This window comes from Phocoena sinus, chromosome 3 (genome assembly GCF_008692025.1).
Source record: "Phocoena sinus isolate mPhoSin1 chromosome 3, mPhoSin1.pri, whole genome shotgun sequence".
NCBI classification, from domain to species: domain Eukaryota; kingdom Metazoa; phylum Chordata; class Mammalia; order Artiodactyla; family Phocoenidae; genus Phocoena; species Phocoena sinus.
The window spans coordinates 4998852-5130901 of record NC_045765.1 but is presented as its reverse complement, the minus strand read 5'-3'; the positions used below and the strand labels follow the sequence as shown (position 1 = coordinate 5130901).

General features: G+C 54.0%; 13 protein-coding genes across 34 annotated transcripts; 8 read left to right on the top strand and 5 right to left on the bottom strand.

Annotated features, from left to right (window-relative positions):
• Nucleotides 1-1365: 1365 nt before the first annotated feature.
• TNFSF9 (TNF superfamily member 9) lies at nt 1366-4765 on the bottom strand. Its single transcript, XM_032627160.1, has 3 exons — nt 4469-4765; nt 3826-3859; nt 1366-2449 (listed from the first exon to the last, which is right to left on the bottom strand). The coding sequence occupies exons 1-3, from the start codon at nt 4730-4732 to the stop codon at nt 1989-1991; spliced, it is 759 nt and encodes a 252-aa protein (XP_032483051.1). The 5' UTR covers nt 4733-4765; the 3' UTR covers nt 1366-1988.
• On the top strand, nt 4731-15218 carry LOC116750612 (phospholipid phosphatase 3-like). Its single transcript, XM_032625476.1, has 4 exons — nt 4731-4841; nt 11023-11122; nt 13948-14105; nt 14954-15218. The coding sequence occupies exons 1-4, from the start codon at nt 4731-4733 to the stop codon at nt 15182-15184; spliced, it is 600 nt and encodes a 199-aa protein (XP_032481367.1). The 3' UTR covers nt 15185-15218.
• A 4443-nt stretch (nt 15219-19661) lies between these two features.
• TUBB4A (tubulin beta 4A class IVa) lies at nt 19662-24651 on the top strand. Of its 2 annotated transcripts, XM_032627159.1 has the most exons (5): nt 19662-19800; nt 20197-20240; nt 20341-20449; nt 20558-20668; nt 22996-24640. In XM_032627159.1, exons 4-5 carry the CDS (start codon nt 20608-20610, stop codon nt 24051-24053), a joined length of 1119 nt encoding a protein of 372 aa, XP_032483050.1. In that variant the 5' UTR covers nt 19662-19800; nt 20197-20240; nt 20341-20449; nt 20558-20607; the 3' UTR covers nt 24054-24640. The 2 variants fall into 2 exon arrangements, with proteins under 2 accessions (XP_032483050.1, XP_032483049.1); XM_032627158.1 differs by lacking the exon at nt 20197-20240 and having other exon boundaries at nt 19663-19800; nt 22996-24651.
• Nucleotides 24652-32066: 7415 nt separating this feature from the next.
• DENND1C (DENN domain containing 1C) lies at nt 32067-41298 on the top strand. Of its 8 annotated transcripts, none has more exons than XM_032628009.1 (23): nt 32311-32431; nt 33357-33421; nt 33507-33550; nt 33691-33740; nt 34106-34225; nt 34306-34375; nt 34546-34626; nt 34717-34782; nt 34871-34924; nt 35037-35147; nt 35901-36001; nt 36106-36151; nt 36268-36369; nt 36458-36583; nt 37468-37572; nt 38333-38423; nt 38532-38572; nt 38756-38827; nt 39443-39487; nt 39557-39664; nt 39844-39911; nt 40050-40233; nt 40335-41298. In XM_032628009.1, exons 1-23 carry the CDS (start codon nt 32376-32378, stop codon nt 40947-40949), a joined length of 2421 nt encoding a protein of 806 aa, XP_032483900.1. In that variant the 5' UTR covers nt 32311-32375; the 3' UTR covers nt 40950-41298. The 8 variants fall into 8 exon arrangements, with proteins under 8 accessions (XP_032483905.1, XP_032483907.1, XP_032483903.1 ...); XM_032628013.1 differs by lacking the exon at nt 32311-32431 and adding an exon at nt 32444-32586; XM_032628014.1 differs by lacking the exon at nt 40335-41298 and adding an exon at nt 32067-32085 and having other exon boundaries at nt 39557-39911; nt 40050-40210.
• A 77-nt stretch (nt 41299-41375) lies between these two features.
• CRB3 (crumbs cell polarity complex component 3) lies at nt 41376-44008 on the bottom strand. The gene is made up of 5 exons (XM_032628017.1): nt 43855-44008; nt 43437-43628; nt 42625-42698; nt 41839-41982; nt 41376-41513 (listed from the first exon to the last, which is right to left on the bottom strand). Exons 2-5 carry the CDS (start codon nt 43516-43518, stop codon nt 41442-41444), a joined length of 372 nt encoding a protein of 123 aa, XP_032483908.1. The 5' UTR covers nt 43519-43628; nt 43855-44008; the 3' UTR covers nt 41376-41441.
• Nucleotides 44009-46236: 2228 nt separating this feature from the next.
• Nucleotides 46237-59637, top strand: SLC25A23 (solute carrier family 25 member 23). 4 transcript variants are annotated; one of them, XM_032628229.1, is made up of 12 exons: nt 46237-46564; nt 47645-47771; nt 48345-48432; nt 48692-48803; nt 50141-50299; nt 50385-50537; nt 50741-50848; nt 51973-52140; nt 52991-53116; nt 56523-56673; nt 57678-57858; nt 58235-59637. In XM_032628229.1, the coding sequence occupies exons 1-12, from the start codon at nt 46409-46411 to the stop codon at nt 58251-58253; spliced, it is 1548 nt and encodes a 515-aa protein (XP_032484120.1). In that variant the 5' UTR covers nt 46237-46408; the 3' UTR covers nt 58254-59637. The 4 variants fall into 4 exon arrangements, with proteins under 4 accessions (XP_032484120.1, XP_032484123.1, XP_032484121.1 ...); XM_032628232.1 differs by lacking the exon at nt 58235-59637 and adding an exon at nt 57459-57542 and having other exon boundaries at nt 57678-57812; XM_032628230.1 differs by lacking the exon at nt 52991-53116 and having other exon boundaries at nt 46239-46564.
• Nucleotides 59638-64328: 4691 nt separating this feature from the next.
• Nucleotides 64329-71681, top strand: SLC25A41 (solute carrier family 25 member 41). Its single transcript, XM_032627677.1, is given in 11 exon segments — nt 64329-64425; nt 64428-64514; nt 64729-64901; nt 65351-65431; nt 65433-65522; nt 66769-66870; nt 69968-70013; nt 70016-70128; nt 70353-70500; nt 71507-71601; nt 71604-71681. Coding segments are annotated over 11 exon segments (1110 nt in total).
• Nucleotides 71682-73243: 1562 nt separating this feature from the next.
• On the top strand, nt 73244-85534 carry KHSRP (KH-type splicing regulatory protein). Of its 3 annotated transcripts, none has more exons than XM_032627676.1 (20): nt 73248-73939; nt 74084-74175; nt 75901-75997; nt 76631-76669; nt 77015-77054; nt 77991-78040; nt 78331-78402; nt 79187-79244; nt 79553-79727; nt 79906-80004; nt 80339-80437; nt 80565-80667; nt 81384-81484; nt 81580-81724; nt 81802-81962; nt 82044-82153; nt 82582-82670; nt 82756-82956; nt 83138-83215; nt 83297-85534. In XM_032627676.1, the coding sequence occupies exons 1-20, from the start codon at nt 73918-73920 to the stop codon at nt 83572-83574; spliced, it is 2109 nt and encodes a 702-aa protein (XP_032483567.1). In that variant the 5' UTR covers nt 73248-73917; the 3' UTR covers nt 83575-85534. The 3 variants fall into 3 exon arrangements, with proteins under 3 accessions (XP_032483565.1, XP_032483567.1, XP_032483566.1); XM_032627675.1 differs by having other exon boundaries at nt 73814-74175; nt 83297-83457; nt 84690-85534; XM_032627674.1 differs by having other exon boundaries at nt 73244-74175.
• Nucleotides 85535-87511: 1977 nt separating this feature from the next.
• LOC116750611 (adenylate kinase isoenzyme 1) lies at nt 87512-102123 on the bottom strand. Its single transcript, XM_032625475.1, has 2 exons — nt 101956-102123; nt 87512-87709 (listed from the first exon to the last, which is right to left on the bottom strand). The coding sequence occupies exons 1-2, from the start codon at nt 102121-102123 to the stop codon at nt 87512-87514; spliced, it is 366 nt and encodes a 121-aa protein (XP_032481366.1).
• A 1890-nt stretch (nt 102124-104013) lies between these two features.
• GTF2F1 (general transcription factor IIF subunit 1) lies at nt 104014-114435 on the top strand. 8 transcript variants are annotated; one of them, XM_032628552.1, is made up of 13 exons: nt 104014-104091; nt 104338-104496; nt 104582-104628; nt 105193-105265; nt 106694-106887; nt 107709-107879; nt 112228-112412; nt 112974-113127; nt 113220-113401; nt 113503-113576; nt 113649-113787; nt 113970-114087; nt 114195-114435. In XM_032628552.1, the coding sequence occupies exons 2-13, from the start codon at nt 104485-104487 to the stop codon at nt 114397-114399; spliced, it is 1554 nt and encodes a 517-aa protein (XP_032484443.1). In that variant the 5' UTR covers nt 104014-104091; nt 104338-104484; the 3' UTR covers nt 114400-114435. The 8 variants fall into 8 exon arrangements, with proteins under 8 accessions (XP_032484443.1, XP_032484440.1, XP_032484439.1 ...); XM_032628555.1 differs by lacking the exon at nt 104014-104091 and adding an exon at nt 104728-104803 and having other exon boundaries at nt 104128-104496; XM_032628549.1 differs by having other exon boundaries at nt 113503-113787.
• Nucleotides 114436-114495: 60 nt separating this feature from the next.
• Nucleotides 114496-117738, top strand: PSPN (persephin). The gene is made up of 2 exons (XM_032628556.1): nt 114496-117227; nt 117312-117738. Exons 1-2 carry the CDS (start codon nt 117074-117076, stop codon nt 117617-117619), a joined length of 462 nt encoding a protein of 153 aa, XP_032484447.1. The 5' UTR covers nt 114496-117073; the 3' UTR covers nt 117620-117738.
• A 129-nt stretch (nt 117739-117867) lies between these two features.
• On the bottom strand, nt 117868-119782 carry ALKBH7 (alkB homolog 7). Of its 2 annotated transcripts, none has more exons than XM_032627327.1 (4): nt 119545-119782; nt 118492-118665; nt 118280-118404; nt 117868-118101 (listed from the first exon to the last, which is right to left on the bottom strand). In XM_032627327.1, exons 1-4 carry the CDS (start codon nt 119746-119748, stop codon nt 117939-117941), a joined length of 666 nt encoding a protein of 221 aa, XP_032483218.1. In that variant the 5' UTR covers nt 119749-119782; the 3' UTR covers nt 117868-117938. The 2 variants fall into 2 exon arrangements, with proteins under 2 accessions (XP_032483218.1, XP_032483219.1); XM_032627328.1 differs by having other exon boundaries at nt 117875-118101; nt 118492-118689; nt 119564-119782.
• A 5402-nt stretch (nt 119783-125184) lies between these two features.
• CLPP (caseinolytic mitochondrial matrix peptidase proteolytic subunit) lies at nt 125185-130709 on the bottom strand. The gene is made up of 6 exons (XM_032629253.1): nt 130438-130709; nt 130278-130349; nt 129621-129717; nt 128119-128306; nt 127118-127223; nt 125185-125532 (listed from the first exon to the last, which is right to left on the bottom strand). Exons 1-6 carry the CDS (start codon nt 130621-130623, stop codon nt 125357-125359), a joined length of 825 nt encoding a protein of 274 aa, XP_032485144.1. The 5' UTR covers nt 130624-130709; the 3' UTR covers nt 125185-125356.
• Nucleotides 130710-132050: the final 1341 nt, after the last annotated feature.

Below are 132050 nucleotides of genomic sequence, written 5' to 3'. Positions count from 1 at the left end.
TAAGTCCCCATCAAGGTCACCTGCTTTGTGGAGACCTCCCTGTCCACCCCAGCCCCAGAAGCCAAGGTCCAGCTGGTTCACATGGGCCAGTGGGCAGAAGATCTGCATGGTGGAGAAATTAGGGGATTTGGGAGAACTGGCCAGGACCGTGGGATGCTGGTAAATGTTTAACAACCAGCTCTCAAGGAGTGAAATGAATACCTGTGTTTATTATCAATTTTACTGGCATAAGTGTGTAGCACACAAGCTCCAACAATAAAATATAAGAGACTCTGCATTGCAAACTCCATACAGTCAAAACTGATTCTCACAGAATGCCTTCCTTGATTTTCTCCACTCTTGTACCCAGAGCCAATCTATGTTTGCAAGTGAGAAACAAGTGAGTGGAGGTTGATATTTTCCTTTAGAGACTGAGATGGAACAAAACAATAAAGATGCATGTTCACGCTTCACTTGCTTTATGATGATGTGAGCAACTTCTTTGCTAAATCAGATAGCGGTTTGAAAACACTAGAGAAAGACTTTCTTGATTTTTTGGGGTGCTATTCACAATGTAACAGTTACAGGTAAGAACCACTTAAGTGTAGGGACTTCCCTGGTGGTGCAGTGGTTAAGAATCCGCCTGCCATTGCTAGGGGACACAGGTTCGAGCCCTGGTCCAGGAAGATCCCACATGCCGCGGAGCAACTAAGCCCGTGCGCCACAACTACTGAGCCTGTGTGACACAACTACTAAAGCCTGCATGCCTAGAGCCCGCGCTCCGCAACAAGAGAAGCCACCGCAATGAGAAGGCCGCGCAGTGTAACGAAGAGCAGCCACTGCTCACCGCAACTAGAGAAAGCCCGCGTGCAGCAACGAAGACCCAACGCGGCCAAAGATAAATTTAAAAATAAATAAAAGAAAATAATTTTTTAAGAAAAGAACCACTTAAGTGTAATCTACATGTTGAACATCCTTTTCACCTGCACTTTAAGTATAGACAATCAACAAACAATAAATCAAGCCCTGACTTGTAACATTTGCCACTTCCTGTAGTGTAAATGCTCTCACCATGGCCGATTTTAACCCATTATTGACAGCGGATGTATTAATGCCACAGGCGTTAGTTTCTGCAAAAATCCCCCGGTCAATAGTGTGTTAAGTTACTAGTGTGGTGACACAGAACACGGAGTTAGCAAGCAGTGTCCTGCAAAATGGCATTATCCAGTATTTCCACCACCAGATACAGTATAGGTAAAATACCTCAAAAGCACAGATAATAGTGACACGGGAATAATAAAATCCCTAAGGCACAGGGGAGTTATATAAATCTCAAGATAACTCACATTGTCTGGTACATAGTAAATGCTCAATATATAGAAGTCGTAACATATATAAATACTTTATTATCTAACATCACGTACCACCTCACACCTTCCCATATGCCCCAGTTACACAGGGTCACACACAGTCACGGTGTCAAGCCAGCGTACTAGACCGTCAGCTCGGCAAAAGCTGGGGGGTTTGTCTTGTCCTATTCATGGCTGTGTCCCCAACACCTAAAACAGTGCCTGATAAAATTTGCATGAATGAGTAAAGCTCACACAGCAGTTACTTGGACTCCCACAAGCTAGCCCCATGAGTACCATGCGGGGGCGGGGGGGAGGGTACTGGGAATGAGTCTCTATTTCTCACGTATTAACATAAATAAGAATGGAGGGGAGGTCTTTTTTATTTGATGTTTCTCTAGCCCTGCACAGTGCCTGGCACGGAGCAGAAGCTCAATAAATATAAGTTGAACGGATTAATATAATGTACACTGTCTGAGCTCAGGCTCAGAATAAATACCAAGTGACAGAGGGACCCGGAGACTCCTGGAAGAGGGGGTCAGCAGCAAGGACCCCGGCCCAGCCCAGTGAGGTAGAGTAGCTAGACCCCATCACCAGGGGCCCCAAGAAAGGAAGGCAAGATTCAGTCTTGGTCCAGAGGGTGGCACCTAGGCCTGGGGGTCACGTCAGCTGTATCAAGGAGAGTCCAGTGGGGACTTGGGTGTTCACGTGGAAGAGGCCCAAGACCGTGGCATCCGCTGAGAACTGCCAGGCGCGAGGCTCCCGGACCGCGAGGCGCAGGTGGACGCTCAGGCGCTGTCCGGCATCCAGGTGCAGCAGGCCGCTCCGGAAACCAGCCGCTGAGTTCCCCGAGGATGGGGGTGGCAGGTCCAAGGTCAGGGCCAGGGCAGCGGCCCCAGCTTGGAGAGGCCGCAGGTTCAGGGCCACAGAGACGGAGCCGGAGCTGTTGCCGTTGCTGGCCATCGCACGCTTCAGCGCCAAGTGCAAGAAAACATAGTAGACTCCGGCCTGGGCCACCACCACCTCGTGTGTGTGCTTGTCATAGCTCACACCGGGTGCCAGGGTCACACCTGTCATCCCCCGCTCGCTGCACCAGTGCAGGGGCCCTTCGGTCAGCTGCACTGTGGGAGGAAGACGCAGGGCATGCTTAGCATGGGAGCATCGCTGAGGGTTGAGGTCGCAGCCCTGGGGAGGGGAGGAGGGGCTCTGAGGGAGAGAGGACAAGAGGGAAAAGTGGGGAGGGGGGTATGAGAAAGGTAAGGGGACTCGGAGAGGGTCTCAGAAAGGGGGGGGCTGGGGGAGGGGAAGGGGGGATAGAAGAAAGGAAAGGATTCCGAGGGAGGGGGAAGACTCTCTGGAGGAGGGAGATTGAGGAAGTGGAGGGGGACAGACTTCCAGGAACCAGGAGGAGGAGGAAATGTAATGCCAAAAAGGAAGAGGGGGGCTTCCCTGGTGGCGCAGCGGTTGGGAATCCGCCTGCCGATGCAGGGGACACGGGTTCGTGCCCTGGTCCGGGAAGATCCCACATGCCGCGGAGCGGCTGGGCCCGTGAGCCACGGCTGCTGAGCCTGCGCGTCTGTCCGGAGCCTGTGCTCCGCAGCGGGAGAGGCCGCAACAGTGAGAGGCCCGCGTACCGCAAAAAAAAAAAAAAAAAAAAATTTTTAAAAGAAAAGGATGATGGAGGGGGATAGGGGGCTCCTAGGAATGGAAGTATGGGGTTTGTAGAGGGAGGAGAGGGGGATAGGGGGCAGAGTTAGCATAGAATGAAGGAAGGGACTCAGAGTGGGAGGGGGGGAAAGAGGAGGGGGGATGGAGAAGGGGAAGGGGGGGAGGGAGGGGGAGGTTGTGGAGGAAGGAGGAAAAATCCTAGAGGAAACATAAAGGGAGGGAGGAGGGGGTGGAGGGTGAAGGAGGAGGGACTCCAAGGAGAGGACAGGATGGGGAGAAGGTCTCCTTAAGAGAGAAGGGAAGGAGGTGGCAGGAGAGTCTGGAAGGGGGAGGGAAAGGGGTGGGAAGAAGAGTCCCCAGAAAGGGGAGGGGAGCGGGGGAGGGTCTCCGGAGGGAGAACGAGGAGGGGAGTCTGGAAGTGGGAGGGCAGAGGAAGGAGGTAGAGAGGAGAGTCTCCAGAAGAGGGGGGAGGAGGGTCTCGGGAAGAGGGAGCGGAAGTGAACGGGAAAGACGGTTTCCAGAAGGGAGGAAGGGAGACAGGGCTGGGGAGGAGGGGTCCGTCTCTCCCAGAGCCCAGTGGGAGAGACCCTACCAGGCTGAGATTTGCGGCATCCAGCCCCAGCTCTGAGAGGGCGGGGTCTGAGGTGGGCACAGATGGGGGTCAGAGGAGGAGGAGACCCAGAGAAGGGCTGACGCGGTTCTAAGAAGGGAGGGGACACTTTTCACAGAAGGGAGGGGACGAGGGTCGGATTGGGTCACAGAGGAGGCCTCCTTCTCCTGGGGCTCTCCCTCTTAGTGCACCCTCCCCCTGTCTGGGGGAATCACTCACCTCCGTCGGCCACCACCAGCTGCGCGAACACGCCCTGCCGAGAGAGGACAAACGGAAAGTGGGTAGAGGTCCCCCCTCCCGCACCCGCAGCCCTCTGGAAAGTGGAGTGCCCGGGATCTGCGCGAGTCTTGAGCCTACGCTCCCTTCCCTTCCCGCTGCAAAAGAGCGCGCGCGCTGCCCCAGCCCTACTGTGTGCAAGGACAGAACCCCGAGGACTCAGGAGGGAAAAGAGGAGAGAGTCCCTCCAGGGGGCTTGGCACTGGGGGGTCTTGAGAGAGAAAGGGGGGTACCCCAAGGGTCCGGGAGAAAACCTAGATTCTCCGCGAGTTACGATAGAAAGGGGGAGCCCCCTCAGTGGTTCGAGATAAAATGTCCCTCGGGGTCCGCGATGGAGAAAGTGCTCCCCTCTGGGGTCTCGGGATGAGATGGGGTCTCACGGGGGTGCGGGACGAGAAGGGTGCCCCCCGAAGTCCTGGATAAAGAAGCGGTGCCCTCGGAGGTCCAAGAGGGACGATGGGGGTCCCTCCACCATCGGCCTGGGATGCAGAAAGGACCTCGGGGTGTGGGGGGGGGAGCGAATGGAGAAGGGGTCCCGGAACTGGGTAGGGGTCTCTCCCGGGGTCCAGATCGGGCCGCATCTCACCTGCGGAGAGTCGGGGAGGCGGGTGCGGGCGTCGGGCGTCAGCTCCAGGCCCTCCGGGAGTCTCGGGCTGCGCGCGGAGCCGGGGACCTGCGATGCAGGAGCCCCGGGCGCGGCCCAGGCGCGCACCAGGCAGGCGGCGCAGGCGGCGGCGAGCAGCAGCAGCGCGGCGCTCAGGGCCCAGGGCAGCGGGTGGCAGGAGCGGCCCGAGGGCGCGAGCGGCCGTTGAGCTTCGGGGTCCGGGGCGGCGTAGGTGCTGGAGTGCATGGCCGGCTGCGGGCGGCTGCGGTCCGAGGCCGCTGCACCGCGCTTTATATGCAATCCCGAAGCCCCCCTTTCCGGGGTGTGGCCCGTGGGGATCCCAGAGATCCGCCCGGTAGGTTGGTTCCCGCCCGCCCCGCCTCCTCCACGTTCTGTCCGAACTTTCCCTAACTTTCTCTTCCCCGGATCTCTCCCTCTCTGCATCTCCTTTTTTCTCTCTCTTTCTCTCTCTGTCTCTCTGTCTCTCTGTCTCTCTCTCTCTCTCTCTCTCTCTCTCTCTCTCTCTCTGTCTCTCTCTCTCTCTCCCTCTCTCCCTCCCTCCCTCCCTCCCTCCCTCCCTCTCTCTCTCTCTCTCCCTCCAAGCTCTGACCCACCGACCCTCTTTCTTCCTAATTGTCTCTCTTGTGTCTCCCCGCTTATCTATCTCTGCGCCTCTCTGCTTCTCTGCCTCTTTCCCCAATTTCTTATCACTCCCTAGCTCCCCAGCACTGGGGCCCCTCCAGGGCTCTCCTAAACCCGGCACTTCTTCAGAGGGGTCAGAAGATAGCCAGGCCTCAGCCCCCTTCTCCTGTGGAGCATAAGTCCTCCCAGTGGAACCCTAAGTGCCCTGCTCAGCCCTCCCCCTCCCCTCCCTCTTTTGCCCCAGGACCCCTGGACCTTCCCTGGCCTGCCCCCGCCCACCCACCTAGACGCTTCCCATCAGGGGCCCCCTGGACCCCATAAGCAGAAGGCTGGAGAGTCCAGGTGGAGAAATTCCCCTTGTAGGAAAGGGACAGCCTTGAGTGAGGCAGAGGAAACGCAAATTTCCCGTTCGCTCTCCGGTGGTGGTGTGGGCGGGGGCGGGGGCGGGGGCGGGAGGAGGACCAGAGAAGCGGTCAAAACTCGGCCCCAAAAGAGGAAGCAACCCTGGACTGAGAGATGGCCAGCCCTAGAAAAGCCCTGGGCTCCCATAGAAGCCCTGCTCTGCCCAGACCAGCCGGCCAACTCCCTAACCCGCTCCAGGATTCACTTTCCCTATAGAAAATGGAAGGGTGGACCGGGCAATTGATCTCAGTCATCCATCAGCCGTCAGGGAAATGGGGGCAGGGAGGTTGGTTCAACTGAACAAGGATCGGATGCCGGCCCTGTATTCAATCTTGTATTAAGCCTCTCTGGGGAATTAACGAGGAGCCCACTGTGATGATACTGGCTCGTGTTGACTCACAGGTGCTGAACGTTTCCGTTTTACCAGCGGTTTATAAAGCACGAGGCCCAGACCAGCATCACCTGGGAACTTGCTAGCTCTGCAAATTCTAGCACCTCACCCGAGACCTACTGACATTCTGGGAGTGGAAGCCCTGCAATCAGTGTCTGAAGGAGCCTTCCAGAAGATTCTGACACTTGCCCAAGTTGGAGAATCCACTGCATGGTACCAAGGTTGTTCCTTCACACCTGCTGTCCCCCTGCCTGGAATGTTCTTTCCCCAGATCTGCGGCCAGCTGTCCTTCTGAGTAAAGAGGATGAATTAAGCTCCGGCCCCTACTTTCACTCTCTCCCCAAACCCCACTGCAGTGATAGTATAAGCGACTGTTTTAAAAGCTACACCAAAAATTGTAAGCCATCGGGGTGGAATGCCAAATATAATTTCCCTAGCCAAATGCCACAATCAGCACCGTGTCTCAAGCCTCAGTTATTGGTGACTGCCCCCAACCCCCAGCTCCGAAAGAGAGTGTGGTGGGTGACAGCTAAAATAGAAGTGTTGGTCTAAAGTAAATTCCCAAAAGAGATATCAGCTCTGCTCCCCTTCAGGGTGGAACCGCAGCTGTCTTGGGTTTTTTGTTTTTTGTTTTTTCCTCCAGACAGCGGATATGGCAGCGTTTCTGGTGGGAGGAACGCAGTTGATGGTAGAAGAATCACGCCAAAAGCATGTGTTAAACAAATGTGTGAACTTGAATGCAGGATTTGAAACTTTCCCACCTTGACCCTTGCCCCCCACTCAGCAGCCAGGCTCTGAAAGATGGGGATGGTGGGATCCTTTCTCTGAGGAATCTGACCAACCAGGAAGATAGATATAAAGATACTGAGGCCAAAAAGCCCTCCCCAGATAGCACTGCTCTGTCAAGAAGCTCACAGGCCACAGGCCAATCTGTTTATTATTAAGCCCTCCCCCACAGCAATGTCACAGACAAGGGTTGTCTGGGTTGACAAAAAGGAATTCAGAGGACTCCCAGTCAACATCTCGGACAACCCAAATGAAAGTGTCTCTCTCTCGGGCCCTGGTTACATCACCCCGTGACATGGCCTCACTAGCAGTTTCCACCATGTGAGATATTCTTGTTCATTTGTTTGCTCACTCATGGCTGTTTCCCCCATGAAACTGTTATCTCCCAAAGAGGAGTATCTCCACCTGCCTTGTTTCCAACCTAGAAAATTGCAGGCCTCGATCGTATTGACTGATTTAATGAATAAATGAACGCAGTATAGCATAACAGTTACCAGCATGCGCTCTAGAGGTGGACAAACTGCAGCCCGACACCGAATGTTTTGATTATTTTCATTTTGAAGCAGCTGGGAAAAGTCAAAAGAAGACTCTTTCTTGATGTGCAAATCATGTGAAATTCAAATTTCAGTGTCCACAGATAAAACCGTATTGACCAAAAAAAAAAAAAAAAAAAAAAAACCGTATTGACACACAGCCACCCTCATTTGTTTCCATATTGTCTGTGGCGATTTTTGCAATATTATGGCAGAGTGGAGTAGTTACAACAGAGATTGTCTGGCCCACACAGCCCCGAATATTTACTCTCTCTGGTCCCTTTCAGAGGAAAATTTGCTGCCCCTGTCTAGAGTCTTGAATTTTAGCGCTCAGATTTCTTGCTGTGTGATTTTGGGCAAGCTGCTTCACCTCTCTGAGCCTCACTTTTCACATCTACTAAATGGGAATAAGAGTAGGTCTCAAAGAGTAGCTGAGAGCTTGCTGTGAGCAGTGCCAGGCACATGGCAAATGCTCATTCCAGGTGAGCTGGGTCACTGACGCTTTTCTACAATTCCAATAGCGGATGTAAAAACACTAAGACTCCAAAAGTTGAAGTCATCGATCCAAGGACTGACAGTGACTGTTCTGAACTCTCTCAATGCCGAGGGGCTTAGCAGAGTTCTATACACCCCCGCCAGAGCAGGGAAACAATGCCTGTCAGGGGAAGGCTCAGGCCACAGCCAGGGAGAGCCATGACGTATTGTTGTGGTCGGGACATCTGAGATAGGCAGCCCCGCCCACTATGGAGCTCTCAGCCTCAGCCGCCTAGCACCCCACGGTTTAGTACAGTTGCACCTCTGTGCTCAGCTGTCTCCCTGAGGTGAGCGTGGGCCCTGGTTTTCCTCACCTCTAGGGGAAAGGCCTGAATTCTCACTGTTGCCATCATAGGGCTCAAAGGAGGGATTGGGCAGGAAGCAGTTGGGGGGTGGCACCCTTCTTCCCTCTCGGAGGCCCAGTGAACAGGCACCTCCTCCAAGAAGTATGCCTTGATTTTTCCTAGCAAACTCACCTCCTTCTCTCTGGGTTCCCGACTGCCCCCCATCCCGTATGTGGACTCCCCCAGGGTCAACCTTCCACTGGCGTGGATCTTCCACGTCCCCCGGGGGAAAGGCAAAGCCTGAAAGAGACCCTTAGTGATTGCCGGGTAAGTGCACAGTGAGAGGGCACGGGACCCCATGGGGGGCTGTGAACCAAGAAAAGAAGAAAAAAGAGAAGGGAAGGGTTGAGTGAGGTTGGTCTCCAGCCGAGGGGGTATCCACGTGTGTTGAAGGAGGAAATCGATGCAGAGAGGGGAACTGTGTTCTCCAAGTTAGTCAGGTCTCTGGAAAAGCTAGGTCCAAGTCTCCTCAGCCCTGGATAGGCCAGGGAAACACAGACCTGGTACAGGAGTGCACCTGTGATATCGGGTAAACACGACAAGGCATGATGGCATAACTAGGCTTTGTGGAGTTGGGGTGCTTATCCAGCTACTCTGGAATTGTGTGTCTCCAGTGTGATGCGTGTTCAGGGATCAGGAAAGGGGATGGGGGGGGGGCCCATGCGTGCACCAGCGTGCTTCTGGTTGAGGAACAACAACAGCACAAGGTCCAAACCATTTAACTTCAAATCCCAGCTCTACCTCTTGCTAGTTGTATGATCTCGAGCAAATGCCTTCACCTCTCTGCCTTGAGGTTCCCATCTGAGAAGTCGAGCTAACACAGGGACCACCTGCTAGGATTACCGTCCAGAGTCGAGAGCCAGAACAGCACCTGGCATACGGTAGGTGCTCTCCAGGACTAGTCATCACTGCTGCCAGTGGGGCTGACCGTCTGGTGCCTCTGCATGACTGTAGGCAGGGGTCTGATCTTATGGATGAAGCACCGGGGTCCAGAAACAAGCGCGGACATCTGAGCCAAAAACAGGCAGGAAGTGTTCTGAACGGAAATAGCCGAAAGAGTCATTGAAAGAGAAATGGCCAGATTATCACTCATAGAATCAGTTCAGGAACCAAGCTGTGGAGGAGGTTGAGTCATCTCTTTGGGGCTCATTAGAGATCTCTAAGGGCTAGGAAAACAAAGAATGTGGATTTGGTTTCAGAGCAAAGATACATTTGCATAGCACGTATCTGGAAGGTATATTAAAAAGCTAGGGGGACTTAGGAGGGTGATCTGAAAAAGAGATCGTGGACCTTTCATGCAAGCTTCCGCCCACCTGCATTTTCCATGTTTGCTTTGTTTTGGTTTTTGCGTGTGTGTTGCATATAGAATGGTGGTCAGGTGTGAGCGCACAAAGACAAAAACCAGTGGCCATACACACAAAAAATTTTTAAAGCGAAAAAAATAAGCAGAGAAAGAAAGAAACCGGTGGCCTTAGCTGTTTGGAGGAAGGGAAAATTTAACATCAGTGACATCAAAGGCAGGAAATGGTGTTTCCCTGCTAATGGCAGTGGAAGGATACAGGGATGGGGAAGACCCAGGCAAACCAGGGCGGGCCCTGGGTACCCCTCAGAGGGGCCCCCGTCTGTGAAAAACCAGCTCATTCTGCTGGGAAACTAGCCAGCCTGCCCCAGGAAGGAAGCCCCAGCAGGGCTACCACCTGGAAGGGACTCTCCAACTGGCCCGGAGGGGCAGCCACCAGACAGACACCGGTGTACAAAAGACACCCCCATTCAGGCGGTACACAATCACACAAACCGAGACAGACACACAAATACACCACACAGACATACACACACTCACACACACACACACACTGAGACACATAATCATAGATACGCAAGAGTAGCCACCAAAGCTGGCCACAGACACACACAGAGATCCAAGAGATACATATTCAGAGTATAGACACCAAGAATAGAAGGACACACAATCGCAGACCCACAATCACACGCATACCAAAACAGTGGTGGAGATACACCACACAGGCACATGCTAAGACATGCCCAGAGGTGCAATCATAGATACACAAGATCAGCTGCCCAAGCTGGCCACAAGCACACAAAAGGACACATCCGTGCCCATGATCACACATACCCACTAACGCATAGCCTGAAAGAGTCTCAAAGGCTCTGGGATATGCATTCAGAGACAGACAATATCAGATGCCCAGAGACCACCAAAGGCACTCAAGTCACATACTGACACAGGCTAACCTGGAGAGACTGGCAGAGACACAAAGTACAAGAAACCCAGGCCCCGCCCCCAGTGAAGATCCAGGTCCCACCCTTCGAGCCATCCAAGATCCACCCCCCACAGAGGGGAGCCAGGCCCTCCTTTTGGGGGCCTATCCCTCCCTCCCTTAAGGCACATCTGGGTCCCTTTCCTTGGAAGCAACACCCAGTGTAGGCCGCGGGCGACCCCTGGTGGACCAGGCGCCTCAGTCCAGGGCTGCACTGAATGAGTCGTTGGGAGGGGGGCGTCTAGGCTGAAAGGAAGGAAAGGTGCTTCGGCATCGACTGCAAAGCCCGGAGGAAGGTGCGTGGCAACGGGGTAGCGGGGACACGGGCGGCCGGAGCGGGATCAGACGGCCTTGGACAAGGGAACAGAGCGTGGGAAGCAGGAGTGGGATGGAAGACCCTCACCCATCCCCACTCGGTGCGATCCAGGGTCCCCGAGGGGAGGGTGCTGCTCCGGGGACAGTGGAAGACGCGATAAGCCCGGCGGCGAATTCCCATTGGTCCGCGGCCGACCAATGAGGAACGGCGAGGGCTCCCGGCGGGGCGGGGCAAGACAGGGCAACAGTTGATAGACATGGAAGGGACCCGCCTACCCAGCTTGGCTCTCAGCCCGAAAATGACCACCAGGGAATCGCCCAAGGTCTGCAATGCCCAGCACGGAGACCGCTGGCCCAGGAGGACTCTCGTCAACTCCGATATGGCTTTGACCCGCGGAACCCTGAAAAAGGTGGGCTTGCCCCTCCCAGAATTGATCCCAAGCTCCCAAGCCCTGCCCTCTCATCAGCCCCTCCCACTTCTATGTCATTCTCCCAGGCCCCGCCCACTTCCTAGCCATCATTGTCTCAAGCCCTGCCCACCCCCAGTCTCGCCCACTTTCCCATCATTCTCCCCAGGCTCCGCCCACTTCTCAGACAGCAACCTTCTAGGCCTTGCCCACTTTCCTACCCCACCCACTTTTCTACTTTCCTTCGTCCTGCACCATCCTCTCCCCGTCTCTGCCCTTCTATTGTCTCCTATCTGAAATCTTCGGCCCTGCCCTGGGTTACACTTTTCCAGAACTCCCTGCCCGCTTCCCAGTCCAGGCCTTCGAACCATCCCCATCCTTAGTCTGAACTTCCCTGGGGACACCACAGCCTGCGGGTCTCTGAGCATTTTCTCTGAGCATTTTGTCTGAGCATTTAGGCCCCGCCCATTTTGTTCCTCTCTCTACCTTCTTCCAGACTTCACCCATGCTTTCAAGACCTTACCCCAAATCAGTCAAGTCCCTGTATGGGTTGGGGACTCCTAGCTAACGGAGTCAGACAGGCCTCAGTTTCCCCGGCCCCGGGGCCGTCCTCGGGAAGGCCAGGCCCCCTTGGTCATCTAATTACTGCCCTACAGTGGGACCCCGCCCCTGCCCACCTTGGTCTTCACCATTCAGGCCAGCCTCTCCCCGCTGTATCCGGCCCGACTCTCGAGCTCTAATCCCAGTCCGGGTGGGCGCGCCCACCCCTTCGCCCCCCACAGTCGATAAGCTTACCACATACTGTCTTGGCCTTGCCCGAGCTGGTGGTCCGGTACCAGTGCCTGTGGCCGGGGGACCCGCGGAGAACCACCCCCGTGCCATCTGCTGCCACACTGCTGGACCGCCAAGCTGTTGATGGCTTTGGATTTGTTCTGTCTGCTGCTGTGTGAGCCCCCTCCCCAGCGTCCTTGAGCGCCCCGCACCACCACCATGCGGACAACCAAGGGGCAGTGGAGGGGTCTGTCTTCCTGTCTTTATCTGAGGGTCGCTAGATTGGGGGCTGGCTGCCTGCCCTGGTGTGTGTACTTGGGCTGTGTGTCTTCACATCGGTGTGTTCATCAACATGTTTCTGGGATGTCTGGGTCAATGTGTGTCCGTGTGAATGGGGACGATAGGGACTCTCCACAAGTGTGACTTTGTGTGTTTACCTGTCTTCCTGGGTCTGGGTGCTGGGTCAGCATCTGGCTGTGCATCTTTTTTCTTTTTTTTCAGTCTTTCATATGATTTTATTTGCTGCATGTCTCTTTGAGTTGTGGATCTGAGTCTACGTGTCTACAGTGGGGGAGGTATGTTTGTATTGTGTATCTCTGTGTATGTTTGACTGTGTGTATGTTGTGTGCAAGCCCCTGGGTGTGTCCGTATGTCTGGGGCTGGTCTGTGTTGAACTTATATCCATGTGAATGAGTATGATTCTGTGTGTGTACTCTCATGCACACGTGTGTGTGCATGGGTGTGTGTGTCCCTTCAGGTCTCTGGGTTGCATGTTGTGTCGCTGTGTTGTGTGTTGTATTGGTTTTCGGGGGTGTGTGTTCATTGTGGGTGACTCCTATGCATGCACTTGATCTATGGGAGCCCGTGACTATGCATCTGGGCTGGGGGCGGATCCAGTGGTATTTGTGTAGCCAGGTGTGTGTGTGGGTCTATATGGGCCTATGTGTATTGTGGGTATATTGTTGCATTATATGTCTGTGTGTGTACATCTGAATCTGGGTGTCTGGGTCAGACTGTGTGGTTGTATTGTATAATTGTGCATGTCAGACCCTGTGTGTTTGGGAATCTGCGTGGCCTGAGCTTGCTTAGGGTCTAGATGTGTGGCTGGCATATACCAGGGCCGCCCCCCACCCCCATTCCCCGGTGGGCAGAGCTAGTGACCAAAACCTCCTCACTGGGGAGGAGAGGCCAGGCTGGGATACTAGCTTTGCCCTCCCAGCCCAGTAAGGGAGCTGGGAACTGTGGGAGGCTGGGTTCCAGCTGCCTGGCTCCACTAAACTTCAGTGGGTGACAGGATGACAGGGTCAAGACAGGGGAGGGAGGCCTGGGTGTAGGCTTTGAGGATGAGTGGGCCAGACAGAGAGCCTGGCACCTGCTGGAGACAAGCCCCTTGGTCTGTCTGAATTCAGGATGGCAGTGTCAGGTGAGGGGGCCTGGACACTGCTCACACACAACTTTGCCACCAGTATCTCCCCTCCCAGCTCAGTCAGCCACAGAGCCATGGATACAGACATGAACACATACACAGATCCCAGATACAAGCACACACACACACCAACACAACCCACACATCCATGGACACGATGCATAATCGCTCTCTCTCTCTCTCTCTCTCTCTCTCTCATACACACACACACACACACACATCGCAGAGAGGAGCACACACACTCAGACATGTACCCATGTGTACCACAGACACCTATTCACACCACATACGCGTGTCATAGACAGAGATACCCAGTAACACACACACACACACGCAGAGCCACAATCATACACACATACATCAGGACACACACACATACAGAAAGAGCGAGCCCTTCCACACTTATCCCCTCCTTATCTTAACCCCTCACCCACCTCACTTACAGGACCCCACCAGTGAATGGGTCCCTGGGGCTCTGGCCTCCTCTGGCCTCCTGGCCATACTGTCCTCTCTGCGCATGTCCCCATGTCCAGCCTGTGGAGATGCCGGGAGGACAGACTGGCCAGAAGGCCTAAGGAGGGTAAACCTCAGTTGACCCATCCATGAGTGGGGTCATCTCCACCCCCTGCAGTCAGTCTCCCCATCGTGCTGAATGAGACCGGTTTGCTGGTACCCCACATCCAGGGCTTCTTTTGCAATGACACCACCATTGGATACCCCCGAGTGGTCCATTACATCATCGAGGACTCGGCACTCATAAAGATGGGCTTCTTCATCTCCATCTTCACGGTAAGAGGGTGGCCACTTTCACCTCAGGCCGTGGTGACACACCATGGGAAAGTTCATCTGTTTTTCTGGCAAAGCGGAAACCCCCACCCATTATAGATCTAAGGCAGGAGGAAGTACCACCTCTTTTCCTACTGAAATGGGAAATCTCACTGCTCAATGGCATAAAGCTCCTTTCCTTGAGGAAAAGGTTAGTCCCCCACTTTTGACATAATATAGAGGAAACACCCACCTCTCTGCCTTAGGTATGGAACAAGAAGTTCAGCCCCTGCCCCCCAGTGGACAGGGAAGCCCCATTCCTTATATGCAGAAGGCAGGAAGCAGTCCTGCCCCTTTTCTGGGGATCTGGGAAATCTCCCCCTTTCAAACATGGAACATCCTGCCTCTTTCTCCCAGTGACAAGGGAAGTTCCATCATTTTCAGGCATTTGGGAGGAAGTCTATCCTTTTTTCCTGGTATAACAGGAAGCCCCACCCCTTTCATATATGAGACAGGAAATCCTGCCTATGTCTGACATAAACTAGGGAGATGACCCACCTCTTTTCCTGGTATAACAGGAAGTCCCGCCCCTTTCAGTTATGGGACCTCCCCCCCCTCCTTTTCTTGATGATATGGGAAGCCTTATTGGCTTAGGAAGTCCTAACCATTTCAGGCACAGGGGTGGGAGAAGTCACCCATCTGTGTGTGTGTGGGATGGAATGAGAAGCCCCACCCTTTTGCCTGGTTTACTGGGAAAGAACAGCCTCCCTTCCATATGAACCTGTCTGAGACAAAGGGTTGGGGTTTTCCCACTCTTGTTGTGCCCTCGGCCCTCAGCAGTGACCCCTCACCCCTCTCACACGGTCCCACAGATCAGCCTGGGAGAGTTGATTCGTGTCAAGCTCTTGCAGCTGAGCTCGCCAGCCTTCATGAGCGGCACTTACACGGCCATGATCTACAAGCAGCTGGGCACCTTCATTTTTGGCGGCCTGGCCAGCTGCTCCCCGACCAGCATTGCCAAGATGACCACAGGTCACCTGCGGCCCCACTTCCTGGCCACGTGCCTGCCTGACCCAGCCTCCTTTGACCTCGAGAGCAGCTAGGTCACCAACTACACCTGCACAGGGCACCCTGAAGACGTCCTCGATGCCAGGCGAGTGGGCGGTCAGGGAGGGGAACCCAGGAAGCATCCCCACCCCACCCCAGCCCCAGCTGATGTCCACCCTGCCCCTGCCTGTCCCCCAGGAAATCCTTCTATTCTGTGGACGCCTCCATCGGGATGTACTCCATGGTGTATTTGGTGGTGAGTGTTGGCCCGAGGTGGGCTGCACGCCCGGCAAGGCCAGAAAATACTCCATTGTCCCCCCGCCCGCCCCCACCCCATGCTTGGTGCCAGCAGTGCCAGACACAGCTTCCATAGAGCTTGTGTGTTCCCCCAGAGTCAGGAGGGCAAGAACGGGGAGGGCCCATCTTCTCTTAAGACTCATTCAGCATCCTTGTCCCAGAACAGCAACTTCCAGAGTCCTCTGTCTCCCCCTCCCTGCAGCTGGAGAGGGCCCATGCCAGTCTGGGTCCATGCCCAGGGCTGGGCTCCACCAAGGGCAGGGGGAAGGGAAATCAGACCCAGCTGAGGTGTAGCTCTAAGTTTTGGGTAATAAAGTGGCAGGAGGAGCAGGGCGGGGGGGGGGGGTGGGGGAACCCCTGGGAAGGAGCCGATGACCCACAGGCATATACTCGGCTGGCAGAAGTGGATCGCACACATCGGAGCCAGCCCAGAGCACCTGGGCACCGTGGTGGGCAGACACAACGACACAGAAGCCCTGGCCACAGTGCACGTGATGCTACACGGCTGCCTTCACACCAGCAATGTTTTCTTCCTGAAAGGCAGCCCATTCGACTGCCAGCCGGCCCCCCTTTTTTTTAAAGACAAAGTAACAAAGTAACTACAGTCTCCTGTAGTGATAGCAGGGCTTTGGAGCTGGAATGTACATGCTCTATTCCCAGCCTCAACTGTGTGTGACATTGGGTGAGACACTCAATGTCCTTGGGCCTCCATTTCCTCATCTGTAAAATGGGTGTGGAAATAGCGCTCGCCTCCTAGGGTTGTGGTTTCATGAGTTAACACATAAATGAGCTGACTTGCTCAAAGTATTTAGAACAGGATCTGCCCTAAAGGTCACTATTATCATTAATAGCAGGCAAAACAGACTCCCTCCGTCCCAGGGGAGCATGCCAACAACGCCAGGAGGTGCACAGACCGACCACACACAGCTAGGAGTCAGGCCTTCCCCTGATTTTATGGACCGAATGGTCAACTTTGTGAACAGAATGTTCTGGGTCTCGGGGAATTCCCCCACCTTTTTTTTTCTGTTTTCCATTTCAAAACCAAGAGCCCAAACTCTGCTTTTTGAGGGCCCCCTGATGAGGCCAACCTGCTTCGATTAGAGATCTGACACTGGCAGAAAGTGGCAGTGCCGGGTCACAGTATGAGCGTATCCAGAGGGCCTCACCTGACTCTTGGGAAATCATTCACCATCTAACAATTCTCCCAATATTAATAGCATGAAGTTCTCTTACAATGACGGTTTCGGGGGCCACAGCCCCTACCCTCTTTAGAGGCTGAAATCCATTTCCATATAAAACTGACAGGCTCAGACAGGCCGGTGGGCACAAAAATGCAGCCGCGGGGTGGAGTCCCCCTGGATATCTGCTCCCAGGGTTTCAAGGCGCTGCCCACCTGCCTTCCAGCTCTATGTACAGGCCAGTTCCTGGGGACAGAAAATCTGGCTCTTACGGCCCACCATCCAGCTCCTTTTCTTGTCCTTGGCTACATCCGGGTCTTGGACCATGGCACCACCCCTACGATGCCATCTTCAGATTCTTGCAGGGAGCTTTGATGGCTTTCTGGGTGGTAAGTGATACCATGGGGCACCTGGGTACCAGGGAGGCTCTGCTTGCCCGAGAGCCATTGGGTACACCTGGCACTCCTCATCTCCCAGGAAGGGAGCCCGGGAGAGGCCAGACTGAAGAGGGAGCGGCCTTGGGGTGTAGGTGACGTCAGCCCCCCCCAACCCCTCCCCACTTCATCCCTGCGGGCTTTCTACATCTTGGGCGATGCCAAGTCCCAGAGTCTCCAGGTGCTAGAAGACCACCCATCCCCTGCTCACCACTTTCCTCCTCATTTCCCCTCTCTGTATTCCTCCCCTGAGGGCCCTCAGGGAACCCAAGGGATGCCCCGATTCAGAGAAAGATAGAGGGCACCCATTGCTCACCAGAACCTGTGCTCTCCAGGGGGCTATACCTACCAAGGTGGGCTAATCCAGGAAGCCCCACCTCCCTGGAGCTCAGCCCTGACCCCAAATCAGCGTTGCCCTGGTGGGGTGACACAGGAAGCCCCATTTTTCTGGGGCTGAACTCCAAATCGGCCCCTCCCAGCAGGGCCACTTCCACTTTTATGTTTTGATGATTCTTGATGTATTAAATAATAAAATGCCAACACAGGGTTTATGAATTTTTGACAGATATTAACATGTGTTGATGGACTTCCTATTTCAATCCGGGAACCGGGTCTCGGGGATCAACCGTAACATTTGATAACCTCAGAAGTCTCAATCAGGTTTCTCGACCTTGGCTATTGCCACTGGCATTTGGGGCCAGATTATCCTTTGCCGCAGAGGCCAGCCGTGTGCACTGTAGGACGCTGAGCAGCCTCCCTAGGCTCCACCCACTGGATGCCAATAACAGCCCCAAGTTGTAAAGATCAAAAATGACTCCAGACATTGTCAAGTATCCCCTGTGTGTTGGGGGGGGGGGCGGGGGTGGAGAATCACCGCCAGCTGAGAATTTCTGGCTTAGGGGATTCTGCTGACCCCCAGGAGACTGTGCTCCATAATCATCTGACCTACTGAAGTCCCAGGATGCTGTACACGTTTAAATCACAGAGAGAGGAAGTAATTCACAGATGCTGGGGGGAGGGGGAGGGGGGTCACCCTCGTTTGTACTGTCTGATCCATCAGGAGTTTATTCTGGTGTCTAGTCTGAGCCTAAAGATCTAACTCAGTTGTTTTTTGTTTGTTTGTTTGTTTGTTTTTCTCAAATAACAGTGTTTCTCAACCTTGAGCACTATTGACATTTGGACCAGATAATTCTTTGGCGGGAGGGGGAGTCTGTCCTGTGCACCCTAGAATGTTTAGCAACATCCACTCACTAGATGCCAGTAACACACACACACACATCCATCCAGGCATAACAACCAAAAACATCTCCAGACATTGCCAAGTGTCCCTACGGGGCAGAATCGCTCCCTGTTGAGAACCACAGAATTGGAAGCCTCTGGTGAGAGCGTGAGGTCCCAGCCCTTCAGCCTACCTGGCTAATCCCACCCCCACCCCGCAGTAGCCAGAAGCTGTGGAGGAGGAGGGAGAGGCTTCCAGGGATGGCAGAGCCGGAGGCTGCCAGCAGAAATTGGCCCCAAGAAGTCTGGCCTTCGCTTGTGGGGCAGCACAGGAAGTCTTGCCCAGTATTACGATAATAATGGTAATACTAATAGCTACGATTTATCGTTTACTCTGCGAGGGGAGACCGGGGCCATCTTGTTAACTGGGCCATCTTTGGACCCTCCTAACCGCCTAGAGGGTTCCTGACAGCCCCATCCTGCAGGAAATTCAGCCAGAGGGAAGCCAGGTGGCCTGTGCAAGGTCATAATAGTAATAAATGCAAAGGCAGGACGATGGATTGGAATAAATTATAACAATGGAGCAGAGAGGTGCCGATCTGGGGGGAGTAAGGCAGCCCGCCGGAAGCCCTCTATCCCCGCAGTATGTAATCCAGCTATAAGTCTTAATCTTTGATGTTCGACCCCAGGCAAGGCTGAGGGTGACCCCACCTGCGACAGACCCAAAGCCCAACCGAGGTGTCCAGGGGGAGCGAACAGTCCCCCCCAAACCTCCATCAGCTTCCAAAAGCATCCGCAAACATGGAAGGGAAATCGTGGTTTTACTTACTACCCAGCTTCAAGACAAGTCCTGCAGAAACCGACCGCCCCCTCCTCCCAAAACTGTCGGCTGCTCCGGAGCGGCCAGCTCGGCCCCACTAGGAGCCCTCTCGGTTAATGCGAGGGTCTGGCGAACGAGAACTAAACGGAATGGGGAGGGAGGCTTGGGACGGAGAAACTGAGGCAGGGTCTTTCGGGGCGAGAGCCGGGAGAGGCAGAATCTCCCGGCTGCTTGTTTACCGGGCGCTCTCCCTCCCCCCGCCCAATCCCTGCAAAACCCGGGTCGCCAGGCCTGGCTGGGGGCGGGAGGGGTGGGATGGAGGAAGATGGTACTGTTGGTGCCTGAGAGGCCTCACTCCCCCCCAACGGCCCGGGGTGGGGGGCGCACGGAGCCCCGGCTCGCCCCAGCCCCTGCCCCCAGAGGTCTCCAGGCGGCAGGGGAGGGGTATCCGTCAATCCCCGCACCCTCCGTCCCGGGGCGGGACCGGGGGGCGGAGCGGGCCGGTGACCTGCAGTGACGCGAGCCCCGCCCGCTCATATAGAGGCGCCCCGGGAGCGCAGGGACCGTGCTTCGCCGCCGCCGCCGCCGCCGCGTCCACCACCCGCCTCGCTGCCGCAGTTCCCAGCATCAGCACCAGCGCCGCCGCGTCCACCATCAGCGCCGCCGCCATGCGGGAGATCGTGCACCTGCAGGCCGGCCAGTGCGGCAACCAGATCGGAGCCAAGGTACGCGAGGGACCGGGCCTGGGGAGGCGGTCGAGAGATGCGGAGCGCGGTCCACCGAGCTCCGCAGAGCTCCTCCACCATGGGCCTTTTGGGGAACGGGGCCCCCCAGGAGGCCAGCACCCCAGGGACGGTGGGGAAGGGCGCAGGGGGCAGGGCCAAGCTGGGAACAAAGAGGCCCATGGGGGTGGGGCCCAGGCTTCTGTCCGCTTGCCACAGCTGGCCTCACAGCTGGCCCACTGTCCCCTCCGCACGCACAAAGAGACCCCGCCCCTCCCCACGGCAGCAGCCAGGGAGCGCTGACCCCAGCCCGCTGGGCTGCGGTGGTGAGTCTGCTCCACCCCGCCCCCACCGCTCCCTTCTTGCTGCCTCATCCTCGTCCGCCCACTCTGCCTCTAGGTTCCACACTCACCTTGCCTGGGGGACAGGTGGCAGCTAGGGAGGTGAGTGGGGGTCCTGAGCCCAGAAGATGGAGGTGGGGCAGACCTGGCCACCGGCTCCACCTTCTTGGTCCTTACCACCGCCCTACCCCCCCCCCCCCAGTTTTGGGAGGTGATCAGTGATGAGCATGGCATCGATCCCACTGGCACATACCATGGGGATAGTGACCTGCAGCTGGAGAGGATCAACGTGTACTACAATGAGGCCACAGGTAAGGGGCAGGGGGCACCTGCCAGAGTGGGGATGGCGAGGGCCTGGGAGGGGACAGGATACTGGCTCCTGGCGCTGACCAAGCTGCTCTCCATCTGCTTCTCTGCAGGAGGAAATTACGTCCCCAGAGCTGTGCTGGTGGACCTCGAGCCGGGCACCATGGACTCTGTCCGCTCAGGTCCCTTCGGCCAGATCTTTCGTCCTGACAACTTTGTGTTTGGTGAGTCACAGGCAGGGAAGAGACACAGGCAGGGAAGCCCCCACTCCCCAGATTCTTTCACTTCCACATGCTTGGTGAAAATTCTTCACCTAGCATCTAGACTCAGGAACCCAGAGGCCAGCGGGGAAAGCGGATACACAGGCCACTGTGGGAATCCAGGGGAGGCGCAGGGTAGGGAAGGCTTCCCGGAGAAGGTAGCATTTTAATTTAACAGTATGGACCTGAGCCAGACTGCTGTGTTCAAACCCCTGTTCTGCCACATCATGCAGTCGACAAACACTTATTAGCACCTACTGCATACCAGGCCCTACTGTACCCCCTGGGAATATAGCCAAGAATAAAACAGATAAAGCTCTCTGCCCCCACCCCCAAGCTGGTGGAGGGAGCTGGGAAGATAAATAAATGGGAAGAGAAGAGAAATAAGTCAAACTCAGCCACTGATTGAGGCATCTTGGTGATTTTGGACAGGCCCTTCAATCTCTCTGTGCCTGTCTCCTCATCTTTCGAACAGGGATTATACAAAAACTTCCTTTTCAGGATTGTGAGACTTAAAGCCACTAACACGTATAAAGAACTTAGAACAATGCCTAGCACAGAGGAAAAGATAACTAAGCATTTGATGTTCTGTTGTCATTTTTATTATCATTATCACTATTAATGTCTGCAGCCTAAAAGATGAATAGGACTAGGGTTGACCAAAAGGCAATGAAGGGAGGAAAGGTGTGTAAGACAGAGGGAACAGCATATGTGAAGACAGTGGGCACATTTGCAGCCCTCAGATTGAAGAGGCCTGCACACTCTGAACAACCGTGTAGGAAACATTTCCTGGTACCTCTAGGTCAAGCTAAATGCACATCCCCACCTGACATCAGGCCCCAGGCTCCCCCTCCCCCAGGCCCCTCCTCCTAGTACACAGTAGTTTACTCTGGAGTCTAGGGATTGACGGGACAAGCTATGTGACCTTGGACGAGCGACTTCCCCTCTCTGGTCTGTGCAAAGATTCAGGAAGATAATGATGGTCATGTGTGGGTATGACGCACAATAGGTCCTCAGGAAGTGGCTGTGGAAAGACTAAATGAGGTTGACCAAGAGATGTGAGGGATTCTAGGATGATTATGGGTGGCTCCAGTTGGGCCAAAAAGATTCTGTGGCCTCTGATAGGTGAGGCAGGGGAGGTGGTAGAAAAGTGTGGACTCAGGAGCCAGACCACCAAATTCAAATCCTATTCTCTCAGAGGAGGTGACATTGAACAGAGACCTGAAGAGTCATTCAGGGGAGTACCTGGGGTTAGAGCATTCCAGGCAGAGGGCACAGCATGTGCAAAGGCCCTGGGGCAGGACCAGGCCTGGTGTGTTGGAGGAACAGTGAGGAGGCCCATGTGGCTGGAGCAGAGTGAGGGAAGGGGAGAGAGGGAGGAGGGGAGGGCAGGGAGGGGATGCGGGCAGGTCGTGCAGGGCCTTGTAGGCTGTAGGGAAGATTTGGGCTTTTATCCCGGGGAGGTGGGAATCCTGGAGGGCTGTGGACAGGGAAGGAACAGGACCTGACTCAGGTGCTCACCGGTGCCCTCTGGCTGCTGCAAGGAGAACAGACTGGGGGGAGGCTGTGGGAGGACCAAGGCAGAAGCAACTCTACTGATCCAGATGGGCAGTGAGGGGGCCAGACCAGGATGGAAGCAGAGGAGGGGGCAAGAAGAAATGTTACGTGCTCACAAAAATACCAGCCAATATTCTAATCCTAATCCTTGTCCTCTGGAGCTTGCATTCCCCAGTGAAATTACAGACAATAAACATGATTAATTAAAAAAAACAGGTTTATCACTTCTGCGGCGGGTAGCAAATTCCTAAAGAAGGGGAAAGAGGGAACCATGTAGGTATCTGAGGGAACAGCATTCCAGGCAGAGGGAACAGCATATGCAAAGCCCCTGAGGCAGGACTGTGCCGGGTGTGTGGCAGGGACAGCAAGGAGGCCTGTGTGCTTGGGGCAGAGTGAGCGAGGGGGAGAGAGGGAGGAGGGGAGGGCAGGGAGGGGACGGGGCAGGTCATTCAGGGCCTTGTGGGCCGAAGGGAAGATTTAGGCTTTTACTGAAAGATGAAAGAACTGGGGTGATTTTGAGCTAAGGCAGAACATGATTTAGGTTTTATCAGAATCCTTCTGGCTGCTGGGTGAAGGGAAGCAAGGATGGAACCCGAGAGAACAAGTCATAATAATAATAATAATAGTAATAATGATTTTGCTATTATTATTCAACTACTAGGATGGCTGGGAGCGGGGTGGAGGGTGGGCTTTCCCCATATCAGCCTGGGTGTCCCCTCCGCTTCCCTCTTCAGGCCAGTCTGGAGCCGGCAACAACTGGGCCAAGGGCCACTACACAGAGGGTGCCGAGCTGGTGGACGCGGTCCTGGACGTGGTCCGGAAGGAAGCCGAGAGCTGTGACTGCCTGCAGGGCTTCCAGCTGACCCACTCGCTGGGCGGGGGCACGGGGTCCGGGATGGGCACCCTCCTCATCAGCAAGATCCGCGAGGAGTTCCCGGACCGCATCATGAACACCTTCAGCGTGGTGCCGTCACCCAAGGTGTCGGACACGGTGGTGGAGCCCTACAACGCCACCCTGTCCGTGCACCAGCTGGTGGAGAACACAGACGAGACTTACTGCATCGACAACGAGGCGCTGTACGACATCTGCTTCCGCACCCTGAAGCTGACCACGCCCACCTACGGGGACCTCAACCACCTGGTGTCTGCCACCATGAGCGGGGTCACCACGTGCCTGCGCTTCCCGGGCCAGCTCAACGCCGACCTGCGCAAGCTGGCCGTGAACATGGTGCCCTTCCCGCGCCTGCACTTCTTCATGCCCGGCTTCGCGCCGCTGACCAGCCGGGGCAGCCAGCAGTACCGGGCGCTGACGGTGCCCGAGCTCACCCAGCAGATGTTCGACGCCAAGAACATGATGGCCGCCTGCGACCCGCGCCACGGCCGCTACCTGACCGTGGCCGCTGTGTTCCGGGGCCGCATGTCCATGAAGGAGGTGGATGAGCAGATGCTGAGCGTGCAGAGCAAAAACAGCAGCTACTTCGTGGAGTGGATCCCCAACAACGTGAAGACGGCCGTGTGCGACATCCCGCCCCGCGGCCTGAAGATGGCCGCCACCTTCATCGGCAACAGCACGGCCATCCAGGAGCTGTTCAAGCGCATCTCGGAGCAGTTCACGGCCATGTTCCGGCGCAAGGCCTTCCTGCACTGGTACACGGGCGAGGGCATGGACGAGATGGAGTTCACCGAGGCCGAGAGCAACATGAACGACCTGGTGTCCGAGTACCAGCAGTACCAGGACGCCACGGCCGAGGAGGGGGAGTTTGAGGAGGAGGCCGAGGAGGAAGTGGCCTAGGGCCGCCTCCATCACTTCACATCAGCGCCCTGCTAGGATGTTGACCTTTGACCCCCCCAAGAACCCCCTGCTTCACCTCCCAGCCTGACCCCCCTCTGACCCTACAACCTTGCACCTCTTCCCCAGCCAACCTTTGACCCTTGAGCCCCACTTTATCTCTGACCCCCCTTGAACTCTCCCACCTTGGACACCCTCATGAGCCCAGCTTCACTTCTGACCCTACAGGCCCCACCTTTAACTCCACGTTCCCTCCTTCACCCCTGACCTCTCCACCCTTGACCTCCCCACGAGCCCCATTGCACCCCCCAGACCTATAAGCCCTGGTTTACTTCAACCCCTCCCTCTGAGCCTCTCCCTTCATCTCTGAACTTGCCTCACCTTTGACCCCACAAGTCCCACCCGCCCTCTGAACTGACCACCTTTCTGGCTTCCGTGACCCCCCATTTCCTTCCTGAATTCACTCCCGTCAGCTCCCGCCGACCTTGGTTTTCCAGGGGTGCTGCTGGGGGAGAAAGAAGCCCTGGAGCATGTGGGCAAGAGAGGCTGCTCCCCGACCCTCCCCCCGCCTCACCCTCAATAAATTAACTGTTGTCCTGCCGTGTTTCTGCAGAGTGTACTTTTCATCATCCTGTGGGAAGGTCACGTGAGGGCTCCTCCCTATGGGATGGAGGTGGGTGCTGAAGGAACTTCTAGTCTGGGGGTGGGGAGAGGGCAGAGATTTCAGAGTCAGACAGACCAGGCTGCGCCACTAACTCACCCTCTGGTGTTGAGCAAGATGCTGGCCCACTCTGAGCCTCGACTGGCTCACCTGTAAAATGGGCTCATATGTTTTCCCCCCACGCACCACCTCAAGGATGTTTGTAAGGACTCAAGGGCACGGTACCTGGCACTGGGTGGGTTCTTAGTGACGGAGATGCTGCCACTCTCTGTGGGGCATTTTGCAAGAATGGAAAGCTGGAGGGAGGAGTCTCTAGGGAAGGAAACTGAGTAGATGGCAGCCGGGGGTAGTGCCCGAGGGGCAGTCCTGCCAGAGTCACTGATATGTGTGAAGCACTTTGATGGCCTGGCACATGCCTTATGTCATAAACCTCACACCAACCCTGTAAGATCTGAACTTTTAGGGAATTCCCTGGCGGTCCAGTGGTTAGGACTCCTCTCTTTCACTGCAGAAGGCGCAGGTTCGATCCCCAGTCGGGGAACTAAGGTCCCACAATCTGCACAGCGTGGCCAAAAAACAAAGATCTGAGCTTTTAGAGAGACAAAGTATATAAGTTAGCTCTTGCTGAGTAACAAATTACCCACCCCCCAAAAAATGTAGGGGCTTAAAACAACAGCAGTTAGTTATTTTGCTCCCAACTCTGCAATTTGGGCAGGGCTTGGCAAAGCAGCTCATTGGTGCCCCCTGTGGCATCAGCTAGAGAATCCTGCTGGAGGCTGAGGGCTCTCCTTTCAAGGTGGCTCACTCACATGACTGCCAAGTTGATGCCTCGGGGCTCAGCAGGGGCAGGTAGAAGGAAGGTGTCAGTACCTCTCCATAGTCTGCTTGGGCTTCCTCACAGCATGGTGGCTGGGTTCTCCAAGAGCAAACATCCTAAGAGAGCAAGGCAGAATTCATTGCATTTTTCTGACTTAACTTTAGGGGTTGTTTGGTGTCCTGAGGACTCCTAATTGAGGTGTTCACAAAGCCCTGTTTAGGTTCAAGGGGATGGACTACAGACTGCACCTCTTGAGGGTAGAGTGGCAAGATTCTAGAAGAGCATGTGGGATGGAAGATACAGCTATGGCCAGCTATGGAAATTACAAAGTATCTTGTTCATGGTCCCATGGCTATGAAGTGGTGACCTGGTATTCAAACGCTGGCCATTTAAGTCTAGAACTCTGATTGCATTTTATCAGCCAGGGTTCAGTGCAGGGACCATTCTAGGCATATCAAGCAGAAAGGGATTGGATACAAGGATTTAGGAGCTTACAACATCGTTGGAGGGGCTGAGAGAGGGAGCTATAGGCCAGCGCTTAAACTTCAGTGTGCAAAAGAGTCACCAGGACGGCTTTGCAAGAACACAGCTTCCTGAGTTCCACCGTATAGTTTCCGATTCAATGGTGGGGGGGAGGGGGGGAGACTTTGCATTTTTAACAAGCTCCCAGGTGATGCTGATAATGCTGCCTATGAGACCACCTTTTGAGTAGCCCTGGAATAGGTCGGAACAGCACCCTGGGAGCTTCTTCTCTGCACAGTGGAGAATCAGGAGGCTGCCACCGGAACTGTTGAGTTCAGAAACACTGCCCAACACCCACAAATCCACAGAGATAGGTCCGCTAGAGTGCCGAACAAAAATTAATTAAAGTGAATTTAAAATAATTTTAAATAATTAAACACACACACAGAGTTCTGCCTCACTTCTACCTTCCAAATCTCTCATGAGCGTTTCTCATTGGTAGAACCTAATCTGCCTCCAGAACCAGAGCTGCAAAGAAGTCTGGGAAATGTAGTTCCCCCCTCCCCCAGCTTCTGGTACAGAGAAAGGCCATCGAGGAACGAGAGAGAGAGAGGGAAGGAGGGATGCTGAGAGCCAATTAACTTTTTCCACCAGGCTCTTCGCTGGACCACCAGCCCCAGATGGGGCCCCAGCCCCCTCCCTGGGTCCCATTTCAGCCAGGAGGAAGGAGAAGCATGGGGAAGGCAACCTGCGAAATCCAGCCTGCAGCTACCGTCATCTCAGCAGGCCCAGCCCAGCACTGGGCGGTGGGGCAGAAAGACGACGAACTAGGCAGTGAGCTTGGCTGTCTTTATTATCCCAAACCTAATGTGGCCCCAGAAGAACTGCCTATTCTGCCCAACTAAATCCCCTTCGCCGAGAAATGGCACCACCTGTGTGCTCAAATCCTGCGTCTGGAAGTCAGCCTGGACTCATTGTTTTCTGGACCCAACACATTCTTCTTAGCTTTTGCTGAATCTGATACCGACCAGGGTTCTTGGCCTTCCCCAATCAATGGAAATTGACTGGAGCCCAGACAAGAAATTCAGGCAAGGCTTTGTTGGGGCACCTGCAGCAGCAGGAGGGAGTGAGAACAAACATTAATCTCCTTTGCTTGTTCACTTGCTGAGCAGGGGTGCAGGGGGGCGAGCTGGTTCTCTATATGGGGTGAGGGTAGCGGGGTGTGTCCAGGGGGTCGGGCCGGAGGGATGGCTTAGGTGGCTTGCCCACCCCTCTGGTGGTGTTGAGTGCACGGAGCATGCCCAGTACCCTGCTTTTGCTCCCAACACCCTGTTTTTGCTCCAGGCTTTTCAAAAGTGGCAGTTGGGTTGTCTTGGTCTCTTTGCATATTTTGGGTCCAGAATTTGCCCCAACTGCACATGTACTGAGTTATTTTTAGTCCCATATAGTTTCCTTGTATTTTGTTGCTCAAAGAGAGGTGTATCCGGGGCCAAGCACTGCAGCAAAGGGTCCCAGGTCCCAGCCTGTCTCAAGTCGAGTTGTCTCTGTCTCCAAAATGTAACCTGGGGACTTCCCTGGTGGTCTGGTGGTAAAGAATCCGCCTTCCAATGCAGGGGACGTGGGTTCAATCCCTCGTAAGGGAACTAAGATCCCACGTACCACAGGGCAACTAAGCCCGCACGCCACAACAATTGAGCTCGCGCACCTCAACTAGAGACCCTGCGTGCCGCAAACTGCAGAGCCCACGTGCCCTGGAGCCTACGTACCACAACTAGAGAGAAGCTGATGTGCCACAAGGAAGAGCCTGTGCACCGCAACCAAAGATCCCACGTGCCCACAACTAAGACCCTATGCAGCCAAAAATAAATTAACTAAATAAATAAATAATAAAATAAATCTTCAAAAAAAATTCTATCCTGAATTTGACCCCCTCCTCTTCAGCCGTCTATACTCTGGTCTAAGCCACCATTGTTGTTCACCCAGGCAATTCCCCCTCATCACTTCCCTGGGCTCCCTGCTGCCACCCCTGCCCTCTGCAGTGTGCAGCATCTTCCTTCTACAGCAGCCAGAGAGGAACCTTTATATGCAAATCACAACCCTCCCTCCCGCAGCTCCCATGCTACTCGGACTGAAACCTAAACTCACCTTGGTCTCCACTCGCTGATGACTGATGATGACAGCCTCATCCCCCTCCCCCTCCCTCCCTAAGCTGAAACTACTGTGGCCTTTATGCGCTTGATCATATCAAGTTCAATCCAACCTCAGGGCCTTTGCACATGCCGTTCCTGCTCCTTCTTTCCCCCCGAGGTGCACATGACCAGCCCCTTCTCGTCCACAGGTTTCAGTTCAAAGGACACCGCCTCAGAGCAGCCTTCCCTGGCAACTCTAAATTGTATCCAGTCACTCTGCCTCTTTTATCTTGTTCCATTTCCCTGAGAGCACCTACCAGTAACTCAAATTATCTCGTCTATTTGTAGATTTGTTTCTTTTATCTGTCCCCTGCCCTACCCACCGGAATGTAAGCTTCAAGGAAACTTAACTACCTTGCTCACCACGTGCATAGAACAGTTTATACCACACATATACTCAGTAATTCTTTGCTGAATGAACAAGCAAGTGAATCCACATGTTGTGAGGTGTATTGTTTTCCTCTCTTTTTTTTTTTTTTTTTTTTTTTTTTTTTTGCGGTATGCGGACCTCTCACTGTTGTGGCCTCTCCCGTTGTGGAGCACAGGCTCCGGATGCGCAGGCTCAGCGGCCATGGCTCATGGGCCCAGCCGCTCCGCGGCATGTGGGATCTTCCCGGACCGGGGCACGAACCCGTGTCCCCTGCATCGGCAGGTGGACTCTCAACCACTGCACCACCAGGGAAGCCCTTTTTTTTTTTTTAAATAAAAAGATGTATGAAGTTTATTTATTTATTTATTTATCTTTCGTCTGTGTGGTGAGGCTTGTGGGATCTTAGCTCCCTGACCAGGGATCGAACCCAGGCCCTTGGCAGTGAAAGCGTGGAGTCCCAACCACTGGACCGCCAGGGAAGTCCCTGTTTTCCTCCTCTTAAAGTGAGAAAACATGGGAATTCCCTGGCGGTCCAGTGATTAGGACTCCTAGTTTTCACTGCTGAGGGCCCAGGTTCAATCCTTGGTTGAGGAACTAAGATCCCACAAGCCACGCGATGTGGCCAAAAATTTTTTTAAATAAAAAAAAATTTTTTTTTAACTAAAGCAAGAAAACAAAGACACAGGGAGGTGGAAGGTGGTTTCTAAGATGGCCCTCCATGATGCCCGTCTTCCCCCATTCATGTGCTTGTGTGATTCCCTCCCCTTGAGCATGGGCTGGACCTGAAGGTTGCTTCCGACCAATAGATGTAATATGGCACCCATATGGCAAAGGCGATGGGATGCTACTTCCAAGCCTGTGTTACAAAAACCTGTGACTTCTGTCTTGGTGAGCTCTCTGTTGACTTCTCAGCTTGCTTGCTAGGGGGAAGCAAGAAGCAGGTTGGTAAGGTCCACATGGCAAAAACTGAGGGTAACCTCTGACCAACAGCCAGCAAGGAGCTGAGGTCCTCTGTCCACAATAAAATGAATCCTGCCAACGGCCACATCGTGAGCTTGGAAGTAGATCCTTTTTCAGTTGAGCTGTCAGATGAGACCACAGCCCAATGGACACCTTATTACAGCTGAGAGACCCTGCAGCACAGGACCCGCCTAAGCTGTGTCCAGAATCCCAGCCCCCGGGGAAACTGTCAGATAATAAATGTGTGTTCTTTTAAGCCACTAACTTTAGGGTGATAGGTCACACAGCAATAGATAACTAATACAGAGAGGTCAAATGACTTGCCTAAGGTCACACAGACATTAAAGAACTAAGTCAGGTCTTGAACCCAAGTCCCTCTGACTCCAAAAGCATTCTCTAACCACTTCACTGACCCATCTCCCATAATCATACAGAGAACATATCAAAAGCTCCGTTCAGGCTTGACCACATACTAAATATTTCATGTGAATTCTCTCATCGAACCCTCACAGGATCTCTGAGGCAGGCACCATACTTACTTGTTACAAATACAGAAACGGGGGGACTTCCCTGGTGGTCCAGTGGTTAAGACTCCACACTTGCACTGCAGGGGGCTCAGGTTCAATCCCTGGTTGGGGAACTAAGATCCCGCATGCTGCACAGCACAGCTAAAAAGGAAAAAAAAGATGCAGAAACAGGGACAGAGAGGGTCCCACTTTCACTCAGGGATGTGAACTCTTCCTTTATCCTCATCCCATGGGTTTGCCATTGGATTGAATTGGAGTAAATTTCAGAAATGAAGAAGGATTGGGGATATCTCCGCAAATGCTATGCCTGACTTAGCCCATTCAGGCTGCTAACAGAATACCATAGACTGGGTGGCTTATAAACAACAGACGTTTATTTCTCACAGCTCTGGAAGCTGGAATTTCAAGATCAAGGCACCAGAAGATTTGGTACCTGGTGAGAGCCTGCTTCCTGGTTCATAGATGGCCGTCTTCTTGCTGTGTCCTCACATGGTGGAAAGATGAGGGAATCTCTCTGACGTCTCCTTTATGAGGACACTAATCCCATTCATGGCCTTCACCCTCATGATGTAGTGATGTTCCAAAGACCCCCACCTCCTAATACCATGACCTTGGGGGTTAAGATTTAGCACCGGGAGTTCCCTGGTGGTCCAGTGGTTAGGACTCTGCACTTGGACTGCCGTAGTCCCGGGTTCAATCACTGATTGGGGAACTAAGATCCGGCAACCTCCTCAGTGCAGCCCCAAAAATAAAAAATTTTTTAAAAAGACTTAGCATGTAAATTCGGGGGTGGGGGAGGAACACAAACATTCATTCTGTAGCAAGGCCCAAGAGTATGAGAAGGGGAGAAGGCTGCCCCGGGTACTCTGCACCCCTGATCCCCAGCCCTGGCTGAGATCCAGCTCCCCTTGGAGAGAAAGGTGGCACCGAGCTGCGTTCAGCCTCATGCACCTGTGTCTTGGCTGGAGGGTTTGGAGGTGTGTGTGTGTGTGTGTGTGTGTGTGTGTTCCCATGCTGGTGAATCTGCTCACCTCTTCCTCCTCAGCATGAAAATGCCCTCGCACCCACAGTCATGTGGACAGGCACAGAATGAGAATCCCCAGTCATCCACATCTTCACTCAGCCTGATGGACCAGACACAAATTCCTAGGCACACAGACACGGCATTCACCCCCAGGTACCCCAGGACATGGCAGGCCACATGTGGACTCATGCAGATGCATGCCTATATCCACACAGATATTCTCGGTACCTTGCAGGAGCCCGAGGAGTCTTGCAGACTCCTCTGCATTTTGACTCTCTGAATCTGTCTGTGGGATTTTACGTGCAGGTACAGGACCGTGAGTACCTGTGTTGCGTCCTGCCTTTGTGCCTGTGAGTGTGTCTACGTATCTTTGTTTTTCAACATGACATCTGTCTGCCTGGCTGTCTGTCTGTTTCTAGGTCTGCAACATTGCTTGGATTTGTCTGGCTGTGTACCTCTCTCTGTGTTGTGACTACGTCTGGCCGTGAATCTGTCTCGTGGCTGGGCCCTGACTGCGTCTGTCCCTTTGTTACTGCTCTATGTCTGTGCTCTGTGCGTCTCTGTCTGTTGTCTGGGTCTGCTTCTCTGTTATTCCGTTTGCATTGACAGCCGTGGTCCCTGCAAGTGTATCTGCTGTCTCTGTCTGGAACTGATTGCTGGCTGTGCCTGTGTGCTATCTCCTTGCACCTATCATCTGGATGGACAAGGACTTCTTTATGTGTGTGCTGTCCCGCTGTACTTGTTGGTTTGTGTCTGTGGCTTTGTGTTGCCTGTATAACTTGGTAGTTCTCCGTGTCTGTCTGCTGTCTGTGGCTGTTCTGGCCTGTTTGTGTTGGTCACTCCCTGGCCATGTGTGTGCTGTCTGTTTGTCTGTGCCTGTGTTCTGTCTGCTGTCTGTCTACCTTCCTCGTGCCTCTGTGTCCACTCTTCAGCCTGGCTCCCTCTGGTGGTACTGGGGGGAATGACCAGCGCAGAGGGATCAAAGGAAAAAGAGTTGAGGGAAGAGGAAGCATTTTAGGCAAACTGTGAGTCCTTGGCTGCCACGGAGAAGGGAAGGCTTGGGTGTGATGGCAGAAACCAGATGCAACCCTCCTGGGAGGATGGGTCTGGGGGGTCTGGGCTCTGAGCTTGCACACCTCTTGCCCACCCATCCTGTAGAAGTCTAGAAGGCAGGACGCCTGGGTCTCTCACAGTGGGTGGGGGCAGGGGCCTTCCTCTGGGGACGTCACCCGTTAAACTTCCTCTCTCAGCCACACAGGAAGCTGAGCCGGCTCAGGGCCCAGCCCTGAGAAAGCACAGGCCCCCCCAGCACCCCATGAGGAAAGGGCCCCGCCGGGCCAGCCCTGCAGGGACCATGGGATCCACAGCTGAGTAAGAGCTGCCCCCTCTCTCATCTTCTGGACCAAGATTCCCAGACCGGGCCTGGGCTGGGGCCAAGGAGAACGAGGCTGCAGCAGGCCCGGGAGGGACCGCGAGCCACAGGGGCAGGTGGCTGGAATCAGGGGAGGACACTCAGCTGGCCTACAGTATGGACTCCGCTCTCAGGCACACTCGGGCCACTCTGGGACCTTCCACTCTCTCTCTCTCTCTCTTTCTCTCTCTCCCCTGCTCTCCGCCGGCTCTGTATGACTAAGTTTGTAACTCCCGAGCCTCTGCCTTTTGATGTATCTCAGGGATGGGGAGCCTGGCTTCCGGGGTCAGCGGGGGTGGGGGGGGCGGGCTCTGTGTGTCCATGTGCAGGAGTGATTGATTGTGTGGGACTTGTGTCAGCGTGAGGATGAAGCTCAGCGTGAGGGGGTTCCCAATCTCAGGGACAGTGTGTGTGCACTCACTCCCCGTTCTCTTCCTCTGTCTCTCTCCCTGAGCCTAAGTCCCGACATCCTCTGCAAGATGGATAGAGGGTTGGGGGCCAGGGCAGGAAGGCAGAGATTGCAGGGTTCCCGGAAGGACCAGGGCACGCTGCCCTCTTTCCTCTGATAAAAACTCTGAGGGCTCCAGGGCCCCATGAAGTCACGTACACAGAGATACTTGGGCCGGGCCTCGCACATATACCCAGGGACCCTCAGGGCCACCCAAGAAAATGGGGATGTCATTCACCCTCACACTGGCTCAGCCACACATATGCACAGTCCTACCTGACACATGCCCTGGACAGTCTCATCCTTTCAGGCAGACACAGAATAGAATTGCAGACACACACACACACACATACACACACACACAGAGTCACACACAGGTGCAGACACACACACAGAAGCAAATCCCTGGACACACTGAACCCTTTCCTGCCCTGCAGAAGGGGTCTCCCTGCCCTGTTTGACTGGTTCTTCGAAGCGGCCTACCCTCCCTCCCTGCAAGAGGGTGAGTCAGGGGCATCACTGGGGATGGGGGTCGAGATGGAGGGTGGGCCCGGGACCCTGAACTTAGGAGCCTGCTCTCTGTGCAGATCCCCCCATCCTGCGGCAGTTCCCCCCAGACTTCCGGGACCAGGTATGCAGGCTGGCTCCTTGCTCCTCAGGGGCCAGGGCCTGTCCCCCTGGGGGAGGGGACCCTATGTCAGACCACTGGGAGCTTAGGGGTGGAGCCCAACCTGAGTGGCCAAGCAGTGTGTGCTTCTCTCCACCCCCCAGGAGGCTATGCAGACGGTGCCTAAATTCTGCTTCCCTTTTGATGTGGAAAGGTATGGAAGGAAGCAGACACCCAAGGACCCAGGGACCCAGACCTCTCACGGACCCCCCAGGATTCAAACACCCAGAGACTCAGACAACAGAGATCATATACCCAGGGCCCCTGAGATTCAGAGACCCAGGGACTCAGAAACCGGGGGACCCTGACAAATAGTGACCTATACACAAAGGGACTCATTTACCCAGGGTCTCAGGGACCCAGGGCCTCAGAGAACCGGAGACGCTGACAACTAGGGACCTATACACCCAGGGCCCCAGACTGGTGGACGCAGTACTAGGAGCATTGCCGGGGCATGAAGGGGAGGGGGGTTCACGGGGGTGGGATGCCCAGGTCTCTGAGAGCTTTTCCTGCCCCCAGGGAGCCCCCCAGCACCGCCGTACAGCATTTCACCTTTGCCCTCACGGACCTGACCGGCACCCGCAGATTTGGTTTCTCCCGCCTCCGGGCTGGTGCCCACAGCTGTCTCTGCATCCTCAGGTGTGGGATGTGGGGGTCTGGGCCGGGGGAAGGGCCTCTGCCTACAGGCACTGCACGAAAACTGTGTCCACCCTCCGCAGCCACCTGCCTTGGTTTGAAGTGTTCTACAAACTGCTGAACACAGTGGGGGACCTCCTGGCACAGGATCAAGTGAGACCAGCTCTCCCTGTCATTCCCCGTCCCACCCCCACCAAGGCCCCAGCCTGGCTCTGAATTCCCAGGCCTGACCGAGCCCCTTTGGCTCCAGACCACCCAGCCTGAGTCAAGACCCTCAGAGTCCCCACCCCGCATTGTGGCTCAGGCATCCCACCCCTACCCAGGTCTCAGAGGTCAACGAACTTCTTCTACATCTGCTGCAGCAGCCCCTTCCCGGGACCCAGGACTCAGTGGGGCTGGAGCTGGTGAGTACCCCCTCCCCCTGGGCGTTGGACCTCAGGTGGCTGGAGAGGCTGCACCCCGGCCCTGAGGACCACACACCACATCTCCCCCAGGGCAGCGGAGTGATGATCTCCAGTGCGCAAGGCATCCCGTCCCCTGGCCCGGGGAAGAGCATGCCGGTGAGCAGAGCTGGAGACACTGGAAGGTTGGGCACCCACGTGAGGCGAACCCCTTGACGGATCGGTCCCCCTATAAACCCCCCGCCAGCTTTCCTGCTTCGTGGCCCCCGACTCCGGCCGCCTGCCATCCATTCCTGAGAACGTGAGTGGAGACCTGAGAGGGCACTCTGGGAGGGGGGAAGAGGTCCGGAAACCCGGAGAGGGCTCTCAGATCCTGTGGCCCCTCGCGTCCAGCGTTCCTCTCTGTTCTTCAGAGGAACCTAACGGAGCTGGTGGTGGCGGTGACCGACGACAACATCGTGGGGCTATTCGCTGCGCTCCTGGCAGAGCGAAGGGTCCTGCTCACCTCCAGAAAGCTGAGCACCGTGAGGCGGGACCGCCGGGCCGGGGAGGGGCCGAGGCCTGGCTTGGCCCCTGGGGGCGGGACCATCGGGACGGATTCCTAGCTCTAACCCCAGTGGGCGAGACCCGAGGGCAAAGTCCTGGCTCAGCCCCTGTGAAGGTCAGGGTTGAGTTGAATCCTGGCTCCACCTTTACGGGGGAAATCAGAGCGGGCTGCGCTGTACCCCCTCCCCCGGCTTCAGGAGCGCTGAGTCCAGGCTCCACCCACTATGGGCCAGAACAAGACTGGCTCCGCCCCTCTGGAGGGTGAGATCAGAGAGGGCTAAATTCTAGCTCCGCCCCTAGGGGAGAAGGACGGGGTAGGTGTGGAGCTAGCATTCAGCCTCTACCCCTAGGGGCGGGACTTGGGGGTGGGGGTGGGACTGAATTCTAGCTCCGCCTCCCTAGGGGTGGGGTCAGTGGGCTGAGTCTGCCCTACCCCTAAGGAGAGAGATTCTGGAGGGTTGAATATCAGCTTCCACCCCTAGAGAGAGGGACTAGCACGTGCTGAGTCCTGGCACCACCAGTTCCAAGCACTGTAATTTGCGGAATTCTTGGCCTTCACAAGAAAGGGGTTTGAGTTTTCACCTCTTACCCAGTAGCGGGTGGGGAAGGGAGGTGGAGGGAGGCACGAGACTGGGGACACGGGATATGAAGCCGGGAGAGCCACCGTCCAGAGAGGGTCCTTGAAGCTGGGGGTCCAGGCCCTGACTCCACGGTCCCCCACCCGTCCCCAGCTGACTTCATGTGTCCACGCGTCCTGCGCTCTCCTGTACCCCATGCGCTGGGAGCACGTGCTGATCCCCACGCTGCCGCCGCATCTGCTGGACTACTGCTGGTGAGGGGCAGGGGCTGGAGAGGGGCAGGGCTTGGGGATGAGGCCTAGGGTCCTGGGCACCCGGGGGCGGCGCCTGCATGACCGGCCCCCTCGGTCTTCCGCAGCGCGCCCATGCCCTACCTCATCGGAGTGCACGCCAGTCTCGTCGAGGTAAGTGAGTACGGACCTGGATGGCAAGGTTGGGTGGAGTGCACCCCCAGGTATCCTCCCCTGTCGGGGATCCTCGGGCTCTGAGCGGCCATCGCCACTCCAAATCCCTAACACAGAGAGTGCGGGAGAAAGCTCTGGAGGACGTCGTGATGATGAACGTGGACTCCAATACCTTGGAGACGCCCTTCGACGACGTGCAGGCACTGCCCCCAGATGTGGTCAGTGACACCCCCTTCCGCCCTCCTGCCGCATCCGGGAGACGAGGCGCCGCACCCGCCTGCTCAGCGCTGCCCCCTTGTCCTCCAGGTGTCTCTGCTGAGGCTGCGGCTAAGGAAGGTCGCGCTGGCCCCCGGGGAAGGGGTGTCCCGTCTCTTCCTCAAAGCCCAGGCCCTGCTCTTCGGGGGGTACCGCGATGCGCTAGTCTGCGGCCCGGTGAGCTTCGGGGACGGAGAGGGAGAGACTCCGTGGGTCCCTGAAGGATTCAGAATAAGAATACCTAGCGTTTATGGAGCGCTTACTCTGTGCCTCCGTTTACTCATCTGTAAAATGGGATCCCAACAGTACCTACCCAAAAGGGTCGCGTGAGTCTGTAAATGCACATAAGCAAAATGCTCGGTTACTGCCTGGCACATCACAATGGATAAATGATAGGTTTTACCGCTGCAATTATTATTTCACTTAATGCTCACAACAGTATTATGAGACGGATACTCTTATGGTCCCATTCTACATATGAGGAAACCAAGGCTTGGAAGCCCCACAGCGGGTGAGTGTTGAGGCCAGGACTCTGATCTGCTGACTTTCAACCCTGACATCCCCTCCTCCCCAGTTTTTCACAACTATTCTATAAAAACATGGTCAGGGAGTTCTATTATCTGAGAATCTGATGTTGCTTTCGACTCTGCCCTGAACACAGCCGGAAGCTGTCCATTTCTCCCCCTCCTCTGTCTCCACCGCGGCCTGGTCCCCATTGTTGTTTGCCTGGATCAGCGCGCTCGCCCGTCACCATGAGTCCCCTCTCGCGGGCTCCCACCCTCCGCGCTCCGCAGTCTGACCTCCGTGCAGCCGCCAGAGGTCACCTGGGAGCGTCTGAGTCAGGCCCCGCCCCCTCCTCTGCCCACCGCCTTCCCAGGGCTCCCACCTCCCTCGGGGTAAAAGCCCAAGTCCTCCCTGCAGCCCACGAGGCCCTGCAGGACATCAGGCACACAGAGGCGCTCCATCAATGTTTGCTACGTAGATGTAAGGTAGAATATGGGAAGCAGAATAAGGGACCCTGGAGAGCCGGGGGGAGCTTAGAATCCGAGTCCTTCTTCCAGGGCCAGCCTGTAACCTTCAGTGAAGAAGCCTTCCTGGCCCAGAAACCCGGAGCGCCGCTGCAGGCCTTCCACCGGCGGGCTGTGCACCTGCAGCTGTTCAAACAGGTGCGCCAGAATCCGGAGGGCGGGGCTGGGGCCGGAGGGGCGAGGCTAGGGGCGCAGACGCCCGGATCCCGAGGCCGAAGCCGGGGCTGCAGGGGCGGACGCCTGGACCCAGTGGGCGGGGCGAGAGTTGGCCCGGCCGGATCCCCCCACTCCAGGGTCTCCGGGGTGGGAGAGACAGGACTGAACTCTTGGGTCCATAAAAATGGGAGCCCCTGACCTGAGTTCCCAGGGATAAGATCTACCTCTAGGTCCATGAGGAGGTTGGGATGGAACGAAATTATTGAGTCCCTAAGGCGGGAACCTCCTGGGTCGAGGGTGGAGGGAGAGAAGGCTGGACTCTTGGATTCTAGGGACGTAGCGGGGGAGGTGGAACCGGACTCCTGGGTTCTTGGAAGAACGTGGGATGAACTTCAGGGTCCTTCAGTGCGGGCTGGCTTCCAGGGTCCCTGGAGGTGGGGCCGACCTCCTTCAAGGTCACTGAGAGGAGGGGGGCCTGTCTGGAGTGGCAGAGTCCTACTCCTCCGACCCTGAGAGGAGCAGGGTCTGGTCCCTGAAGACAGATCTTGACTTGGGGTGGGGACGGGCGGGGAGACGGTGGACCTCTGGCTTCCTGAGGTGGGCTCCAGACTCCTGGGACCTAAGGTTGGGTTTCTGGAGGGGCCGGGGATGGCTTCTATGTCTTGAGGGCGAGCGGATCCCCAGTCCTCGCATTCAGATGTTTGGGGTAGCCTGATTCTCTGACCCTTTGCCCCACCCCCAGTTCATCGAAGGCCGACTGGAGAAGCTGAACACGGGAGAAGGCTTCTCAGACCTCTTTGAGCAGGAGATCACCTGTAGCGGGGCTTCCTCAGGTGAGCTCTGCACCTGGCCCCGGAGCACCCCCCCACACACATACACACCTGTGGCCCAGTCTGAGCCTGCCCACCCTGGCAGTGCTCTCTCCTCTCTCCTCTCTCCAGGGACCCTTCGCTCCTACCAGCTCTGGGCAGACAACCTAAAGGTAGTAACACCGAACACTTTGGTGTTTATTGTGGGATTAAATCAAACCTACCACCATCCCTACTATGCTCATTTATAGATAGAGGTGAAGAAATCAAGACTCAGAGAGGGAGAGGGGTGGGCAGGTGGGGTCTGGGATAACCCCACGTGCCCAAGCCTCTCTTCCTTGGCTTTCTCTCCCCAGAAAGGTGGTGGTGCCCTCCTGCATTCCGTCAAGGCCAAGACCCAACCAGCCGTCAGAAACATGTACCGCTCGGTGAGGCTGGGCTGGACAGGCCACTTACCAGGGTGACAAAGGCAGAGGACGGTTTAACCCCACGTTTAGAGCACACACAGTTTATCAGAACTAAACCAGCAGTTAACTCATTTACCATGTTTCCTACTTTTATTTTCCATTGACCGTGTTCATTCATTTTTGTCGCATCAGGTCTTTCCTATTTAAAAATGACAACCAAGGTTCTTTGGCAAACATCTTTTGTCCTGAGACACCACAATCCCAGCTTCTGCCCTTGTGGTTGGTTTTTCTCCCAAGCCCCAGATTTTCCTGGGACCAACTTCCACAGCTCGCAATCGTCTGCCGGATTTTCTTCTTTGCTCGGCTTTTGAACACTGACTCACTTTTACGACGTTCTGGCTTTGCCATTCCCTGTTTCATTTGGGGGTTATCTCCTCCAGTGACATTCCTTCTGTGTTAGTCAAAGGGGCAAGTTGGTATTGACTTCTTAGGGGGTACCGGGGGAACCTGAATATATTTTGAGACACACAGGAGCAGATGGCAAGACAAAAGTGTCTTCACGGATGGAGGGCTGAGTTCTCAAATGTCCAGGGTCAAATCGCTCTGGATTCTCAGTCTCTTTCGGTTCCTCCGTAGGCGAAGTGTGGCTTGAAGGGTGTGCAGAGCCTTCTGACGTACAAGGTAAAGCCAGTAGCCAACGCCGCGGGGCAGCGGGGGGAGGGGCTCCTGGCTCACCCACCCTCTTCCTAGGATGGGGACTCTGGCCTGCAGAGGGGGGGCTCCCTGAGGGCCCCTTCCCTCACCAGCCGCTCAGATTGCCTGCAGCAGCGCTTGCCTATCACCCAGCACTTTGGAGAGGTAAGAGCCCCAACCCCACGCCCACGCATGTACCTGGACTTATCACCAAGTCCTTCTCCCATCCCGTCTCCAGCCAGACATCTCGACTACCCCCAAAATGGGGCGCCCACTCCCCCCTTCATAGAACCCCCTGATTCTGTAGCTCCTGAGGCCCCAGCCCTCAAATCTGTCCTTTGCAGAATCGGCCCCTTCGCCCCAGCAGGAGACTCCAGCGGGAAGAGAGACCTTCCGAGTCCCTGGGGGAGGAGTAAGACTCCAAGGCAGAGGGAGGGAGCAATGTTGGAAGTGGGGAGCCGGGACTCCTGGGGAAGTGGGCCCCAAAACTCCAGACCCTTCAGAGCAGCTGGTCTGGGGCAGATACCTGAGGCTGCCCATCCTCACCCAGGACACCCTCTCTGAGCCCCGAGGATGCCCAGGGACCGTTGGCAGAGGAAGCTCTGGATGGCAGCTTCCTTGGGTCCGGAGAAGAACTGGATTTGCTGAGCGAGATTCTGGATAGCCTGAGCGTGACAGCCACCTGGAACAGCAGCCTGCGGCCAAGCCAGAGTTTGGACTGCTGCCACAGCCTGGTGAGAGCCCCCCCCAGCCCTCCCCCATTTGCTCATCCAACCTGCCGGCCCCTCCTTCATTTAAAGGCCAGCAACGTGCCCATCTCTCCATCCCCACCCAGCCCGACATACCAGGGAGATGGAGATGGCAAGCAGATGACGAGAAACCACCAGGGCCCCAGCCCCTGTCCCTTTCTGTCGGCCTGCCGCCTCTGCACACCCCCCAGCCTTCAGATGCCACGAGCACCTCGAAGCACCCCACTTCCCAGCTGCCCTCAGAGGCCAGCCCAGAAATCATTTCTCCGTCCCAGTCTTCGACAGCTTCTGCAGACCCAAGCAGCAAAGGGGACCCCAGCTCCTCTCTCACAGAGCCCCAGCCTCTACGCCTCTCCCCTCCCCACGAGGCAACCCAGGATCCCACAGCCCAGGAGAGTCCCTGCTCCCAGCTCTCCACAGCACCCAGCCCTCGAGAAAGCCCCCCACTTCTGACCCCCACGAAGCCCAACTCGGATATTACCTGGACATCCCAAGTCCTTGATTCTTTCTCGGATCCCGGTTCCCCAGAGAACCCCAGAACCCAGCCTTCGGAGGTCCTGCTCCCAGAGCACACGCACCTCCAGCCCCACGAGGAGCCAGGAGCGCCCAGGTCCCCTGATCCTCCTGCTAGGAACTGGCGGGGGCTCCAGGCCAGGAGCCGGCCCAGGGTTGCTGAGCTTAAAAAGTGTTTTGAAGGTTAAGCATCAGGGGTCTGGAGGAGACTCTGGCCCCTCAATAAAGCTGCAAGAGCCCAAGGCTTGTTCTTCCTGGTGGGTTTACCTGGGAGCCCTGTTTCTGCTCAGACACCCACCCGGCTCCCCACCTTCCCTCCCAAGGCAGCCTCCGGCTGGTTCTTAGGTGCAGCTAAAAGCCTTTCCCTTCCAGGAAGCCCTCCCAGCCCCTAGGACCCTCGAGACCTTACATTCATCTCTCAACAGCCTATGTGTCTCCTCCATCTAGGCTAACTCCTGCCCCCACCAGCTCACAAAAAGGTTTTATTACATCGCTCTACCCATTGTATAGATATACATAAAGTAAGCAGCCTCAGTCTCCCTTGCCTTCAAAGGCAGAGTCTTTGAAGCACCTTCTTCCCTTCTATTCTTAAGCGCTGGGTGTGTCTGATTGCCCAGAGAGGGCTCTGCCTTCCCCCAAGGTCACACAGCCAGGAAGGGTGTTGGGTAGAGGAAGGGGACCTAGATGGGCAGGCAGCCCCGCACCGTCTCCTTGGAGTCCTGGGGAGCCTGGGCCTCGGCTGCATGGGAGAACTGAAAGGAAAGGAGAGGGGGGGTGTCGGGCCTGTGTGGCAGGCAGACAGATGGCCGATGGTGCAGCAAGCGGGGAGGCAGGTCCGCAGCCCCAGCACCCCAGCTGCAGGCAGAGTCAAGCAGAGCCCGCCCGGCAGGTGCCCCGTGGCCCCCCCAAGTCCTCCGGAGCCATCAGAGGCTGGTGTGTCGGTGGCAGCTGCTGCATGCAGCTGAGCGCTGGGCAGTCCTGAGCAGTGGAGGCAGCTGTGGCCAGCCCCAGCATTCAGATGAGCCGCTCCTCAGGCGGTAGCTTGAGGTTGGGAGGCGGTGGAGCTCGGGCACCCACCTGCTCCTCGCTGCTGGGCCGGTAGGTGCCCTCCGTCTGCCGCTTCTCCCGAAGCTTCTGCACCAGAAGTACCAGGCCCACGGCCAGGAGCAGGGCGGCCAGGAGGGAGAAGACCACGATGATAGCAATGGTGGCCTCCTGCGACTGTTGGCGGGGGATGGGGGGGACACAGGTGTGACCCACCTGAACTTGGGCATCCCGTCCACCCCCGCCTGAGAATTATCTGGAAACGCTAATCCCCTCCCCCGGCACCCACCACTTTTGGTGACTGGCTTCCTCCACTCAGGGTTCCTGACCCCCATCATATCACATCTGGGGTTCCCAGGTTCCCCCACCTGCCATGTCTGGGGTCCTTCTCCCAAGCGCCTGCCGCATCTTAGGCTCCTAGATCCCTCCTCCCCCTGGCTGAGAGGCATAGGGGGCTCCTGGACCCCCTACACTTGCCAAGCATGGTATTCTTTGTGTGTGTGTGTGTGTGTGCGTGTGTGTCTTAGTTCCCCAACCAGGGATCCAACCTGTGCCCCCTGCACTGGAAGCGCAGAGTCTTAACCACTAGACCGCCGGGGAAGTCCCGCCAGGCATGGTGTTCTTGCCCATCCCCTTCCTGGGGTTCTCGGTCTCCCCATTTGCCATGTTGATATTCTGGTCTCTCCCACTTAGGGTTCTCCAGTGCCTCCCCCACTGTGCAGCCTGCCGCCTCTGGGAATCTAGGCCCTCCCACCTGCCATACGGGGGCCTCCCGAATAAAATCCCTGCCGCTCTTCTCCCACATATACCCCAACTCACCAGGGCCCCATTGGAGCCAGGGCTGGGGCCAGAGGGTGTAATTGTGCTGTTCCCACTTACAGTGGGGTCCGGTGCTGCAGGGCGGTGGTAGAGAAGATAAATGAATCCCCATCTATCCTTCCCATCTGGAAGCATGTGCATCTTCCTGGGCCATTTCCCCTCGTTAGAACTCTGCCCTTTTGAGTCTTTCATTCTGTGAGCGGCCTCCACATAGGGGCTGGCCCCGCTCATTTTGCCCCACAGGGCACCCCTTACCCAGGGGAGCCCAGCGCTGAGTAATCAGCCAACAGCGGTCTGCAGTTTGCGCAGAGTTGGGGGCTATTGTAATGGATGGTGTGGGGAAGCCCAACCCTCCCCCCAACCCCAGCCTCACCTCTCCAGCCCTCCCTCTGCCCTTCAGGATCTGGGCGGATCCTGCATTTCCCTGGAGTGTCTGACTCACACCTCCCCCCAGGCTCCCGAAACTGGAATACAGGACTGAAAGGCAGCGTCCCCACCTCTGGTCAACCTGCTCCACCTGGGCTTGGAGCCCCAGGCAGGCCTCCTCCTGGCTTCCATTTCCCCCAAACTGCTCAACCCTACTGAGGCTCCGGACCGCAGGCCTCTTCTCCCGGCAGCTCACAATTCCGCCCAACTCAGGAATTCTCCTAGACCAACTCCAACCGTCCAAGGAAGGACACAGAAATTCTACGCCCCCAGCCCTACCCCAGACCTAGGCATCGCATGCCCGCTCCTGGGTTCTTGCCCTCTCAGCGTCCCAGGCACCCAGCGCTTCTAAGCCCGGACCCCCAGTGCCCCCGACCGGTACCTACTTTGCCCCCAGACCCGGCCCCAGCGGGTCAGCAGCAGCGGCAGGCCGAGTGCCAAGAGCAGCCCCAGGCCGGGGCTCGCCATGGGCCGGGTGACGGGCTGGTGGCACCGGGGACGGGGCTTGTCGCGTGCGCCGCTCCTACCGCATCTCGGGCGGTGGGTGGGGGGGGTACCTTCGACCCCGCACCTGGGGGCTGGAAAGGAGAAAGGCCGGAGCGTGGGGGAGGGGGCCGGACCCGAGCGCAGGCCCCTGGGAGGGGCGACCCGCGCCGGCCACCCAAGAGTCCCGCCCCGCCCCCCGCCGCCAGAGGTCAGAGATTAAAGATTAACACGGGGCGGCGCGTTCCTGGGCTGGGGAAAGGGGAAGGGAAGGGAAGGGGGGAGGGGTGGCAGGCCCAGCCGCGTGACCTGCCTCCCTACCTGGCCCGGGCGTCTTCGACCCCGCTCAGGGTCCCGACCCCGGTCCCTCGCTCGAACCCTCGATCCGTCGGTCAGTGGCTCGGTCGGACTCTTCCAGCTCCGCCGGCTCACGTGACCCGGAAAGTTTAGTCACTCACCTTGGAGGTGAGCGCACTTCCGGCTTGTGCACCTGAGCCTAGATGAAAGGGCGGGGCCAAGCGGGGGCGGGTCCGCGCCGCGGACGCACCTGTACCGGGAACCCAATCTCATAATCGGGAGGAGTGAAAAGGAGCGGAAGCGCGCAGGTGTAAAAGGGGCCTCTCACCTGCACTGCAGGTGCATCTGTAGAATCGTCCAGGTGTGGAGACACACGGGGCATGGAGTCACCGATGTGTGAGGCACTCCTGTCTGGGGCAGACCGGGATGGGGAGCCTCTAATGAAAAAACACTGGTGTGGGACACACCTGCATGGGAACAAACGTGTAAAGAAATCTGCACGGATGTGTAAGAACACCCATGGGAGACATCTGCTTTGAATCACATCTCTTTGGAGTACAGCTGAATGGAAGCCTACCTGTGTGGAAAACAGCTGTATAGAACACACCTGCATGGTTACAAACACCTGGCTGAGGCACTTTGGCGCGGGGTACATCTGTTTGGGGAATGCATCTGCATGGCTCACCTATGAAATGAACAAGACTTGCAGAAGGAATTCCTGTGTGTAAAGGTATTGGAAACACCTGTACGAGACATACCTGCATCTAAGTACACCTGTAGGGGACCCAGTTATATGGAAAGAGCCCCGTACGGGTGAATGATTAAATGGAACATATGTATGGCGGGGGAGGCTCTATAACGCATTCCTGGGTGGAGGAACACCTGTTGAGAAACATACCTGTGAGGTGAAGGAAACAGCTGCATTGAATTGAGTTCACACGAGAGGAAGCCCTGAGCACGCCTGCATGGGGCACACTCACATTGAAGCACATCTTTGGGGGGGGCTCATGTGTTTTGAGGTCCACCTGTCAAGGATGCATCTGTGAGAAAGCATTTGTTTGGGGCATCTCCGTGGGAAAATATCTGTACGGCACCTGCAAGGGCGACCTGTGAATGAAAACGTCTGTGAGGGGACCCTCTACAAGAGGCTCGTTTGAGCACACCTGTCTGGGCAGGAGCTGAGTGGGAACCATGTGTGCCTTCACGATCGTCCTTTGGATAAAGGACGAAGATAATAAGACGACCCCCTCCTGGGGACTCTAGAGAGCAGAGTGATGGTTAAGGGAAAATTAATCCCTTCTAGGGCATAGAGCGATGTTGGGTAAGAATCCCAGGTCTAGTTAAATGTCTGCTTTGCCCCTTCCTGGGCATGTGGACTGCGGTGAGCGGCTTAATCTCCTGTTTCGTCACCTGTGAAGTGGGAAAGCCAGTCCCACTTACCTTATAGGGTTTTAGCGAGGACGACGCGAGGGGTGAGTAAAAGGCCAAGGCTTGTGCAAAGCAATGAATCAACGTTAGCTATTATTATTATTCGCTGTCAAAAGATCTGGGCGCTCCTCCCCCTAATGGCGAATCGAGAAACTGCGCCCTAAACTAGTGGGAGGGACATTTGGCAGGTGCAGCGAGCGCGACAGGCTGGGGCCCCGCTTCCAGCAACGCGGTCCTTATCCCCAGCCGCTCCTGGGACTCTGAGATTCCCCCCCTAGGCCGATCCGGAGAAAGCAGTCTGTTCGGCGTCTGGATCCGGCAGAGGCCCCTTTAAGACTGCTAGGCGAGCCGGGTGCCGCGGGGCCCAAGGCGGTGTGGGGTCAGTGGGGAGGCCCCGCCTAGAAGGGTGAGCCAGGCGGGACCGCAGGGCACAGCTCCTGCGGCTCTGACCAATAGGAAACCGACTTTGCAGCCGCGCCACGCGTTGATCTTCTGTTTCCCAGTCTGAGTGGGACCGAGAAAGGAGGCGCGCGGGCAGGAAGAAAACATGGAGGGAGAGCAAGGCGACTTGATTTTCTGCTTCTGTGGCCGCTTAGGCAATGTGAAATGAGCGGGCGGGCTGTTGCAGGGCTAGATGGCACAGAATTGGTTCTGAGTACGTCTAGGGAAACCGAGAACTTTAGTTCCTGAGGAGGATTAGTAGAGGAGGGAGGTCAAGTGGAAAGGGATTATGTAACCCAATCCCTGACATCTCCCTACCTCGTCCCCTTGGGCAGAGGGTAAACTGAGGCACGCAGAAACGGAACTCTGAAACCAGACCTGAGATCATTGATCTCTCGAACCCCCCTTCCCAGAATGAACGTGGTTGCTCCCTAGATTGTGCTAATAAGAGAGCATCCCTGACACGCCCCCCCAGCTCCGCCCCCATCCCCTCCCCCACCCAATGCGGAGGAGACGCAAGTTCTGGCGCGGGCGGCGACGGCTAGCAGTCACCGCTTCCTACAAGTGCCAGAGCCGGGCAGACAGCGCGGAGGCTGCGGTGGCAGTGGCCACGAAGCTGGCCCTCCGGGGCCCCTGGGGGGAGGGGGAGCTGTCAAGCCCCCGCTGAGGCCGCCGCTACCGGGCCTCCCCTCCCCCCGGGGCGGGCGCCATGCGGGGGGGCCCGGGCGATGCGGAGCGGCGTGAGCGCTGGGGTCGCCTCTTCGAGGAGCTGGACAGTAACAAGGATGGTCGCCTGGACGTCCACGAGTTGCGCCAGGGACTGGCCCGGCTGGGCGGGGGCAGCCCGGACCGCGGAGCACAACAGGTACCCTTGCAGGGACCCCCTCCTGGCTCGTGGCGCTGGAGCCCAGCCCGCGCAGGGTAACCCGAGCCGCTGAATGGAGCGCCGGGAGCAGCCCGGGACTGCCTGTGGCTGTTCTCCAGGACCCGTTCCTAGCTTGGGCGTCCTTGTTCCCTTCCCCCCTGCCCGCCCGTGTCCGGGCCTAATGGGCTCGCTCAAGACAGGACCACCGAGGCCCCAGGCCTGCAGTTTCGGCTGCCAAACCCGTTCCCCTCCTCCCTCGGGGTGAGGGATGTCTGCCTGGGAATGGGGCCGCGTGCGCTTTCCTGCCCACTGCCCGGGACACACCCTTCTCTGAACTCTTTGCACAACCCGAGACACAAGGCCTGCACCCACCTCCAGGAGACACACCCTCCCCAGCCTCTATGTTTACCTTCCCTTCCCTGTCCTTTCCTGGGCTTGGCTCTATGCCCCAGGCTGTCCCAGCCAAGGACCCAATCCTATCCGATGCCACCCTCAGCTGGGGATGCACCTATCAAAGCAGGAACTTGACCCCAAGCCCGTGCATGTGTCCCCCCACACCTGGAGGCCCAGATGCCACTGGACTGTCTCCATAGCACCCTGAGACCTCCAGTCAACCTCCCACTTTACAGATGGGAAAACAGAGGCCCTGCAGATGTTCAGTGTGGATGTCATTGCCCCACATTGCCCAGTGCTGTCTCCAGGGAGAGCTCTTGAAACTGCCATGTGGACAAGTTCATATAAGAGACACCTGGAAGGACAGGCTTTCAGAGACAAGAGCCCAAGTCCACCTACTCACTTCCCAGCTCTGTAACCTTGAACAAGTGACTTGACCTTGGAGAGCCTCATTTTGCTCACCAGGAAAACTGGACAACCACTGTCCACCTCACAGACCTACCTTGGCCTTGGGTATCTTATTGAGGAAAGAGATGATCAAGGGAAGGGGTGACTTCCCCGCCCTGGTCCTCTAGGTGCAGGACTCGGGGAGGGGGACCTGGGTTCCTGGGGCATAAGCTTGTCTTGCCTCCTCCAGATTGGGGGAGCAGCTTCCCAGAGCTCCTTCTGTCCCTTCCCCCCTTCCAGGGCATCTCCCCTGAGGGTGATGCTGACTCAGATGGTGGCCTTGACCTGGAGGAGTTTATCCTCTATCTGCAGGAGCGGGAACAGCGCCTGCTACTTCTGTTCCACAGTCTGGACCGGAATCAGGATGGTAAGGCCCAGGGATGGGGCTGTGGGGGCCCTGGAGATGCCAACGGGGTTAGAACTGGCAGTGCTAGGAGGAGGAGGGAGGGCCGCTTCTCCCTGATGACTCACAGGCTATTTTGGGAGCTCTCTTCACCCCCAGCTAGGTGGTTTGGGGCCCAGCCGGCCTATCCCACCTCCTTTTCCTTCTGGAGTGGGACACTATTATTTATTAGTCTTATTTTTCTGTGGGACAAAGATCCCCCCATATTGCTCCTGGATTCCCTATGAGACAGAGACACCCCCATCGCTTTTTCTGGGTGTCCAATATTGCCTCTCAACCCCCTGTGGCATAGGGACCCCCATAATTATCCCTGGATTCAATCCTTCATTCATTCATCAAACAGAAGACCCCCCCCAATATGGCCCAGTTCTACCCCTCTGATCCCAGTGGGTCAAGGACCCCCCGCAACCCGCCACAAACCTCACCTTGGGTTCCTGGATCCTCTGGTCTTCTTCAGTATCCCCATTCCAAGCTGTCCTGGTCCTCCGTCTTGGGGTCCCTACACACACACTTCCCCACCTCGGGCCCCCTCCCCAGGTCATATCGACGTCTCTGAGATCCAGCAGAGTTTCCGAGCTCTGGGCATTTCCATCTCGCTGGAGCAGGCAGAGAAAATCCTGCACAGGTGAGTAGCGGGGTGTCCAGAATCCCAGGTAACTCAGGTCCCCAAGACCCCTCAGCCACCTTGAGCCTCTGAGCCTCAGATCCAATCCCAAGGCAGTGGAGCTGAGATCTTGGCCCAGTTGCTTCCCCTCTCTGAACCTCAGTTTCCCCCTCTGTAAAATGGGGAGCTCAGTCTACCCCCCAAATCCACAGGAACCTCACTCAGCTCACCCCTGGACCCAGGCACTGATTCTGTCCCACCTGTACCCCTCCCCCCGCAGCATGGACCGTGATGACACCATGACCATTGACTGGCAGGAATGGCGTGACCACTTCCTGTTGCACTCGCTGGAGAATGTGGAAGATGTGCTGTATTTCTGGAAGCATTCCACGGTGAGGTGGGGGGCGGCTGTCCCAGCCTGGTGGTCGGGCCCTCTTCCCCAGCGCATGGGGGGAGGGGCTGGCTCAGGACTCTAGAAGGAGGAGCCCACTGGGAGCAGCCGAGGGATGAGGCTCTGCTCTCCTCTTCCTCCATCTGGGGCTCCCGGGACCCATTTGGGGAGGTCTCTGCCAGCTCATGGGGACCCTTCAGACTTACTGTGGGGCCTCTGGGGGTTCAGGGAAGAAAGGGCTCACCAGATGGGGCATCTGGTCTCCCACCCTCAACCACATGGCTCTCTTTCTGCTGGTTTCTATTCCCCTCAATAAAGGATTCCGCTGCTGAAAAGACAAGTTAGGAAGCCACTGTCTTCAGAGGGTCTCACGTGATCTACTGGAACTTGGGAGGGAGGAAGCGCTCTGGATTGCCATCTCCCGGGTGGGAATCCTTGACTGATGGCATCTCGAGGGGTCCATCCACGCGACCTGCTGAGATCCTCATGGGAGGTCCAGAGATTCCCACCCTGGGGGACCCATGAGGGGCTTGGTTAAGAAGTCTGCAGGTGAAGGATGCTAGAGGGGGGATGATCTCTGTGGGGGAGACCCCTGGGCATCTGGTGAGACCCCCAGGAGGGATCTGCTGGGCTCCATATATAGGAAGTCCCTGGTAGGATCTTGTGTGGCCCTGGAGGTATCTTCTGGAATTCTTACGTGGGAGACCCTTGGGATCCTTTGGAGGGATCCGATTGGCTCCAGAGGGATCTTTATGGGTCAGCGGCTTGTTTGTTTTGTCGTTGTTGTTTGGGGTTTTTTTTGTTTTGTTTTGTTTTTTTGGCCGTGCTGCACGGCATGCAGGATCTTAGTTCCCTGATCAGGGATCGAACCTGTGCCCCCTGCAGTGGAAGCGCAGAGCCCTCGCCACTGGACCGCCAGGGAATTCCCATAATATATATATTCTCTTTTATTTATTTATTTTTGGCCACACCACGCGGCATGTGGGATCTTAGTTCCCCAACCAGGGATCGAACCCGGGCCCCCTGCAGTGGAAGCATGGGGTCTTAACCACTGGACCACCAGGGAAGTCCCCTGTGGGGTAGAGACTTGAATAGGATGCTTTGATGGGATTTGGTGGAGATCCCCAGGAAGGATGTTATTATCTTTTGTGGAGACTGCAGGGCTGGATCTGGTAGGGGTCCAAGAGAGATCTCGGGCTCTCCAAGTGAGATTCACTGGTGGACTGGGATTCATTGCTGGGTACCCTGGGATTCATGGGGGAGACGCCCCAGTTTAGGGCAGAGTTGCATCCCCCCAGCCCCACTGGGGCATGACACCCCCAGCCTCTGCATCCCCAGGTCCTGGACATTGGCGAGTGCCTGACTGTCCCGGATGAGTTCTCGGAGCAGGAGAAGCTGACGGGCGTGTGGTGGAAGCAGCTGGTGGCGGGTGCGATGGCGGGTGCCGTGTCCCGGACGGGCACAGCCCCCCTGGACCGCCTCAAGGTCTTCATGCAGGTGAGGGGCCCTGGAGAGACCTACCCCCTTCCCTAGGCCTGGACCCCTGGAGGGGTCCCCAGAGCCACCTGGTCTTCCCACCCAGGTTCACGCCTCCAAGACCAACCGACTGAACATCCTGGGAGGCCTATGGAGCATGATCCAAGAGGGGGGCGTGCGCTCCCTGTGGCGTGGCAACGGGATCAACGTGCTCAAGATTGCACCTGAGTCGGCAATCAAGTTCATGGCCTATGAGCAGGTGGGGGCAGGCAGGGGGAGGCGTGGGCTACGGACAGGAGGCTTTGCAGGATTGGCCTGGGGGTGGGGGATGTCTGCAGGTCCCCAGGAGTGGGCATCTGCTCCCCTTCGGGATGCGCCCAGGAGGAGGACAGCAGAGGGAAGGTCCAGGTGCACTGAAGGCCCAACCCCTGAGGTCCCGCCACCTCTGTGTCTCCCTCTCAGATCAAGCGGGCCATCTGGGGGCAGCAGGAGACACTGCATGTGCAGGAGCGCTTTGTGGCTGGCTCCCTGGCTGGTGCCACAGCCCAAACCATCATTTACCCCATGGAGGTGAGAAGGAGGGGCCCTAGCAGAGGCTCCGTTGCAGGGCTGGGGGCGGGCCTGCAATAACCATTTCACTCCAAGGTGGGATAAGCATTGGGATTATAACTTTGCTTCTTCTTGATTCAGACTGTAGCTCATTAGAGCAATGCTCTTTCATGTGTAGCTGGTCTGGGTATCACAGTAGTGTTGGTTTAGCTGTTTAAATAACAGTTGTGGGGTGCAGCCCTTTATGGATATGATGCATCGAAGGATACTGGTTTCCATGATGCTTGTCCCCAAGGGAATCATTTCTAGGTGAAACCACTTTTGGAGAAATCATTTCAAGTTTCAGATTGTGCCAGGCATCACTTAGGATTCTGAGTGACGGAAAACTCAAATCACATAAGTGAAGTCCGGAGGTGAGCAGTTCAGGGATGGTCTGGTGGCTTCAGAGTGTTAGAGACCCAGGTTCCTTCCCTCTATCTTGTTCTACCACCTCAGCATGTGGCACCCACCTCATGGACTAAAATGACTGCTGTGCTCCAGTCACAGCATCCATGCTCCAGCCAAGAAGGAGGAACAGAGGAAGGAACACCTCCCTGCCTTTAAGGATGCTTTCTGACAGCCTTGCATACCTCTTCACCATCTGTTTCATCAGCTAGGACTCAGTCACGTGGCTACGTGCCTAGGGAAACTGAGAAATGTAGTCTTTATTTCTAGAGGCTGTATTCTTGCTGAAAAGAGCAGTTTCTATAGATAAGGGAGAAAGTAACAAGATATTGGGAGACAACAGTGCGTGCAAGTCTGATAGGCGTAACCAGTTTGTAGGTATAGAGTTTGGGGGTAGAAGAAGATTCTAGAGCAAGTGGTTCTTCTACTTATTTATATTTTTATTTGTTTATTTATTTTTTTGGCCACGCCAAGCAGCATGCAGGATCTTAATTCCCCGACCAGTGATCGAAGCCATGCCCCCCGCAAGGGAAGTGCAGGGTCCCAGCTACTGGACCACCAGGGAAGTCCCACAAGTGGTTCTTTTAATTCAGTTATTGTCAGGGTATCTCCATCTAGGAGGTACAATTTCGAAGTGTCTTCATTCCTGGATGTAGTGATTCCGAAGGCAGCTTTTCCAGGGATAACCGGCTTCTCCCCAGGTACTGAAGACACGGCTGACCCTTCGCCGGACGGGCCAGTATAAGGGGCTGCTGGACTGTGCGTGGCGGATCCTGGAGCGAGAAGGGCCCCGAGCCTTCTACCGCGGCTACCTGCCCAACGTGCTGGGCATCATCCCCTACGCAGGCATCGACCTGGCCGTCTACGAGGTCTGTGGTCCTCCCTTCTCTGGGATCTGTCCTTCCTGTGGGGCTGGCTCAGTTGACCTCCATAGCTAGGGGTGGAGAAGCAAAGCACTGTGGGCCTTGGGATTCTGGGGAACTCCTTCAGGCATTGGACCTCCCCACCTGCCCCGCCACTCTTGCGCTTCCCACCGCAAGAACCTTCCATCTGTACTTTGGCCTTCCCGGGTCTCAGGACATGTGAAAGTCGGGGACCACTCTAGCTCCCACAGAAACGTGGGAGCAGGCGAAGATGAGCTTCAAAGATGCCCATCCCCCCCAAAACGCGCCTCCATCTCCAGGCCAATATCGTCTTCAAGGCCATTTCAGTCATTGCCGCCACCATAAAATCCATACCCCGTGACCAGCATCTCGGGGCCTTTATCAGGAGAAGCAGGAACTGGGAGTTTTTGCTGTTTCTCTTCCAGGGACCTCATCCATTGCCTTTCCCTTCTCCTGGTGGGATCACCAGGTTCTCCCAATTAGCACAGCCTCTGAAGTTCCCAGGCATCCCCCCACCCCCAATCGTTGTATCCAGCCCAGCTTCATGGGTAGGCAACCTGTAGAGTCACCAACTCAGAAGGGCTCCACACTTGGTTGAATGCTTTGCTGTCACCCTCTTGAAATTCTTAATAATCTTTGAACAAGGGACCTCACATATTTTTATTTCGCACTGGACCCCGCAAATGACGTAGCTGGTCCTGATCTAAGATCCCCGGTACCTGCCATCCGTACCTGCCCTACCAGCACCCAGTGTCTACGGAGCCAAGTGAGACAAGGCTTCATTCATTGGTTCGTTCATTTTTTCATGCATTCACTCATTCACCCGTTCACTTAGCAACTGTGTCCTCAGCATCCATGTGTTCTGGGTACTGTGCTGGCTGCTGCATTCAGGGAGTACAACATAATTCTTGTCCTCCCGGGACACCCCTCCAATGAACAAAGGAGTCAAGTCAACCAGCAAGTAAGTAATTGCAGATCCTGAAGTGTTCTCAGAAGATAATAAACAAGACGTGCAATCGAAAGTAGCCATGGGCAGGAGGGGGGCGTGTCTAGGAATGTCTCTGAGAGGTGGTGTTGGAGTGATGAGCTGAAAATATATCAAGGAGGGAGTGTGAACAAGGGCACAGCCAATGCCAAGGTCCAGAAGCAGGAATGAATATGGCCTATTGGAGGAATGGAAGTCTTTTTTTTTTTTTTTCCATTATGGTTAATCACAAGACATTGAGTATAGTTCCCTGTGCTATACAGTAGGACCTTCTTGTTTATCTATCTTATATATAGTGGTATATATCAGCTGATCCCAAACTCCCAATTTATCCCTCCCCACCCCGACCTTTCCCCTTTGGTAACCGTAAGTCTGGTCTCTATGTCTGTGAGTCTGTTTCTGTTTTGTAGGTAAGTTCATCTGTGCCATCTTTTAGAGTCCACATATAAGTGCTATCTTACGGTATTTGTCTCTCTCTGACTTCCTTCACTTAGTATGACAATGTCTAGGTCCATCCATGTTGCTGCAAGTGGCAATGTTTCATGCTTTTTTATGGCTGAGTACTATTCCACTGTATATATGTACCACATCTTCTTTATCCATTCATCTGGCAATGAACATTTAGGTTGTTTCCATGTCTTGGCTATTGTAAATAGTGCTGCTATGAACATAAGGGTGCATGTATCTTTTCGAATCATAGTTTTATCCAGATATATGCCCAGGAATGGGATTGCTGGATCATATGGCAACTCTATTTTTAGTTTTTTAAGGAACCTCCATACTGTTTTCCATAGTGGCTGCACCAATTTACATTCCCACCAGCAGTGTAGGGGGGTTCCCTTTTCTCCACACCCTCTCCAGCATTTATTATTTGTAGACTTTTGAACGATGGCCATCCTGACCAGTGTGAGGTGATACCTCATTACAGTTTTGATTTACATTTCTCTAATAATTAGCGACACTGAGCATCTTTTTACATGCCTGTGGACCATCTTAAATGTCTTCTTTGGAGAAATGTCTGTTTAGGTCTTCTGCCCATTTTTTGATGAGATTGTTTTGTTGTTGAGTGGAAGTCTTGAGTGGCTGGAGGGAGCTGAAGAGTCAGCAAGGACTCAATTGATCATGAGTTTGGGTTTCTCCTAAATGTGATAGGGAGCCATTCAGAGTCATGAGCAGAAATAAGACCTTATTCTGCAGCCTTAGTTCATTCATTCTTCACCCCAAAAGGGATTTCAGAGGTCTAAGAAGTTTGAAAAGCCCTGTGCCCTCTTGGCATTTCAAGATCTAAATTAGCCCCTTAAAGGCTCTGAGAAGTCCTGCAGAAAAGTGATTTACCCTTTTTTTTTTTAAGCCCAGTGTTAGCCATACTTTTCCAGTCATCAGAACCTCTTTTCAACAGAACTGCTCTTAAAAACACCTATTTGGCAAATGCAGCTCCAGCCCCAAAAGGCGACTATTAAAATTGCAAAGGCAGTAATGGTAAACGATTCTCATTTGCCCCTTCCATGCCCAGGCCAGACATCACCAATCTATCACAGCACTGAGTCCCTCTCAACACAGTTCCAGGCAGCCATTACCAATGCACTGGAATTGACTTAGGAAATGAAACCTATGAGCAATTCCAGTCCCAAGGCCAAAAAGAAGATCCTGGATTTACAGAGGCCTCACAGAAGGCTTCAGAAGGGATTGGCCAAGGGCACAGCTCTGGACTTGGGGGTGGCTCTGAATGTTGATTGTCACCTTTATCTTGTGGCTTTGGGCAAGTAACTTCTGTTGAGCCTCAGTTTCTCATCAATAAAATGGGAATTGTAGTGGTACTTGTCTTAGTTGGAGGTCTTCCAGAAGCAGGGATGGGGGGGCAAGTGGTTTTGGGGGGACGTAGTAAGACAGGGAAGGGAAGGCAACCAAAAAGTATCATGCTTTAGTATTAGTTTCCTAGGGCTGCCCTCACAAAGTGCCACAAGCTGGGTGACTTAAAACAACAGAAATTGGTTGTCACAGTTCTGGAGGTTAGAAGTCCAAAATCAAGGTGTCAACAGGGCCATGCTTCCTCTGAAATCTGTAGGGGGTATCCTTCCTTGCCTCTTCCCAGCTTCTGGCCTTTGCCAGCAGTCCTTGGCATTCCTTGGCTTGTGGACGCATCACTCCAGTCTCTGCCTCTGTTGCCATGACTGTCTTCTCCCCTATGGGTCCTTTTTCTTCTTCTCCTCTTCTTCTACGGACCCCAATCATATTGGGTTAAGGGCCCACCCTACTCCAGTATGACCTCATCTTAATGCATTATGTCTGCAAAGACCCTTTTTCCAAATAAGGTCATATTCTAAGGTTAAGACCCCAACACATCTTTTTTTTTTTTTTTTTTTTTTGGTGGGGGATTCATTTAAACCCATAACAGTGCATTATCAAGAAAGATACCACAGCAGACAGGTGGAGCTCAGTCCTGGTGGGGACCTCCGGGAGAAAGTGTAGAACATTCCCCCATCAGAGAGGCAAGGGAGCTGGGGTATTGATACACCAAGTCAGTCATCATTTGAAGGTTGCTTCTGGGGGTGCTAATTTCCCAGCACTGCCCACCTGTTCCTATGTGCTTAGAGCAGCCTTGCCTGGGACCAGATAAAATCCTCAGGCTGAGCCATGGATGCTTGGCCATTGGAGTCGGCAGGTTTGAGCTGAAGTGGTAAGGGGTAAGGGGCAGGGTGGCCACCTTGGAGACTGTGAGTTTCCAATGGCTGCTGTAACAAATGAGCACAAACTGTGGTTTAAAACATCACAAACTTATTATCTCACAGTTATGAAGGTCAGAAATCCAAAATGCATCTTACTGGGCTAAAATCAAGGTGTCAGCAGGCTGCTTTCCTTTTGGAGGCTCTACGGGAGAATCCGTTTCCTTACATTTTCCAGTTTCCAGCAGTGCCCATGTTCCTTGGCTAATGGCCCCTTCTCCATCTTCAAGGCCAACAGCATAGCATCTCCATCCCCCCTCCCCGAGATCTCTCTCTCTGTCTCTCTCTGATCTCTGTTTCTGTCATCACATCTCCTTCTCTGACTCTTACAAGGAGACTCGTGATGACATCGGACCCCCCTGGATATCCTGGGATAATCTCCCGTCTCCAGATCCTTAATCCCATCTGCAAAGTCCCTTTTGCCACGGAAGGTACCATATTCACAGATTCCAGGGATTAAGGCAGGAACAGTGGGGGGGGGCTGTTATTCCACATACCAGAGAGGGTTTAGGTGAGGTTTGAGTGAGAGCGTGCAGGTAAAATGCTTGGCTAACACCAGCCATCACGGGATACAGAAGCCAGCCAGCAGGACCGCTGGAGCCAGGGTCCTGGTGTCGCCCACCTCCAACCCACCCTCCTCCCTTTTCCACCCCTGCCAGACCCTGAAGAACCGGTGGCTCCAGCAGTATAGCCACGACTCGGCCGACCCGGGCATCCTCGTGCTCCTGGCCTGCGGCACCATTTCCAGCACGTGTGGCCAGATAGCCAGTTACCCCCTGGCCCTGGTCCGGACCCGCATGCAGGCCCAAGGTGAGGCCTGGGTGGGAGGAGGAGGTAGGGAAGGTCTCACGACTTGGGTCCACCTTCCCATCCCCAGCTCCTTCCCATGAGAAGGCAGGGTCCTGGGCTGGGATCCTCCTGGATTTTGATGGCCTTGACTAAAGTCCCTACTTTTCTCTGGGCCTCAGTTTACCCTTCTGTGACATTGGGATGGGAGCCCTTTACCCTAAGTAGGAGAACAGATACAGCCAGTGCCAGAAGAGCATCCTAGCCATCTCAGCTGGGGAGGCAGCTTTCCCAGCTGGTAACTTGGGTTCTAATTTGCAAGGCTGGGATATAGTGAGGTCAAAAGGAGGAGCAGGGCCAGGCTACGATTGTTTTACTGTATTTCTCTGTATTGCTCTTTTGAGGTTCTTTTTTCTTTTCTTTTCCCGCTACTATCCCTGAATCTTTTTTGAGAATTTCCTCGGGGATTTTAGCATTTGTGTTTTGTGGTTTTTGCCGGGGGTCATCCGTGCATAAGACAGATGTGGTCCTCCACCCTCAAAGAGCTCCCAAGCTGGAGAGGAAGGAAGATGGTGAATAAATCATTCCACAATGAAGTATGGATTTAGGGTTGAATAAAGGGGAGAAGGAAAAGCTGGACTTAGACTGGAGTGCCAAGGAGGGCTCCCCTGAAGAGCTGGTTTGAAATGGAGGTTGGAAGGTTGAGTAAGAGTTAGCTGGGAAAAGGGAGAAGGAATTGAGTTCCCGGAAGAGGAAATTTCTGTGCCCTCTTCCACCTCCCCCTCCACACATAGCTGATCTGTTTCTAGTCATCCCCAAACTTGGGGCCTCCAGATTGGGGTGAAGAGATGAGCAGCCAATTCCAAGGCCAGTAGAAGTCCCGACTCTGAGTGGTAGGTCCCACTGTTAGTCTAACCTTCCTCCCTCCTGCTGCAGTTGCCACCTGGCCCAGCCCTGGGGGGGAGGGGGGGGAGGGGGAAGCGAGAGGGGGACCTTTGGCCTTACCTGGCCTCCCCACCCCCTACCAGCCTCCATTGAGGGAGCCCCCCAGCTGTCCATGCTGGGTCTGCTCCGTCACATCCTGTCCCAGGAGGGCGTGCGGGGCCTCTACCGGGGCATTGCCCCCAACTTCATGAAGGTTATCCCAGCCGTGAGCATCTCCTACGTGGTCTACGAGAACATGAAGCAGGCCCTGGGGGTCACGTCCAGGTGAGGGACCCAGAGCCCACCCCTCCCCCAGATCCCTCACCTCCATCGTGACATCCCCCACACCTCGGCCACTGGAGACCGAGGGCCCAGCCAGTGGATCCCAGGTCCCCCTCCCCACGCATTCAGACCACAGGATCCCCACACTTCATCCACTGGGTCCTGCATCCCCACATCCCAGCCACTGGATCCCACGTTTCCCTCTCCCCCAACACGTACTGAGTCCTGGACCTCCACGTCGTAAACACTGGATCCCCCGCAACCCAGCTAATGGATCCTGATACCCCGACCACAGCAGCACATACCATGTATCTAAGCTCCCAGACCCCAGCTGCCTCAGGCACCAGATCCAGTGTCCTCAGGCAGTACTGGATCCTAGATCCACTGGCAGATCCTAGATCCCCATGCTTCAAGTCCTGGATCTCCAAGCTTGGCCACTGGATTCTGGATATCAAGAAACCTCAGCGCACCGGATCCTGACAGTGCAATGCCTAGGTCCCGGGGCCCCAACCACTGGATCTCAGACCCCCTCCATCCAGCCACTGGATTCCTGAATCCCTTTACCTCGACCCTGGGTCCTGGATCCCTCTGCTTCGACTCCCGGATCCCCACATTTCAACCATTATACCCTCAACCACCGGATCCCAGCTTTCCAAGCCCCGACCCACCAGATCCTCACTCCTCAGACCACAGTCGCGAGAGCCCAATGGCAGAGGAGCGGGTGCTGACGATTACAGCTGTTGGACCCCAAGTCCCTTCACTGCAGGCACTGGGTACTAAAACCTCATCCATAAGAGGCAGACCCTACCACCTCCAGGCACTGGATGCCAACCCCTTAACTCCTGGTTTCTGACCCAAGTCCTCCCAAGCACTAGATCTGGAACGCTCAGACGCCCCCCCCCCCCCAGTCTAGCTCCCAATAGGCCAATCAGTGTCCTGGATCCCACGCGCCCCCGTCCCAGACACACACCAGAGCCTGGAGACCTCTCTCCACATGGCACAAACCCCATAGTCTACGGAGCCTCCAGGAAACCCAGGTCCTGGCCTCCCGGCTTGAAAACCCATGGGACTTGTCCACTGTCCTGACACGTCTCATGCCGGCCACAAGGGGAGAAGATGCCTCTCCCAGGCCCTGCACAGACACTGGACCCCCTACCTCCCCAGCAAAGCCTGGACTGCAGGGAAACTTCTCTCTCAAATACTCCCCCAGCAGGGCCACGTCTCACACCCCCTTCCCACTGTCTAGGCTGATAACAACCCCCAGAGCCTGGGTCCCTTTGGAGGACCCAGTCGCTCTTTCTTAGGGGCTGGCAAGGAGGCAATCCAAGGCTGGGGACACATTAAGGGGACCGCACACATCTCCCAGCACTGCCAGCCCCTCCCCAGACTTCAGAGTTGGAAGCCAGAAGCAGCTTCCCTAAACCCAAGCATCCAAGGATGCAAAACAAACCCCAAACTCCCCAGCCCCCCAAATTCATTCCAGGTCTATTTTTCTACCGGAGAGGAGCAGACATTCCATCCGCCCTAATTCCCAGTACCCCCACCCTGTATATTCTGCACTTTATATTTGGATCCTGAGCTTAGGCTTATTGGGGGACCCCCTCTCCATTCCTTCCAAGTCCTTGGGGAACCCCATTAAAGGACTGTAAAAGAAGAACTTGGATTTTGGGGTGACAGGATGACCCCCCACAATGCTTCCACCTCCCCCACCTACACCACTCCCCACCTCCCTGCCTGTGTGTGTTATTTCAAAGGAAAAGAACAAAGGAATACATTTTCTAAGCTCTTTCATTGTGTTTTTTACTGAAAGGGGGTGGGGTGGATGTGGGACCACCTCATACCGCCCACAGGGAAGGGACATGGGCCGACTTCCATCATACATTGTTGCGGGAGACCAGGAAATGACTCCGTGAGCCTCAGTTTCCACATCTGTAAAGTGGGTGTGGGGGAAGGTCCACATTCAAGAGCACTCCTAGTTTTTCCTGTATTTTTTGTAATTACACAAGTTTGTCCTTTTCCTTGGGCTGCTTAAAAAGTTACCACGAACAAGGGGCTTAAAACAACAAAATTTTTAAAAATATTTTTCTATTGTGGTAAAATACACGTTACATAAGATTTACCATTTTAAGTGTACAGTTTTGTGGCATTAAGTCTATTCACATTGTCGTACAACCATCCCCACCATCCACCTCCAGGACTTTCTCATCTCCCCAAACTGAAACTCTGCCCCATTAAACACTGACTCCCCAGCCCCTAGCCCCCACCATCTACCTGCTGTCGCTATGGTTGTGACTCCTCAAGGGACCTCTTAGAACTGGAATCATGCAGTATTTACCTTTTTGTGTCTGGTTTATTTCACTGAGCATCATGTCCCCAAGTTTCCTCCATGTTGTAGCAGGTGTCAGAATCTCCTTCATTTTTAAGGCTGAATAATATTCTATTTTATGGAGGGACCATATTTTGTTTATCCATTCATCCGTTGATGGACACTGGGGTTGTTTCCACCTTTTGGCTATCATAAATGAAAGACAACAGAAATTTATTCTCTAACAGTTATAGGGGGTTGAAGTCAAAAACCAAGGTGTTGGCAGGGCCATTTTCCCTCTGAAGACTCCAGGCAAGGATCTGTTCGTGCCTGTTCCTAACTTCTGGTGGCTGCCCGCACCCCTTGGTGTTCTTGGATGTTAGACCCATCATTCCAATTTCTGCCTGTCTTCACGTGATCAAACTTTTTCCTATGTGGACTGTGAGAGTCATTCTCTAAGATGTCCCCCTATGATCTTTGACTCTTGGTGTTCACATTCTTGTGTAATCTCCTCTGTCATTGTACCAAGGCAGGTCTGTAGGACCAAGGGAATACAGCAGAAGTGATGGTATATTACTTCCAGAATTAGGTTATAAAAGACATTGAGGGCTTCCCTGGTGGCGCAGTGGTTGAGAGTCCGCCTGCCGATGCAGGGTACACGGGTTCGTGCCCCGGTCCGGGAAGATCCCACACGCTGCGGAGCGGCTAGGCCCGTGAGCCATGGCCGCTGAGCCTCCGCATCCGGAGCCTGTGCTCCGCAACGGGAGAGGCCACAACAGTGAGAGGCCCACGTACCGCAAAAAAAAAAAAAGAAAAGAAAAGAAAAAAAAGACATTGAAGCTACCATCTTGTTCATGTTTTAAGCTGCTATGTTTGGGGAGGGGGGTTATTTGTTATGCAGCAGTAGCTAACTGATACATATACACATACAGAGATATGATTTTTCACACACCCAGATAAGGGATCAAACCTTGCTAACTATTTTGTATTTCTACTTCCTTTGAATTAATGATCAATGCCCAGAAGTGGGATTTCTGGGTCAAAGGATATGACTATCTCAGGGTCATGTCACTGGAAAAATTGTATGCAATATACACAGCCACCAACAAGGAATTAGCATTACCAGTTTTAATGCAGCCATGCCAGCACTGAGTATTACCACTTCATTTTATTTAATTGTGCCTGTTAACATTCATTTTCTTGTCCACACTCTTTTTTTTCTTCCAGTTTTGTTGAGATATAATTGACATACAGCACTGTAAAAGTTTAAGGTGTGCAACATAATGATTTGATTTACACGCATAATGAATTGATTATCACAATAAGTTTAGTGAATATCCATCATCTTATATTAAAAATTATCTCATTAAAAATTAAAGAAATAGAAAAAAATGTTTCTTGAGAACTCAGGATTTACTCTCTTTCATATACAGCATACAGCTGTGTTAACTATATTTATCATGTGTACATTACATCCTTCATACTTATTTATCTTATAATTGGAAGTTTGTACCTTTTGACCACGTTCACCCAATTCCCACTCTTCCCACTCCCTGCCTCTGGTAACCAAGAATCTGATCTCTTTTTCTATGCATTTGTTTGTTTTTGCAGTGTAGTTGACCTAAACATTATGTCAGTTGCTGTTATACATTGTCCACATTCTTTTAAACTGTTACACTGTGTTTGGGATTTAGGAGGCTCTGCTGACATGCAGTGTGACATCAGACAGGCTGCTTTCCCCTTTCTAAGCCTCAGTTTCCCCACCCACACTTTAAAGATGTCCACTGACATCTTTAAAGAGAAAAGAACTTACATTTATTAAGCAAGTACTATGTACCCTCACTCTGTGCTAAGCCCCCCTTAATGTATATATGTGCTGAACACTTACTTTATGCCAGATCCAGTTCTGGACATGGGATGCAGAAGTGAATGAAACAAACAAAGATCTCTGCTCTCATAGACCCTATATTCCAGTGGGGAGAGATGAAGAAGTAACACAAGTGAGTGAATATGTAGCAGTGTAGATAGTAAAAGTGTTACAGAGAAAAACAAAGAAGGGAAGGGGGATGAGAAATACTGCAGGATTGAGTTTAAATTTTAAGTAGGGTGGTCAGAGAAGGCGTCAGGGAGAAGGTGATGCTTGGAGAAAGATTTAAAGATGGTTTAAAAAAAAAAGATTTGGGAATTCCCTGGTGGTCCAGTGGTTAGGACTTGGTGCCTTCACTGCCATGGCCTGGGTTCCATCCCTTTTTGGGGAACTAAGATCCCACAATTCACGCAGCATGGCCAAAAATAAAAAATAAAAAAAGGAGTCATGGGGATGTCTAGGGAAACAGCACGTAAGACAGAGTAAACAGCCAGTGTAAAGGTCCTGGGGTAGTACCGTGCCTGGGTGTGTTGGAGGAACAACAAGGAGGCCCATGAGGCCAGCGTGAGTGATGGGGAGAGAAGGAGGAGGTGAGGACAGAGAGAGGACAGGGCAGGTCCTGCAGGGCCTTCTGGGCCAAGGGGAGAACTGGGGCTTTTACCCACGGGAGGTGGAGCCTACAGGGCTGTGGGCAGAGAAGGGCGGGACCTGACTCAGGTGCTCACAGGCGCCCTCTGATGGCTGCTGAGGGGAGGACAGACTATGAAGGGCGAGGGCAGGAGCTGGGGGAACTTGGGTGATGGCCACTGCACTGGTCCATGTGAGCGACGATGGGGCTGGACCAGGGTGGTGGCCACGTACATGGTAAGAAGCAGCCAAATTCTGGATATACTTTGAAGGTTAAGCCCACAGGATTTAGTGACAGACTGTGTGTAAGAGAGAAAGGGAGGAATCAAGGATGACCTCAAGGGTTTTGATCAAACAACTTTGAGGATGGAGATGCTCCCAACAAAGACTCTCATTGGATCCTATGACAACGCTATTTGGTAGAGTTACTCATTACTTCCAATTTCCAGCTGGGGAAACTGAAGCTCAGAGAAGTAAAGCAGGTACCCCGGGACTTCCCTGGTGGCGCAGTGGTTAAGAGTCCGCCTGCCAATGCGGGGGACACGGGTTCGAGCCCTGGTCCGGGAAGATCTCACATGCCACGGAGCAACTAAGCCCGTGCGCCACAACTACTGAGCCTGCGCTCTAGAGCCCGCGAGCCACAACTACTGAAGCCTGCGCGCCCTAGAGCCCGTGCTGCGCAACAAGAGAAGCCGCCGCAATGAGAAGCCCGCGCACCGCAACGAAGAGTAGCCCCCGCTCCCCGCAACTAGAGAAAGTCCGCGTGCAGCAACAAAGACCCAACGGAGCCAAAGATAAATAAATTAAAAAAAAAAAAAAAAAGATGATTCTTTAAAAAAAAAAAGCAGGTACCCCAAGGTCACACAGCAAGAAGTGTCTGAGTTAGGATTCAAACTCAGGTCCATCTGACTCCAAACCTATGCCTGTCTTACTTCGGGGACTAACTGTGTCTCTCTCTCCCAGAGCTCCAGAGCCTTCCCATTCTCCCCCACTTCCACCTCCTCTTGCCATGACAACGATACATAGTTTGTTAGTTTCCTATGGCTGTTGTAACAAAGGAACACAAACTTGGTGGCTTAAAATATTATTGTGGAGGTCAGAAGCCTGACACGGATCTCACTGGGCTACAATCTAGCTGTCAGCAGGGCTGGCTCCTTCTGGAAGCTCCAGGGGAGAATCTGCTAACTGGTCTTTTCCAGCTTCTAAAGGCCACCTGCATTCCATGGCTCGTGGCCCCCTCCTCCATCCTCAAAGCCAGCAGTGGCCAGTGGAATCTTTCTCACAACCAGTCCCTCTAACACTGATGGTTCTGCCTCCCTCTTCCCTGTTGAAGGACTCGTGAGATTACATTGAGCCCCTGTGGTTAATCCAGAACAACCTTTCCATCTCCCCATCAGCTGATTAGGAACCTGAATTCTACCTGCAAATTTAATCCACCCCCTCCCCCTTGCCATGTAATGTTTCACGTTCACATGTTTAGAGGGGTTGGGATGTGGACCTTTCGTGGGCGGGGAGACACTCACTCGGTCTCATATGCAGTGAGCTCACAAGGGCCTTTGTAACCTCATCATCCCCTGGGACCCAAATTTACAAGGCGTCCCTCCCACATGGTTGCTGGATGGGCAAACTTCTCACCAGGCATTTGAACCTAAGTGTCCTGACCCTCCAGCTGCCATGGGAGCCCAACCTGAGGAAGGTCAGAAGGCTTGCTCGAGGGTCCAGACCCTGTTTAAGAGGGTCAAGTCCTTACTCACCAAAACTCACCCCGCTCCTTGAACCTGGGCTGTACCCATGTATATGGGTACGTGTTTGGGCATGTGCCTGAAAGCAAACCGGAGTATCTCCCAACACAGCAGCGGAGTTTGGGCACCATGGGCCTCCCAGAACCTCCAGCCAGGACTGCAGGGGGAGAAGGCTACGCTGCCCACACCCCTGCATGGCCCGCTCCTCTCCCAGCAGACCTGGATGGAATGCCACCTTGAAGCAGTGGGGACCGGGTAGGCCTTGGACTGGGAGGGGGTTCTGGAGATGTGTCTGGGGAAGGAGCTCCAGCCTGGCTGAGTGGGGGTGGGAGCCGGGTCTGTCCTGCAGGTGCTGGACACTGGAGAGCGGCTGATGGTCCCCATGGCTATCGTGGAGGTAGATAATCAGGGAGCCTTGTGGAAGTTTCTCCTCTCGGGAGCCATGGCTGGGGCGGTGTCTCACCTGGGCACGGCCCCTCTGGACTGTGCCAAGGTGTACATGCAGGTGCATGGGGAACATGGCGCTGGAGCTGCTGGGATGGGGATGGGCGGAAGTGGAGCTGATGGAGTTCAGGATGGGGGTGAGGGTGTAACCGGAAACAGGTACCAGGGTGGGGTGGGGAAAGGGGTTGGAGTTGAGAGGATGGTACCAGGGACAAGGATGGGGTGGGGATCAGAGAACTGGGGATGGGGTCTTTGAAGACAAAATAGGACTGGAGAGGAGGAGAAGATGAGGGATGAGATGGGAATGTGAGTAGGTGTTGGGTTTGGGTCTGGGTCGTTTTAGAGAATTCTACGACTAGTGAAGGAAGGCATTGAAGAAGGAATGGGGATGGGAGCGGGTAGGTTTGGAGTTGGGCAGCTGGAGACAGGAGAGGTTGAGCTCCAGGCTGGGATGGAGATGGAGATGGGGTGGAGGTTTCCTCAGAGGGCCAGGGGCCTCCGTATCCCCAGGTCTACTCCTCCAAGACAAATTTCATGAATTTGCTGGGAGGTATACGGAGCATGGTCCAGGAGGCGGGGTGGGGGTGGGGGTGGTGGTGTCTGCTTGCTATGGAGGGGCAATGGTATCAACGTACTCAAGATCGCCCCGGAGTATGCCATCAAGTTCTCTGTCTTTGAACAGGTGGGGGGATGGTCTGCTTTTCCCATCCCCACCCTCAAGCCCTCACCTCTCCTGTACCCACGACCCCCAAGGCCCAGATCCTTATCCAAGACATATGTTCATCCTCCGGGTCCCAGACCTCTTCCCCTGGATGAGCTTCAGGAAGGAAGGAAGGTTAGTTATTCTCTCATTTTCCTCTCTCCTGTCCCAGTGTTAAGAATTACTTCTAGCTCAATAACAAAAAAACAAACAACCCCATCCAAAAATGGGCAGAAGACCTAAATAGACATTTCTCCAAAGAAGATATACAGAATGCTAACAAACACATGAAAGAATGCTCAACATCACTAATCATTAGAGAAATGCAAATCAAAACTACAATGAGATATCATCTCACACCAGTCAGAATGGCCATCATCAAAAAATCAAGAAACAATAAATGCTGGAGAGGGTGTGGAGAAAAGGGGACACTCTTGCACTGCTGGTGGGAATGTGAATTGGTTCAGCCACTGTGGAGAACAGTATGGAGGTTCCTTAAAAAACTACAAATAGAATTACCATATGACCCAGCAATCCCACTACTTGGCATATACCCTGAGAAAACCAAAATTCAAAGAGAGTCATGTACCAAAATGTTCATTGCAGCTCTATTTACAATAGCCAGGACATGGAAACAACCTAAGCGCCCATCATCGGATGAATGGATAAAGAAGATGTGGCACATATACACAATGGAATATTACTCAGCCTTAAAAAGAAATGAAATTGAGCTATTTGTAATGAGATGGATAGACCTAGAATCTGTCATACAGAGTGAAGTAAGTCAGAAAGAAAAAGACAAATACCGTATGCTAACACATATATATGGAATTTAAGGGAAAAAAATGTCATGAAGAACCTAGGGGTAAGATAGGAATAAAGACGCAGACCTACTGGAGAACGGACTTAAGGATATGGGGAGGGGGAAGGGTGAGTTTTGACAGGGCGAGAGAGAGTCATGGACATATACACACTAACAAACGTAGTAAGGTAGATAGCTGGGGGGAAGCAGCCGCAAGGCACAGGGATATTAGCTCGGTGCTTTGTGACAGCCTGGAAGGGTGGGATGGGGAGAGTGGGAGGGAGGGAGACGCAAGAGGGAAGACATATGGGAACATATGTATATGTATAGCTGATTCACTTTGTTGTAAAGCAGAAACTAACACACCATTGTAAAGCAATTATACCCCAATAAAGATGTTTAAAAAAAAAAAAAAAAAAAAAAAAGAATTACTTCTGCGGAGTGCATGAGTCACCACCCTTTCAGGAATGACTCCTTGCCAGCTCCCTGGCTGTGGCCACTTCCCAGATGCTCATCGACCCCATGGAGGTAAGAGAATATCTGCCCCGTAGAAGATGAAACATGATGAGGTGGTAGCTGCTGCTGCTTCCTCCTTCCCCTCCCCCTCCCCCTCCCCCTCTTCCTCCTCTCCTTCTTCATGTAAGATACGTATCAAACTTGTATTCCGGATGGCTACCTGCTGACCTCAACACTATTTACTGAATGGGTCCTCTCCTTTCCCCCAGCAATGACCCAAGACGCCATCATTGTAATTTACTAAATTGGGTAAATTACCTATATTTGTATATATTTGGGTTTATTTCTGACCTTTCTCTTCTTGTCGCTCTGGGGTCTCTTCATGCACTACTATCTTTTAATTTTTTTTTTAATGAATAGACTTTATTTTGTGGCACAGTTTTAGGTTTACAGAAAAATTGAGCAGAATGTACAGAGTGTTTCCATATACCTCTCGCACATACAGAGTTTCCGCTATCATTAACATCTTGCATTTCGGTTGTACTTTGGTTACAATTGATGAGCCAATATTGATACATTATTATTAACCAAAGCCCAGAGTTGACATCAGGGTTCACCCTTTATGTTGTACTTGCTATGGGTTTTGACAAGTAGTCACCATAATAGCATCACACAGAATAATTTCACGGCCGTAAAAAGTCTCTGTACTACACCTATTAACCCCTCCCTCCTTCCCCCAGTCCTTGGGGACCACTGATCATGTTACTGTCTATGTAGTTTTGTTTGTTTTTTTTTTTTTTTTGCGGTACACAGGCCTCTCACCGTTGTGGCCTCTCCCGTTGCGGAGCACAGGCTCCGGACGCGCAGGCTCAGTGGCCATGGCTCACGGGCCCAGCCGCTCCGCGGCATGTGGGATCTTCCCGGACCGGGGCACGAACCCGTGTCCCCTGCATCGGCAGGCGCACTCTCAACCACTGCGCCACCAGGGAAGCCCTGTCTATGAAGTTTTGCCCCACCATTTTTTCTTTTTTTGGCTGCACCACGTGGCATGTGGGATCTTAATTCCCCGACCAGGGATTGAACCCGCACCCACTGCACTGGAAGCGTGGAGTCTTAACCACTGGACCACAAGGGAAGTCCCAGCCCCGTGTTTAATTTTTGAGACTTGATATTATGTCTTATTATTTTCCATCCCTTCTCTTCTTTATCAGTTTTCCAAGCTATTCTCTGTTGAGTTTTTCCATTCAAACTTCAGAAGCAATGCACCTCGTTCAGAACACAAAATCACCTACTGGTATTTGTTTTTTACTGGCATGATGTTCAATTCGTAGTTGAGTTTAGAGATTATTGCCATCCACATGATATCGGTTCTACATATCCGAGAACATTTCAATTTGTTCAAGTCTCCTTTTTTGCCCTTTAATGGTCTTTTAAAGTTTTCTCCACATAATTCTTGCCCTTGTCTGGTTGTTTCTTTCTGTTTTTGTTTTTTTTTTGGCTGCTTTGGGTCTTCATTGCTGAGCATGGGCTTTCTCTAGTTGCCGCGAGAGGGGGCTACTCTTTGTTGCGGTGCACGGGCTTCTCACTGTCTTCTCGTTACGGAGCATGGGCTCTAGGCGTGTGGGCTTCAGTAGTTGTGGTGCACGGGCTTAGTTGCTCCACAGCATGTGGGATCTTCCTGGACCAGGGATTGAACCCGTGTCCCCTGCATTGGCAGGCGGATTCTTAACCACTGCGCCACCAGGGAAGTCCCCATTCTTTTATATATATATATTCTTTTCCATTATGGTTTATCACAGGACATTGAATATAGTGCCCTGTGCTATATACAGCAGGACCTTACTGTTTATCCATTCTGTATACAATAGTTTGCATCTGTGAAGTGTTTTTGGTTTTGATTGTTGCATAAGAAATTACTGCACTCAGTAGCTTAAAATGATACAGATTTATTATCTCATTGTTTCTGTGGGTCACGTCTGGGCACTGGCTAATCGGGTCCTCTGCTCAGCGTTTGATCAGGTGGAAATCAAGGTGTCAATTGGGCTACCAATGAACCCATCTGAGGCTTGCAGTCCTCTGCGAAACTCCCTGGTTGTTGGTGGGATTCATTTTCTTATGATTGTAGGACCGAGGTCCTCAGCTCCTGGAGGCCACCCACTGTTTCCTGCCATGTGATCCTCTCCATAACAGTTTGCTTGTTTGAGACCAACCTGAGGGAATTCCCTGATGGTCCAGTGGTTAGAACTCTGCACTTTCACTGCCAAGGGCCAGGTTTGATCCCTGGAACTAAGATCCTGCAAGCTGTGGCACGGCATAAAAAAAAAGAAAAGACACAACCCAAGAGTGTTTCTGATGCTTCCAATCTCTCTGACGCCTTCTCTCTCCGGCAATAGACTCTCTTTTAAAGGGCTCTCCTGATTGGGTCAGGCCCACCCAGGACGATTTCTCTTGATTAACTTAACTGGTTAGGGGCTTTATTACATCTGCAAAATCCCTTCAGCTTTGTCATATCATGTAACCTGACCGAGGGGAGTGACAGCCCATCACATTCACAGGTCTCTAGGCATGCGGGCTTCAGTAGCTCAAGGGCAGGAGGGAGGGCATTAAATAGATGATGCTATCGGGGGATGGAAATCTTGGGGACCACCTTAGAATTTTGCCTACCACACTCGGTGTGCTGTCTTTTGCACAATTGTAGAGCTGCCAATATTTTGATATTGGGGCATTTCATAAAAATTCCAGTAACTGGCTTCTTTCAGAAAATTGGCAGATCTGGCTACCTGGGGTCCACACTTGCATGGCACTACAGTTGGCTGGCGTTAGGGCAGAGCTGCGGCAGACCCCACCCGGCTCACATCTCTTCCCTCACCCTTTGTTTTAATTTTTTGACCACACCACGCGGCCTGCGGGATCTTAGTTCCCCGACCAGGGATCGAACCCGCGTCCCCTGCGGTGGAAGTGCGGAAGCTTAACCACCGGACCGCCAGGGAAGTCCCTTCCTCACCCTCTTGGGCTGAGAGCACATACAGGCCGAGGCATCTGAGTTTGAAACTCAGCTGTGTGCGTTCCTGAGCAGTTTCCTTCTGTGTAGATGGGGACATGTGGCCATAGTTGGGGGTCACTGAGAGGATTAGATCAAACAAGCCACCTCACTCCTCATCCTCCCCAGGTGCTGAAGACATGGCTGACCCTGTGCCAGACTGGCCAGTACAAGGGCTGCTGGACTGCGCCAGGCATATCGTGGAGCAGGAGGGCACCCGTGTCCTTTACCGCGGCTACCTGATGCTTGGCATCATTCCCTACACCTGCACCGACCTGGCTGTCTACGAGGTGTGGGTCCCACAGAGGGGGGTGTCAGGGGCGGCGTGAACCCAGGCCTTTAGAGAGCTTCCTCCTGGCCTTTTCTTCTTCTTTTTTTTTTTTTTTTGGCCACGTGGCATGTGGGACCTTAGTTCCCTGACCAGGGATCGAACCCGTGCCGCTACAGTGGAAGTATGGGGTCCTAACCACTGGCCCACCAGGGAAGTCCCTCTCCTGTCCTTTTTCTCTTGTAGATGCTCAGGTGCCTCTGGCTGAAATCAGGGAGGGATATGGAGGACCCCAGTGGCCTGGTCAGTCTGTCGTCCGTGACACTGTCCACAACCTGTGGCCAGATGGCCAGTTACCCACTGAATTCGGTGCGCACCAGGATGCAAGCCCAAGGTCAGCCTGGCCCTAGAGGCGACCTCGCATGCCCCTCCCCACCTTGCCTCTGCTCTCTGAACTTTCTCATCCCTGCCCCAAACTGACTCCTAAACTCTCCATATCTGATCCTGGCCACCTCTGCTGACCCCTGAATCCACCAAAACTTACACTCACCCCCAAATCTGATCTCAGCCCTTCAATTAACCCTGCACATCACTAAAACTAACATCCAGGGCTTCCCTGGTGGCGCAGTGGTTGGGAGTCCGCCTGCTGATGCAGGGGACACGTGTTCGTGCCCCGGTCTGGGAGGATCCCACATGCCGTGGAGTGGCTGGGCCCGTGAGCCATGGCCGCTGAGCCAGCGCGTCCGGAGCCTGCGCTCTGCGGCGGGAGAGGCCACAGCAGTGAGAGGCCCGCGTACCGCAAAAACAAAAACAAACATCCAGCTCCCAAATGACTCCCACAAACCTCCTTGAATGTGACTCAGGCCCCCATACTGACCTCAAGACATATACTCCCCAAATGACCTCCCAACTTCTCCACATCGGACCCAGCCCTCAATTGACTCCAGAAGTCAAACCGTTTCTAAATTTGCCAAATCTGACTCTGAGACATCCCCAAACTCATAACCACCTGCTGCAGTATCCTGGGAACTCCCCAGATGTGACCACCCCCCAAAGGGGCTCTCAAACCCCTAAACAAATCCTCAAACAGGTCCTTAGCCCAGCACCCTGATCTTGAAAATGTCCCCAAACTATCCCTTAGCACAATCCCCAAATCTCTAGCAGATCTTAGAAACTGGAATGTTTTCTAAGATGTTCCCTACAACAATCTGAAAATTCCTGCCCCTCACTCTCCCCAAACTGACCAATTTCCTCTAAAAGTCTTCCAAACTTCTTTCCAACTGACACCCAGACCCCTTGCTCCTGGCTTCACTGACCCCCCCAACTTTCCAGCCCGCGCCCCCCACCAGAATGCCCAGTCATCTCTGGCCCAGGCTCTGAGCTTGCCTCTGTCCCCGCAGACACCGTGGAGGGTTCGAACCTCACCATGTGTGGAGTCTTCCGGCAGATCCTGGCCCAGCAGGGCTGCCCGGGGCTGTACCGAGGTATGACCCCCTCACGTTACTGAAGGTGTTACCAGCAGGTGGCGTCAGCTACGTGGTGTACGAAGCCATGAAGAAGACCCTGGGCGTTTAAGCAGTGAACTAGGCATACCCTGGGCAGAAATGGACAGGAGGATCCAGTGTCCCCTGGCCCCAAAGAACCCTCCAGGCTTGGGACCCAGGGTGGTTTTTGTCAGAAGCAGGCTGGGGGCCTGGGTCAGAAGATTCCTGGAGGGACTTGCCTGGTGGCTCAGAGTTTAAGAATCCACCTGCCAGTGCAGGGGACATGGGTTCAATCCCTGGTCCAGGAAGATCCCATATGCCATGGAGCAACTAAGCCCATGTGCCACAACTACTGAGCCTGTGCTCTAGAACCCGCGAGCCACAACTACTGAGCCCGTGTGCCACCTACTGAAGCCCGCGTGCCTAGAGCCCGTGCTCTGCAACAAGAGAAGCCACCGCAATGAGAAGCCCGGGCACCACAACGAAGAGTAGCCCCCGCTCACTGCAACTAGAGAAAGCCTGTGTGCAGCAACAAAGACCCAACGCAGCCAAAAATAATAATAAATTAAATAAATAACTTAAAAAAAAAAAAGATTCCTGGAGCCTCCTCTCCAGGGTGCAGCCTGGGACTAGTTTGGACTCCAGTCTGACTCGCTGTGACTTGTCCTTGTTCCAGGGCAAAAGGGTGAATGTGGAGACAACCAGGAATAAAGTGATGATTTCTGCTGGACGTGTCTGGGATACCTGGGTCCAGGAGGGCAACTGGGGATCTGTTATACCTTGGTCCAAGAGAGGAGCTGGTTATCTGGAATCTCTGGGTCTAGGACAGAACTAGGACTCCCTGGGTCCAGCAAGAAAGCTAGGGACCTGGAATCCTTGGTTCCAGGAAGTGAGCTAGGGACCTGGAATCCTGGGTCTAGGATAAGACCTGGGGACCCGGTATACCTGGGTCCAGTGGGTAAGCTGGGAACCTGGAATACCCTGGGTCTAAGAAGGAGCTGGGTATCTGGATCCCTGGGTCCTGGAGAGGGGATGGGTACCTTGGGCCCCTCAGTCCTGAATGGGAATTGGAAGCCTGGAAGAAGCCTAGGTCTAGGAGAGAAAATGAGGGCCTAGGATCAGAGCTTGGAGCTCGGATCCAAAGACCTTATGTGAAGCGGATGTGGGGTGTGGAATTAGAGTCTGGGATCCCTCGGTCCTGGGAGGAAACCAAAGGCCCTAGACCCTTGAGTTCGGGAGGAGAGCTGGTTCCGTGAGTGCTGGAAGAGAAGTGGGGGCTCTAGATCCCTGGGTGGAGAGAGGAGAGGGGGTACAGTGGATCCCTCGATTTCCTCTTGCTTTGGGGCCACCCCACCCCCGGAAGCACCCGTCTCCAAGGCCTCAAGCAGGCCACGTGCATGGCCTACCCAGCCAGGTTCCTGGGGCGCTAACCCAGACGTCAGGCCTGAATTCCGGCAGCCGGTCGCCAATGCCCACGTCGGCTGCCATTCACTCCGGCTACGGCTAATCCCCTCCCGCCGTCTGGTGGCCGGCTCCGCCCCAATGCAGCTGCGCTTCCACTGGCTCCCACCAAAACGAAGCACCTTTATTTCCTTCATTGCCATTTGCTCGGAGAGGTGTCAGTCACTTTGCGCCCGCCCCCGCCACTCAACCATTGGCTTGGAAGACAGGACTAGAAAAGGATTCTGGTTAAGACCGAAAGTAATTCAGTCCAAACGCAAGCGCGTCACACAGATCTCGTCAGAGACTGGATACGTTGATTGCCAATCTCTATAAAAACCTCCTTCCATGTGTACTCATTGGCTTGCGTAGACGACTATCTCGCCGGACGCCCGCCCGGCCGTTCAAAGAAGCCTTTCGCCAGATCCCTCCTTCCTGTCCACTTGACTCTTCCGAGCCATCAATCCGGTTCTGAAGCCGCCCACCGATTCTGGAACTCCCGCTTCATTGGGCCTCGGGTCTTCTCGGATCTCCTCGATTTGCCCTCCCAGCGCCGGCAGCCCGCAGCCCACTGCCTCGGAAAGCTGTCGATCTCGCGGCGCCTCCCGCCCACTGCCCCTCGCGGCACTCCGATTGGCCGCTCGCCTCCAGAGCCCGTGATTGGTGTCCCGGGAACAGCAGCCGCCTTCCATTGGCCCGGCGGCGCCGTCCGTCAAGCCGGCGTCGGGAGGGGGCGTCCCTCTCCCCCCTCGTCGTCTTTCCAGCCGCTGGGTTCCCAGAGTGCTCCGCGGCCGTGTGGAGCGAGGCCTTGTTCCCGCGTTGAGCCGCTGCTGCCGCCGCCGCCTCCTCAGCTTCAGCCTCCGCGCCAGGCCCGGCCCCGCCGCGCCATGTCGGACTACAGCACGGGAGGACCCCCGCCCGGGCCGCCGCCACCCGCCGGCGGGGGCGGGGGCTCCGGAGGAGCCGGGGGTGCCGGGGGAGGCCCGCCGCCGGGCCCGCCGGGCGCGGGGGACCGGGGCGGCGGCGGTCCAGGCGGCGGCGGCCCGGGCGGAGGGTCAGCCGGGGGCCCCTCGCAGCCGCCCGGCGGGGGTGGCCCGGGAATCCGCAAGGACGCCTTCGCAGACGCAGTGCAGCGGGCCCGCCAGGTGAGGAGGCCGCGGGCCTGAGGGGCGCGCGCGCGGGCGGGGGAGGGGGCGGGGTCACGTGCGCTCGCGGGGTCGCGGGGGGGCGGGGCCGCCGCGGGGTCACGTGGGGCGGTGGGCGGGGGCCTGGGCCTCCCCAGACACCTGGAGTGGGGCCCCCTCCGGGGGTGACCCCCTGCAGGGGGAAGGGTCGTCCGGGGTTCACCCAAGAGCGGCCCCTGGGTGTGCAGGGTACCTGGAGCGCAGGGACTCACTTTGGGGACTTCCCTCCCCCGTTAGGACATCCTCCACTCCTGGAAGCAGGGGGCTCGCCTTCCCAGGGAGGTCTGTGTGCCCCCACTTCCCCATCAGGGTAAAAAGCACTGTTTGCCCCCAACCCGGTCCCATTTCTGCTTGCTCCCTAGGAAAGAGGGACTTCGGGGTGGAGGGGAAGAAAAGTCCTCTTGAGCCTGGAAAGTAGAAAGGGGACCCTTTGGCTGCCAGGCAGTGGCCAAGCACTTAGTTGAAATGGGGAGGGTGGGCCTAGGGACTGGCACTTTTTGATGCTTCTGGTGACTTGAAAGCATGGTCTGTCTCTTTTGGGGAGGGAAGGGAAGGGTCCCACCACTGTGTTTTGGGGCATGATGACTCCATGGAGGTGTCACATGCTGGTGTGTGACCTCCCCGGCTCCATTCTCGGCCTCCCCATGGCCTGAGGGGAGGAGGCCCATAGAAAGTGAGGACTTTGTTGCCTTTTCGAAAGGAAGCTGACCGGGCTCAGGCCATTGAGTGCTTTCTCACTCAGGATTGTCCCCAAACCTCCAGGACACAGTGGGAGGTCCCGTTAGGGGAATGCCCTCTTCTCCTCCCAGCATTGTCTGTGGCTTTCACCCCTGGGGTGGGATAGGGTTCTAAGCTGCATTTGATCTGGTTGTCCCCAAACTGTCTTGATTGAGAAGCAACTATAACAAGGGGAGTTGGTGCTGTCATTTGGAGTGGGATAAGGCCTCATCTAGGCATCCCAAGAGCTTTGGCTCAAAGTGGGGTTTTTTTGTTTTTTGTTTTTATTAAAGTATTAGAGGTGAAAAGATAGGTCCTCAGCTCATGGCTGTGTTTCTTTGGAAAACTTGCAATAATTCTATCAGCCGACTCTGGTCTTAAATTTGTTGGGTTGGAGTTTACTTGATGTTGCTTGTTCGTGTGTCTAAAATGTAACATGTGTTCCGAGAAAGGTCTTCTGTTTTGGTCAAAATGAGGGTTTCAGATGCCTTGAAACAAAAACTTTCCTAAGATTTGTTGAACAAATGCAAAGATTATGAGGGTGAGGGAGATAAAGGAAAATTGTGCTCTTCAGCATCCCAGAGGACCAGGAGCTTGGGCAAGTGAATGTCTGAAAGTTCTCCCTGGAGGAGGGGCCCTGAGGACCTTCCCTGGCACCTGAACTTCTGTTCCTTTCACCCTTAGAACAAGTCAGTGTGGATTACACTCTGGCCACGAACAGTTTAGGCACAAATCTCATAGAGAAAAAGGAGTTTTGAAATTCCTGAATAACTCTTGAACTCTGAGGCCTTGGGTAAAAACTTTTTCTAGAAGGTCTTAACCCACAGGCTCTCACCGAAATCTGGGGGAAACCACTCCCAGGCCAGACAACAAGACCTTTTGGGTTTAATGAACCAGAGAAGTCGATCTAAGCACCATGGAGGGAGGTTTTGGGTGGTAATTTTTCTCTGCTTACAACTTTATTTCTAGATCGCAGCCAAAATTGGAGGTGATGCCGCTACAACAGTGAATAACAGCACTCCTGATTTTGGTTTTGGAGGCCAAAAGAGACAGTTAGAAGATGGAGGTAACTACCTGCTGGAGGGGCAGCGGGGAGAGAGTGAGGTGCCTTTGTTTGAATGTGGTTCAAAGTGGGGGGAGCCCGCTGCCATTTTGGTCTTTTAAAACCTCAGCGATCCCAGCTTTGTTGTCTCTTTTTGTTCGCGCTGCTATCCTGAGGTATCAGGTGGCTGAGTGGAGGGCAGATTGATTGTGACCAGGTCCAAGCTGTGAGTTCTCAAGACTGTTCCTCCCCTCCTGCCAAGCTAGGGAAGTGTTGGCAGTTCTCTCGAGGCCCCACATCAGTGCAGTGTGGTTGGCCCCGGGGCATGCAGTGTGACCCAGAGCAGCCCAGAGTATCAAGTCAGTGATCAGCCTGACTTCCCCAAGGCAGGTTTGGTCCTAAGCCGGAAGGACTCGGGTGCCACCGTAATTTTCCCCCTGTTACAAAGGGCTTCTTATCCCTGAGTGCCAGGGCGGGGGATTGATGAAGTCTGGCCTCCCTCAGGGGTTCATCTCTGCTACTCCCCTGTCCTGGCTCTGCCGTGGGGGCTGGGGGACAGGACGATTGTCTGCCAGGACATGCGGCACCAGCATCAAATTTGAGGCAGCTGTGGGTGGGTGGGTGGGTGCTGCATCTGACATCCTCTTCTTTTCACAGACCAACCGGAGAGCAAGAAACTGGCTTCCCAGGGAGACTGTAAGTCCACTGGGTGACACAGGCAGAGGGCAGCTTCAGGATTTTAGGTTTCTAGCATTGGGGAGCTGGAATTACTGAGCAGACAACACCTCTCCTTCATGGAGGCTCTTGGTGTTTCTCTGGGGTCCACGAGCTTTAGAGAACCCAGAGCCTGGGAATTGAGGCAGAAACCTCAGAGTGTGTGTGGTTTTGAGGCGGGCTCCATTGCTTTCACTCAGGAAGGCTGGGAAGCACTGTGATAAGTGCTAGTTGCCCCTCGTGCAGGCAGGAATGCCTGGGGCCGGCAGTGTTTGGGGTCCCAAAGAGGAGCCAGGCCAATCTTTCCTTTGGATTTTCTCTCTGCAGCCATCAGTTCTCAGCTCGGACCCATCCATCCTCCCCCCAGGTAAGTTGTGATTTGGAGAACATGTCATTTCTTTCCTCGCTATCTCTGGCCTTTTGTACTGACTTGAGGGAGGGCTCTGTCTGAGGCCACATCATTTAGGGCTTTGTCTCCCTTGCTGCTCGACCAGGGAAAGGAATGAAAAGCAGAAGGAGCTTCATTTGTCCCTTGTACTTACTGTCTGTGGGGCTGCAGAGAGCACAGGGCTGTGGCTGTTAGCTGTAATGAGGAAGGGGGATCTCTGCATCCTCTTGCTTCCTTTGTTTGGAGTGGGGACAGTCAGAAGCACAGCTCTCCCTCCTCCTAGAAAAGGCTGGGGACTGACCTTGGCCTTCTCGTCTGTCTTCCGTAGATTCTTGTTCCCTGAGAGCTGGAGGAGCCAGGGGGTTGGGGTGGGAGGAAGGTCTTTCTTACCTTTTCGCCCCAGAATGACCTCAGTGAATCTGACGTAGAATCCTTTGTGAAGGACCCTGTTGTTCTTTTTTTTTTTTTTCAATTGGCTAAAGTTTTGTGAAATGCATTAAAAACAACTTACTAGGAGAATGAAATGAAAAAGATACAAAACCAGTTTTTTTTTTTTAATTAAAATCTATAGACATCAGATGACACCATCAGATTTCTTGTGAAAGTGGCCCAAGTTCTCCTCCTTGCCCTGAGTCGGTGGAGCTGCACTGGCCCAGGGGTTCACGCCACCCCAGACCAAGCCTCTTGTGGCCCAGAAGGGGAACTGAGGCCCCGAGAGGTTGGGTGATCTTCTGTGGGCCGAGGGAGCCCCCAAGCCATTGTCAGACTCTGCTCGGGCCTGTGGGGGCTTGGTCCCCATGTCATATAAGGCAGGGCCTGTGGCTTTGGGGGTCTTTCTCCAGGAGGCCCTCTGGCTCTTGCATCCCCCCTACTTTGCTCCTACTTGAGGCTGACTCTCGTCATCTCTCTTTGCAGGACTTCAATGACAGAAGAGTACAGAGTCCCAGATGGCATGGTGGGACTAAGTGAGTGTGGGTCAGCCGTGATCAGGGATGCCCGTTATCCCCCCGTCTCTGGGACAGTCTCCCAGGCGCCCCCGGCAGCCCGGGAACCTCTGGTCTGAAAGAGCCCATTTCATGCTCTCTCTGTCCCCATCCTCTCTGGCGGGGGGGATGGCGGAGCTCTCAAGTTGGCTGCTCCACCCCCCCCACCCTCACCCCCCAAACATCAGCGGGGCCGGGACCCCCTTCACACAGTCTTCTCAGCGCCAGGCTCCCCGCCTCAATCTCTGCTTTTGTTCTTTTTCTCCACCTAGTCATTGGCAGAGGAGGCGAACAGATTAACAAAATCCAGCAGGATTCGGGCTGCAAAGTGCAGATCTCTCCAGGTATGGGAAGCCAGATCTGGGCCAGGACAGGCACTGGGCTGGGGTGAGCTGAGCAGAGCGGGGCTGGGGTGTGGGTGGGGGAGGGGGGGTGCTCTTGGGCTTTCTGTCATAATCTTCTGACTGCCGTGATTGGATAGAGGTGAAACAGGCTGGTGTTCATTGAGCACGTTTTATGTGCTAGGCTCTGGCGCCTCGAGGTGTAGCTGCAACTCTTATTCTCTTCAGTTTTCTGGTGAGTGGGGAGGGCTGGAATGCAGTGCAGGGAGCTGCACCCCAGACCCTGCTCTGACCATGTTGCCACCTGAGCTAAACACCTGGTGGAAAACAGGTGGGAATGTGTGAGGCAGGGGAGCTCGTTAGGAAGAAGAGCTGAGGTCAGGCCTGGGTTCAAGTCCAGTTCTGCCTGCTCCTTGGCAAGTGCCTGCTTTGCAGGGCTTTCTGAGGGCTCGCCCTGCCTAACCCGTGCCCTTCATTGACTGGAAGCTGCTCGTCATCAGTGGTGATGGACAGGGCCCAGGTTTGGGACTTTCTGGAATCTGCCTTGCTTTCCATCTCATCTTTTTTGTAAAAGTTTTGCCTCCCTTGCTGGATTGTAAGCTTCCTGACCTTGGCCTCGTGTAGAGCAGCCTCCCAAGTGTTTGGGGAGGCAGATTGATCTGTCAGGCCCCTGCACGGTGGCAGAAGTAGCCACTGATTGTTCTGGAGGTCTCCTCATCTCCATGGAAAGTCCTCTTGGTGTCTGCAGACCCAAGAAGGCATTGACCCTGTCTTCTTTTCTCTCCAGACAGCGGTGGCCTACCCGAGCGCAGCGTGTCCTTGACAGGAGCCCCGGAGTCTGTGCAGTAAGTCCCTGGCTGGGCCTGTCACTGACGAGGAGAGTGGCAGAAGCCCTCTGGATCCCTTTGAAGTTGAGGGTGACTCCCACACCATGTCTCTCAAGCCTTGCCCTCTCCAGGGGGCTGTCCTGACACTACGATTCCCATGAATCCTGAGATCTGGGGAACCTGGGCCTGAATAGCCCCACCCCCGAGGACAGGACCATTTATCATCTGTCAGACCGTGTGGGTTGGAATCTCCTTCCCTGGGACCTGGGTGGAGCTGCCAGGCCAGTCCTCTCTCAGGTGATGACACCCATTCTTCCCCTTCCCAGGAAAGCGAAGATGATGCTGGATGACATCGTCTCTCGGGGTCGTGGGGGCCCCCCAGGACAGTTCCACGACAACGCCAACGGGGGCCAGAACGGCACAGTGCAGGAGATCATGATCCCCGCGGGGAAGGCCGGCCTGGTTATCGGCAAAGGTGGAGAGACGATCAAGCAGCTGCAGGTAAGGGAGTGGGCCGCTCCCCTCCCAAGAAAGTTCCTCCCTGGCGCTGTGCGTCTGCACGCCACTGCCCCAGCCGCTTTGCCAGGGTCCTTCATCCTTTCTTATCACATCTGGCCCCCCACACGCCCCAGAGAGTCCTTTGAGAGCTCAGCACTGACTCTCAACCTTGGCTGTAAAGGAACGGGCTGGAGTGAAGATGATTTTAATCCAAGATGGATCCCAGAACACAAACGTGGACAAACCGCTCCGGATCATTGGAGACCCTTACAAAGTACAGGTGAGCGCACCCTGGGGGCTGGCGAGGGGTTCTGGGGCAGAGAGAGGGCAGGCAGGTGAGCTGGAGATTCATATGCAAGTGGAGAGGTTTTCAAGAGCGCTGGCTTTGAACTCAGCCCAGGACTTGTTCTCTGCTGAACTCTGCCTCCTGGCCGTTTGTACGTGAGCAGGTGGCCTAAACTCCAGAAGATGGGGGTGCTCACCACATGTGCCTCTTAGGGCGGCGGATAAAGAGCTCGGCACACGTGTGCTGGTCCTTAGCTTAGGCCCGTGACCCCTGGGCACGCGGTGGGGCGGCGGTGCTTATGTGAGCGCTGTGCTTTGTGTGTTTTCAGCAAGCCTGTGAGATGGTGATGGACATTCTTCGGGAGCGTGACCAGGGTGGCTTCGGGGACCGGAATGAGTATGGATCCCGGATCGGCGGGGGCATCGATGTGAGTGCAGGCTTCCCCAGGTGGATGGAGTGCCAGGGTGGGCAGAGGGTGGGGGGTGTTGGGCAGCAGAGGGCCGCAGGCTGGGGACAGAGGCCAGCTGACTCTCCTGCGTCCCACCCACCCTCAGGTGCCAGTGCCCAGGCATTCTGTGGGGGTGGTCATCGGCCGGAGTGGAGAGATGATCAAGAAGATCCAGAATGATGCTGGTGTTCGGATACAGTTTAAACAAGGTCAGGGGCCAGCTGGGCATCCGCTGGGCATGTGGACATGTTGACCAGGTCTGTCCGCTGAGGAGCACTCTTGGGGTTCACTGCGGGCAGCTTGGCACCAGGGTTAGCCTGTTGAGCCTCTGCAGTGCCTCATTACTCCTAGACCAGGACATGCCTCATCGCCTCCCCCCCGGTGGGACAGCCATGTGAAAAAGTGGGTGACAGGCAGGCTTTCCAAGTCGAAGGGGGGAGTGTGTTTTTCTCTCCTGTCAAATTCTCTTTTTCCTCTCCCCCGCCCAAGGGCTCTCCTGACCAAGCCACCGGGGCCCCTGGGCTGGATTAGCTTGCACGGCCCCAGCTCTGGGCTCCTGCCAACTGCAGTGAGAGTGTCTGAGTGGCTGGTCTGTGGGGAGGAGGGACTCCTCTGTGCTTTTGAGAGAGATGTTGTCAGTTCTTAGTTCTGTCAAGTGCATCCGTTAGTTCTGGGGGATACCCGATGCAGAAAGAAGCCTCATCCATCACCCTGCCTTAGCTGGTTGGTTTCCTTCTCTGGCAACGTGGGCCCGCCGGCCTTTCTCGGCCCCTGAATACGTGGAGGGCGGCAAGCAGTACTTTGAGGCTGAGATATTTCAGACACCTAGCCTGGCCCAGCTTCTGCCCTGAAGAGGCGGTGTTATGGGGGTTTGGAGTTGTGCTTCTCTTATAATTGCGTTTCTGTTCTCTGGGTGCTGCCTCAGATGATGGGACGGGTCCTGAGAAGATAGCTCACATAATGGGGCCCCCAGACCGGTGTGAGCACGCCGCGAGGATCATCAATGATCTCCTCCAGAGCCTCAGGGTGGGTGGCGTCGGCTGTGCTGAGAAGGGCTGGTGGGGACAGAGGGGCCAGGCTGGATTCCTGTGTTAATCCTCCATCTCCTCCCTGCCCTGCAGAGTGGTCCCCCGGGCCCTCCAGGGGGTCCTGGCATGCCCCCAGGGGGCCGAGGTCGAGGAAGAGGCCAAGGCAACTGGGGCCCTCCCGGTGGGGAGATGACCTTCTCCATTCCCACTCACAAGTGTGGGCTGGTCATCGGCCGAGGTGAGGAGCCCTTCCACGGGCCCCATCCCTCCCCCGCTCTCCTCCCACCCTTCCTTCACGGCCTGTGGCTCCCACAGGTGGCGAGAACGTGAAAGCCATAAACCAGCAGACGGGCGCCTTTGTAGAGATCTCCCGGCAGCTGCCACCCAACGGGGACCCCAACTTCAAATTGTTCATCATCCGGGGCTCGCCCCAGCAGATCGACCACGCCAAGCAGCTCATCGAGGAGAAGATCGAGGTGGGCTGGGGAGGGGCTCTGGGAGCCTGGGCCCGGCTCCTTCTCCCCCTCCACTGACTTGTCCGATTCTCTTTCCTCCAGGGTCCCCTCTGCCCAGTGGGACCAGGCCCCGGGGGCCCAGGCCCTGCCGGCCCCATGGGACCCTTCAACCCCGGGCCCTTCAATCAGGGGCCACCCGGGGCTCCCCCTCAGTGAGTATCCCTGCCGGCTCCCTGGGGTTTGGGGTGGGGTAGGGCTGTGCTGGCAGGGAGACTGGAAGACCCTGTGTCCGTCCCCTCCGCTGAGATGGCCAGCCCTGCCTCGTGGAAGTGCTGAGCGTTTGGCCCCAGACATGATCCCTGCTGGCCCCCTGTTTACAGACACATTCTTAAAAGATGCCACAGGTGTTGCTCCTGGTCTCCACCCACGTGTATATCCATGCATGGTGCGCTCGGGGACTTGCACTTCCTTGAGTCAGCACAGCCTGTGGCGTTTGCGTCGGTCATCTCGTGCCCTTCCCTGGGCCAGGAACCCGCAGCGCCACTCAAGGGGTGCTCTGGGTCCCCGTCCAAGCTGTGGCCATCCTCTGTGGGGACCCAGGAGCAACCTGGCTCGCGTGTTCCCCGTTCTCGTCCTGCAGTGCTGGAGGGCCCCCTCCTCACCAGTACCCACCCCAGGGCTGGGGCAATACCTACCCTCAGTGGCAGCCGCCTGCTCCTCACGACCCGAGTAAGTGGAAGGACCCGACCCGGGCAGGCGGAGAGGGGGCCGGCTTTCCGGGCCACCGCTCAGCCCACACGTTCTCCTCCCGCAGATAAAGCCGCAGCTGCCGCCGCAGACCCCAACGCCGCCTGGGCCGCCTACTACTCACACTACTACCAGCAGCCCCCAGGCCCCGTGCCAGGCCCAGCACCGGCCCCCGCGGCCCCGCCCACCCAGGGCGAGCCCCCTCAGCCTCCACCTGCCGGCCAGTCGGACTACACTAAGGCCTGGGAGGAGTACTACAAGAAGATCGGTGAGTGCCCGGGCCACGGCGGGGGATCGGGTCAGCCAGCAAGCAGTGGGTGGGAGGAGGACTGCAAGAAGATCGGTGAGTGCCTGGGCCACGGCGGGGGCTTGGGTCAGCCAGCGAGCGGTGGGCGGGTGGGTGGCCGTGTCCCCAGGCTGGGCTCTGACCTCGGAGCCTGTGTCCACAGGCCAGCAGCCCCAGCAGCCCGGCGCGCCCCCGCAGCAGGACTACACGAAGGCCTGGGAGGAGTACTACAAGAAACAGGGTGAGCCGGCGGGGCCGCGGGGGGCAGGACCGGGCTCGCCCTCGTGCCGGCCACACTCACCCGCCCTCTGCCCCCCCACAGCTCAAGTGGCCACGGGAGGGGGTCCAGGAGCACCCCCAGGCTCCCAGCCAGACTACAGTGCCGCCTGGGCCGAATATTACAGACAGCAAGCCGCTTACTACGGACAGACTCCAGGTCCTGGCGGCCCCCAGCCTCCACCCACACAGCAGGGACAGCAGCAGGCAAGTGGGAATTGCCACCCTCCTCCTCCTCCTTTCTCCTTCCAACCCCCGGCTACCGTCCATCCTGCCTTAGTGGGTAGCGCCGGAAATCCCTTCCCCTGCGGGGTGTGTCCTTGATGCCTGCAGCGGGGGCCGCGTGGCCAGAGGTCTCCGGGAGTCCCCACGCGCCGGGGGAAGTGTGTGCTGGGTCCAGAGGTTAAACGAAGAGGCCTCCCTCCGCCGGCCCGCTTGTTCCTGTGTAACGCTGTCATGATGCTGGGGGAGACGGCGCGAAACAAATAAAAGGAGGAACTGTTGAACTGGTGGGTAGTCCTGGGGGTGGGGGGCAGGCCGTCCGCTCAGATGCTGGTCGCCATCCTGGCTGCTAACTCACTCACTCAAAATCTGGCCACTTGGGAAGAAAATGGATATTTTTTCCCCGCTCTGCATTACTTTCATGGTTTTTGTTCTTTTGATTCTTTTATTTTTGAAACCACGATCTCTCCCCGCGTGTCCAAGTGACTGTGTGTACTGCAAGCGGCCCCGTGCGGCTTGGCCGTGGCCTGTCCGTGGCTCCTCCCGTGGCTCCTCCCGTGGGCTGTGGGGAGTTGCCGAGGGGCCTGGGCCCTCCCGCTCCGCCCAGGCTCGGCCTCTCTGCTCCCGTGCCTGCCTTGTGTCCTGGTCTTGTCTGTGAAGTGGGCATGACGATCGCTGCCACCTTCCAACCTACCTCACAGGGGTGTTGTGGGGACACCGTGATCTCTGACTGTCATGTTGTGATGCGCCGGGCCGCCAGCCCTCCTTCCTGAAGACAGGGCCCCTCCCCCCTCCCCTCCCCTCCCTCGCTCCCAGCCCTGAGTGCTTCTTTCCCGCCTGCCCTCTCTCTCTCTCTCTCTCTCTCTCTCTCTCTCTCTCTCTCTCTCTCTCTCTCTCTCTCTCTCTCTCTCTCTCTCTCTCTCTCTCTCTCCCTCCCCCTCCCCCCTCCTCCCTCCCTCTCCCTCCCCCTCTCTCCCCCTCCCTCCCTCTCTCCCTGCTTCTTCTCCTTCCTTTGTGTCACTCTCTCCTCCATCAGGGAGCCAGTCTGACTTCAGCCGAGCCCCGGAGCACTGACTAGACAGCTACAGACACATCCTTCGGCCTGCGCTCGCCACAGGCTCGGGAGAGGGGCTTCCTGGCCCCCTCCCCGCCCCCGTCCCCCAGTCTCCCGCCTCCCCTCCTGTAGTGACCAATTCCTATCTCTTCCCTCTCCGCAGGCTCAATGAATCGAATGAATGTGAACTTCTTCATCTGTGAAAATCTATTATTATTTTTTTTCCATTTTGTTCTGTTTGGGGGCTTTTTGTTTGTTTTTCTTCCGTTTGTTTGTCGAGAGAGCGATGGCTGCCAAGGGGGTGTGCTTGGGGAGCCCTCGCTGTGAGTGGCTTGGAGGTTGCAGCACAGGCGGTGCCGGGCTCTCGCTCTCTCGCTCTCTCGCTCATTCTGTGTGTCTCACATGCTTTTTTTCTTTCAAAATTGGGATCTTTCATGTTGAGCCAGCCATAGAAGATAGCGAGAACTAAATCTCTGCAAAAAAAAAAAAAATTAAAAAGCAAAACAAAACCTATAAAATTATATATATATATATTAAAAAATCTCTATCATCCCCCCCCCCCGCCCCACCCCAGCGTTCCTGACACTGCCTCTTTCAGGAGAAAGCAATTCGTTCACTCCCTACTACCACCCTTGGCCCTCTTCATGTTTTTAAAATAAACTTTTAAAAAGGAAAAAAAAGTCACTCTTGCTATTTCTTTTTTTTAGTTAGAGTTGGAACATTCCATGGACCAGGTATTGGTATTGCAGGAACCCCGCCCCGCGTCAGGCAGCCCCGCACTCAGCCTCTCTGCTCCTCCTCTCGCTCTTCCTTCCACCCCAGCCCAGCTCCCCTGCCGCCCACCCCTCCCGCCCCCCCCACCCCCAGGACTGGTCTGTCGTGTTTCATCGGTTCAAGAGGACACTGAAACTGAAAACAGTTGAGAACAAAACAAACAAAAAATTGTATGGCAGTTTTTACTTTTTATCGCTCGTTTTTAACTTCACAAATAAATGATGACAAAACCTCCCCGTGTCTGCCGGGTGCCGTCTCTCTCTTTCTCTCCCCGTAGACTTTTGAAGCAGATGTTTGTTCTTTATAGATGTTGTAAAAGCCTGACGACGGTGACTGGAAATTACAAGCTTTGTGTTGTGTTGGTTTTTTTGTTTTGTTTTTTTTTTAACCGGAATTATAAGAAAAGATAGTTTTCTGCAGGCGCATTGTGCTTTCCTAACTCTGCCCCCCACCCCTTTTTTGGTTAAATAAAGTGCTTTTTGTCTAAAACGGCGTGCTGGCCGCAGTTGTGTTTGCAGAGGAAACAAGCTGAAGAGGAATTTGGCCCATGAGAGTGGGGTGTTGGCCCCCCAAAGACTGGCCTCCTGGTCTTGTAGGAAGGGAGAAGCAGGCAGAGCCCCAGCAGTGCAGTCCTCCCCCAGCGTTCCCGCCTCTGGGAACGTGGGGAGCAAGGCCCCCAGGAGGGTCCCCAGGGACAGGTGTTCCCATGGATACAGCCTGCCACCACAGCAAACCCATGGCCGGCCGTGCCTTGCGGGACTCGGCCTGGCCCTGATGGCATGTCTAGCTGTGGCCTGTTTGCTAGCGAGCCCTGAGGTGGGAACCTGGCCTGTTGAAAGGAAGGGCGTCCTTTCCAGTGGTTTGTGGCAGTCTAAGGACGAGGACAGGAGATGGGACGGTGGTCTGAGAGGCCACTTGAGCTGCTGGGCCCAGGGGTGAGCGTGCGGGGGCATGCTGTTTGCCTGGGGTGTTCCTCTGGGATTTAGGGTTGAAATCCCAGCACTGAGAAACTCGGCAGTCACACTCAGAATGTGGATGTCTGGGCCCGCAGGCTTCAGTAGCAGGAGCAGCAACAGCTGCCGCCTCCAGGTGGGGCTGCTCATGGCCCCCATGACCTTCCAGATTAATTAGGGACCTGTCCCAGCAGCAGTGCCCCTTGGTGGCCCCCAGTCAGACCACCTGTGGGGCAGTGGGCCTAGGAAAGAGGGAGGTTGTCGATCTGGGGTCACGTGGGGGAGTCAGCTTAGATCGGAACCCCAGGCTCCCCTCACCAGGCGTCTCACCTCAGGCCAGTGCACCCTCTCTGAGCTCTGGGGCAAGGGGAAAGTCGGAGCCCCCGGCCCTCTACTGACTCACTGCAGACTTTTGATGACAGAGCAGCACTTGGCAAAAATGTTTTCTGGAGCTGCTTCTGCCAAGATCTAGAGAAGGGGAGCAAAGAGGGGTCATGACGTTCTGAGTATCGCAGGGTCACTGCCCTCCACCCCCTGACGGAGGGGGTGACAGGTTCACAGGCCCCTTTTAGTTGCTGGTAAAGGACTGAGAGGTGCACCCCTGGGCCGTGTGGATGAGGAGACGGAAATGGTCAGGAGGGCTGCCTTGCAAGGCTATGCGTTACTAACAGCTGGGCACAAACTGTGGGATGCTGTCCCTGGGAACAGGCCATAGGACCAGGGTTGTGCCAGGCTAGCTCACCCCCTTCCCATCCCATCCTTGGTGGTTGAGGCTAGTTTCTCTCTTGCTCTTACCTTTGGTTGCGGGAGGGGAACAGGAATGACACCAGAGTTCTCTGTCCTCACAGCAGTGAAAGTACAGGAGTTGCATGGGTCACTTTAGGATTAAGATATCCCTGCTTTCTACCTTGAAAACACATGGCTGGCTTTGATTTGAGCTGTGGTTGACCAGTTGTCCTAATCTTAACACGTACGTGTGTGTGTGTGTGTGTGTGTGTGTGTGTTTGTAGATAGATTCTAAAATGTATTTAATTTTGCAGTTTTGGAGCCATTCTGTTTAGACCTTCCGTGTCATACCAGGGAGGCCACAGACTGCACCCATTCTGCCTAATGGAAGAAATGGAACTCCCCAGTGTACATGCTGGGGAAACTGAGGCCCAGAGTTCTGGGATTCAGGGCTGCAGTATAACCCCTGTGCTGTTTCAAATGGACTTGCTCCCCTGGAGGGCCAGGGGAGTGAGCAGCAAGCAGGGAGTACTTAGTTTCGGAGCAGGTTCTTCTGCTGGTAAAGGGCCAGGGTGGGCTCACACAGGGTGTAATGCATGTCCAGGCGCTGGCAGATGGCCAACTTGCAGTCAGAGGCCCGGCACTCCACCTGGCCCCGGTGCAGCACTCTCTGGACCATTGTCTCCATGGAGCAGTGAAACACGATGATGAGGTTGGGGGCCTGGCCCGCCTAGGCACCCGGGAAGGGGGCTGGGTGAGGAAGAGGCTGGGCGCACTGGCCCCCTGTGTACCCCTGCCCCAGAGATCAGGAATCTAGGGTGGTGTGGCCCAGTAAAGAATAACCAGGCCCCTGGGTCCGTTTTACTTCTGGAGTTCCAAGTTTTTGTTTTATGTGTTTATTTTTTGGACAGGTAGGGCAAAACAACACCACTGGGAAAGGGCGAAGAGTCTCCTTGCTGTCCCCAGGCACCCAGTTTCACCTTCCCTGGAGGCAACCAAGTTCTCTATTTCTTGCGTCTCCTTCCGGAAGTATTTTACGCACTTGCCAGGCAGATCTGGTTCTGATGTTCTTTTTCCTCCTTTTTCATACAATGGTAAAGACATTGATTTGCCCTTGATTTTATTCACTTAGTAAGCTGGAGATGGTTGCACATTGGCACACGAGGAAGTTCCCGATCCTTTTTAATCACTATATAGTATGCTGTTGTGTGGACGTGTTATGATTTACTTAACTGGTTCCTCGATGGGTATTTAGATTGAAATATCCCTTTTCAGATGGATTTAAGCAGTTTCTCCTTGCCTTCCTCTTGCCTAGACACTTTCATTGGGGAAAGTACAAGAGTTGCCAGCTCACCACTGCGCTGCCTCCCACTGCAGGGAGACCTCCCTGGGTCTCCGAGGCCGCCCACTGTGAGCCCCACCTCCTCCTACTTCCTCCAGAATTTTCTTGCAAAATAGAATCTGTCAGCACTTTAAAACAACAACAAAAACACAACCAAGTGGGATTCACTCACCAGGAAAGCAAGGATGGTTCGATACAGTTGTGTTAATATCTTAAGTAAAGAAAAAGTCATATGAGAATTCTCAGAAACACAGAACAATTTAAAAGACAAAATTCACGCATTCCTGATTTGAAAAAAAAAAAAACAACACTCGAAATTGGTAAATATATCCTCAGCCAGCATCTTATTTAATGGAAACTTGCTCTCCTGCTGAAGTTGGGAATAAGATAAAATTGCCCACTCTTATTTGCCTGGCGGCGCAGTGGTTAAGAATCCACCCGCCAATGTAGGGGACATGGGTTTGAGCCCTTGTCTGGGAAGATCCCACATGCCGTGGAACAACTAAGCCCGTGCACCACAACTACTGAGCCTGTGAGCCACAACTACTGAAGCCCATGTAACTAGAGCCCTGCTCCACAACAAGAGAAGCCACCACAAAAAGAAGCCCGTGCACCACAATGAAGAGTAGCCCCGACTCGCCGCAACTAGAGAAAGCCTGCATGCAGCAATGAAGACCCAATGCAGCCAAAAATTAATTAATTTTAAAATAATTGCCCACTCTTGACATTATGACTTAGTAAGATATGAGAGGATTAGCTAAAGCAACGAGATAAAAGAAAACAATGGGAGAAACCCGAATTGGAAAGGAGGAGATAAAATCATGTCTGTTTGCAGATGGTGTGATTCTATTTCTGGAAAACTCACGAAAATCAACAAACTAGTACAGACTTCAGAGAATTTGGTAAAGTAACCGGATGTAGTATTAACATACAGAAGCTTACATGTATATGAAAATCACCAGTTAAGAGATAAGAAAGAAGGCCCCGTGGGCTTCCCTGGTGGCACAGTGGTTGAGAGTCCGCCTGCTGATGAAGGGGACATGGGTTCGTGCCCCAGTCCGGGAGGATCCCGCATGCCACGGAGCGGCTGGGCCCGTGAGCCGTAGCCGCTGGGCCTCCGTGTCCGGAGCCTGTGCTCCGCAACGGGAGAGGCCGCAACAGTGAGAGGCCTGTGTAACGCAAAAAAAAAAAAAAAAAGAAAGAAGGCCCAGTTTACAATAACATTACAAGCAACAACAAAAAATATATATATAAAACACTCAGGCAAAACTTTTCCCAAAACTGTGCACTGTCTTTAAAGGAAGATCTTTAAGGAAAACTTAGGTAAAATATTCCTAAGTGACTCAAAAGGAGACTGGAACAAAAGGAAGAGATACATGTTCTTGGGTACGAAGACTCAACGTTACAAAGCAGTCAGGATGTTTCTAAATGAGTTTATAATCTTAATGTGATCCAAATGTGATTTTTTTTTAGTGGAGATGGGTTGATTCTAACATTCGTCTACAAAAATAAGCAGGACTATCCAGGAAAAACAAGGCAAAGAAAAGCAATGGGCGGTGGAGGTGGGGAAGGGGGCATCCAACCTACCAGATATCAAAACATGGTAAAGCCGCCATCCTTAAACCAGTGCACAGGTGGACAGACAGACCCCTGAAAAAAAGGCACAATAAATCAAGGTCAAAAAATAATTGACAAACTGGACTGGGGGGAAAATTTGCAAACCATATCACAAACAGCTAATATACAAAGAGTTCCTAAAAATCAAGAAGAAAAAGACCAACAGTCTACTAGGGGGGAAAAAAAGGGAGCAAAAGATGTAAAGACTGCACCAAGGAAGAAGTGAAAATGGCCCTAGAACTTTGGAAAAGAATGGCAAGTCCAGAAATAGATTCAGGTGAATATGGAAAGTTGGTATGTGGCTGGGGTGCCACCTCAAGTCAACAGAGAAAGGACAGACTTTTAAATAAATGGTGTGGGGACAACTGTATTCACCATTTGGAATCCTTACCAAATTTCCCCAACTAGGATATGTTCCAATGGATCACAGACATAAATGTAAGAAATAAAACTATACAAGTACTAAAGAAACCATGGATGAATTAATTACCTTATAACCTGGGATTGAGAAAAACAACAACCATGATGTCTCAAAATTCAGGAGAAATAACAGAAAATATTGATAAGTTGGATGAAAGTTTTTAAAATAATTTCTGCATGTGAAAGAGGCACAATAGGGAGTTCCCTGGCAGTCCAGAGGTTAGGACTCAGAGCTTTCACTGCCATGGCCCTGGGTTAAATCCCTGGTCAGAGAACTAAGATCTCACAAGCTGTGCCACGTGGCAAAAAAGAAAACCAAAAAAAAAAGGCACAATAAATCAAGGTCAAAAAATAATTGACAAACTGGACTGGGGGGAAAATTTGCAAACCATATCACAAACAGCTAATATACAAAGAGTTCCTAAAAATCAAGAAGAAAAAGACCAACAGTCTACTAGGGGGGAAAAAAGGGGAGCAAAAGATGTAAAGACTGCACCAAAGAAGAAGTGAAAATGGCCCTAGAACTTTGGAAAAGATGCCCAACCTCATTCATCATAAGAGAAATGCCCATTTAAAACCACCGAAATACCATTTCACACCTAAGCAGGTTGACAAATGGCTGGTGGCAATGCGGAGCAAAGAGGAGAGTGATGCCATCAATCAAAATCATCGACACATTTCTCTTTAACCCCGCAATTCCACTCCTGAGAACCCATACTAAAGACGCTAGCAAAAATAAGAAGCGCTACATGAAGGTGATTGAGTGGGGCATCGTTGGTAGTGGGAAAAGATTGTGAACGGCTTGCTGTCTGTGGGCCGTCAGAGGAGTAAACAGTGGCGCTGCCACACAGCGGAATTCTGGTTGTAAAATGGGGCAAGGAAGAGGAGGACTTCTTGACACTGATGTGACATCTTCAGGGTATATCTGAACATTAAAAAAAGGAAGCCTGCTATATGTGGAATGCTACTTTCTGTGTGCAGAGGGACACACACAAGCACGCACACGGTTTATATTTGCAAAAAGGACAATCCAAAAATTAAAACGGTTGCCTGCAGGGAAAGGAGAGCACAGTTTGGGGTGGGGGTGGATCTACCTTTTTATGTGACTTTGACTTTGGAATCATTACATGTAGTGCAAATTCAAATTTTTAATTTAAAAAAGCAATCCCCAGGACTTCCCTGGTGGCGCAGTGTTTAAGAATTCACCTGCCAGTGCAGGGTACGTGGGTTCGATCCCTGCTCCAGGAAGATCCCACATTGCCGTGGAGCAACTAAGCCTGTGCGCCACAGCTACTGAGCCTGCGTGCGGCAACTACTGAAGCCCGCGCACCTAGAGCCAGTGCTCTGCAACAAGAGAAGCCAGCACAATGAGAAGCATGCACACCGCAACAAAGAGTAGCCCCCTGCTCACCACTACTACAGAAAGGCCACGTGCAGCAACGAAGACCCAACATAGCCAAAATTAATTAATTAATTAAAAAAAAGCAATCCCTAAACATCGAAAGCCAAGGTGAAATGAACGAACCCATGTGTCAATGTCACGCTGCAACTACACACAGAAAATAATTATCTCAAGGGACCCAGTGTTTTTGTGGTATGTCCACAGTGAGACCTATTGTAAAGGAAAACCAGAGCTGCAAACAGATCTTCCTTTGGTAGTTTTATTCTCAGTAGTTAAAATCGGTATGTTATTTGGAAACTATTTTGCATCTAATGGAATAATGCAAATGACAACGTCAGTGGTTTTAGGAACCAGGTTTTTTAGGGAAAAGAGAAAAGAGAAGTAAAACACTGTGACATTAAGTGTGAGCTGGAAATAACAGTAGAACTTGTGATTTTTTTTTTCCTTTCAAAAGTCTGTGTTTCCTAGCTCTGTCCACTGGAAAGGCCTGGAAATGATGACCACCCGGTAGCAATGAGTACCCCTGGCACCCAGATGGGACACCACTGAAAAAGGGCCTTCATGGAGAAATGGCCGATTCCAGAGCTGGACCGGAAATGTGAAGGGGTGGGGGGCGGGTGTGAAGTCTTGTGCAGTAAGAAAGCAAGAGGGTGAGTGTGAAATGGGGCTGTGTCCAGAGGACGCTATGCAATGAGAGAGGGCTACTTTTGGCCAAAGATGGGACAGCTTGAGCAACAACAAAAAAGAAGACTGGGGCTTCCCTGATGGCACAGTGGTTAAGAATCTGCCTGCCAATGCAGAGGACACGGGTTCGAGCCCTGGTCCAGGAAGATCCCACATGCTACGGAGCAACTAAGCCTGTGCGCCACAACTACTGAGCCTGCGCTCTAGAGCCCGTGAGCCACAACTACTAAGCCCGCGTGCCACGACTACTGAAGCCCACGTGCCTAGAGCCTGTGCTCCACAACAAGAGAAGCCACTGAAATGAGAAGCCCGTGTACCGCAACGAAGAGTATCCCCCGCTCACCACAACTAGAGAAAGCCTGGGTGCAGCAATGAAGACCCAACGCAGCAATCAATCAATAAATGTATTACAAAAAAAGATTGATTATTGCCATCATCAAAAAGACTACATGGGGCTTCCCTGGTGGCGCAGTGGTTGAGAATATGCCTGCCAAAGCAGGGGACAGGGGTTAGAGCCCTGGTCTGGGAAGATCCCACATGCCGCAGAGCAGCTGGGCCCGTGAGCCACAACTACTGAGCCTGCGCGTCTGGAGCCTGTGCTCAGCAACAAGAGAGGCCGCGATAGTGAAAGGCCTGCACACCGCGATGAAGAGTGGCCCCTGCTTGCCGCAACTAGAGAAAGCCCTTGCACAGAAACAAAGACCCAACACAGCCAAAAATAAATAAATAAATATATATTTTTAAAAGGGCTTAATACATTAAAAAAAAAGACTACAAACAATAAATGCTAGAGAAGGTATGGAGAAAAATGAACCCTTCTACACCATTGGTGGGAATGTAAATTGGTGCAGCCGGTATGGAAAACAGTATGGAGCTTCCTTAAAAAACTAAAAATAGAGTTACCATATGATCTAGCAATCCCACTCTTGGGCATATATCTGGAGAAAACCGTAATTCGAAAAGCTACGTGCACCCCAGTGTTCATAGCAGGACTGTTACATAGCAACCAAGACATGGAAGCAACCTAAGTGTCCATCAACAGAGGAATAGATGAAGAAAATGTGGGGCTTCCCTGGTGGCGCAGTGGTTGAGAGTCTGCCTGCTGATGCAGGGAACGTGGGTTTGTGCCCTGGTCCTGGAAGATTCCACATGCCGCGGAGCGGCTAGGCCCATGAACCATGGCCGCTGAGCCCGCGCGTCCGCAGCCTGTGCTCCGCAACGGGAGAGGCCACAACAGTGAGAGGTCCGCGTACCGCAATAAAAAAAAAAAAGAAAGAAAGAAAGAAAATGTGTTACCTATATATATACACAATAGAATATTACTCAGCCATAAAGAAGAACAAAATAATGCCATTTGCAGCAACATGGGTGGATCTAGAGATTATCATACTAAGTGAAATAAGGCAGACAGAGAAAGACAAATATATGATACCACTCATATGTGGAATCTAATTTTTAAAAAAATGACACAAATGAACTTACTTACAAAACAGAAACAGACTTATAGATGTCGAAAACAAACTTACGATACCAAAGGGGAAATGTGGCAGGGAGGGATAAATCAGGAGCTTGGGGTGAACGCACACACACTACTATATATAAGATAGATAACCAACAAGCACCTACCGTGTAGCACAGGGAACTCTACTCAATATTCTGTGATAACCTATATGAGAGAAGAATCTGAAAAAAAAAGAATATATGTATGGGTATAACTGAATCACTTTGTTTTACACCTGAAACTAACACAACATTTTAAAGCAACTATACTTCAATAAATTTTTTAAAAGACTAATTGAAGCACTTTAAACACACAAAGATGCTTGAGTTAGTAAGGATGAGAGAGAACAAAACGAAGGAAGACCAAATAACGAGCCTCACGGTCACCATCAGAGATGAGTAGTACACCCAACCTCAGTCTGAAAATGGGCCCTGGTAGGGAAGAAGATAAGCATGTATCCCACCTGTCTGGTAGGAACTATATTTCAGGATAACCAAACAGCCCTGGTTGAGGAAGGACATTTCTTCTTTAGGGAAGAATTCCAGCTAATTGATGTGGGGGGGGAAAATGACTAAAAGAGAAACGTACAGCTTTCGAATTGATTCAGAATATGAATTAATTGATGTCAACAACAAATGAAACTGTAAGATAAGAGGCCGACAGGACATGTTACAGCAGCCCCTAGCTGACCCTGCATCAGTTTGTGAGGGCTGCCACACCAAGTACCAGAGACCGGGTGACTCCAACCACAGAAATTCCATGTCCTCACAGTCTTGGAGATGGGACATCTGAGATGGAGGTGCTGGCAGGGTGGATTCCTCCGGCCGCCTCTCCTTGGCTTGTAGATGGCCGTTTTCTCCCTGTGTCCTCACACAGTCACTCCTTTGTCTGTGTCCTAATCTCTTCTTATAAGGACACCAGTCGTATTGGGTTAGGACTGATCTTGAGGACCTTTTAATGTAATCACCTCTTTAAAGACCCATCTCCAAATCCAGTCACATTCTGAGGTCCTGGGAGTTAGGGCCTCAACACATGGATTTGAGGGGGGGACACAGTTCAGCCCATAACAGATCACTTACTAAGAGCAGGGCAACTGGGCATGAAGGAGCCTCCTTCCTGAATGATGCAGTACAACCAAGGTATTGAACCACAGTGCTCTGCACCAAATTCACACTGAATTGGACAGAAAAGAACTGCAAGCACAACGCGAATTCTGTTTTCCCCACTTTCCCAAGTTCACTGCCTGGGCCCTGGTGAACATTCAAAGACCTGGGTCCTCTTAAGTAACACATTGAAACACATGGAAAAAAACCAACTATGGCAAACAGACAACTAAACATTGTGTGCTATCCGATAGGAGTTCACATCACCACCTATGAAGTGCACTTGAAAAAATGGAATCTAAGTTCCGAGCCAGACTCTAGACATGCTACCAATTCACAGGACACATAGAGGAGAGGGGAGCATGATAAGAAAACAAAAAACAAAACACTCTGCAATCAGCAAAATCCTTGCTGTGCAAAATAAAGAGAACCAAAGACTAGGTTTCTTCAATTAATAAAAAGAGACAGGGGACTTCCCTGGTGGTCCAGCGGTTAAGATTCCACGCGCCCATTACAGGGGACCCAGCTTCCAACCCTGGTCAGGGAACTAGATCCTGCACGCATGCCACAACTAAAGAAAAAGATCCCACATGCTGCAGCTAAGACCTGACACAGCCAAACAAACAAATAAATAAAATTTATTTTTGAAAATAGGTTTTAAAAATAAAAGAGACAGAGATGGAAGGAACATAAAGCACGTTTACGCTACGCTGTAGTCTGTTAGGTGTGCCATAGCATTATGTCTTTTAAAAATATACATACCTTCATTTAAAAATATGTTCTTGCTAAAAAATGCTAATCATTGCGCCTTCAGCGAGTCGTAATCTTTTTGCTGGTGGAGGGTCTGGCCTCTATGGCTGCTGACTGATCAGGGTGATGGTTGCTGACGGCTGGGGTGGCTGCCGCGACTTCTTAAAGTAAGACAACAGTGAACTCTGCTGCGTCAATTGACCCTTCCTTTTATGAACCATTTCTCTGTAGCGTGCTGTGCTATTTGATAGCATTTTACCTGCAGCAGAACTTCTTTCAAAACTGAAGTCAATCCCCTCAAACCCTGCCGCTGCTTTATCAACTAAGTTTCTGTCATATCCTAAATCCTTTGTTGTCATTGCAACAATCGTCACAGCGTCTTCACCAGGGGTAGCTTCCATCTCCAGAAACCACTCCCTTTGCTCATCCATAAGAAGCAACTCCTCACCTGTGAAAGTTTTATCCTGAGATTTCAGCAGTTGTCCCATCCTCAGACTCCACTTCTAATTCTAGCTCTCTTGCTGTTTCCACAGCGTCTGCAGTGACTTCCTCCACTGAAGTTTTGAACCCCTCAAAGTCATCCATAAGGGTTGGAATCAACTTCTCCCAAATTCCCGTTAGTGTTGATATTTGACCTCTTCCCACAAATTATGAATTTTCTTTTCTTGTTTTTTTTTTGGCTATGTCTTGAGGTATGTGGAACTTCCCCAACTGCGGATCGAACCCATGCCCCCTGCAGTGGAAGCGCGGAGTCTTAACCACTGGACCGCCAGGGAAGTCCTCATGAATGTTCTTAATGGCATCTAGAATGGTGAATCCTTTCCAGAAGGTTTCCAGCTGACTTCAGAGGAATCACTGTCTATGGCAGCTATAGCCTTACAAAATGTATTTCTTAAACAATGAGACTTGAAAGTTGAAATGATTCCTTGATCCATGGGCTGCAAAATGGATGTTATGTTAGCAGGCATGGAAACAACAGGAATCTCCTTGACCATCGCCATCAGAGCTCTTGGGTGACCAGGTGTATTGTCAATGGGCAGTAATATTTTGAAAGGAACCTTTTTTTCTGAACAGTAGGTCTCAACAGTGGGCTTAAAATACTCAGTAAACCATGTTGTCAACAGATGTGCTGTCATCCAGGCTTTGTTCTTCCATTTGCAGAGCACAGGTAGAGTAGATGGGGCATAATTCTGAAGGGCCCTAGGATTTGGGGAATGGTAAGTGAGCATTGGCTTCAACTGAAAGTCACCAGCTGCATCTTGTTAGCTGACATCCCTAACAAGAGAGCCAGCCTGACCTTTGAAGCTTGGAAGCCAGGCACTGACTTCTCCTGTCTAGCTATGAAAGTCCTAGATGACATCATCTTCCAGTCATAGAAGGCTGACGGGAATTCACTGGCAGTACAGTGGTTAGGACTCCATGCTTCCACTGCAGTGGGCACGGGTTCCATCCCCGGTCAGGGAACTAAGATTCCTCATGCCGCGCGGCATGGCCAAAAAAAAAAAAAAAAAAAAAATAGAAGGCTGTTCCATCTACATTGACAGTCTGTTTAGTGTAGCCACCTTCCTGAATGGTCTTAACTAGATCTTCTGGAGAACTTGCTGCGGCTTCTACACCAGCACTCGCTGCTTCCCCTTGCACTTCGATGTCATGGAAACGGCTTCTTTCCTTAAACCTCATGAAACCACCTCGGCTGGCCTCACACTTTTTTCTGCAGCTTCCTCACCTCTCTCAGCCTTCAAAGAACTGAAGAGAGTTAGCGCCTTGCGCTGGATGAGGCTTTGACTTAACGGAATGTTCTGGCTGGTTTGATCTTCTATCCAGACCACGAAAACTTCTACCCTATCAGCAGGGAGGCTGTTTCACCTTCGTATCATTCACGTATTCACTGGAGTAGCATTCTTAACCTCCTTCAAGGACTTGTCCTTTGCATTCACAACTTGGCTAACTGTTTGGCACGAGAGGCCCAGCTTTCAGCTTATCTCAGCCTTTGACATGCCTTCCTCACTAAGCTTCATCATTTCTAGCTTTTGATTTAAAGTAAAGGACATACAACCCTTCCCTTCACTTGAACACTTGGAGGCCATTGTAAGGTTACTAACCGATCTGATTTCAATACTGTTGTGTCTCAGGGAATAGGGAAGCCAGAGGAGAAGAAGAGAGATGGGGGAACGGCTGGTCAGTGGAGCAGTCAGAACACACACAACGTTCATTGATTAAGTTCGCCGTCTTATATGGGTGCAGTTCACGGCACCCCAAAGCAATTACTACAATAGTAACATCAAAGATCACTGTTCACAGCTCATCATAACAAATATAATCATAATGAAAAAGTTGGAAATATTGCGAGAATTACCAAAACGTTACACAGAGATACGAACTGAGCAAAAGTTGTTGTGAAAATGGTGCCGATAGATTTGCCCAACACAGGGTTGCCACAGACCTTCGATCTGTGAAAAAATGTAATAAAGCAAAGAGCATCAAACTGAGGTCTGCCTGTAGATGAAAAGGACAGAGACAAAGCAACCAATCGCAGTGGGCCAACCTTACTTAAATCCCGATTAAAACAAGATGCGAAAAGAAAAAGATTTTGAGGTGTTCACGGGAATCTGCATAATGATTGGTTATTTGATGACACGAAGGATATTAAGGTGAATAACAGAAGCGTGATACAATTTTACAAAAGTCTTTACCTTTTAGGAAATATATACTAGAATATTCATGGATTAAAAAGAAAAGCAGATGGGATTGACGTATATACACTAATATGTATAAAATAGATAACTAATAAGAACCTGCTGTATAAAAAAAAAAAAGCACAAAATGGATGGAACCTGAATCTATTGTAAGAACGCCTGTAGTTAACGTTCAGTGTACAGGGCCAATGACGAATGGAAGGAGACAAATAATGCACACGGGACAATCCCAAGGATGAGAGTTTGTACAAGACAAATGACCCAGAGTCTTCAACGAGTCAAGGGCAGGAGGGAAGCAGGGAGGGAGGACTGTCCGCCTTGGATTAGGAGACGCCCGGTGAGGACCTCGTTTTACTCATAAATCTGACCAGCTGGGAATCAAAGAGACATTTTTCAGCTGTGGGGGAAATGCAGATGTGGATGGGGGCAATCGGGTAGTCTCAAGGGATTCACATTAATCATCTGAGATGCTGTTGGGTGAGGAAACGCTCATAATGGGATTCGGGATGGGCTTCAGAACACATAATCGGCAATCTTGACGTTTGGCACCGATAAAGTAAGTGTGGCCAAACCATGATCATGTGGGACTTCCCTGGAGGTCCAGTGGTTAAGACTGCGCTTTCACTGCTGAGGGCCCGGGTTTGATCCCTGGTTGGGGAACTAAGATCCCATAAGCTGCACAGAGTGGCCAAAAAAACCAAAAAACACTCTTTTAAGCCAGAGCCCCATTTATCTTCATTTTGTCACTTCTGAGAGACACACAGTTACCAAAGAAAAGCATGTCTCCTGTTCCTCTTAGTGTGAAGCCACCATGCAAGCAGGACCCTAAATGGGCCTCTGTGAAGGAGAGGGAGAGGGTGGGTATAGGGGGGATGGCGGGGGGCACAGAGGACACATCCCGTCCACATGGTGAAAATCGTGGCCTCTATCCTGGCTTGGCCACCTAAATGGTGTGACCCGGGCAAGCTCCCGGATCCCTCAGTGAAAAAAGCAGGGTGCTGACTGTGCGGGCGCCTGGAACGTTCCAGAAGATCAGAGTTCATCTGTGCAGAGGGTCGAGACCAGCTCCGGGCTGGTAAAAAGCTCTGGAGGAGTTCACACTGCTGTTGCCATGGGGATGTGCAGGCCCCTGTGTTGCCAAGTCAGATGTTTTTCAACAGAAGCTGGGAGTTTTGATGTGGCATCTCTGGATTTTTGAAGGTTGGCCACTAATTTAAAACAAAAAAAGTGTCAAACACCGAAGAGTCCAAACTGAACATATTGGTGGATTCCATGGGGCGCGAGGGCCAGGAGTTTGTAGCCTCTGCCCTGATGCTTTGCAGCCACTTGGGGAGCCCATCCAGCTGGCATGGGTGACCGGGTGCCTACTTTAGGCCAGGCGCTGGCCTGGCGCTGAGCCAGTCATTAGCCTGGCCTTTGCCCGCCAGGCTCCCAGACCAGGAGAGGGAGCCCAGTATTTGCCGTTTACCTTCATCCCAGGGAGCCCGACAGAATTGCTTTAGTGGAGGTGCGCACAGAGGGCGGGGCCCCACCGACGGCCCCTCCCAGCCCCTGTCGGCGCCCCGCTACGCCACGACCTTTGTCTGATTCCGTCCCTCGTGCCTGAATGTGTTTCTACTGGCGTCCAGCAAGTCCCAGGAAAGCCCAGAGGCCCCCAGCCTGCCGCAGTTTCTCTCTTCCTACTCAGGTGTCCGGATGGATGACTTTTCATGATGTTGGTCTTGCACGTCTGGCTGGCTCCACCGCTCAGCTCTGCACAGGGGTCCCCCCTGGACCCCCAAACTGAAGTAGCCCACTCGCACCTCTCCAGATGCCATTCTGTGTCCTGTTCTTCACTGCACTTACCGCTACCAGAAATGTGTTTTGTACGGAACGTGTTGCTGGTCCCTGTCTGCGGCATCCTAACAGCAGGGACCCCATGTGTCTGGTGAAGTCCAGAGGACTTAGCTTGTCCTCAAGAACTATCTCGGGCACAGGAGGTTAAATAAATAGATGAACGGAGAGTTACATTCCATCTTTACGGCCCAGAAATGATGCTAAATCCACCTGCCACTCAGTGGGCAAATAGTTTGTTTACCGGGCACCAGGGACTGTGCGGGGAGATGTTAAAATGACTTTGTCCATGACTGCCCCGGCGGTCCAGTGGTTAGGACTCTGCGCTTCCACTGCAGGGGGCACAAGTTCGATCCCTGGTTGGGGAACTAAGATCCCGCATGCTGCGCGGTGCAGCCAAAAACACCAAACCCAAACCAAACAGAATGACTTTGTCCCCACCCTCGGAGAGCTCACCAGCTCTTCACCCGGGTTCTAGATGCTTCCAACAATCTCCTCACTGTCCCCTAGATAACGCAAAACTCCATTTCCCTGTCAACAACTCCTCTCCCCCGGGGTCTTGCCCCTTCAGATCTCCATCCAAGGTGGGGAGGAGACCCGGCTTCGCACCCTCGCAGGTGTTGGGGTCACTCACAATGTGCTCAAACTCCTTGGCTTGCCTCAGCTCCCGGGGGAAGCCGTCAATGAGGAAGCCCCGGCTGTCCGGGCAGGACAGCATGTGGTCACTGATCATATCAAGGATATGACACCCTGGGGAGGGAAGGGGAGGCTGCATTCGGGGCCCAGGGCCCCTCACCTGCAAGGTCACCTTGGCAAGTTCTGGTGTATTTGGGGGAACACCCACTGCTGGGGTCTCTGGAAGCACTTTTTAAAAATTTTATTAATTTTGGCTGTGTTGGGTCTTCGTTGCTGTGCGTGGGCTTTCTCTAGTTGCGGTGAGCGGGGGCTACTCTTCGTTGTGGTGCGCGGGCTTCTCATTGCGGTGGCTTCTCTTGTTGCGGAGCACGTGCTCTAGGTGTGTGGGCTTCAGTAGTTGTGGCTCGCTGGCCCTTGAGCACAGGCTCACGGGCTTAGCTGCTCTGCAGCATGTGGGATCTTCCCGGACCAGGGCTTGAACGCGTGTCCCGTGCATTGGCAGGCGGATTCTTAACCACTGCGCCACCAGGGAAGCCCTGGAAGCACTTCTGAGAACGGGGCTCGGCCATGGTCCTCGGGGCGGGTGTCTGCCACATGCCAGGCTTGCTGGGCTCGTTTGCTCATCACTGTCATGAGGAACTGGGGTGACCTCCATCTTACAGTGAGGAATCGGGGGCAGAAGGGGCCACTGACATACAGGCCCGGGGTCACAAAGGGAATAAAGACTAGCTAAGTTTACTGAGCATTTCTTAAGGACCAGGAACTCTGCCAAGTGCTTTATAGGAATGACATCACCTGACCCTCACCCAGCCTTCTGCTGGGGGTCCAGCTGCTCTCCCATTTTACAGTTGAGGACACAGAGGCTCAGGGCAGCAAAGCAGCAGCCAGTGGCCCCAGACTTTGAGGCCCCTTGGCTCCCACAGGGCCTTTCTGGGAAGCTCCTCCCGATGTATGCCCTTCATCCCTCTGCCCCCGCACCTGGGATCTCTTACTGTGGGCACCAGGAGCCCCTGCAGCATGACGTCATGGATCTTCTGGCCCCGCCGGGTGCCTTGTTGGGCCTTCTGCCACAGCAGCTGGCCCAGCCCCACGTGGCAGAAGCCGTACTTGGTCGCCATGTTCTTGCACTTTGTCTCTTTGCCGCAGCCTGGGCCGCCCATCACGAAGATGATCAGGGAGGACTTGAGGATGTCTGCAGTGCCCAGGCAGGAAGGAGGGAGAGGGGTTGGTGCCTGTAGGGGCCAGCGAGCGGGCACCACGGTGACTGTGTCCATAGCTCAGTGTGTGTACTTGGTGACACCGGACACAGGTCTGCTAGCAGAACTACTTCTGCCCTAGGGTGGCATCTGGGGGTGTGGGTCCACGCCCAGTGGTATATCCAGGCATGGCACACATTAGTGCTGCTGCGGGTTGTGTGGATGAGGATGGGAACCCAAGCAGGCCACGCCCTTTGCACGCAGCATATCCTTGAAGCGTCACAACGGCCCCATCATCCCATTTTACAGCTGAGGAAACTGAGGCTCAGAGAGGGGCAGGGACTTGTCCATCCCTCCTGTCTCACCCGTTTCCCGTCTACTTTTACTGCATTCCAGCCCAGTGGAATTGGCTGTCCCTTGAACTCATCACCCCGCTGCTGTCGTACCCACCCCCAACCGCTCCCCACCCCTGGAATTCCCTACCCTAGTTCCCTTCAGGACACAGCTCACCCATCAGGTCTTCTCTAAGCTCTGCCCAAAGAGCCTCCCACTCCATCATTCCCAGTCTTTTTTTTTTTTTTAATAAATTTATTTATTTATTTTTGGCTACGCTGGGTCTTTGTTGCTGTGCGCAGGCTTTCTCTAGTTGCAGCGAGGGGTGGCTACTCTTTGTTGCGGTGCACGGGCTTCTCATTGTGGTGGCTACTCTTTGTTGTGGAGCATGGGCTCTAGGAACGCGGGCTCAGTATTTGTGGCTCGCGGGCTCCAGAGCGCAGGCTCAGTAGCTGTGGCGCATGGGCTTAGTTGCTCCACGGCATGTGGGATCTTCCCGGACCAGGGCACGAACCTGTGTTCCTTGCATTGGCAGGCAGATTCTTAACCACTGCGCCACCAGGGAAGTCCCCCATTCCCAGTCTTAGAATCCCATTCCCTCCAGCAATGGCCACAATCAGTAATGACTCTGTTTACTTGTTCTTGTTTGTCTCCCCAGCCAGACTCTGTACTCCACGAGGACAGGGTCTATCTGTCTTTCTCGTCCCTATATTTCTAGTAGTTGGCATGGTTTCTGACACGTCGTAGTGGATGAGGAATAGATGAATGTCCGTAACTATCAGACACATCTATGGAGTGCTGTAGTCTATGATGCAGTTTTGTTGTCTTGCTTCCCTCCCCTTTTTCTTAGCCAACTCCTAGTTTAAACCTTCCCTCTTCCCTGAGCCCTCAGGGCCACCTGCTGTTTCCCTGTGGCAGCCCTGTTCTTCCTGGGTTGTAGATAGCGTTTTCCAAGACTGTTTCCACCACACTGTAATCTCCAAGAGGACAGGGAGCTGGTTTGCCACATTTCACCGTGGACTGCCCAGGACCCTGCACAGCAACCGCTAAAGTGGATCGCTGAATGACTGACCCTGAGCATGCGCAGTTCTGTGACTACCACGGTGGGGGAGGAGGGGCGTGGGGGGGTGGACTTGGGGGGGTGGGGTACCTGTACTTTCCTGCCCTACACAGTCTCCTTCCCTTCCCCCCAGTAAGCCAGCCACCCCCGCGATATTACCCTTCTCCTGGGGCCTCAGGGGCCTGCCCATTTGGGGCGGCTTGGACTTGCACAGACCCATCCTGCCAGCAGCCCATGGGGTGATCGCGCCCCATCCCCACCTAGGCCCTGACCCCTCCTGGCTCGGTTCAACGTCCCAAGGGCCCCTGGCCCGATCATTTGGCGAGACGATAGGGTTACCCCCGGGGTTAGGGGTAAGAAATGAACCCGAAAGTGGCTCAGGTAGTGCCGCAGCAGTTGGGTGCGAAGAAGGCCTCGGTTGCTGTGGTAACGCAGCCTCCTCTGACTCATTTCCGGAGCGGAATAGCGCGTGCGCAAAGGCGTCCAAGAGCCCAAGAGCTGGGCGAGTTTCTCCCTCCCCTCCCAAGATGCCCGCGGTGGTAAGTGGGACGTCACGTGGGGGGGCGTTCCCACGCGGCGTGATGGGGGTTATCGGCGCTATATATTGCGGTCAGCCAGCGCTCCAGGTGTAGAAAGAGTTGTCTTTAGCTCAGAGTCGGCTTCCGCGACTCGGCCTGCTAGAGAGCTTCGCTTCCGGTATAGGCGGCCGCGCAGGCGCAGGTGTGGCACTAGAGGCCTCCGAGGTTGACCGCTGACCCAGTGCCGCCCTGGATTGATTTTCCCAGATCTGCTGTACCCCGGGCTTGGTGTCCTCTATCGGAGCCAGAGGCCCGACACCTTGAGGGTGGCTTCCGCGGGACCGAGGGACGCGGACCCCGGGGAAGGCGAAAAGGACGAGGTTCGGACCGGTCCCCGACCATCGCCCATCGCCCATGGCGGCCCTCGTAAGTGTGCGGCGAGGCGGCTCGGGGGGTCCAGGTGGTGGGTTCTGTAGCTCCTCACTCACCGTCCTGCTTTCTCTCCCCTCAGGGCCCCAGCAGCCAGAATGTCACTGAGTATGTCGTCCGAGTCCCCAAGTAAGTCCCTGACCCTCACCTCCCCCTCTTCCCTCAAAAAGGGATTAAAATCTTCACGAGCCTCCAGACGTGCCTGGCACCTCCTGATTCTCCTTCCAGGGCTGGGGTTGAGCTGAGGCCTCTGGGGCATCACTTTTGAATGGAGTGAATGAATGAACGAGTACATTAATATACAGTAAGACGCAGCCCCCTGCCTAGCATTCCCTCTGGCAGGAATGCCAACTGTGACTCTGCTGGGTGGATTCTTTTTGATCCTGCAAAATTCACTTATGGGATTTTCCTCCTTCAGGAGGCATTCCCTGCCTGCCCACCTCCCGGCCCAGGGCTGAGCTCCCAATTATCCCCACATCTTGGGTTCCTAGAAATCTTTGTCCCTTTTCTCTGAATGGGCTTGGGAGTATGGATCCCACTTCCCTGACAGACTGGGAACCTCTGGGTTCTTTTATGGGTCCCCCTGGGTTCTTTTATGGGTCCCCAGCATGAGCGCAGGCACAAAGGGCTGAGCCAGGGAGGGTTTACTGAATGAATGAATGATTGAGCACTGCCTTTTCTTGTCCATTCCAGAAATACCACCAAAAAATATAATATCATGGCTTTCAATGCAGCCGATAAAGTCAACCTCGCTACTTGGAATCAGGTAAGTCCCGTTTCTGAGGGCGTGAGAGAACCTGATCCTGGCCTTGGTGGTTGTAATAGTTGCTTAGTTGTGATAGTAACTAAGGCTTAGTATCCTCAGCTGTCCCTGGGTGGAGATAAGTGATGACTAAGGCCCAGGCTGAGCTGCTGGGCATCCCTAGGGGTGAGATATGTCTGGCCCTGCAGGAGGTTTCTCCTGAAAGGAGAAGTTGTGTCCACTGATGGGCATTTTTTTTTTTTTTTTGCAGTATGTGGGCCTCTCACTGTCATGGCCTCTCCCGTCGCGGAGCACAGGCTCTGGACGTGCAGGCCCAGCGGCCACGGCTCACGGGCCTAGCTGCTCCGCGGCACGTGGGATCTTCCCGGACCAGGGCACAAGCCCGCGTCCCCTGTAGAAAGGTCTTTGGAAACTGTCTTAGTTTGTAGAGGCTGCTATAGCAGCATACCAGAGACTGGGTGGTTTATAAACAACAGACACTGATTTATCACAGTTCCAGAGGTTGGAAGTCCAAGATCAAGGTGCCAACAAGATTTGGTGTCTGGTGAGGGTGTGCTTCCTGTTTCATAGCTGGTACATTTTCACTGTGTCCTCACCTGGGAGAAGGGGGACGGAGCTCTCTGGAATCCTTTATAAGGGCGCACATCCCAGTCATAAGGCTCCACCCTCATAACCTAATCATCTGCCAAAGGCCCCACCCCAGATACCATCACACTGGAGATTAGGCTTCAACAAATGCATTTTGGGGGAATTCCCTGGTGGTCCAGTGGTTAGGACTCCACGCTTTCACTGCCGAGGGCCGGGGTTCAATCCCTGGTTGGGGAACTAAGATCCCACAAGCTGCGCAGCAAAAAAAAGCAAAGGCATTTTGGGGGGACACAAACATCCATCCATAGCAGAAGCCATTAAAGGCTTAGAAACAGAGAATTGTGAAGTGATTTTGCCAATGTGGGGTCGAGGGCAGGTGAAGGGGACAGGGCGGAGGTGAAGGCTCTGGTCCAGGTGAGCCATGATGGGGTTTGGAGCAAACAGGTTATGAGAAGTGGCTGGGTTCTGGGGTTTCTTTCTTTTTCTTTTCTCTTTCTTTTTTTTTGAATTTTATTTACTTATTTATTTTTTATACAGCAGGTTCTTATTAGTTATCTGTTTTTTACATATTAGTGTGTATATGTCAGTGCCAATCTTCTTCTTTCTTTCTTCCTTCCTTCCTTTCTTTCTAACTTTTCACTGGGAAATAATTTCAAACTTTCAAAAAGCTGCAAAAATTGACATAATACAGGGCTTGCCCAGATCCCTTCACCCACATTTCACCGAGCGCCTTTTCGCCAACCAGGTGGCTTTGAGTGCCCGCCGCGCAGCTTCGGGGGAGGAAAGGGTGTTGGTGGTGGGATCAGGCCCCCGGATGAGAGGTGTTGCTTCCTGTCCTCCCAGGCCCGGCTGGAACGCGACCTGAGCAACAAGAAGATTTACCAAGAGGAGGAGATGCCTGAGTCGGGCGCCGGCAGCGAGTTCAACCGCAGGCTCCGGGAGGAGGCGCGGAGGAAGAAGTACGGCATAGTCCTCAAGGAGTTCCGGCCCGAGGACCAGCCTTGGCTGCTCCGAGTCAATGGCAAATCAGGCCGGAAGTAAGTGCCGCTCTCGACCCCACTCCGCGGGTGCCCTCGGCTGAACTCTCATGTGCCTGCTGTACAGCGGGAGTAACAGCCCAGGAGTGACAGCTCATCCTCCTGCGAAGGGTTTTACTTGGGTGGATGAGCTGACGGGATGCCCGGGCAGGAGCTCTGAGGGCCGGGATGCCCGAAGCCCGGGCTCTGGTACTGCGGTACCCAGCGAGGGGCCACCTGGGGTTCGGGGGGTGGGGAGGACAGAGGTTAGGGGGATGAAGGGCACTCCGGCAGAACAGCGAGCACGAAGGCACGAAGCGCCGAGCCCTAGGGACTGTCACAGCGCATGACAGTGACAGGGTGGGCAGATGGATAGGGCGGTGGGCGCCAGGCTGCAGCTGGACTGTGGGTGGGCTGGGGCCCAGGGGAGCCTGAAGGCTGTAGGCAGGGAAGGGGCACGCTGTAAGATTGCCTCCACTTGCGGGTGATGCCAGAGGCCAGGAGGGGGCTGGCAGTGGTTCAGCCCCCAGGAAGATTCTGGAGGCATATCCGGAGGGGTCTGACTGTAGGGCCCTGTGCTCTTCACGGCCAGAAAGGACCATGACATGTATAATGCAAAGGAACCCTAAGCCCGCTCTGCAAGGTGGGGAGCTGTGCTTTCCAGATGTGGAAATCCAGGCTCAGACAGTCGAAGGGCCAGCCCAAGGCCTTCCAGCCTCAGATTCTGCTGGGAGGACTCAGGTGGCTCTGGAGAGGGGGTAGGCCTGGGGTTGCAGGGGGGTGTATGAGGGTGGGGCTGGTGCCTCTTCCTCTGGCCGACAGTAACCTTGAACTCCATGCAGGTTCAAGGGCATAAAGAAGGGAGGTGTGACAGAGAACACATCCTACTACATCTTTACCCAGTGCCCTGATGGGGCTTTTGAGGCCTTCCCCGTGCACAACTGGTACAACTTCACGCCGCTGGCCAAGCACCGCACGCTCACGGCCGAGGAGGCCGAGGAGGAGTGGGAGAGGTGAGTGAGGGGGCACAACTGGAAATGAGGTGCATCCCCCGAACATCGTTCCCGGTTGGGAGCTGGGGACTCAGTGGTGACCAAGCCAGATCTCACCAGCCCCTCAGGGAGCTCCCAGTCCAGTGGGGGAATGGACGTGGGACCATCAGGGATGCACGGGGCGGTGCAAGAGCCAGGGATGGGGGAGTGGCTGAGCTGAGCCCTGGAGCAGGAATCGGCGAGCAGGGTGGGGTCTCCCCCGGCCTACATGGCTTCCCCCAGGCAGGTCTCACAGCTGGATCAACTGCTGGTAGAATACACATAAAATAACATTTACCATTTTTAAATGCACAGCTCAGTGGCATTAAGTACGTTCACACTGTCGTGCAGCCATCCGCCCCCTCCATCTCCAGAACTTTCTCATCTTCCCAGACTGAAACTCTGTCCCCATGAAACACTGACTCCCCAGCCCCTCCCGCAGCCCCCGGCCCCCACCATCTACTTCCTGTCTCTGGATCTGAGTCCTCTAGGGAGTGGAATCAGACAGTGTTTGGCCTTTTATGTCTGGTTTATATCACTGAGCATGGTGTCCTCAAGCTTTATCCACATTGTAGTGTGTATCGCTGCTTCATTTTTTAAAAATTTTAATTGTAGTAAAAAAATATGTAAAATGTATCATCTTAACCATTTTTAAGTGTACCATTCAGTGGTGGTAAGTACATTTACATTCTTGTGTAATGGAGCTTCATTCCTGTTTTGTTTTTCCTTCCAGTTTAATGGAGGTGTAATTGACATCCAACACTAAGTTCTAGGTGTACAGCATAATGATTTGACTTACATACACCATGAAATGTTTACCACAGTAACTTTTAGTGAACACCCATCATCTCATATAGGTATAAAATAACAGAGAAAGAAAAAAAAATTCTTTCCTCGTGATGCAATCTCTTAGGGTTTACTCTCAAAACTTTCATATATAACGTACAGCAGTGGTAATTAATCATAATCATGTCATACACTATACATCGCTCGTACTTATTTATCTTATAACTGGAAGTTTGTACCTTTTAACCACCTTCATCCAGTTCCCCCTCTTGCCACTTCTGGTAACCACAAATCTGATTCCTTTCTCTGTGAGTTTGCTGGTTGAAGTATCATTGACCTACATCACTATGTTCCTAGTGTACAACCTATTGATTCGATATTTCTATACATTTCAAAATGATCACCACGATGAGTCGAGTTGCATCATCACCATATAAAGATACTGTGTCATCGTTGACTCTGTTCCTATCCTGTACATTTTATCCCCGTGACATTTATTTTGCAACTGAAAGTTTGTACCTCTTAATCTCCCTCACCTATTTCACTCATCCCCTCACTCCTCTTCCCTCTGGCGACCACCTACCTGTTTGTTCCCTGTATCTATGACTCTGTTTCTGTTTTGTTATGTTCGTTCTTTTTTTTTTAATTCCACATATAGTACAGTATTTATCTTCCACATCTTGGCTATTGTAAATAGTGCTGTAATGAACATAGGGGTGCATATATCTTTTTGAGTTAGTGTTTTTCTTTTCTTCGGAAAGACACCCAGAAGTGGAATTTTGGATTGTATGGTAGTTTTAATTTAATCTCCATACTGTTTTCCACAGTGGTTGCACCAATTTACATTCCCACCAACAGTGCACGAGGGTTCCCTTTTCTCCACACCCTCACCAACCCTTGTTATTTGTTGTCTTTTGACTGGTGTGAGGTAATATCTTATTACAGTTTTTTTTTTTTTTTTTTTGCGGTACGCGGGCCTCTCACTGCTGTGGCCTCTCCCACTGCAGAGCACAGGCTCCGGACGCGCAGGCTCAGCGGCCATGGCCCATGGGCCCAGCCGCTCCGTGACATGCGGAATCCTCCCGGACCGGGACACGAACCTGCATCCCCTGCATCGGCAGGTGGACTCCCAACCACTGTGCCACCAGGGAAGCCCTCTTATTACAGTTTGGATTTGCATTTCCCTGATCATTTGTGATGTTGAGCATCTCTTCATGTGTTTGTTGGCATCTGTATGTCTTTTTTGGAAAAATGTCTATTCAGGTCTTTTGCCCATTTTTTTTTTTTTTTTTTTTCTCGGTATACGGGCCTCTCACTGTTGTGGCCTCTCCCATTGTGGAGCACAGGCTCCAGACGCGCAGGCTCAGTGGCCATGACTCACGGGCCCAGCCGCTCTGTGGCATGTGGGATCTTCCCAGACCGGGGCACGAACCCGTGTCCCCTGCATCGGCAGGCGGACTCTCAACTGCTGCGCCACCAGGGAAGCCCTTCTGCCCATTTTTTAATCAGGTTGCTTGCTTCTTTTCATGTTGAGTTGTATGAGTTCTTTGTATTTTGGATATTAACCCCTTATCAGATATATCATTTGCAAATACCTTCTCCCATTCAGTGGGCAACCTTTTTGGTTTGTTGATGGTTTCCTTCATTGTGCAAAAGCTTTTTAGTTTGGTGTTGCCCTATTTATTTTTGCTCTTGTTTCCCTTGTCTGGGGAGACATATCCAAAAAAATATTGCTAAGACCAATGTCAAAGAGTTTTCTTCTAGAATTTTTATGCTTTCAGGTCTTACATTTAAGTCTTTAACCCATTTTGAGTTTATTTTTGTGTGTGGTGTGAGAGAATAGTCCCATTTTCTCAACACCGTTTATTGAAGAGACTGTCTTCTTTTCATTATATATTCTTGCCTCCTTTGTCATAGATTTATTGACTATATAATGTGCGTTCATTCCTAGACTGTCTATTCTGTTCCATCGGTCTATGTGTTTTTGTGCCAGTACCATACTGTTTTGATGACTGTAGGTTTGTAGTATAGTTTGAGAGCAGGGAGCATGATACCTCCAGCTTTGTTGTTCTTTCTCAAAGTTGTTTTGGCTACTTGGGGTCTTTTGTCTTTTCATAGAAATTTCAGAATTATTTTTTTGGTTCTGTGAAAAATGCCATTGGTGTTTTGATAGGGATTGCATTGACTCTCTAGATTGCCTTGGGTAGAATGGTCGTTTTAACAATATTCATTCTCCCAGTCCATGAGCATGGTGTATTTTTCCATTTGTTCGTGTCATCTTCAATTTCTTTCTTATAGTTTCCTGAGTACAAGTCTTTCACCTCCTCGGTTAGATTTATACCTAGGTATTTTATTCTTTTGGATGCGATTGTAAATGGGATTGTTTTCTTAATTTCTCTTTCTGATAGTTTGTTGTTAGTGTGTAGAAACACAACAGATTTGTATATATTAGTTTTATATCCTGCAGTATCATTTATCAGTTCTAATTGTTTTTTTGTTGGTGTGTTTAGGATTTTCTGTATATAGTATCATGTCATCTGCAGACAGTTTTACTTCTTCCATTCCAATTCGGATTCCTTGTATTTATTTTTTCTTATCTGATGGTTGTGGCTAGGACTTCCAGTACCATGTTGAATACAGCTTCATTCTTTTTTATATACTACCCATGAATTCTGCTCCTGTTGTTATATACAATCCTAAGACTCTCTTTATTTTTATTATTTTTAAAATTTTTTATAAATTTATTTAATTTTGGCTGTGTTGGGTCTTCGTTGCTGCACACAGGCTTTCTGTAGTTGTGGCAAGCGGGGGCTGCTCTTCATTGCAGTGCACAGGCTTCTCACTGCATTGGCTTCTCTTGTTGCAGAGCACGGGCTGTAGGCACACGGCTTCAGTAGTTATGGCACACGGGCTCAGTAGTTGTGGCTTGTGGGCTCTAGAGCACAGGCTCAGTAGTTGTGGCGCACGGGCTTAGTTGCTCCGTGGCATGTGGGATCTTCCCGGACCAGGGCTCAAACCCATGTCCCCAGCATTGGCAGGCAGATTCTTAACCACTGCACCATCAGGGAAGTCCCCTAAGACTGTCTTTAAATGCAATCACATTTTTAAAAACTCTCATCACCACTCTAAATGGAAACACCAGTACCCCCTGCCATTAAAAAGAAGGCACCCATGAACTACAACAAAAGTGACGGATGTGACTGTATCATATGGCCTGATTCTATTGCCCGAGAGAGGCCCTGAGCCCAAGCGAGGTGCTGGGGCATCAGCATCGCGTGAGGCCTTCTCCTGAGGGACTCTGGGTAGAGCGGGAACTGAAGGAGGGCCAGCTCTCCCTGTGTGATCTCAGGCTGTTGCTGCCACACATGTGCGTCCCCATGTGCGGGGTCAGCTTGTCCCTCTTCTCACCTACATGTGTCTGTGGTTCCCCTCTGGGGAATGCCCGGTGGAAGTGCAGGGTGGCACCCGGGACAAGGCCCAGCTCCTGGAGGCGGGCTCTGGAGCCAGGCCCCTTGTCAGCCCCTGCTGTGCCCCCCACCCACAGGAGAAACAAAGTCCTGAACCACTTCAGCATCATGCAGCAGCGGCGGCTCAAGGACCAGGACCAGGATGAGGAGGACGAGGAGAAGGAGAAGCGTGGGCGCAAGAAGGCCAGTGAGCTGCGCATCCACGACCTGGAGGATGACCTGGAGATGTCCTCTGACGACAGCGAGGCCAGTGGCGAGGAGGGTGAGGCTGGCAGAGCTTCCGTGGCTGGGGTGGTCGGCACAGCTGCCTGATTAGTGCCCGGTCATAATTTATCAAGGTGGCTGTGTGATGACTGAGAGGTTAATGCCCCTGAAAGGAAAACTTGGTTACTCATGGGCCCCTGGGCCCGGGAGCTTGTCCGCTTGGGGAAGCGCCAGGGTTGGTAGGAGGCAGCAGGGAGCCATAGGAAGGCCTCGGCCACAGCCTCAACTGGGGTCTCCAAGGAAATGGCTTAGGACTGGCCAGTTTGAGTCATGCCAGTGGGCTCTGGGCCAAGGCATGGTCTCTGGCTGCCCAGGTGATACAGGGCAGGGATGGTGGCCCTGCGTGTGAGAGAGAAGGGGGTGGTGGGGGTGTGGAGTCGGGTTGGCCTGTGGGTGAGAGGTGCGCCCCTGGGCCAGCTCTTTGCCTCTTAGAGGAATTGGGGCCGGTCCTGGTGTCTCTCCCCAGGAGGCAAAGGCCCCAGAGACATCAGGTGTCATCGGATACACAAAGCGTGAAGTGTGCCCATCCGAGCCCCTCCCCTTGTCTCCCCTTCCCCAGGCGGCCGAGCCCTCAAAGCCAAGAAGAAGGCGCCACCGAGCAAGGGGGGCAGGAAGAAGAAGAAGAAGAAAGGGTCAGACGACGAGGCCTTTGAGGACAGTGACGACGGGGACTTCGAGGGCCAGGAGGTGGACTACATGTCCGACGGCTCCAGGTGAGGCAGGCACGAGGCGGGTGTGAGACCCTGGGCCGGCCTGCACACGCACTCCCTCACCCTCTGCCCGCTCTCGTCTGCTCGCCTTGCAGCAGCTCCCAGGACGAGCTGGAGGGCAAGCCCAAGGTCACCCAGCAGGAGGAGGGCCCTAAGGGCGTGGACGAGCAGAGCGAGAGCAGCGAGGAGAGCGAGGAGGAGAAGCCGCCCGAGGAGGACAAGGAGGACGAGGAGGAGAAGAAGGCGCCCACGCCGCAGGACAAGAAGCGGAAGAAAGGTGGGTGCGCCTCCCCCAGCCGTGGCCCAGGCCCCTGATCTGGGATGGGGCTGGGGGGGCGGGGCCTCCGCTCCTGACGCCCCTCCTCTGGCCCCACGCAGACAGCAGCGAGGAGTCGGACAGCTCGGAGGAGAGCGACATCGACAGCGAGGCCTCCTCGGCGCTCTTCATGGCGGTAAGGCCCAGCCCGGGGCGGGGGGACGGCGTGTCCCTCTCCAGACTCACATCCCCAACTCCGGTGTCCCAGAAGAAGAAGACGCCCCCCAAGAGGGAGCGGAAGCAGTCAGGCGGCAGCTCCCGGGGCAACAGCCGGCCCGGCACACCCAGCACGGAGACGGGCAGCACTTCCTCCACCCTGAGGGCGGCCGCCAACAAGCTGGAGCAGGGTGAGTCGCCCCATCCCACCCTGCCCACCTCAACCTCTTGACCCCGTACTTGCCCTCCCTTTCAGCATCCTGTCTGCCTGCCCCTGAACCCCTTGCACATGTAATCCTGGCACCGCTGGCCCGGGGTTCCCCCAGGGGTCCAGCCTCCCCGCCCTGGCTCAGCCCCGCCTCTGCTCCCACAGGGAAGCGGACCAGCGAGACGCCGGCGGCCAAGCGGCTGCGGCTGGACACCGGGCCCCAGAGCCTGTCGGGGAAGTCCACCCCTCAGCCCCAGTCCGGGAAGTCCACTCCCAGCAGCGGGTAAGTTGGCGAGGATGGCAGGAGCAGGGAGGGGGCTTGGGGGGGCGCCTCGGAGGGGGCCTTGGGGACGGAGGGCCGCCTGCTGACACCCACCTGCCCACCTCCAGCGACGTGCAGGTGACCGAGGATGCCGTGCGCCGCTACCTGACACGGAAGCCCATGACCACCAAGGACCTGCTGAAAAAGTTCCAGACCAAGAAGACGGGGCTGAGCAGTGAGCAGACGGTGAACGTGCTGGCCCAGATCCTCAAGCGCCTGAACCCCGAGCACAAGATGATCAACGACAAGATGCACTTCTCCCTCAAGGAGTGAGGCTCCCCCCCAATAAACATGCTCTGTTTTCTAGAATCCTCGGGCTCTTGATTCCCACACTCACCACCTCCTCCCACTGCCCGTCTGTCACCCCACCCTCTGCGTCTGAGGACCCCAGTGTTTTCTCCACAGTTTACTTCTCTCAGTCTCCAGTCCCCTGCTTCTGAAACCTCTAGAACTTAATCCTCTCCTTACCCCTCAACCTCCTCCACTGGGCTTCTGCTGGGTGACATCTTTCAGGTCTTCCATTTGACCAGTTCTCTTCAGCTGTGGCTTATCCACCACCTAAACCCATTCAGTACTTAGTTTCCATGTCTGTTTTCCAATTCTCCAAGTTATCTTTGTTTCTTTCTCAGATCAGCAGGTCTGTTTTGAGTGTCTGGCCCCTTCTGTTTTTGATCCCTTCTTTCGCATTTTTAGTTTTAAGCATCCTTGACTTACAGTCTCCATCACACTCACCTAGGACCTGAAGCTCACGGGCATCCTGCTGTATCCTGACTCCTTTTCATGATCTGTTCTCGTGTTTTGGGATCTGGGATGGCGGACTCATGGCCAGCTCGGGCCTCTATTTGTGAGACTCCCGCGTGGTCTGCTTTGCAGGCAAGTCCTTCCAGATGGTTTTTGCATACGCTCCCAGCAGGTGCCCCAGAAGTCCTGTCCTGAGCCCATTTTAGGTGTGGTTCTCAGCTTGTGGCTCTGTCCCTACATGGCCACAAAATCCCATACCCCCTTCTTGCTGATCTTGGCATCTGGCCCCTATTTTTCAACTTCCCAGTGATGTTTCTGGGGCTTCTCTTAGATTCTTACAAGTTGGTTAGGCGTTTATTTTATCTAGCATTGCTAGGAGTGCTGTAGCAGGAGGGCTTTTTGAGTTCGTGGACAGTCACGTTGCTGGAAACGGAATTTGGCAGCAGGAGTACTTTTGAACCCCCATTGGAGTGATCCAGCTGGGGGCAGGATGCCGGCCTTCCGTCTTGCCCAAGCTGGAGGCTGCGGGTGGAAAACTTTCCCATCCAGTTCCACGGGCCCTTGGCTGCCGAGCGGGAATGCCTGAGACGCCAGGTTAATTCCTAGGAATGTCCCAGGTCATTCCACCCTCCCTCCCCGTCCTTCCGCCAGGCCTTTTGGGAGAGAAGCAATGGCCCCTTGCCCTGGCAATTTCACCCCTGCTCTGCCTGCCACGTGGACCGAGGTGTAAGGCCTCCCCACCAGGCCGGGCCATGTGCCCCGGGGGTTCAGAGCAGGGGTCTTGCATTCAGCTTGACTTGGGTCCAAATCCCAGCGGTGTTTCTTAATTCTGGGTGACTTTGGATAAGTGACATTCCCACCCCCCATCTGAAAGTAGTCTCCATAAACAGCGCAAGAACAACCACACCAAAATCATTGAGGCGGTCCCCTGTGGGTGGAGTTGAGGTCCTCTCCAGTCTCTTGCTGATACAAAAGGCAGCGAATAACCCTGAGCTTGCATCTTGCCTCACCTGAGGAGGATGAGTTCCTGAGCAGGTGTCCTGGATCAGAGGGATGTGATTTGCACTTTCTGTAGCAAATGCTCAGCGGCTACCGATTTACAGTGCCACCAACAGGCGTGCCCGTGTCACACACACACACACACACACACACACACACACACACACACACACAGCCCCAGCCGGGTGTAAGCAGACTTTGATGTCTGCCAATCTTGGGTGCACAGTCTCATCCGAGTTTTAACCCAGTCTCACCTGCGTGAGATCGAGCACCTCGTCAAACCTCCACAAGCTGTTCGTATTTCCCTTGCCTCAGAAGCTCTCACAACTGCACAGTGCCAGGCACCACGTTACACACTAAATGCGTCTTCTGTCTGTCCTCCCCATGTGGGAGGGACTCTGGTTTAGCCCCCTTTCACGGCTGGGGATGGAGGCTCACTTCCCTGGGGTGATGGGAAGGGCAGGGAGGTCACCGGGACCAGGGTGGGGCCTAAGCGCCCCTCTGCTCTGATGCCCTCTGACCCTAGGGCAGGACTGAGGTCCCAGGGGGCTCAGGTTGGCCTTCTAGAGACAGGAGTCCCTGCGGGGTGAGCTTCCTGCCCCTGGTGTCCCAGCTCTTGGCTGTCCCCGGGCCTCTCCCCTTTCCTGTTTTGATGCTGGCTCTGCCAGGCCCGGAGACAGGGGCATGATGTCTTAATCCTCCAGGCAGGAGCCATGATGGATTCCCCGTCAGCTCACCCACCTGCCAACCCACCTCTTCCCCCTACCCACATCTGCTCTACCTGGTGCATGACACAGGGGCTACTGAGCCCCAGCACCCTGCCCAAGTGGGGAGAGCCCCCAGTGGGGGACCCACGGGGCCCCCCACCTCTCCCTCCAGACGGCAGGTCGGGTGGGGACCCTGGTTGCCCGCCCTGGGCTCGGCCCTGGCTGCCGCCACGACACTCGTAAATCAGGGGGCGGAGGGGGTGTCGGAAATAGGTCTGTGGAATGTCTGGATGGGGTATGCGGGGGGTGTGCGCCCTTAACTCTTAGAAGGATGTGCGGTGTGGGGCAGGAGGAAAGGGACTGCCTGGGCCCCAGGTGTGGGACGCGGAGGCCTTTGTGACACGGCAGCAGCCGGCAGTGAAGAGGTTATCTCCGCAGCTCAGGCCGGGGGATAAATTGAGGACGCAGGGCATCTCCACCCTCAGGACCTGCCCGTCACCATGGCCACAGGACGAGTCCTGCTAGGCTCTCTGCTGCTCCTGACCCTGCACTTGGACCTCCGCGGGGGCCCTGGGGCCTGGGGGGCTTCGGTGGCAGAGGAGGAGCTCTTGTCTGAGCCAGTGGTGGACAGAGGGACCCGGAGGCCGCAGCTGGGTAAGGACCCCCAGAACGCCGTGCGCTCCCCGACTCCTTCCCACCCAGACCCTGCCCGCTGTCAGCTGCCCCCTGTCCCCGCAGGCACCCGCCCGCGCCGAGCCCTGGCCGGCCCGTGCCAGCTGTGGAGCCTACCCTTGCCCGTGGCCGAGCTGGGCTTGGGCTACACGTCGGAGGAGACGGTCATCTTCCGCTACTGTGCCGGCAGCTGTCCCCGCGGCGCCCGCACCCAGCACGGCCTGACGCTGGCCCGGCTGCGGGGCCAGGGCCGAGCCCACGGTGGGCCCTGCTGCCGCCCCACCCGCTACGCCGATGTGGCCTTCCTCGACGACCGCCACCGCTGGCAGCGGCTGCCCCAGCTCTCGGCGGCAGCCTGTGGCTGCGGCGGCTGAGAATGCCCGGCCTGGGGCCCTGCAGCCGCTGGAGGAGCTCAGCTGACTTATTTATTGGAGGCTTGGATGCCGAGGCGAAGAGAAGGGAAGGTGGTTTGGGCCGCCAGCAAGGGGCGCAATAAAGGAAACTGCTCCTCCAGCCTCGTGAGTGTGTGTCCTGCCGGGGATGCTCCCGATGGGTGGGCAGGTGGGGTCCCAGGCTTCCCCTGCAGATTCCAGCCCCCCAAAACAGCCGGTGCCAGGAAGGCCAGCTTGTCCACTCTCCAACTTTATTCACAAACACGGTGTCTTTGAGCAGCTGTGGGGGAGGGCCCCGGGGTCAGCGGGGTGGGGGCAGCTGCCCGGGCTCCCCAGGCCCCATCCCCTCAGGGAGGGAGCGGCAGATCACAGAGATGCGTCGGCCCCGGGGAACCCGACGCTCCCCAAAAAAGGACTCTTCATCCCGAAGGATCTCGTGAGAGAAGTCATAACGGGCCGAACCCCTGCAAGAGAAAATAGAGGCTGTGGCCGGGTGGGGTGAGGGCAGCCCCTGTTCAAGGCAGAGCGCCTGCGGTGGGGGGTAGAGTCTGCCGTCAGGGCTGAATGAGAGAAGGTGCTCAAAGTGCTGGGTGGGCATCTCAGGAGTTACTGGTGGGGTGGGGGCTCCCTGGCTGCCAGTACCTAAGGATGTAGAGGGAGCCCGGCTCCAGCAAGAGTTCCAGCCACTCCCCTGGCTCCTGGGTGTGCACCAGCCGCATGACGCTGGGAGACAGCAGGGACAGGCCAGCAATCGTGGATCCACAGAACTGGAAGAGGGGACACACTGGCAGGTGGGCTTTGGCCTGGCCGGCTCACCCCCAGCCGGGAACTCCAAGGCACTGGCCTCTGCACACCTTGATGCTGTCCACGTGTGGCTTGATGTACCCCCGAGGTTCCAGGTCCAGCACGTGCACCGAGGAGAGCAGGGTCTGGCCGGGGCCAAAGGCGGCTGCCTGCACACGCTGCAGGATGGACCGGCTTGCCTCTGACCAGCGCGACTTCTCTGTCTCTCGGAAGCCGTGGATGGCCTGCCCAGAGAGCTCAGGTCAAGCCTGGAAGCTCCCACGGGGGAAAAGGGAAACTAAGGCACATTGTGGGGCTGGGGTGGGTTGGGGGAGAGGGTGGTGGAAGTGCAAAGCAAAGGCCTGGTTTTTCCAGCATGACCCTTGACCCCACCCTCAACTCACAACCTTGGTCCAATCTACCCCATGATGCTGGGTCTCAGACCCCAACCCTGACCCATCTGGGTCTGGCCTTAGTCCTTTTTTAAAAAAAATTATTTATTTTTGGCTGTGTTGGGTCTCCGTTGCTGCGCGCAGGCTTTCTCTAGTTGCGGTGAGCGGGGGCTACTCTTCGTTGCGGCGTGCGGGCTTCTCATTGCGGTGGCTTCTCTTATTGCGGAGCACGGGCTTCAGTAGCTGTGGCGTCTGGGCTCAGGAGTTGTGGAACATGGGCTTAGTTGCTCCGTGGTGTGTGGGATCTTCCTGGACCAGGGATCGAACCCCTGGCCTCAGTCCTTTCTACCCACCATCAGGCTCCAATTCAGTCCCAGATGCCGTCCCTAATGCTGACCCAGCTTCAATATTCACAACATGATCCCACCGAACACCAGGTCCACCCCCAACACGTGACCCTCCCTCACTCCCTCCACACCGTTTCCCCCCCTAACTTTGGTCCTGTTCCCCAAACACCCCTCAGTTCCAGGTTCTGCCTCCAGTTATGACCCTGCCCTCATGTCCAAAGCGCTCTCCCTGCCCGCAAGGTCCCTCAGCTTCAAGACACTGCCCCCATTCCCAGGTCCCGCCCCCAGATGTAGCCCCGCCCACCCCAGGGCTCCACCCCGTCCCGCCCCTAACGTCCCAGGTCCCGCCCCGCTGTGGCTCCGCCCCCAGCGCCAGCAGCCTCACCGCGTCCCAGTGATCGTACTCGTATCGACGGCGGCGCAGCTGCGGTTCCAGCTCGCCGCTCAGTATCTCCTCCTCGGCCGCGCTCAGGAAGCCGGGCCGTACCACGGCCGCGTCCCGTAGGCGGCTTAGCACGGCCGGCCCCGAGCCCCGCACCCAGCCCTGCCCGGCCACACTCCACAGCGCTAGCCGCCCACTCCCGGCCATTGCGCCGGAGCCGGGTCGTGGAAGCTGCAGGGGTCCGGAGCACGCCCCCGCCCCAGAGCCATTGGCTGTGGTTACGCCGAGTCCCTCCAGCGATTGGCGTTTCTCAGAGTCCCGCCTCTCGCTCAAGGCTACTGGTTGTTACTCGGCTTGCCCTCTCGAGCTATTGGCTCTTCCCAGAATCCGCCTCCTCTCCCGCGGTATTGGGCGCCATCGACCGCAGTGACTCAGACTAATGGCTGTGCCTAAAGTCCGTCTTCCAGAGGGCGGGGCGGGGGGGGTGGGGTGGGTGGGCGAAGGCTTGATAGGGCCGGGGGTCAGAGGTCAGGGGTCATAGAAGGATTGGGCCAAGGCTAGAGGTTAAGGGCAGAGTACAGCTAGGCTGAGATCTAGGGGTCAAGGGAGTGACGTCAAGGCTGTGATTATGGGCTGGGGCCAGGTTTGTGGAGTTAGGGGATTCAGTCAAAGGTCAAAGCGAGGCGCCTCCCGTTCCCCCTCTCTTTACTGGGTCATTCCCACCCCCATACAAACAGGCTGGCTCCCAGCTTAAAAACAGCACATAAACAAAAGATCCTCTTCCTTTAATGGTAGAATTGTCATGTCACCATTTTGCAGCCCTTATTGGAATATTGGTGGTTCTAGACAAGGACTCTCATTCCCTTCTAACGTCATGAAAGAGGGACAACTGGATTTAATGTGCCTCCTGCTAGAAGGCACCCTCACCTGAGAGGTCATTTGCCAAAAAGCGGAACGTGAATCCGATCAGATTTGTCTAGATTCATACACCAGGTTACCGGAAATACCAAGGACAGAATCGCATCATCAAAATTCAGACAGAGGGAAAGTCCACAAGACAAACAACAATGTTTCTCCAACAGGTGAATTTCAAGGAAAGAGAAGAAAAAGAGGGAGAGATTGAGAGATTAAGGGGAAACCTGCAGTAATAAGACACTTAAAGGTTTATCAACCAGCGGCAATGCCTGCACCTTATTGGGATCCTGATTGGAACAAACTAAAAAAAAGAAATCGCGACAACCAGGGAAATTTTGACATGGGTTGAATATTCGACCATGGTAAGTGTTGTTATTTTTTTAAAGTTTGAAAATGATATTGTGGTTGTCTTTTTAAAGATTCCTTATCCTTTTGTCTATTTATTTTTTAAATTTTTACAGGTTTTTTTTTTTTTTTTTTTTTTGCGACACTGCTTGGCATGTAGGATCTTGGTTCCCTGACCAGGGGTTGAACCTGTACCCCCTGCAGTGGAAGCGTGGATTCTTAACCACGGGACCACCAGGGAAGTCCCTGTTTACTTATTTATTTATTTAGTTTTAGCTGCGTTGGGTCTTCGTTTTTGGGGCCGGCTTTCTCCAGTTTTGGCGAGCGGGAGCTACCCTTCATTGCGGTGCACAGGCTTCTCATTGTGGTGGCTTCTCTTGTTGCGGAGCACGGGCTCTAGGCACTTGGGCTTCAGTACTTGTGGCATGTGGGCTCAGTAGTTGTGGCTCATGGGCTCTAGAGCGCAGGCTCAGTAGTTGTGGAGCACAGGCTGAGTTGCTCCGCGGCATGTGGGATCTTCCCGGACCAGGGCTCGAAAACCCCTGTCCCCGGCATTGTCAGGCAGATTCTTAACCACTGCGCCACCAGGGAAGTCCCCCTATTTATTTATTTATTTATTGGCTGCGTTGGGTCTTCGTTGCTGCATGCGTTGGGTCTTCGTTGCTGCACGCGGGCTTTCTCTAATTTCAGCGAGCAAGGGTTACTCTTGGTTGCGGTGCGCTGGCTTCTCATTGCAGTGGCTTCTCTTGTTGCGGAGCATGGGCTCTAGGCACATGGGCTTCAGTAGTTGTGGCACACGGGCTCAGTAGTTGTGGCTCGCGGGCTCTAGAGCGCAGGCTCAGTAGTTGTGGCGCACGGGCTTAGTTGCTCCGTGGCATGTGGGATCTTCCCGGACCAGGGCTCGAACCCGTGTCCCCTGCATTGGCAGACGGATTCTTAACCACTGAGCCACCAGGGAAGCCCCCCCTATTTATTTTTATTTTTTTAATTTTTTAAATTTGTTTTTGGCTGCGTTGGGTCTTCGTTGCTGTGCGTGGGCTTTCTCTAGCTGTGGCAAGCAGGGTCTACTCTTTGTGTGGTGCGCAGGCTTCTCATTGCGGTGGCTTCTCTTGTTGCAGAGCACAGGCTCTAGGGGCGCAGGCTTCCGTAGTTGTGGCTCACAGGCTCTAGAGTGCAGCTCAGTAGGTGTGGCGCATGGGCTTCTTTGCTCCGCGGCATGTGAGATCTTCCCGGACCAGGGCTTGAACCCGTGTCCCCTGCATTGGCAGGTGGATTCTTAACCACTGTGCCACCAGGGAAGTCCCCCCCTATTTATTTTTCATTAACTATTTTTTTTGAATGAAAGATTCTTTATATTCTGTAGTGCTTTATAATTTTCAAAAGTTTCACACACACGATTTCATATAATCCCATAATAACCCTTTTTTTAATCCCCTACGCCTATATTGCCCCTCTCCCCTTCCCTCTTCCCACTGGTAACCACTAGTTTGTTCTCTGTATCAGGGGTCCTCAACCCCTGGGCCGCGGACTGGCCTTTTTGGAACCGGGCTGCACAGCAGGAGGTGAGTGGCAGGCAAGCAAGCGAAGCTTCATCTGCTGCTCCCCATTGCTCCCCATCGCTTGCGTTACCACCTGAACCATCCCCCCACCCCCAATGTCCTTGGAAAAATTGTCTTTCACAATTGACTATTTTGTTGTACTTCTTTAGATTCCACATATTAGTGATACCATACAGAATTTGTCTTTCTGTCTGACTTAATTCACTTCGCTTAATACCCTCCAAGTCCATCCATGGTGCTGCAAATGGCAAAACCTCGTTCTTTTTCATGGCTGAGTAGTATTCCACCGTGTATATATACACCACATCTTCTTTATCCATTCCTCTGTTGATGGACACTCTGGTTGCTTCCATATCTTGGCTATTGTAAATAACGCTATGAACATTGGGGTGCATGTACCTTTTCTAATTGGAGTTTTTGTTTTTTGGGCATATATACCCAGGAGTGGAATTGCTGGGTCATGTGGTAGTTCTATTTTTAGTTTTTTGAGACATAAAGATTCCTTATCCTTTTAGAAATACATACCGAAATATTTACAGATGAAATGAAAAGCTGGGATTTTCTTCAAAGTAATACAGTGCCATGGGGGGTGGGGGGGGAGGGACGAATCACAATTGGCCGTGAATTGGTAATTCTTGAGTTGGTGTGATGGGTACGTGAGACCTCATTATCCTAACTTCTCAACTTCTGTATACATTATAAGGTGTGCACAATGAAAAGTTCAGCTAAATGTATCCGATGAATGAAGCCAAATTAAAAAGTCCTCTGGGGCTTCCCTGGTGGCGCAGTGGTTAAGAATCTGCCTGCCAATGTAGGGTACACGGGTTCGAGCCCTGGTCCAGGAAGATCCCACATGTCACAGAGCAACTAAGCCCGTGAGCCACAACTACTGAGCCTGTGTGCCTAGAGCCCGTGAACCACAACTACTGAGCCCGTGTGCCACAACTCCCGCACGCCTAGAGCCCGCGCTCCGCAACAAGAGAAGCCACCGCAGTGAGAAGCCCGCGCACCACAACGAAGAGTAGCCCATGCGTAGCAACGGAGACCCAACGCAACCAAAAATAAAAAAATTTTTAAAAGCCCCCTGAATTAAAAAAAAAAAAGAAATTGACCTCAACACACCCTCCAGCGACAGCCCCAAGTTCTCTGTTCTCCTTGACAGCAAAATTCCTTAAAAGACTTGTTTAGCTCCAATATTTTCCAGCCCCTTCTCTCTGGCTCCACTCCAATCTGGTTTTTGGCCCCCAAAGCACCGAAAGTGTTCTTATTTATCTAAGGCCACTCGTGATTTCCAAGGTCCAAACGCCATAGCCAGTTCTCAGCCTGACCACTAAGTCATAGACATGCTGAAGTCTCCTACATTTTTATTTCCAACCCTGACCCCAGACTTACCCATCCCGTGGGATGTCTGGGGCACTTGGACATCAAACGTCCAAAACCGGCTCCTGATCGTGGCCCCCAGTCCTGCTCCTCCTGAACTTTCCCAGGAACGTCTTATCTTTCCTTCCATCTTTCTAGCTGCTTTGGGCCAACGCCTTGGAGTTTTGGGAGATGACTTTCTCTCTCAAATTTCACATTGCAGCTGACAGCCATGCCTGTAGTTTTTGTTTTGTTTTGTTTTGTTTTTGGCGGTACACAGGCCTCTCACGGCTGTGGCCTCTCCCGTTGCAGAGCACAGGCTCCGGACGCGCAGGCTCAGCGGCCACGGCTCACGGGCCCAGCCGCTCCGCGGCACGTGGCATCCTCCCGGACCAGGGCACGAACCTGTGTCTCCTGCATCGGCAGGCGGACTCTCAACCACTGCGCCACCAGGGAAGCCCCTTGCCTTTAGTTTTTATTTATTTGAAAAATTTATTATTATTATTATTTTTGACTGCGTTGGGTCTTCGTTGCATTGTGCGGGCTTCGCATTGTGGTGGCTTCTCTTGTTACAGAGCACAGGCTCTAGGGACGTGGGCTCAGTAGTTGTGGCGCACGGACTTAGTTGCTCCTTGGCATGTGGGATCTTCCCAGACCAGGGATGGAACCTGTGTCCCCTGCATTGGCATAAGGATTCTAAACCGCTGCGCCAAAGGGGAAGTCCCAGCCCTGCCTTTAAAAGCTGGCTAGAATCTGACCTCTCTCACCACGTGTCCGGAGCCGTCAGCCTTCCTCTGGGTGATTACAAGTTTCCTCACTGGTCTCCTGGTTTCTGTACTTGCCGCTCTCCACCCACCACTCTGTGGTTCTTTTTGTTCTTCTTCTTGAAACCCTCTATGGGGCATCTCCCTCCTTGCTCAGACCTACCAGGCCTTTTACGACCTGTATTCCTCCCCTTCCTGCTCTCATCTTCTCCTCTCTCCCCCTCACTCTCTCCAGCCACCCCAGCCTCCTCGTGCTTCCGCCCATGTGCCAGCCACAGTCCTGCCACAGGGCCTTTGCACTTGCCATGCCCTCTGCCTAGACTGCTGTCTCCCAATATAGCAAGCTTGCTCCCCCCACCCTCTGCAAAGACCTCCTTCAGGTCTTTGCTCAAATGTCACCCTCTCAGCAAGGCCTTTGCAGGCCACCCCATCTAAAACTGTCACACACACACACACACACACACACACACACACGTTGCATACCTCTTGCCCTGATTTTTTAAAAAACTGTCTACTCCCACAAGAATGTAAGTTTCTTCCAGACAGGGATTTCTGTGTTTTCTTCCCAGTAAGTTGCGGCCTCTGGAGCAGTGCCTGGAATGTAGGCTCAGTAGCTTTGCTGAAGTTAGGAAGCTGAAGGTCAGGGTGTAGGCACACGTGTGCCGTGGTGGAGGATGGAGGGAAGCCACCACAGCCGGGAGCAAAGTCTACAAAGATTTAATTTAAAATCACAGTGTCTCAGCTGGGATACCCACCCGGAGGGGCACCCCCAAATCCAGAGTTCCTCAAGGGTGCCCTCTAGGCTCAGTGTCGAGGGCTGGGCAGGCCTGGCGCCTCCACTTTCCTCCGGAGGGTGAGGGTGAGGGGCAGCCCTCAGGCATTTGCTGGGGCAGGTTCTGCCACTGCTGCCGCCGCCGCCACCGGCTCCTTCTGCACCAGCTCAGGCTCGTCCTCACCGTCCTGGGGAGGGTGGACCAGAACCTTGTCCAAGATGCCAAACTCCTGGGCCTCCATGGGGCTCATGTAGCGGTCCCTCTCCATGGCTGACTCTGCGGGGGAAGCAGAAGTGGGATGAGGGTGGTTAAGAGTGGAGACCTGGGGCCACGTTTGGGTCCCCGATCCACCCAAGTCCTCCCTGTGTGATCTTGGCCTCCCTGTCTCTGTGCCTCAGTTTCCCCATCGGTAAAATACCTGTTTCAGTTTTGTGTGTGTGTGTGTGTTAACTTATTGATGTGTAAATGCACATCCAGGAAAAGGTGTGGATCATGGAAGTGGACAGTGTGATTTTCAGACTGAACCCACCCACGTGGCTGGCACCTAGATCAGAGCCCCCCGAAACCCCGTTGGGGCCATGTCTAATCACTAACTGTCCCCACCCACTACCCTAACAGTGGCCTAATGGCATGGATCCGTTATGCCAGTTTTTGCCCCTTAAACACATAACCACAGGGACTTCCCTGGTGGTCCAGTGGTTAAGACCCTGCGCTTCTACTGCAGGGGGTGCAGGTTCAATCCCTGGTTGGGGAACTAAGATCCCCACATGCTGCATGGCACAGCCAAAAAAATTAATTAATTAATTTAAAAAGTAAATAAAGAAACACATAACCACAGAGCATTTACTCCTTTTTCCACTCAGCACTGTGTTTCTGAGATTCATCCAGGCTGTGGACCGGTCCTCATGGCGGTACAGCATCCCACCTCTTGACTAAACACCATCACTGACCACTCACTCCCCTGCTGTCAGGCGTTTCGGTATTTTCCCGTTTGGGACTGTAGGAATGGGGCTGCATTCCTGACTACATCTTTGGACAGAAGCACTCGATTCCCTCGGTTATACGCCAAGCAGAACAACCACGCATCTTTCTGCGTGTTCAGCCTCAGTGCCTGACAGCTTTCGGAAGTGGCTGTATGGTTTTCACTGCCGCCTGCAGTGGATAAACGTTCCAGTGGCTCCACGCTCCCCTCAGCACTTGGGGGTGTCAGTATTTTCTATTTGAGCCGTTCCAGTGGATTGAAATGGTATCTCAGCGTGGCCTTGATTTGCCTTTCCTGATGATGTCATTATTAAACATCATCACTAGAAGTGATGAGCCTCTTGACTTCTGTTTCTTGACCATTTGGAATATTCTTTGTGGGAGACCCCGTTCAAAACCTTTGGACCTATTTCATTTTTTTTTGTTCTGGCCGCGCCGCATGGCTTGCGGAATCTTAGTTTCCCCGACCAGGGATTGAACCCGAGCCCTCGGCCATGAAAGCACGGAGTCCCAACCACTGGAAAGCCCGGGAATCCCCCTGGACCTAGTTCAATGAAGTTTTGGGGAGGCTCCTGTAAATGAGTCTTTTTAAAGTGCTCAGAACAGGGGTTCTCAACGGGGGTGGGTTCTGATCCCCAGGGCATGCTGGGCGATGTCTGGAGACAGTTTTGGCCGTCACAACTGGAGGTGCTGCTGGCATCTAGTGGGCAGTGCCTGGGGATGTGCCACACCTCCTACAGTGCCCAGGAAGGCCTCCATCACAGAGTGATCCAGCCCTGGTGTCAGCAGCACAGAGGTCCAGAGGCCTGACCCGTACATATGTGTTTGTTACAATAAAAGGGAGCAGCTGGGGGCCGGTGTGGGGCAGGAGGGTGCTCACCGATCACGTGCAGGCTCTGTTTGGTGTGCTTGGCGTAGATGCTGTAGAGTTGCTTCTTGAGTTTAATGATTTCCTCCGCCTGGATGGCGATGTCTGTGGCTTGGCCCTGGGGGAACGTCCCAAGAGGGAGAAGGTTGGGATCAGCATCGGCCACTCACGGGGAGACTGGAGACGGGACTCGGGAGCCTGCCTGGGTGTCGGCTGCCAGTTTTCAAGCAGGTGGGACCGGGCTTTGTGAGTCCCTCCACAGCCTGCTTCAACCTCACCGCCTCCAGGAAGGCTTCCGGTATTAACTCTATGTTCTTAATTTTCTGCAGCTGGGGCCTCCCTGACCAGGAGGAACAGCCCCTCCCAGGGCAGCTAATTCCTAAAGATTTTCAACCGCTGCCCAGAGTACACTTTTCATGTGCAAAGCAGCCAATCCAAGCCCACATCCCCAACACCTCCTCTATTCTCACACCCTGGGTCACCATCCCCCTGCCCCATCGCCCCAGGGTACCAGACAACTAGGGACAGTCCCTACACCCCAGAGCCCACTGCAACTACTTACGCTAGCCAGTCTTAAGCCTCGCTCATTCCTGCCCGCACAAACCACAATGAAGGCTCTTGCCTGCACTCTCCTCCCGACCAACCCTGGTGCCTCTCTCTCTGCGTGGCCCCCGTGGCCTGGCACACTCCCTCCTCTTGGGATCTGTGAGTAACAAACTGTCTTTTCAATGGCAGCCCTCTCCTGACCTCTTGGCCTCACTATACCTGCATATTAATAAAACCTACTTCTTTTGTTGTTGTGGCTTGCGGCATCTTAGTTCCCTGACCAGGGATTGAACCCGCGCCCTCGGCAGTGAAAGCGTGGAGTCCTAACCACTGGACCGCCAGGGAAGTCCCCAAAACCTACATTTTAAAACATTCACACCCCCACGTGACTTCCGTCTGTCCGGCTGGTCCTTCTGTCTAGGCCCCCACCCTCATCCCCAAAGCAGCTCACGGGGCCTGGCACTCACCCGGGCGCCCCCGGAGGGCTGATGGATCATGATGCGGGAGTTGGGGAGCGAGTGGCGCATGCCCGGGGTGCCAGCGGCCAGAAGCAGGGAGCCCATGCTGGCCGCCTGGCCCACGCACCACGTGCAGATGGGGTTCAGGATGTACTGCATCGTGTCGTAGATGGCCAGGCCCGAGGTCACCATGCCACCTGTGGGTGGAGGGGGGCAAGTGAGGGGCTGTGCCCTCCTTTCCCTAGGGCAGCCTCTGGCCCTGGGGAGGGCTGGTGAAGCCCTTTAAAGCCGGGGTCCCAAACACAACTACTACCAGGGATAGGAAGGTAACAGAGCAGGTGACACAGGCCAGGTGGGAGCAAAAAATGAGGACTTGCTCCAGAGTGAGCTGACAGTTGCCACACGTGCATGTTGGCCCAGGGCGGGGGCCAGATCTGCCAAATTTTCAAGAGAAACTAGAAATTGGGAGCATAGTGGCTAAGAGCGAAGGCTCTGGAGCCAGCCTGCCTGGGTTTGACCCCCCTCGCTGGGCAGTTTCTCATGTGTGACCTGGGGCAAGTTACTCAGACTTTTGGAGCTACAGTGCCTCCTTGTAGATTGCAAATAACTAAATAGTATCGATCACGTGAGGTTGTGTGAAGATAAAATGAGTTAAATGCCTATAAAGTGCTTAGAAAAGTGCCTGGCACAGTAAACGATCAATCAGGATTGGCTATTCAGGGAATTCCCTGGCGGTCCGGTGGTTAGGATTCGGCACTTTCACTGCCATGGGCCTGGGTTTGATCCCTGGTCAGGGAACTAAGATCCCGCAAGTTGCGGGGCACGGCCAAACAAAACAAAACAAAAAGTTTGGCTATTCTCCCTTTTCTTGTGGGGGCAGGATGGAATCTACCAATTTAAAAATCTCAACAACCAAGTCAGGTCGGTAAAATCGTTATTTGTGGACTTCCCTGGTGGCGCAGTGGTTCAGAACCCGCCTGCCAATGCAGGGGACAAGGGTTCGAGCCCTGGTCTGGGAAGATCCCACAAGCCACGAAGCAACTAAGCCCATGGGCCACAACTACTGAGCCTGCGCTCTAGAACCCGTGAGCCACAACTACTGAGCCTGCGTGCCACAACTAGTGAAGCCCACGCGCCTAGAGCCCGTGCTCCGCAACAGAGAAGAGCTACCGCAATGAGAAGCCCGCGCACCGCAACGAAGAGTAGCCCCCGCTCGCCGCAGCTAGAGAACGTCCACGCGCAACAACGAAGACCGAACGCAGCCAAAAATAAATAAATAAATTTATTAAAAACAAAACAAAACAAACAAAACACATTACCTATGAGATCAAACAGGCAGGTTCAGGTGCCTGTTTAAAAGCAAGGGAAGAGGCAGCTTTTGGAGGTTTCAAGGCATTTTGGGGGGATTCTGAAGGAAGCTCTGCACCCTTTCTTGCTCCAGAGAAAGGGCATCCCTGATTGGGGTCTCAGTCCCCAGGAGGACCCTGGCACCGGGGGAAGGCCCTGCTCACCGGGGCTGTTGATATACATGTGGATGGGCTTCTTGTTGCTCTCCGATTGCAGGAACAGCAGCTGCGCGATGACCAGACTGGCGACACTGTCGTCGATCTGCAAGTGGGGCGGGGAGGGGTGTCCCCAGATAGGGATGAAGGCATAAGGGAGGCAGTTATGGGTCGGCTGAGGATGAGTCAGGGCACCAGAATGGGGGTCAGAGCCCAAGGAAGATGGATCAGGAAGGCTTCAGAACCCAGGAGGTGATGTGGTGCGGGGTGGGGGTGGGGGATCCAGACCCAGGTGGTTTGGCTTACAGGGAGGGTGGGGGTCAGTACACACTGGGCCCAGGAAGGGAAGGGGTAAGGAGGCCGGGGAGAGTGATTGGAGCCCAGGATTGGGGAGGAGGGTCATTGGTGAGGGAGCGAGTCAGAGATTAGGAAGGGAGAAGCAGAGGATTTAAGGAAGGCGTAGAAAGGGTACTAAGGGCCAGGAAGGAGGATCAGAGGGTTTATGTGCCCTGGAAGGGGGGTGGGTGTGGGTGTCAGGTTGGGACAAGAGCGGAGCCTAGGGAGGAACGTCAAGGGGGGTAAGTCCGGGGATCAAGGACGTGTGAGGGGGAGGGGAGCAGGGGGTCTGGTCAGGCGCAGGGGAGGATCCGCGCACGGGGCACTCACCGGGCCCATGACGCACACGATGCGCTCCCGCAGCAGCCGAGAGTAGATGTCATAGGCGCGCTCGCCGCGACCCTGGAGGAGAAAGATGGGGGTGAGGGTCAGGGTCCCTCCGTGCCCCAGCCCTCTCACCCCCGGGCCGTGTCCCCGCCTGGCCACGTACCGTCTGCTCCACCACGATGGGAACGAGGGGGAGCGCCCGGGCCGCCGTCGCGTGCAGGCTCCGCTGCAGGGCCAGGCTATTCTCGGGTGTCCGCTGCGGGGGAAAGCGGGCGGCGAGGCGAGACCCCAGCGCGGGGCACAGACCTCCTGCAACCCGGACCCCCCCCACCAATATTTGGGGCCACATCGCAGCGCAAGTTCCTCTGTAAGATGCCGGAACTACAACTCTCGGCGTGCTCTGCGTCCACGGCACTTGCTCAGGAGGCCGCCCACTTCCGGGAAGCGTGGGGGCACGTTTAGGGGTGGGGCGAGGGCGGGGCGGAACCTGAAAGGGTGTGGCCAGAGAAGGGACGCTGGAGCGGAGTCGGGAACTACTTTAAAGCCGCAGTTTGTGTCTCTTTCCCAAAGAATCGTCATAGTTTTCTGCTCTTCCTTGCTTATTTCAAAAATCAATTCCGGGGCTTCCCTGGTGGCGCAGTGGTTAAGAATCCGCCTGATAGTGCAGGGCACACGGGTTCGAGCCCTGGTCCGAGAAGATCCCGCATGACGCGGAGCAACTAATCCAGTGCGCCACACCTACTGAGCCAGCGCTCTAGAGCCTGTGAGCCACAACTACTGAGACCGTGCACCACAATAAGAGAAGCCACTGCAGTGAGAAGCCCGTGCACCGCAACGAAGAGTAGCCCCTGCTCGCCGCAACTAGAGAAAGCCTGCACGCTGCAACAAAGACCCAATGCAAACATCAACAACAAAAGAATCAAATCTGTGCTCTCACTGGGCCTGGGCCCCAGCAGTGATCTTCTAGCCTGGTGGGACCGACTCCTCCTGAGACCTTCCCATCAGTCTCTGGTTACGCGTGGGACAGAGGGAGGGACCCCAGGATGCGGAAGCCCAAGGGAGGGAGTTGCGAAATTGGCCTGGAAAGTCGGTCTGGGTCTGGGAAGGCTTCTTAGGAGGAGCAGGCATTGGAGCTGGGCTTTGAAGGATGTATAGGAGTTTGTTAGGTAGGGAAAGGCATTCCTGGCAAGAGAGAAGACAATGGACAAAGGTGTGGGGGAGAAAGAAGGCTCCTGGTAAGGGTTGGGACCTCTCTTTGCCTCCACATCTTCTCAAGGTGGATTCTTTTTCATCTTTCAGTTCAAATGTCGCCTCAGAGTTGTCCCTTATTTTGTCCCCAGAGCCTAGAACCTTGCCTGGCACACAGTAGGTGCTCATAAACTACACTTTGAACCCAGAGATGAAGCAGTGATAAAGGAAGAAGGTTAAGAGCTGAAGGCTTTGAATTCAACTATACTTCAATAAAAAATAAATTTTAAAAATAAAAAGTTATTCCATTTAAGGTAACTTTTGGGGGTAAATTAAATATTTCAAAACTTAAAAAAAAAAAAGTTTAGGGCTTTGGAGGCAGCTGCCCCACATGGCAAGCCTGGCTCAACCACTGACTTGCTGTGTGATCTTAGGTGCATTGCTTAACCCCTCTGAGTCTGAAGTTTCTCATTTGGAAGATGGTGATGGTCAAACCAATCTCACAAGGAAGGATTTAAGGATACCTGCTGCTGAGGCAGCATATTGACATCCCCTGAGTTTAAATCTTGGCTCCACTACTTACTAGTT

Bases quoted from the DNA above. Each gene is read 5' to 3' on its own strand.
- LOC116750612 (XM_032625476.1), top strand. From the start codon at position 4,731: ATGGCCGGCTGCGGGCGGCTGCGGTCCGAGGCCGCTGCACCGCGCTTT. The intron at 4,842-11,022 runs GTAGGTTGGTTC...AATGACCACCAG, and splicing joins GGATCCCAGAGATCCGCCCG to GGAATCGCCCAAGGTCTGCA. The intron at 11,123-13,947 runs GTGGGCTTGCCC...CACCCCCTGCAG, and splicing joins CCCGCGGAACCCTGAAAAAG to TCAGTCTCCCCATCGTGCTG.
- TNFSF9 (XM_032627160.1), bottom strand. From the start codon at position 4,732: ATGCACTCCAGCACCTACGCCGCCCCGGACCCCGAAGCTCAACGGCCG. The intron at 3,860-4,468 runs GTGAGATGCGGC...CTCTCTCGGCAG, and splicing joins GCCTCCCCGACTCTCCGCAG to GGCGTGTTCGCGCAGCTGGT. The intron at 2,450-3,825 runs GTGAGTGATTCC...TTCCTCCCACAG, and splicing joins GCTGGTGGTGGCCGACGGAG to TGCAGCTGACCGAAGGGCCC.
- TUBB4A (XM_032627158.1), top strand. From the start codon at position 19,744: ATGCGGGAGATCGTGCACCTGCAGGCCGGCCAGTGCGGCAACCAGATC. The intron at 19,801-20,340 runs GTACGCGAGGGA...CCCCCCCCCCAG, and splicing joins GCAACCAGATCGGAGCCAAG to TTTTGGGAGGTGATCAGTGA. The intron at 20,450-20,557 runs GTAAGGGGCAGG...GCTTCTCTGCAG, and splicing joins GTACTACAATGAGGCCACAG to GAGGAAATTACGTCCCCAGA.
- DENND1C (XM_032628009.1), top strand. From the start codon at position 32,376: ATGAGGAAAGGGCCCCGCCGGGCCAGCCCTGCAGGGACCATGGGATCC. The intron at 35,148-35,900 runs GTGAGGCGGGAC...ACCCGTCCCCAG, and splicing joins CCTCCAGAAAGCTGAGCACC to CTGACTTCATGTGTCCACGC. The intron at 38,424-38,531 runs GTGAGCTCTGCA...TCCTCTCTCCAG, and splicing joins CTGTAGCGGGGCTTCCTCAG to GGACCCTTCGCTCCTACCAG.
- CRB3 (XM_032628017.1), bottom strand. From the start codon at position 43,518: ATGGCGAGCCCCGGCCTGGGGCTGCTCTTGGCACTCGGCCTGCCGCTG. The intron at 42,699-43,436 runs GTAGGTACCGGT...ACCGCCCTGCAG, and splicing joins GGGCCGGGTCTGGGGGCAAA to CACCGGACCCCACTGTAAGT. The intron at 41,983-42,624 runs GTGAGTTGGGGT...CCCCGCCAACAG, and splicing joins CTGGCTCCAATGGGGCCCTG to TCGCAGGAGGCCACCATTGC.
- SLC25A23 (XM_032628229.1), top strand. From the start codon at position 46,409: ATGCGGGGGGGCCCGGGCGATGCGGAGCGGCGTGAGCGCTGGGGTCGC. The intron at 48,433-48,691 runs GTGAGTAGCGGG...CTCCCCCCGCAG, and splicing joins GCAGAGAAAATCCTGCACAG to CATGGACCGTGATGACACCA. The intron at 50,300-50,384 runs GTGAGGGGCCCT...CTTCCCACCCAG, and splicing joins GCCTCAAGGTCTTCATGCAG to GTTCACGCCTCCAAGACCAA.
- KHSRP (XM_032627674.1), top strand. From the start codon at position 73,918: ATGTCGGACTACAGCACGGGAGGACCCCCGCCCGGGCCGCCGCCACCC. The intron at 75,998-76,630 runs GTAACTACCTGC...TTCTTTTCACAG, and splicing joins GAGACAGTTAGAAGATGGAG to ACCAACCGGAGAGCAAGAAA. The intron at 79,245-79,552 runs GTAAGTCCCTGG...TCCCCTTCCCAG, and splicing joins GGAGCCCCGGAGTCTGTGCA to GAAAGCGAAGATGATGCTGG.
- LOC116750611 (XM_032625475.1), bottom strand. From the start codon at position 102,123: ATGGGCGGCCCAGGCTGCGGCAAAGAGACAAAGTGCAAGAACATGGCG. The intron at 87,710-101,955 runs GTAAGAGATCCC...CCGGGTGCCTAG, and splicing joins AGGGGCTCCTGGTGCCCACA to GCGGGCCAGGCCCCCAACCT.
- GTF2F1 (XM_032628549.1), top strand. The intron at 104,629-105,192 runs GTAAGTCCCTGA...TGTCCATTCCAG, and splicing joins TATGTCGTCCGAGTCCCCAA to AAATACCACCAAAAAATATA. The intron at 106,888-107,708 runs GTAAGTGCCGCT...AACTCCATGCAG, and splicing joins AATGGCAAATCAGGCCGGAA to GTTCAAGGGCATAAAGAAGG.
- PSPN (XM_032628556.1), top strand. From the start codon at position 117,074: ATGGCCACAGGACGAGTCCTGCTAGGCTCTCTGCTGCTCCTGACCCTG. The intron at 117,228-117,311 runs GTAAGGACCCCC...CTGTCCCCGCAG, and splicing joins GACCCGGAGGCCGCAGCTGG to GCACCCGCCCGCGCCGAGCC.
- ALKBH7 (XM_032627327.1), bottom strand. From the start codon at position 119,748: ATGGCCGGGAGTGGGCGGCTAGCGCTGTGGAGTGTGGCCGGGCAGGGC. The intron at 118,666-119,544 runs GTGAGGCTGCTG...CTCTCTGGGCAG, and splicing joins AGTACGATCACTGGGACGCG to GCCATCCACGGCTTCCGAGA. The intron at 118,405-118,491 runs GTGTGCAGAGGC...CCCCTCTTCCAG, and splicing joins CACACGTGGACAGCATCAAG to TTCTGTGGATCCACGATTGC.
- CLPP (XM_032629253.1), bottom strand. From the start codon at position 130,623: ATGTGGCCCCAAATATTGGTGGGGGGGGTCCGGGTTGCAGGAGGTCTG. The intron at 130,350-130,437 runs GTACGTGGCCAG...TTTCTCCTCCAG, and splicing joins CCATCGTGGTGGAGCAGACG to GGTCGCGGCGAGCGCGCCTA. The intron at 129,718-130,277 runs GTGAGTGCCCCG...CCCCACTTGCAG, and splicing joins TCGTGTGCGTCATGGGCCCG to ATCGACGACAGTGTCGCCAG.